General features: G+C 42.9%; 1 protein-coding gene across 2 annotated transcripts; it reads right to left on the reverse strand.

Annotated features, from left to right (window-relative positions):
• Positions 1 to 13,622: 13,622 nt before the first annotated feature.
• On the reverse strand, positions 13,623 to 119,434 carry LOC142837536 (neuronal acetylcholine receptor subunit alpha-7). Of its 2 annotated transcripts, XM_075952665.1 has the most exons (10): positions 119,248 to 119,434; positions 118,943 to 119,082; positions 74,867 to 74,911; positions 64,753 to 64,862; positions 32,599 to 32,678; positions 29,595 to 29,762; positions 28,180 to 28,374; positions 26,261 to 26,347; positions 25,167 to 25,276; positions 13,623 to 16,968 (listed from the first exon to the last, which is right to left on the reverse strand). In XM_075952665.1, the coding sequence occupies exons 1-10, from the start codon at positions 119,300 to 119,302 to the stop codon at positions 16,450 to 16,452; spliced, it is 1,509 nt and encodes a 502-aa protein (XP_075808780.1). In that variant the 5' UTR covers positions 119,303 to 119,434; the 3' UTR covers positions 13,623 to 16,449. The 2 variants fall into 2 exon arrangements, with proteins under 2 accessions (XP_075808780.1, XP_075808781.1); XM_075952666.1 differs by lacking the exon at positions 64,753 to 64,862 and having other exon boundaries at positions 119,248 to 119,354.
• Between the last annotated feature and the right edge of the window lie 2,462 nt (positions 119,435 to 121,896).

Consider the following 121,896-nt stretch of genomic DNA (forward strand, 5'->3'; position numbering starts at 1 on the left):
AACACAAAATAAAAACCCTTCAGCTGCTGCTCTCACTGTTCTTCCTGCTACTTTCCAAAACTAGTAAGAAACAAAAGGGATGACATTATAAAATAAAACATATAATATATAATAAATGCATGCATTATATAACAAAACCATGTTTTTCCAAAGACAGGACCTCTGAATGCCTACTGCCATGTTTTTCCCAAGTAACAGAAAATCCATTTTGGGAGTTAGCAGCTATATCCATTTTTTAAAAAAAATAATAAGATACAATATAACATGAAAATAGCCTTTTCTATTAATGTTTTCTTCAAAATAACAAGGTTAGTGGAATGGTGGGGATGAATGGTACCATTGCTCTGGTGGGGGCTCCACCCAAAGCCCCCCCATTTGTCTCATTCTGGACTCTGCCCCTGAGAAAGCCCGCCATTGAGAACTTCACCCCTGAGAGCATTAAATGCCCCCACCTCATGGGTTCCCCTTATGTTCCCTGGGGGCCACCCAGGAATGTTTGGTTCAGAATAAACGTGGATTAATTAATTCAGTTTGATTGGCTTATTACATCAGCAGCTGCAGATTCCCATTAACTAGGAATTAAACGTAACATTTGGTGCCAAACCTGAGTAAAGTTGAGTTTTCCTGCTCCTAGGTGGCCATGGGAAACCACTCTTCATTCCCTGCCATAGAACAAACTTGCTCAGTGAGTTACCTAATTTCAAGCCACAGCCTCTAAAAGGGTACAGGACACCTTCCCCCTTCTAGCCCGCCTGTCAAGACACTGCAGTGCTAGTGTCTACCTTTTGGGGAGATGTCCTGCATTGGGGTACAGCAAACCTGCTACGGTTTTGATACGAGTCTATTTCAGAGGATGCTCTGTCTCACTCTTCAGGTCTCTGGCTAACGTCTTGTGTATGGATACTTCCAGGTCCAAGTTTGCTCCTCGAACACCTTACAAAATCTATCCAAACTGGGGCTGAGCTACCCTGGCCAGGTTCCTGAGTACTGCATTCCTGCCCCCTCTCCTCCCTCTGTCTGCCTGTCCCTTGCCTCTCTCTGATCCTAGCTTTTGCCTGTAGGTAATCTCCTTGCTTCTCTGCCTTGTCTGTATTTCATTCTTCCAGACCGATTGTTCTTTTAGATTTCCCGACTTGTTCCTTTCTTGGATGCTCAATCTAACTTTGCCTGTGCTCCCAGATCTACTGGGATTCAAGCCCAGCACATGACTGTTCGCCCTCCCTGCCCCCCAACAGGCTGGGAGATCCACAGCTTAAGCCGCAACCAGCTGTGTCCTCAACATGGCTCCCTGCCCCTCTGCCACTCCTTGTTCCTGCCTGCTCAGTTTCCGTCTGCAGCACCTTCTCCAACTGCCCCAACCTGATAAGAGCTGCCTTAATGTCAGAAAACACCTTTCATTCTTACGGGTTCTTTCTTACTTTAGGGCTTTTAAGTTGGTCAGCTGATAGTATACTGAGAATGTTGGACCCTAGAGTCCAATCACCGAGGAGGAGTCTCCCCTAGAGACCATCTCTCACCACCACAGTTGATGTAAAAGCATGAGGATTTTATTAATTCTGTCATGACAGGGTCTTCCAGCATTTGGGAGGCTAGAAAGATCCTGAATGTCTGGTACAAGCTATTTTTAAAGGGAAAAACCACAGAAGGAAGGGGTGTCTGGGGGTTGTTCTTTAACTATTATGATTGGCTTATTCAAAAGGGCTATTACCAATAATTGGCTGGAGAGTGGTTGCCAGATCAGATAAGGTAAGGGAAAACATCTGAGGGTCACTCTGCCCCTTTCCCAGGGCCTAAGTCAAAATATCAGTCACCGAGTCAACACTTAAGGGTTATCTTGCCCCTATTCAATAACTGAGTTCTATTTGGAGAACATTCACAAGGACTCAAGGAGATGATGGAAAGTTCCCAACATTTCAGTAGGTGTGTGGGCAATTGTTAGGTCCTTGGTTCCCAGGGGGGAAGGGAGGAGCATTACTTCTGAGACTGAGAGGGCTCAGAATTGTCATAAATGGCTTCAGAATTATCTTAAAGTTTGACAGAGAGGTTTTGTTTGTCTGTCTGTTGGAATGCATGTGTAAATAAAGTGACCACAGCATGCTTGTTTTATGACTGTGTGTGTATGTGTGTTTGTTTTAAAATCCGTGAAACTTGTACCTCCAGATTACAACAGCTTTGAAAAACTACAAACACGTTGAGAGCCACCATTTTGGTTGAGATCAAAACACAAACCTCGGTGCCACTGGGTTTTGATCCTACTGCATGTCCTGGCTGTGTGGGAGCCTAGCCTGTTTGGATGCTCACCTTCCTAGACCTGGATGGAGGGGGGAGGACCTTGGACTTCCCACCAGGCAGGGAACCCTGACTGCTCTTTGGACTGGAGAGGGAGGGAGAGAAGAGGGGGGGAGGGGGAGAGGAGAGAGGAATGGGGGGAGGGGGAGGGAAATGGGAGGCGGGGAGGAGGCGGAAATTTCTTTCAATAAAAAATATGTATATACTTTAATCCCAGCACTTGGGAGGCAGAGGCAGGCGGATCTTTGTGAGTTCGAGACCAGCCTGATCTACAAGAGCTAGTTCCAGGACAGGCTCCAAAACCACAGAGAAACCCTGTCTAGAAAAACAAAAAACAAAAACAAAAACAAAATATGTGTATTGGTGCCAGCTTTACTAAGAGCACCCACGTGCCCTGCCCCCACCCAATATACTTTGTCTTACAATATACTTCTACATGGTAGTTCCTGCCCTGTCCTAAAAAACAAGCTTTATAATGATGCTGATTTACTGAGATATTAAAGCTTCACCTCTACATTCACGAACAAGAATAAATGGTGTTGGCAGTCGGATTTTGTAATTTAAGAGTAAACCCTTTGATACTGATTTAAAACATTAAATTCTTTACAGTGTTAAAATTTGGTTCTGTCTTCCACAGATAGGATACTCTGGGTCTCAGGACCACAGCTAAAAACTAGAGAGTAAAATAATCCTTCTAATCTTGCCTTTACTAGCATTGGGTAAATTATATGTCCAAATTTAAATTATGTCTAACTTAGATATACCTGACAGGTAATAATACCCTGATTCTTAAGTACCTTTACAGATTTGAGAGTATGGCATTTAATTAAAAAAAAAACTTCTTATAATAGAGACATGCCAGCTCCTGAAGCATCCTATAGCTCCTCCAAGAAGATGCAAGGCTGCAAAAGAACTTTCAAAGGAAGCTTACTTTTGGATGCGGCAAATCCAGACACGGAGTGAAAAACCTACCCTTCACATCATCAGCTACCTGGACCCTGCCTGGGACAGATGACAGTGCACTGGAGGAATCGCTTGTCTCATCCTGCCAAGACAGATAGACCAAACCCTAGTCTCACAGAAAAATCTATCAGGCCTCCTGGGTTCAAGAGCTAAAAGCAAGTACTGTTTCTGAGACGGCAGTATGCCAAAGATTGCAGAGAGATTTGGGATGGCCTGTGTAGCTGAGAAAAAAAAAATCTAATGTCTGCTCATTTATTTATCCCTCTCAGATCTGTCTGATAGCATTGGATGACTAGGTACTAGGCTCGTTACTTTATTAGTTAAATTACCCGTTAAAAGTACAGACAGGTGAGCCTTTTTCACAGGCTTCATGGTCCAGTATTAACAGGTTTCAGGTGTAACTCCAGAGTTTCAAAAGTTTGAAATTTCCTCTGGTTGTCCTCTCTTTCAACCTGAAGTCATAGCCTATTGCTATGGCACCAAAATGTAAATCTGCTCCGGGGGTCTTATAGACACCTGTAGGTTTCTGAGAGATGATCTGCTGCTGTATCAAGAATTTTGGTCTGGTAAAAACTATTAGTCTCCAGAACCTATTTTGACCTTATCCATTTTCGAGCATATTTTACAGGTTCACTCCTGACTGGGCCAAGACCAACCTACAGAGGGCCCTCCAGATAACACCAGCACCAGCACCAGCACATGGGACTTCATCATTGGTACCACCTCTCCAGGCTCAAATGGGCACCTATCCATCAACTGAAATCTGGTTTTAAACAGCATATCCACTCCTGTGTCTCATTTATTCATCCTTGTCCTATACAACCAGGGCGCTTCTCCGGTCCTTTCATTCTGACACTTGCCACCCTTCCTATGGCTAGCCCCATTTGTAATGCTGATAATAACAATATATTATTCTCCTAGCAACTTGCCTTCTCAGCTCTCTCAAGAAACAGATGCTTGAGGTCTCTAGGATGGTAACGAACTGGATGCTTCACCTCCTGCTAAATGTGAGCCCACCAACTCCCAACACTTCCCCTCAATGCATTGTCCCATGCCTTCAGGAAATAGTCAGATCTGAACCAGCACCCCTATACCCAAAGAGTCCGGAATGTTCAGAATAGGGACTTTACTCCGAACCCCCTTCCCTGGAGTTGCCTCCATTCAGACTCCACCCCTGAGAAAGTCTGCCTTCTGTAGCTTGACCCCTGAGGGCATTAAAAGCCTCCAACTAGTGGGTTCCTCTCATGGTCTCCTCAACTTACCCTGGGGCCACCCAGAAATTCTTTACTCAGAATAAACCTGGATTTGTTAATTCAGTTTGATTGACTTATTTTACCAGCCGTGGCACGATTCCCATTAACCAGGAATTAAACTAAACAACCACTTTATTTAGCTCCACCTACTCTATAATATTCTGCGTGAAGCATCCTACATCTTTCCACTGGGATTCTGCAATTGAGCCACCATACAGATCTTTGACCCGAACTGGCGTTGTGGGTGCGCATTAAGGATGCTAAGGGCGCAGTGTCACGCTCTTGCCTGCCATGCCTGCAGCTAGAACTCACTTCTGGGGTCTGCTAGACTCCAGGGTCATCTTACAACTTCCATCACTCTATTGGCCATGCCTCGCTGCTGAAGGATCTTGAGCTATGTGCACAGTCTCCGTCCATAGTATATTTTCTTGCAAGGTTTCTATACATAATCTGAGTGGAAGATCTGCCCAATCCTAGGACAAAACCTTTTGCCTGCCATGTTTTATGTCTTTTATGAACGGTTACTTGGGCTTTAAAGCCTTCTAAAAGCTCACGAGCACAGGATTTGACTTTCTGTCGATTTTCCCTTAGGAGCTTCAGTACCACACATATCTTTTCAATTATTTTGGAGTGACCTGGATATAACTCTTTGACCAGTTTCCCCTTTCTTCTAATCCTCTCTTGAGTGCTTTAGCAGTTTACAAAGCTGATTTATGTGTAAGTCTAAATCATTCAGATCTGCTGGAGCCTCGTTTATCCCATAAAGGTGACGCGCCAGCGTAAAGTTCTGCAAAGTCACTCTAGGCCCATACCAACCTCCAACTGAGTTTGTTTGCTTGTCTGTATGTGTTTGACCTGTAAATTCAGTCTTACCAGCCAAGTAACCTGGGAATCAAACACCATCTCTCAGACGTCTTAATTATCTCAGTAACGCCTTCCCTTTCTCTGGTTGTCTTCCAGGCCCTGATAACCAAGGAAAATTCAATTAGCAATAACCACATATCCCTACTGGATTATGTGAGTCAGCCAGTCAGGGGCTGGTTTACCCCATGTTGATTTATAGTATACAACCTTTGTCTGAAAGAGGGATGAGTAGTTAGATCACTCAGATTTTCTTTTCCATGGCTCTCAAGTAGATCACATCTTCTCCCACGATCCCACAAGTTCACAGACCAGGTTGTCAAAAGCTTTCCTACTACATGTTTTTAAAAGTATTTCCATATTCAAGCAATGATTTCCTTATTAAGGCTTCCATTCTGTATGGTGAAACATGGATTCCCCTCCCCCCATGTTACAGGTCAGACCTATCATGTCTATTTTGCTGTATCCTTCTTAACGGTCCAATTCTTCCCATAGAGTCCAAGTTTTGTATGTAATTTGTGTTTTCCCCCCCTTTTACCCTGCTATCTGTAAATAAAATGGCAAGCCAACATCTCCACCTCTTCTTTTTATACATTCCTTTACAAATCAAAGACTGATGGGGAGGGTAACTTCTAACTATTTTCTTCTTGGTCTAATTCCTCCCTTACAAGGCTAAGTTATTGTGTGGAACGATTTGAGGAGCATTGGTATTAGTTCTTTGAAACTCCTGTAGAATTCTGTGCCAAACTCAATATTCGTTCTATTTTATAGTCCAGGGCCCTATGTTTCCCTTCTCCCCATATACCAAAGCTAGAAAAAACTGTATTCCGATGCATAAAGCCAGAAGAAATGGTGACTGTTTCAGAGGATGAGCTCAGTTGTGAAATCCTGGAGCACAAGATTGCCCTGGGATACTGGATATGATCCCTTGGAAAGGACCATAGACTCAGTCTAGTTATAATGAAAATATCGATTGATTACTGCTAGCAGGACAATAATCTCTGAGCCACACTTGAGATTGCTGTGAGAAGGCCAGGTGAGAAAAGGACTTTTAAAGGTAAAAAAACCACAGGAAGACCTTGAGTCTCCGCACAAGCAAAGCAAGAGATGATTTACTCTGCCAAGATTAGGTAGTCAAGGCTACCTGAATGTCTGAATAAAGAGGTTACAGAAGTCAAAAAAAAAAGCAATTGTCATAACATAACAAGTAGGTCATGCTATACATTTCTGAGTAGGGGGTAAGTGAGTCAGGGTTACTTGGAACCTATTCCCAGGGACTGAAGTCAAAGACAAATGGCTAGTGAGTATCAAGACGAATGCCTAGCATAAAATGGAGTTTTGCTAGCCATCACTATACAAAGAACAAATGTTCCATGTTTGGCTATGTCTCTTTTATGCTCACACTCAAGAAAGCAGAGGAAGGTTATGCAGACCTGAGCATGTCTTCAGGAGCCTTCATTAACTCCGCCATCAACTGTAGATACAGTAGCACACAGACTATAGCTTACAGGCCCCAACAGATATCGAAAGGTTTCCTGATTTTGAATTCTTTCTTAGCATAATTTTAGTGCTTCAGTAACCAGAGACTTCAGTTTTATTTATTACTGTTTGTTCTTTATGTCAATATGTGTGTTGGCAATTTTTTTTTGAAATTCTATGAATAAATTGGTTGTAAACATTGTATTTCTTTTGCTATCTCAAAAATGTTCTTTGAATGCAGGTAAGAATAATTGAAAGTCAGTGAGTACCTATCTGAGGAGTTAAGATAACTGGGTAGTTCTCACTTATCAGCGGTAGAATCGTCTGATGAATGAATAAAATAAGTGTATTAATTCTCATAAGGTTATTCCTTCGGCAACTTGTTAGAGGGGCACTGCAAAAAGATGAAAGGATTGTCTTAGTTTAGAAGTTAAAACCCCGAGTGTCCATGAATCCTAGGGTTCAAATACCAAGGTTCTGTCTGCAGGTTATGCAATCCGGAGAGTTGGTGGGTAGATGAAGAGGGACTACGCAGGCAGTCTTACACAGTACTCAAGATCTCATGGCTATTAGTCTATTCTAGCATGTGAATACACTGAGTATGCCCTCCAGCTAGACACAGTGAAACAAATTGGGACACAAGAGACTTTACTCAGTGTACACAAGGGGAACCACGCGCGTGGTGTTTCAGTAAATGTGGTAAAGTTCACAATGGGTCTTTGGATTGTGCCTGGTATTCTGGGGAAGGTCTATTGGGGACAACATATTAAATACTGCTTCCTGCGAATTAGAAGTAACCTATCACACCTGGAAAGCTCAAGCCAATGTCCAGAGCTAAGAGTCTAGATACATATTTCCAGACTAATACATCAAGCTTCCTTCTTGACTGCAATTTCATGGAAATGGCTCATTCAGGTCTTTGATCATGAACACAAAGTAACCTAGGAGGCTATTCACATACCAGCATAATTTATCAGTGTATCTTTAACCCCACCCCAACTATTCATTCATGCCTCAAGTGATCCAAGGACTGATGACCACCCTCCTGGAACATGGTGCCTTCCCTGCCTAGGATCTGTTGCGATTGGATGGGTTTTCTTAGAACTCCAAGCAGGTAGGCCTCCCAATGCCAGAATAATGGTCAGGCATGATAAACCAAGCAAAATTCCATAAAAGCCACCAAGTGCCTGGCAGGAAGAGGACTCCAGTGAGTCAGGCACTTAGGCATCGATTGGAGAGTTCATTAGGTAGATAAATCCCCATGGAAGATGGTACGCGCCTCCATCTAGCTCCCCTTGTGGCCTGTTATAGTGGTATTTCCGATCCGGAAGAGGAGCTCCAATTCAGTTGTGAGCTCTCAGTCCTGGAAGGCTCAGGGAATCAAAGCTTTGCCCTAGGTTAGATACCTTCAGAAGCACAGAATCTGTGCTGAACAACTTCCATGCCTCTCTTCCAGAAGGAAGGCAGAGCAGATAAAGACATCAGGATCTCAGTAATAAAGAAAGCAACACTCACATACGCGAGCAAGATGGGAAGGGGTGGATCAGTTCGTGACTTGGATCATGTTCTGATCTGTCTGACTTTAGGCTGGTGACACAGTTCTTGTTTTGATCCATCTTGAGCATCCAATGGCCTTTCTGATGTTCATGTTCTGTGAAATTGTTTATGTCCATCAAGAAAGAAAATGAAGCCCAGCTGGGAGTAGGCACTGACTTCTGCATGTCAAAGCATGCTTTTTTTTTCTTCTCTTAACAAAGTTCAAGGCTGTGGTTATTATTTAGCAAGGGCATTGTTGGATCATGCTTTACCACAGCCTTTTCTTTAGAAACACAGGGAAATAATTAATTGGGAAGACAATGTTTCAAATCACAGAATGCATAAAAAAAAAGTAATAAGCAGGGTCTGTACTGAAGGCATCCAGTCTTGCGATACTCAAATGTGCACTGGAAGTGTTGATGCCATGATGCCGACTTCCAAGAGGCCAGAGGGGGAATGACTGCTAACCACCATCATTTGCATCTCTGTGTTTCCTGGATACTAGTGAGCAACCACCTCACATTTCCACCAGCATCCTTTCACTAGCATGGTGAACTCTACTCCCTGTGGACTCAAGTGAGCAATTCATTCTTTAAGTGGATCAGAGTAAGGGGAATAGCAACAAATATAGCAACCCCACCATGATACCAGAGACACCTAAAAAAATGGGTATATCTAAAGCCCCACACATTCCTTCTTCAAGGGGAAGGACTTTTCTGCTCACACCAAGAGCTCACACTACACTGACTAGGGTTCCTACACCTCTTATACAATCAGGGAAACCTCTTCAACAGGGTGCCTGAACCCCTGAGCCCCAAGAAGAGACTTTCAGAGCCGGGCTAGGCTAGGAACACAATGGAAGAGACTATAAGATCAATCCCCTGGGACTGATAGGATAAATTGAACAGAAGAAAATGACCCAGCAGAGACTGGGATTCACACTGTTATTGGAACAGGACCATGAGTAGCAAACCAAACCAAAGCTAAGCCATTGGCTGCTGCTAAGGTCAAAGACTTAACTGGGGCCCAGAGTCTCCGGACATGATAGATACAATGTCTAAACCATAACTGAAATTCCCTCATCGTGCCTGAAAACAGGAAAATGGCAACTTGAATGAGCTGTTGCCAACACAGATGAATCAGATGTCGGAATTATCCCGAGAAGACTTTAAAGTAGCTTTCAACAACAACAACAACAACAAAAAGCTTCTCTAGCTAAATGTATTCTAGAGACTCAGGCTTTCGGGCTTAACTTTGCCTTATCACAAGGCCAGCAGCCCTCTCTCATACCTTGCTGTGCGTGGCTGCCTTCTGCCCATTCAAATGTTCTTAGTTTATAATTGCTACCTGTAAACATCACCTTGAGATTTTTCGTCAAGATTCTCCTGTCTGGAGCTTTGAATGGAAGTTGTTTATTTACCATCCAAGTCTTCTTGGTTGCAATTCTCCATCCCAAACCTGACCTCCAAACCTCAGTGATGTGGGAGTGATTTCTTTCTAATCTGTTGCTTTCATTGGTTAATTAATAAAGAAACTGCCTAGGCCCATTTGGTAGGCCAACCCTTAGGTGGGTGGAGTAAACAGAACAGAATGCTGGGAGAAAGAAAGCTGAGTCAGTGAGTCGCCATGATTCTCCCATTCCAGACAGATGCAGGTTAAGATCTTTCCTGGTAAGCCAGCTCATGGTGCTACACAGAATATTAGAAATGGGTTAGATCAATATGTAAGAGCTAGCCAATAAGAGGCTGGAACTAATGGGCCAGACAGTGTTTAAAAGAATACAGTTTCCATGTAATTATTTCGGGTATAAGCTAACCATGCGGGAGCCGGGTCGGCCAGAACTCAGCCCTGATGCTCCTACTACAACACCTCAGGCCCTATATGACCTCAAAGCTTAAGGAGAACTGGAGCTGGACAGATGGTTCAGTGGACAAGAATATTTGCTATGCAAGCTTGAGGTCCTTAGTTCAAATGCCCAGCACCCATATAAAAGCTGGTAATGACTGTGTATACCTGTGAGCCCAACATTTGGGGAATCCAAGCCAGGCAGTTCCAGGAGATTGCTTGTCAGCCAGCCTAGCCCAAACAGTGAGTTTGTAGTGCAGTGAGACTCTGTTTCAGGGGAGTAAGAGATAAAGTATAGAGGAAGACATGTGATGGATGGCATCCTTTGCCCTCTTCATTGCACAGACAGGCACAGGTACCTCCACATTCAGGTGCATGCAACACACACACACACACACACACACACACACACACACACACACACACACAGAGAGAGAGAGAGAGAGAGAGAGAGAGAGAGAGAGAGAGAGAGAGAAAGAGATTAAGGAGGAGCTTTTTCTGATACCAACCATACTTGTTTAGCTTCACAGTATGGTGCTTAGCAAAATCCTTCTATGAAAAGAGAGAAAATAACTGAATTCTATTTTTTTTTTTGGTCAATACTCTAAAGATAAATTTAGTTACACTTCTGCCCTGCTTAGAACATTCAGAGGCTCCCTGCTGCTTTTAAGGAGGCAGCAGGAAATTGCAATGACATTCCAGCTTTTCCTCCACAAGGTAGTCCCACTCCTTCCCTCTGGGTAACTGTGTGGCAGCTTGTGGCGTCTCCAGGGGACTTGTCTGACAGCATCACCTCTGCTCCTCCGTTCCAGGCCACCTACCACCTTGTCACACTCTTCTCACTTGTCAGCATATCCTGCTGCTAGTTCACTGAACTTTCCACCCAGTTTCTAGCTACACCTGGTGTTGCTCTCCCTCTTCTTATCTCTTATCACAGGTATCCAAACATATTTCACTCTGGGAATTGTTTCTGCTGCTATGCATGTGTGATAGCTAAACGACCCTGGCAGCTTCCTTGAAGCCATCGCCAAAACTCCTGTACTTTTCATGCATGCTTGCATTCTGAAAAATATCACCAAGGAAAAGGCAACTGACGACATCTCTCTAAAACTTTCCCCTTTTCACTCAAGAATGTGTTGCTAGATGTCATGGTCATAGCAAGAGGGGTTTCTTACACTGGATAAAGGAAGCCTGTGTTCTGTGAATCAAGTGAATTCAGAAGAATGACCAGAGATGCCTTTCCAAAAGAAATAGATAGACCCTGCAGAGCTGTTCAGGTCAAACCAAAGCAAGAAGAGATTAAGGAACAAGGCAGCCACGCCAAAGGAACACTTGGAAACGTGAGGAAAACCAATGAGCACCCTACGGGGAAAGAAAAGACTCCATTTGCAAATATGGCTGAGCAAACAAAAGGACAATCTCCAACAGGGTGCTTGACTCTAATGAGAAACTGATTTGGACAAAGATAAAATAAAAGCAGGGGTACAGGGAAAGGGGGAACTGCAGAACTTTGAAAACAAATGAAGAGCCACAGCAACCACCATTTCAGAACAGACTTGATAAATAAAAGTCTGAAAAACTGAAATGGGGAGGAATGGAGATGACAATGCCAAGAATAAAAGTTAGCAGCAGAGAGGGAAAGGTTCAGATTTCCAAGGTGACAGACATGAATAAGACGTAATTATACAAGGCCCCCAAATGAGGAAAAAGACAGAAATACATTTGGCATATGTTTACATAGTTTATGCAATGAAAGGAAATGAACTTGCAGAAGGTAAATATAACTTGTGGAATTGTAAAAGCGACAAAGATACTTACATTATCACAATTGGTAGGAAGAGATTACGTGCAGAATGAATTAATTTCCACATTCTCATCAACATCTCTCCATTTACCCCAAATGGCAGCCATGAGACTCTGTTGTGAATTGAGAATATCGAAGTAGATAATATAAAGTTATGCAAGAAAACTATAGAAGGATGAAAAGCAACGAAACTGCTAATAATATGCTTTGGTTTGAGATGAAAAGTAAAAAGCATCAGAGACTATAATCATGATACATTATGGATAGATTCAATTCTATGTAAAGCTATCAAGGCAACCTGTGACATAAAAAACAAACATTCCATTTCTAGTGAAGGATGTGCCAAAAGAACAAAAACAGAGAAATCCCAAAACAGGACCCAAAAGAAAATTATTGCAGATACTTAAAAAGACATTAAAGTCATATGCATCATTTATATTAAAATAAAATAATTATTAAATTAAATATATATTAAAATGTATTTTATATAGTCCAGATAAACATAAAAATAATGCCTTAGAAAAATAAAAGTAAAATTTGATGTGAAGGAGTTAGTTAACAGATATAATAAATACGTTCCCAGCTCCTTGCACAGGGCAACCGATGGAAAGGTCTTGGTTTTCTCATTACCTGGCAGACGAGTGAGGAGCAACATTTGTTCTACTTTGGTCATTAGTCAAGGTCTTGGCAGAGATCTTCATTCTGGGATGCTCTAGAGGAGAGCTAAGTGGTCCTTGATGGGCTCCTGGGTAAGGCCAGGTTGCCAGAGTGACCAAGCCTGACCAGATGCTGCAGACTTTCAGCCCATCTGTTTGGGAAGAATAGGAGCTGGAGGTGGGGCCATCCCCAGGTGGCAGATTCTCAGAGTTCTGGGCTGCTGAGCACAGAGAAGTGGGAGGGAGAGGGTGCTCTGAGATGCATGGGGAAACCCCCATCTCTGTATCCCAGCAGGACACACCTTACCTGTGCATCTCTTGCATCTTGCTCATTTGGACGTGGATGCCTTTAAATAACAGACAAAAGCACCTAAAAATATGTCCCTGAGTTCTCCTAGATAATGCTCAGACCTTAGAAAGAGCCTTACAGAACCTCTATTTTGTAGTCAAATCGAACAAAGTTATGAGTAGGTTGGGGTACCACTTTTTATTTTTAAAGGGGTCAGATATATCTGTGAGTCTGAACCCCGTCGAGTCTGCCCACACACCCTCTCATTTATATTACACCATCTGCAGGTTATTTATCATGCAAATATATGTACTTGCTATATTGCATTAACAAAGGAATGACAAGAGGCTGCTTATGTTCAGTAAAGAGGTGACTTTTTAAATATTTTTCATCCACAGTTGATGGAATCCAACTGTACACAAAACCAAGCTATAAATTAATTTTAATTATGCACACTGACAGTCAAAATCATAAGACAATGTAGCCACCACCTCAGGAATATATTATAATATCACCTTAATTATTCTGTCAATGAAACCTTCTGCTGGGTAAATTGAAATTTCTGATCCTTTCTATGAATCCTGGGAAGGCTTTGGCAGAAAGATACTATTCTGATTTTTCCCAGAGAGCAGTAATTGTTGAGAGGATACACAGATAGCTTTTATTGTGATGAAGAAAATACATGTCTTCATACAAGTAAAACTGTGAGTCATTAAAATATCCATCAACGTTAAGAACAAGGCAAATATGCAGACAAGCCAATTACTGGTCTCAAGTGCAATTGGAAAGAAAGGGAAACAAAGATATTGGGAAGGATGAGTTAAAAGAAAATCTTAGAAACAAAATGATCACAATTACGGTGACTAATTAAGATTAACATACAGAATTCAATTACTTTCCTATACATTGGGCTAGAAAACAGAATCAATGCCATCCAACCGAAAATGGTGATCTCCTGGTAAGATACCCAGAAATGAACAGCAAGAAATTTGGAGGACTTTCCTGAACAGTCCTATTTACTACATAAAATTAGATTTGAATACAAGTTGAAATTGTGGAGTTCCCAGACAAGAAGACCTGCTGTGTAAACCCATTGTGACCCCTATTAGATGCTTATAACACACAGAGGTAGGGGGAGGGAGCAGAAGAGAGTATCCACTTGAAAATATTAATATTAATATGATTAAAGCTTTGGAAATCAAGAGCATCGAGGCAGATTCACCAAAAAACACAACAGCACTTTGAGGAACTTAATTTACATAGAAGGTGACAATCTGACCAGAGGGAAGAGTCTCATATTATAGAAATACTTTATTGTATGTCTAGTGTACTAAGTGACCACCCTTGGAGAAAAACAACTAAATCTTTATCTACATTTCTTTTATGATGAATCTTAAAAAACCAAAAGTTATAAAGGGGAACAAATGAAAACACTGGTTTAGAAAGAAAATGGAGTAAATTTATTTGTAAACTCAACACAGGGAAGACCTTCTAGAGGGCAATCTTACATTCTATAAGGGAAACCATGAATAAACTAGCAGCATAGAGTTTTAATATATGTCAATATATATGCACTCAATAAATAGCATCAAAAACAAATGCCAAACAAAGATTAAGAGAATAAAAAACTGAAATTTGTATAAAAGATAGAATATAAAATTGAAATTACCAAAATATATATGAAAAATTCAACCTTGCTCATGGTTAAATGAACTTAAAGCAGAATACTGTTGCCTTATCATTTTTTACCAGTTAGATTGGGAAGGGAAAAATTAAATAGGAAAATATTTAACACCAGAGAGCTGAGCATCTGACCCTTTCATTGTACTCTGGGTGGGGGTACCCACTGATCACAGACGACCATCTGGAAATATTTATCAGAAGTCTAAATGCACATAGTCCTACCTACATCCATCTCTAAACTGGAATTTATACCAAGATAAAGTCAGAAAAGAATATGGCAAAGTATGCACTAAAAAGCTAACTATAGACTTGTGTATAAAAATAAAACCTGGAAATACTGTAGCTATGCGCTCACCATTAAAGCTGAAAATACTGTAGCTATGCGCTCACCACTAGACCTGGAAATACTGTAGCTACGTGCTCACCACTAAACCTGGAAATACTGTAGCTACGTGCTCACCACTAAACCTGGAAATACTGTAGCTACGTGCTCACCACTAAACCTGGAAATACTGTAGCTACGTGCTCACCACTAAACCTGGAAATACTGTAGCTATGTGCTCACCACTAAAAGGCTAATCCAACAAATTGTAAACAACCAATGGAGTGGAACACTAAGAAGCTCTTAAGAGGAATGAGGTAGACCTTTAGATGTCCTTACGGAAAGCTCTCTAGGACAAAACAGTAGACTCAAAGCACCTTTCATGCGTGAGTTCTAGGAAAACAACAGCAAAGTCTCTCCACACTCTCTTCCCTCTCTGTCCCCACCTTTTCCCTCTTCCTCTAAAACTGTTCCTAGGAGGAAATGGGAGCAAGGGGGAGATGATTTTGAACCATATACATCTTCTAACTATGAGTACAGCTAGTCTTTACTATTATTTTTAAAATGGCAATCATTACTCAGATAGTCAAAGCAAAGTCTAGGGTTCAAATTTTAACTAACAAAAAGACACAAAGCCTGGTCTTTAGGTACCAAAAGACACCTATTTGTTTCCAGTTACTTTAATAAAAAAAACCCATAACACCAGCAATTAAAATTTTGTGCATCATTTGTTGATACTGGATGTAAAAGATACATGCCGGGAAAGATCTTGCTCCAGATGGTGAGCAGGGCCACAGCTTTCAAATGCTTTAGCTAGGGCTAGTCCTAGTTTAGAAGGGATACAACCTGGGTGCTAATTTCATTGCCAGTGCAGATCTACAGGAATCAGCTTGCTCAAAACATCATCTAGAAGGCCAACTTTCTCTCTGATACAAAGTTGGTCATTAGTGAAGGCAAAAAGACAAAAGAAAAAAAAAAGTTAAATTACAGGAAATCAGGAAGAGAATTGAACTTGTGTTTGCCTTCCTTTCCCAAGGAAGTTGTTGAAATGAACCCAGTGAGTGTTGCTCAGCCTTCGTTTCAGCCTGGGTCTGTGCATGACACAAGCAGACAGTAAATTCTGGTGTGTGAGCCCATGACAAGGGGCATGCAGGCACGGAACACCGACTGGACAGGCCTCTACTGGCTGACTAGAACCACTGAGATCTGCCCTATAGGGCTGTGAAGAGGAGGAAGTGACCACGGGTGCCCCTGCTGAGGACAAGGATATGACAACGGTAAGTACGAGAATAAAAAAAAAAAGAAGGGTGTTGGAATTTCTTTCATTAAAGTAACCAGGAAACTAAGACTAAGGACTGACAGCCACACACATACTTTAGAGTTGCTCCATTTGGCATGACATGGGGTTAGGGATCCAAGTCTCGCCTCCCAGATACTTCTCCTATCTGTGCACGTCCTATGTGGTGCTATCAAGCAAAGTCTTTGGAGACAGCCTCCACGAAGTTTGGGGCCGACATGAGGATGCCAATGGTGCAGATGATGGTGAAGACCGAAAAGGCCATAAGGCACAAGCGGTCCACCACGCAGGCTGCAAACTTCCACTCACTGCAGACCACCTCGCTCTCATCCTGGCAGCGGAAGCGGTTGGCAATGTAGCGGACCTCCTCCAGGATCTTGGCCAGGTCAGAGTCCCCATCGGAGGGGTGGGCACCATGCAGGAGATGCTCATCGTGTGTCGGGGAGCAGGCCAGACGACCGCACACAACCCCAGAGTCTGGAGTCGGGGCACAGTGCATGCCCTCCAGGCCTCGGAAGCCTATGTAGAGTAGGTTGCCATTGCTGGTGGGTGGCCCAGCCCCTGCGCTCAGCTCCACGCTGGCCAGACTGCAGCGGCGAGCCTTGTGCTGACAGGCTGGCCGCACCTTGTCCTCTCCGGGCCTCTTCATCCGCAGGAACCATGCACACCAGTTCAGAAGAATGATCCTGGTCTGCAAAGACAACGGGATGTCAAGAGCCGCCCAGAGTTGTCTCTCAGCTGAGCCCCACAGCAACACGACCCACAAAAGAAGCCCGCTTTACAGATACTGGGGAGAACAGGCTCCCCTGTCTTCTCAGTGAATTTATACAGCAAATCCGTGAGGACACCTGGCAAGAATGGAGTCAAATGTGAGGTGAGACTATGACCTATGTCTGTTTATCAATGTGGGAACAACTGAAGTTCCCCTGGGGTGGACATATTACACTCTATATGAGAGAGAAAAAAAGCATTAAGCTCAATAAGAATGCCCGACATGTATGTAACAGGGAGAGTCATTTTCTTTTCTGAACCTTCCTTTTCTACTCCCAGGGGACCGCAGGTCTCAACTCCCTGGCTCTCATACCAACTGTGAGGTGTCCTTCAAGATCACTACAAGCTAAGTGAGGCTCTGTAATATGTCAGACCCAGAGTGGATCCCTAGCTTGGAGCACCTTTAGGGATCTGATATGGGATAACCACACCTTCTGTGAGAAAGTCCGTATCTTTGCAAATCTGGTTTTAAAAATTGTGCCAGAACTACCAAGAGAATCAACGAGAATCAGAAAATGAGGGTGGTTATCTCTAATCTGTTCTTAGGAGTTCAGAGGATGTGTCTGGGCTCCATGGATGCCAGAGTATGAAGGCAAAGGCGGGTGATGATCTACTTTAACCTGTGTAAATGGACCACGGGGCCTCGGAGGCCTATGGAAAAAGAAGAGCTAAGATATTAATATGGAAGAGAGTTTAGGTGCTTCTAACCCAACTCATTAGGCTCTGATGATGAAGAAGTAAGACTGGGGTTGGGGCAATATATGGAAAAGGCAGAAACGGGTGTCCGCATGCTTCCTATGAACAGTCCAGGTCATGGAGGCCTCCAACAACAATGCCTCCTGCTGGTGTGCATGTAACGAGTGCGTGAATGGGTGAGTGTGACTGATGCCTTAAAAAAAAACCTTTTTATAAATTATTTTTAAAAGGCCGAGGGCTGTACTTGGGTATCAGAGTTTATCAGCCTGACCCTTAAAAGTGTTATACACGGGGAGTGCCTGATCCAGAGAAACTAGTACAAGTTACCCCGAGAGGTGACAGGTTTCGTGTTTTGTGACAGCTGAAATCTCAATCTGGACAAAGAAGAAGATTCTTGAAGACAGTCACAGTGTGTGAACAGTGTGCCTTTTCCTAAAACACCTAGAGTCACACTTCAAGGTCATCTTGACTTAGGATAATAGAAACACTTTCCCAGCCTTCCCTCTGCAGGGGAAGATGCAAGCTGTGAAGTTCACGTCCGCAGTGTTTCTTTCTCAGCAGTCAGTTTTGTGGCATCTTAATAAAAAATGCAAAAATCAGATCTGTAGCCAGAGAGTGAGAAGCACAAGAAATGTCAAGCTGAGGTTCCCCACAACTGGGAAGCCTTTCACAGCCTTATACTTTCAGGGTGGGAGACTACACTGGGGAAAGCTGTAAGAACTTTTCCAAATCAGAAAACAGCAGAGGTCCACAGTTCCCTTCTCATGAGACCGAACATCCAGCTCAGTCATCTGGAGCCATGAAATGAGAATAGCTCCCCCATTTTACAGATGGACTAAAACTCAGAGGATTGACTCAAGGTCAGTCTTTTACTGTGTTTAGACCGCTGCAAGCCTCATCTACCAAAGGTGCCCCAGGGTTCTCTTCAGAACTCCTAAGACTTAGCCCAAGCCCTCTCTCAGAAGACACCAAGAAGGTCTGTGCTAGACCTCAAAGGAGGCTGTCAAACCATAAGAGAATCTGAATCCCAAGGCAGCTGTGCACACGAGAGCCGAGCAGGATTGGTTCCCTTTCCTGCCGCACAGGGGTCCATGTGTTCTCTGAGAGGCATCTGCAACTAGTAGGATCCATTTCACCAAGTCTATTTTGAATTCCCTGGCTTTCAAGGATAGCACATCTCCAAAGATGGAATTATTCTTCTGGTACTTATCAAACCACGCCTATGACCTCTTCTGCCAGCCTACGGTTTTGTTGTTACTTGTGCAAATGCCACATAATACCACTGCACCCAGTAGTCTCTTCTTCATAATAGCATCGGACCATAAGAGTACCTGGGAGGCTGTTTATGTTTCAGAGATACATGGGATGAATGAAAAGTGCTGTATGCTTTATAGAATGAGAGGAATATACACTTCGGTTTTACTTGTAGCCAACTGGTTTTAACAACCTTTTATCCCGAGAGACTTGTAACGGACAGATGCTCTTAATTAAGATTCTGAGAGAATAAAGTGGTACCATTTCATTAAAAATGGTTTTGTGTCTCTGTGTGTCAGTTCCTTTATCTTCATACCAGCCAAAATACTCAAAGAAATAAGAATGAGTGTATTTTTTTATATTAGCATAAACACTAGAGAAAAATAGGGAATTCATTAGAATGGTTGTTGCTAAAATGGCTGTTGTGAATAGTATTTTGACTGGGCAAAGATGTGTTACATTTGTTTATGCCGCAGAATATTTAACTATATAAAGGGGTGTTACATTTGTTTGTGATACATTTGTTTAACAATGTAAGGATGGGTTACATTTGTATATGTTGCATTTGTTTAATTACCTAAAGATAAGTTGCGTTTGTTTCACCTTGCCTGCCTAAATTACCTGATTGGTTTAATAAAAAAAGCTTACCAGCCAATAGTTAGGCAGGAGAGGGATAGGTGGGTCTGGCAGGCAGAGAGAATAAATAGGAGAAATCTAGGCTCAAAAAGAAAAAGAGAAGAGAGGAGAGAACAAGGGAGAAAGAAGATGCCCAGGGTCCGCTGGCCAGGCAGCTGACAGACAGAGAGACTTCTGGACTTGAATGGATTCCAGTAGTCTCTCTGAGGGTCTCAACTTGGGCACAACATTTGGTATATTGGCCGGGAACCCTGGGGACCCCTGTCGGGACCTCCCCCAACCCCGCACCACCCAGGTCTAGAGGTTTGTTCTAATCTGATACCGGTAAGATTTATGTATGTGTGCTGTCAACTTGAAAATAACTGTGCTGTTAGTCTGATCTTTATATGTTTTTTTTTTCTTTCTAAGGCTGGTCAGTCGCTTTCGAGGAGATAGTGAGGATGGGTGGTCCAGGCTCCCACTAAAGACAGAAGTGTCCAGGCGGTGATCCTGGAAGAAGAGAGAGACATCTCTCTCAGGAGGCAGCAGTTGCGGGGTTTCTGAGTAGACCACAGACATGGAATCCTCTTGGTCTCAGCAGCCCCAACTTTCAGAGCAGACCGCAGACGTGGAACCCTGTTGGTCTCAATAGCCTCCCACTTTTCTGGGATTCTCAAGAGGAAGAACCAAGTTCTGAGCAGATCACAGATGTGGAATCCTATTGGTCTCAGTAGCCTCCAGCTTTTCTGGGTTTCTCAAAAGGAGAAACCAGATCTGGACATCCAGGTTTATTTTTATTTTTACTGGCACCTATGTCTTTGTAAATGTCAAAGATGCATTATGTTTGGGAAAAGTTTATGCTTTTGTTTCCATAGGAAAAGAAAAATATATGGATTTTAGTCATTTATATACAATGGGTTACAAATACTTAGCACCTTTGATTAAGATGTATACATTTCTGCTTTTGTTTTAAATATTATATCTACGTAATGTCCTGCTGGACAAAATCACAGAAAAAGACTGTGATGAAAATTTGTATATTGTCGGGAAAATGAGAGGAGAGACAAAAAAGTTTTTGATTAAAGTTTTTATGTAGTTTAAAAAAGCAAAAAAAATTGCAGAAGGTATATGAAAAGTTGTAAAAGGCGAGAGGATGTGAACTATGTTTGTTATGGTTTCTCATAGTTTCTCCTACCTGTAAATACTAATTTTAAAAAGGAAAACATAAACACACGCTAAATGTTTACCATACTAGGTTAATTCTGGTTTAAAAAAAAAAATCTTGGGGCTGGAGAGATAGCTCAGTGGTTAAGAGCACTGACTGTTCTTCCAGAGGAGCAGGGTTCAATTCCCAGCACCCACATGGCAGCTCACAACTGTCTGAAGATCTAGTTCCAGGGGATCTGACACCTTCACACCAATGCACATAAAATAAGGTTAAATAAACCATAAAAATATTTTTAAAAAGAGAAGAAAAAAATATTGTTTGTCTTGTTAAAGGATCATGTCTCTTTTTTGAAAAAAAAATATGTATGCTTGCTTTGTTGAAAAGTTAGCCTATGGTAACTGAAAATTTCGTACTTGTTCCCTGAGCTCTGGTCACTAGATTCAGGTTAGCAGGAATTTGGATATCTTTTTGATACAGATAATGTTAAAACTGTTTTATGCTGTTCTTTATTGGAAAGCTGCATCTCAATGTCTTTATACACAAGAATGCACCTTGCTCTGTCAATTAAACCTTGTAATTCAAGAGTCACCCAGATGAAAGACTAAAGGGGATCACAGAGAACAGCTGAGACTAGAGTCCCCAGAAAAGAACAGTTGCAAAGATGGACCTTAACAATTTTAGAAACACCAATGCCAGGTGATAGTCACCAGAAGCGTCAGCTAAGTTAAATCTGATAGCATATCATATAAAGTCCTGGTCTTATTAAAGATGCAAACTTATTGTAGACTGTTAGAAATACAAGTTAATAATCAGTCATCCTTGAAGTACTGATGTAATTACAGAGATAAGTCTTATTTAGTCCTCTGTATAGATTTTTTAAGGTCGATTAAAACAAGTAATTAGTAATAAAGTTTGTCTAATCAGATATATCTGGGCAGTTCTAAATACTTCAGAGATCTGCAGAATATGGCATTTAAAATAATAATTAAAAAGCTTATATCAGACAGAGACTCCCAGATCCTAGCAATGACCCAAGGTCTCCAAAGAAGATTATGGGACACCACAATGTCTCCATCTGGAAAATGATGACATTGACCGCTGGGCAAGATGCCCTAATGCACCACCTGCTGCCAGGACCCAGCCCAGACTATGGACACTGGAGAATTGATTGCACCACTTTTGCCTAGACAAAATAGGGTCAGTCTTTTCCATGTCCCCTTTTCACGGGGACCTCCCATCTTATGGACCTGGTAAAGCCCGCTTCTGATACTTCTGCCTCCAATGCTATAAAGACCTAGGTATGACTGTACATGGGCTGGTTTCTCTTACTTTTTTAATAGTTTGGAAAGCTGTTTGGTCTGTACTTAAATATAATTTATTTATCCTTCTGAGATCTCTGACAGTATTGATGGCGGGGCTAGCTAGAGCCTTGCTAATTTGACAGCATCAAATTTTAAGATATAACTACTTACTGTTTGGGTCACAAGGTCAAGATTTTAAATTTCTTTTAGTTGTCTACACACTTTTAACCCAAGTCTGTGTTTTTGCTAGGACTCAAAAGTATGAGTCTATTTTTGCTGTTTTATATCTGTTATTTGTTTTTTTTCTATAATATGGATTTTAATATGGGCCTAAAAGTTTCAAATGTGTTAAACTTCTGTTCCTAGTTTGAACTAGTCTCAACAGGTTTCCCCTTGGTTGGCAGATACAACCAAGCATTAATTGCTGACTACAATCTGTTCCAAATGACTGTGGAACCTGGACTTGCTCAAAACTGATATGGACCAGTCTAGCCGATGTGAATGCTCCCTGGCTCTTCAACAGAATCCACCAATCAGATGCTCCCATTGCCTAAATTTTCTCTTTGTTTTTGACTAGCATTTCGCCTTTGTTAACTCTTGACAATGATGCCCCAAGTCAGCTGCAAGCAGTTAAAAGAAGACATCATCCTGTAATCCCTGGTTGAGATGCTAAGTCAAAAGGAAACTCCTTTACATAGGAAGACTCTGTGCAGATTTAGGAAGAGAAATTCTGTTTTTTTTTTTTAACGGAACTATGTCCCCCTCGGTATACTAGAGGAAAGATATGTTGCTCCCACTTGGCTTTAAGGGAACCAGGATTGGTTCCCCGTGGTACTTGAGAAGGGGGAAATGTGAGGACATGGAAACCTTTAAGAAACTTTGCTTGATCAGGAGCTGGTTAAGGCACCGAGTTCAAGAAACTCTGCAGCATCAAGAGTTAGCTGGAAACAGGAACTTTTGCTAAAGTGCAGACCAACTGTTCCTAGCAGCTAGCCCCCTGTCGACACGCAGCTTTGTGGTCTAGACAGAAGCAGGAATAACTGCTGGGGGAGGGCGGGGGCATGCACAGGAGCAGAAGTAGCCGCTTAGAGGAGGAAGGGGGTGTGCAGGGTGTGCAGAGGCAGTCCATACCCTGTACTCAGCAAAACTAACCCCCTTGACCCTAAGTAAACCTGGCTTGCGGTGTTTGCCTTTATATGCCAATTCCAAATGAGGAGTAGAAGCACTCCCTACAGCGCTGTGTCACATGGGGGTCTCTCCCAGCTAGCTGGAATAAGAAATAAACCTTGTTTTTGCATTATGGACTTGACTGGATTCTGGTGGTCTCTCTGGGAGTCTCTCAACTTGGGCACAACAGAAAGAAAAGGCTAAAAGCTCCTAGGCAAAAGGTAGATAAAGAAAAAACAGTTAATTTAAGAGAGCTAGCCAGAAAGGAGTTTAAAGTAGGCCAAGCATTCAAAACTAATAATAAGTCTTCACATTATGTTTTGGTGGCCTAAAAGAAAAAGCCACAAAAGGTTATCAATATTGGTGGTTATGGATGGATAGGCAGAAGGACATGTAAGTCAAACTTGGCTTAGTTCGCCCTGTGATGTATCATGATGCTAAGAAAGAAGGACATATAGGTGAGTGTGTCTCAGCTTTGTAAAAGCACCAATGACTTCTAAAACAAGCTTCATGGTTTGCAGCAATGGCATTTGAGACACAACTACTGAGACTGAGTTCAGGCCACAGCTGTGACCGTGAACTTTATGAGAGGTGTTATTGTGTGAATAAGGCGAGTAGTGGAGAGGAACTAGGACTCTTACCAGGCCACCGGAAAATAAATAGTATCTTTTCCTAAGCTAGGGCACTGTAGGGTATTGCATCACGACTGTCTTCAGAAGGCTGGAAACCCTTGGTTCTGCTAGGGATCCACACGCATCTTTCCCCTTATGCTGCATTCCAGCATGTATGTGGGTGCTTCCTAGATTTCCTTCTGGACATGAGTAGTACTGACTGGGCCTTTAGACAGGCTCCTTCTGAGATAGAAAGGGCTGCTTTTCATGTCCTCAGATGAAAAGACCAGGGATATCTGCAAGGCTCACTAGTGGTGGTAGGTCAGAACAGCTTTTCTCTACCTTGGGTTTCATTCTGGAAAGGCGTGGGAAAGTCTGGGGTCAGCCCAAGCCCTCGTCAAGGTCTCTGTGCCTCAGCGAAGAGCAGAACTTCAGGGATTGGGTCCTGAAATGCCGTGGAAGGTCGGAATCAGCAGATAATAGTGCCTGCCTGATGCTTGCAGGTGTAGGGAAGTGATGACACGACCTGGGATGAACCCTGATCCGTTTCCTTTTGTCCTCTGTTCATTATCCACTAGGAACACTTCATCTGATGTCATGGGTTTGGGCTTAGACTGTAAACCTCTGTGTATTGATTGGATAGAAACTTGGCCCTCTGCAGTGTTGGGTCTGCCGCTATTAAATCCAGTAAGCACATACTGAGAAAGCTTTAGGAAAAGAAAACCGGGATGTGTATTGAACATACACAGATATTTCTCTTGTATCATTCCCTAGCCAGCACTACATAAGAAGTACCGGCAGGACATTTGCACGTCATTAAGTCTCTACGTCATCTGGAGAGGATCTGAAGTACACTGCAGGATGTGTAAAGGTTCTGAGCAAGTGCTACACCATTTCTACAAGGAGCGTGGGCACGTTCAGTCTTCTCTATTATCAAGGACATTGGAACCAATGCCCCGTAGATACCGAGAAACACTCACGCTGGTTCTTATTCTTCTCACTCCTCAGTCTGCTGGGAAGCCCCAGCCACATTGCTTCATGGCCCCTCTCCTAGTTCTTCCAACTGCTGCACAGTCCTTCTCAGCGGGTGTGTGGAAGGACAGCTTTTAAAGTGCAATACTAGCAGGACACACAAGCAGGCAATCTGGAGCCTTGCTGGGATGTCAGTCTAAAATACTGTCACCTCCACGGCACTGTCCTCAAAGACATACAGAAGGGTGGGATCTCTTTAGGGCCACTAGACAACAGAAAACCGCAAGAGGAACTTTCAGGGAGAGCTGGCACTCTACAAGGACACAGGACGTACCCACTTGGGCATTTTGCCACCATCAGGGTCATGGTGATGATACCGCAGAACAATCACCGTCACCACCACAGACAGGCCCACGATGATCATGGTGCTGGCGAAGTATTGTGCTGTAGAGAGACCAGAGGCAGTGTGAAACCTGGGGCCTCCGCAGCACCTACTGCTATAATGTTCTATCAGGGCCTCCTGTGTGGCCATACTAAAAAGCAGGCTGTAGCCTAATAAATACTCGGGTAGCCTAATACTCTGATGGAAAGGGACAACCTAGATCTTTTCAAAGACTTCACTTCCCACCATGAAACAGAAGCAATCACTCTCCCACTGAAGCCGAATGGTCTCTGAGGGATACTGCTCCCATCCATCCCCATGACACACTGGACTGGAACTAGAACCCTGGCTGCAGCAGTGAGACCTGAAAACAACCCTGGTCACAGCATCCTTCACCCGATCTCATTTGCTTCCATCGAGGAAACTCTATAAATACGGAGTCTTCCTCTTTCTCTGGGCAGAAGCACCTAACTCAGACAAAACATTTGTTCCCCTCTCGTTTCTCTAAACACATATTTAATGAGTGGCTACTGAGTGATCTCAGGAGATAGGAACCAAGAATTAAAATATATGCTTTAGTCAAAAAAAACCCAATATCCAGGTAAAATAATAAATCTCAAATTGTGAAGTCTTTGACTCTAGAGCAGAAAATATGAGTGTGTGTGTGGGAATACAGGAGGAAGGGACGTTCTATCACACACATTCATGTGTACCACCACCCTGGAGATAGCTCATGCTATGTTCTTCTGGCTAGTCTTGAACTCCTGAATCCTGTAATACTCCTGCCTCAGCATCACAAATACTGAGACTACAGGAACATCATCACCCATGGCCTTTCTTCAGTTTAAAGGCAAGCCAGAATTTGGACATCTTTTCCTTCCTGCTTGGGCCTATGTATGGGCCATGGTGTCTTGTAATAGTTATAACAAGTCACGTCTCCACAGCAGGGGACAGAGGGGCAGAATAAATCTCTAGGACCTTGAAGGACATGTTTCTCCTCCATGCACCTGTCGGGAAATCCTAGGCACACTGGAGTCCTGTCTTACCTATCAAGGGCACGGAATCAGATGTGGCAGGCATGATCTCAGCCACAAGCAGCATGAAGACAGTCAGAGAAAGCAAGACAGTTATTCCTGAAACAACAAGGTGAGGAATTCCTTAGTCATAACCGACAGCAAGGCTGAAATTACACCTCACAGAAGCTCACAACAGTTGTTTCAAAAGCATTATGTAGGTTGCTGGAGCTACACTGTGAGACCCGTAGTTTCTGTATATATGGGTGTATGCATTTTTCTGGGTACAGTTTTGGCCACCTGCCAGAATTCAAAGGACCCTCGAATGGAGACAAGTTTAGTAGCCACAACTTTGAGAGGATCAACCAGCACGGTTAACTGTCAAGGTCCTGGCTGCATTAATACTAAGATGCAGTTTTATACAGCAGGATCAGGAAACCATGCGGCCAGAAGACTCGTTTTCATTCAAGTCTTGACTTTACCACTTAATTGGCTGTGTGACCTCGAATAAGATATTTAACATTCTAAGCCTTATGCTGAGAAAATAGAAGGCTTGAGAAATCTTTCTTCGACACACTAAGTATGTATTTATTTAGCAAATTTTTGATATAAGCAGCTCATTTTACCATTCAAACCCTCACTTTTTATTTTTTTTTATTCTTTTTTTGTGTTACAATTTCAACTTTTATTGTTAACACTGCCCATGAGTTCTTCTTTTTTTTTTGAGGCAGGCATAGGACTGAATTTATCAGACATTATAAAAAGGGTCCCAGAGTTCCAATGGCTCTTCAGCAGGAACTCTAGAGATGCCAGACATCAGTGTCAAAAACCATATTTTAATACAATAAATATATAGGCTGAAACAGACTGATGGCTAGCCTAGCATACTTTCAGGACAATGGTAAGCCATTGCTTGGTCTCAGTCAGTAGGTTTAGATGGTGGATCATCAACTTTTGCTATGTGAACCATCAACCCCACCTTTATTTATTTATTTTTTATTTATTAAAGATTTCTGCCTCCTCCCCGCCACCGCCTCTCATTTCCCTCCCCCTTCCCCGGATCAAGTCCCCCTCCCTCGTCAGCCCTAAGAGCAATCAGGGTTCCCTGCCCTGTGGGAAGTTCAAGGACCACCCATCTCCATCCAGGTCTAGTAAGGTGAGCATCCAAACTGCCTAGGCTCCACAAAGCCAGTACGTGCAGTAGGATCAGAAACCCATTGCCATTGTTCTTGAGTTCTCAGTAGTCCTCATTGTCCGCTATGTTCAGCGAGTCCGGTTTTATCCCAGGCTTTTTCAGACCCGGGCCAGCTGGCCTTGGTGAGTTCCCGATAGAACATCCCCATTGTCTCAGTGTGTGGGTGCACCCCTCGCGGTCCTGAGTTCCTTGCTCGTGCTCTCTCTCCTTCTGCTCCTGATTTGGACCTTGAGATTTCAGTCCGGTGCTCCAATGTGGGTCTCTGTCTCCTTTCATCGCCTGATGAAGGTTAATATCCAGGAGGATGCCTATATGTTTTTCTTTGGGTTCACCTTCTTATTTAGCTTCTGTAGGATCACGTCAAAACCTCACTTTTTATATTCTCACAGGGGAAGCAATTCCAGAAATTGCATTCCTATTGTAATGTGTGTAATAATTTACCAATGCAAGCTGATGTTAAGTTAATGTGTCTCCCATCCATAGAGGAGACTGGCTAGCTACTACTGAGGAGCAAAGTGGGTGTCAGAGAGGGAGAAACATAGCCCATTAGGGTAGAACTGATCTGGTCCCTCACTACATCCTGGTTTGTTTTTTTTTTCACAAAATCACGGAATCCCTAGACCCTGACAATTCTCAAGAAGGCACTCTGCCTCTCGAGGAGGCAGAACCAGGAGTGTGATCCTGGCGCAGGGGCTGATGTATGGTAGTTGACAGTGTCCTGCAGAGCTTGCCTCAGGAGAGAGACTTGGATACCTACCAAGGGAGATTTTCTCCCCAGAGTCTGCAGGGAGCAAGAACACCAGCAGAGCCAGGGCCGAGATGAGCACACAGGGGATGAGCAGGTTGAGACCATAGTAGAGCGTCCTGCGGCGCATGGTCACTGTGTAGGTGACATCTGGGTACGGCTCTTTGCAGCATTCATAGAACTTTTCATTCCTCTTGCCAGGGATTCCTGAGCGGGGTGCCAGAGAAAGGAGGAAGATTATCAGAAGACACGGCTGCCTTTTGTTTCTAACCAAGTGTGTACTATCCAGGAGCATAGTCCTAAACGTGAGTGATGGATGTTTGAACAAACCTTCACGGGTATGCCACAGCTGTTTAAAGGTATCTCAGTGATATCCAACCAAATTGGTAGATATTCTTTTGATGCATTAGACGTACTTACACAATGTCAATCTTACAGTATTACAAATGCAATTATCAACAGACACCACATAATGGTGTTTCTGTCACAGGCGGAAGAAAGGTACAATGGAGTCGATAACATTGTATCACTGACTGATTCTGTAGCTGGCCTACTTTGTACAGTGTAAATGTATTCTATGATCTTCACACAATAAACCTGCATGGCCCTTTTCCAAACGTATACCGGATGGTAAGTGACTCATAATAATATTGATTTGGATTTAAAATGATGCAATATAGGTATAAAATAAAAGCCAAAATGTCTACACAGAGAGAAAAAAATTCCAATTAATTTTCTAAGCCTTAGAGATTGGCTGACAGAGCATAAATTGCTATGCAGGCATCATGTCAAGAAGTGTGTGTACTGAAAGGAACAGTTTCTCAGAATCTCACATTACCTTCCGAAGATTAAGAATGCTAGAGTGACCAGTTTGATCCCTGGCCTATACAGGCCAATGGACTTAGGAAATTTACAACCACCCTGATCTAGACCATGTTCAAACTACCTGACGCACACACCGTGCATTCCCCTCACCCCATGCTAAACTGTTGTATGCGCCTGTTGCTTTACAATCTAATGCCCGTCCCCTCTCAGCAGAGGACGGACTTAGTGTCTAGTTGAATTGTGTCTCCCAAAGTGGAATGTTGTTCTCTGCCCTAACACTGCTGCTTGTACTTCTGACTGAACCCCCACTTGTGATGCTCTTCGTCGGCACCATCAACTTCAATGTGAAGCTCAACCATGCTAGAATGGACCCCACAAAGTCTACTCTAGCACTGCTGGTTTAGAGGCCCTGCCATGGCTGCTTGCTGCGCTCGCTAACTGACTTCCGCTGCCCATTCTGGAGCTCTCAGGACGTGATGGAGAAGGCTGTCAAGTATAGCCAGTGAAAGGAAAATGAGAGAAATTCCCAAGTCGTTCAGTTCACCCAGGTAGAAGGCATCTCTCTTCTGGGACATATGGTCTTTGCTTTGTGCTAGCCTTACCCATGAGATCCCATTCTCCATTGGGGATATAGCTGCTGATGTCTGCCTCCTGCATCTGCAGGTCCAGGGACCACCCTCCATAGGACCAGGACCCAAACTTCAGTTTGCATTGCTGCACGTCAAAAGGGAACCAGCGCACATCAATATAGCAGGAGCTCTTGAATATGCCTATGTGAGCATGGGAAATGACCAGAAGATTGAAATGACGGTAAGAGAAACAGGCTCAGAACACACCCACAGTTCCTGCAGCATACCCCCCACCTCCAACCCCGACACACACTGAACTCTTGCTCTTGCTAGGACCTATTCAGAGCAAGTCAAGGTGCTCCCCCCCGCCCCATTTTCCTTTTGGAAAAACCCCTAGAGAAGCTCAGCCAAAATGTCACTGTTTTTTAAAATTAAAACATAACAATAGCCTTTATTTTGGAAGGCTTTTCTCAGGAAACTTAGTGCAAATAATTAATTATATACTTCATTTGCCAGGAGCACATTCCAAGTCTGAGCAACATGAGAAAAAGAAAGGGTGCAAGAAATCTCAGAGAAGCTGGTAAAAAATGATGGAGTTAGAAAGAGAATTGGAAAGAGACAGAAGAGGCTGGTGTGTGTTTGTCTGTGTGTGTGTGTGTGTGTGTGTGTGTAATAAACAGTTAGTTATCTGAAAATATATGTAGAGTGTAGCTCTAACCTGTACAGTTTCCACAGCAATGGGACAAGGTGCAAAATCAAAGAGAGAGAGGAGTTTGGATGCACAAAAACATACTTCACATGTCTTTGCTGAACTAAAGACTGAAGGAAGGAGGGAACTGAAGAGTTTTACACTTGCACACTCTACTGCACACTCATGCTGAGAAAACACAAACTGTCCCTTAGAGGTCCTTTAAATGTGCCTTACATTCCCAGATACTTGGGGAGACGATGCAGGGGGTGACACGTTCAAGGCTATCCCAGGTGACTTAGTGATATCTCAAAATAAAGAGGTAGAAAGACAGGTAGGGACCCATTTCTCAGTGGTAGAGTGCCTACTCAGTATGTATGAGGCTCAAAATTCAACAATAATACTGTAGTGCATATGTGTGTATATGTATGTATATGTATATATGTATGTATGTATATATATACATGTATACACACACACACACACACACACACACACACACACACACACACACATATATATATATATACACACACATATATCACATGCCCACAGGAACCTGAAAGTCACCACTGGCATTCCCTTACCATTTGTGGACTGAATTTCTCCTAATCCAAATACAGTTAGAAAACTGAATTTGATTCCGTTTCTATGACAAGACCCAAGAAGGAGACAGAAAAGCTTCAATGGTTGCTTGAGGCTTGCAGCAAGATCAGTTAACTGCCAACAGGTAAGGGATAATGGGGACATTCTAAAATTCAATTGTAGCAACCCTCTGAAAATTTACTAATACTCATGGAGTTAAGAGTCTTTAAATGTATAATATGCAAATTCTACCTCCACCTGCCTCTTAAAAATAAACACAGAAAGTGGGTGGAGAGATAGTCCAGTGTTTAAGAACACAGGCTGCTTTTCCAGAGATCCCAGGTTCAATTCCCAGCACTCACATGGTGGCTCACAACCACCCATTTCTTCACTGAAAGTGTGCTGGAAGTCATCGCAGAGCCCTCTCTATAAGGTATCTGCAGTGTGGAGGAAGGGCTGGCGCAGACAAGCAGATGTCTTAAGACAGAAAGCCTGAAAAGCAACAGTTCTCTAATCGATATGAACATCAGTGAGAGGGCTATGTCTCTGCTGGATCCAACCACTTATTCATCCATTTATTGACACAGCCACCCGCAGTTGAGAAGTGATGGATGGTTAAGGTGAGCAAACAAAGATTCTGTCTACAGAATTCTTATCATCTGCTAAGCGGAGGAGCATTGTAAACAATAGGCAAAGCCAGCTTCACCATGTGCTGTGAGATGAGGGGCTAGAGAAGTGTGTGTGTGTGTGTGTGTGTGTGTGTGTGTGTGTGTGTTTTATAAGAAGCTATATAGTCAACGGGCACGTATGTTAAGAGTATGTAAGTGTGTTCTGAGTGTAGTCACGACAGTGTAAGCAGTGGGTTTCAGATATGTTATAAGAAGTTTCAGTGAGGAATATTTAATTCTTGAAAATATGTTAATGAAAGCTTCTAAATAATAAAATAAAAAGAATTGATACTCATATACTAGAACACACCTTGAATGTGCCTCAAAGGGCAGGGAAACAGATCAATCCCATGAAGCTATTTACCACCAGGAGGTTAAGAAGAAGAAAAGAAATCAGTTGAGGAACAAGTCACCAGAGGGTGCTCCCTGGAAGGCCCTGGGTCTTGCACCTAACTTGTGAGCAATCTTAACTTCATGAGCACCGAATGCTCATCATCTTCCCAGCACTGAAGTACCTGTCAACTTCCTGTGCCAACTGGAGAGAGATGAAGGAGAAAAGGCCTGCCTATCATGTTTATGGCCAGAAAGAAGGATGGGAAATTACTCAACAAAGGAGAGTAGACTGTGAATTAACATGAATAAGAACAGAAGATAGACCTCGGCAAAGACCTCTGAAATGTGATCTTAACTTCAGAGACAATACCCAGAGTGAGGTAAGAGAAATGTGAGACCCCGAAGGGAAGGTGGTTAACCAACATGGAGTTCTCCCCTCAGGAGGACAATCTTCAGCACACCAGTCCTCCCCTCAGGAAGACAGTCCTCAGGACACCAGTCCTCCCCTCAGGAGGGAAGTCCTTGGCACATTAGTCCTCCCCTCAGGAAGACCGTCCTCAGGACACCAGTCCTCCCCTCAAGGGGACAGTCCTCGGGACACCAGTCCTCCCCTCAACGGGACAGTCCTCGGGACACCAGTCCTCCCCTCAAGGGGACAGTCCTCGGCACACCAGTCCTCCCCTCAGGAGGGAAGTCCTTAGGACCGATGCACATACTTGCTTAAATTTTCTCACTGGATGGAGGCCAGGGGAGTAGATCTTACCTGGAGGAAGATACTGGCAATGCCCAGATGCATTCACCAAGACATTGGTGTGGAATGTGGCATCAAACCGCTCATCAGCACTAGAAACAGGAAAAGGATTCATGAGCCAGAATCTCTAGGCAGTGCGTTTCTTACCGTCCTTAGATTGTCGTGCCTATGGGTCAGAAAGCTTTTTGAAGGTTTCCTGTTGGTAGCTGGACAACCCCATACCTGCCTGGGAGAGTCAATGTGACTTACCTGGAAGTCCTCTCAGTGAGGTGCCAATGGCCACTCCCATTTCATATGACATGTGATGTCCTGAGTTTCTGTTGCTACGATTAAAGAAGCTTAAAAAAATAAAGGTCTCTTTGGCTCACACCTCTAGGTTCCAGAAAAGTCAAGGCAGTAACAATGTATCCCATGCACAGTCCAGATCAGAGAGAATAAATGCAAGGACTCCCACTTCTCTCAGCCAGCTTTTTCCTTTCTCTCCCAGTCAGGCCTCCCTGCCGCCGTGTGACATTATCCCAGAGGAAACATAAATAGATATCTACTCATCCCAGACAAGGGACCAAGGACACACTTAAGTAAGGATACCTCCAAAGTCCAACTTGACGAACCAGTTAAGTTTTATGGGCGGCTATTCACAGGAATATTGGTTAGGGGTTGCTTACAGGGGCAGAGAAGACTCGAAATATTTGCACCATCAAAGTCTACCCCAGAATGGGTGACAGCTCAGAAAAGCTGGAAACATGGCGTACACTGCATAATCTACAGTAAGCCGAATAGTTTAAAGGGTGTCCAACAGCAATGTAGGCAGGAAAGGGTTGGTTGGTAGGTTACAGAATATCAACAATGGAAGCCAAAGCAGGAACCTAGAGGTAGGGACTGTAGTAGAGACCACAAAGTAATGCTGCTTCCTGGCTTACTCCAAATGGTTTGCTCAGCTTGCTTTCTTATACAAACACCTGCCTAAGGATGGTTACTATTGCTGTGGTGAAACTCCATAACAAAAATCAACTTGGGGAAGGAAGTGTTTATTTCACTCACAGTTCCAATATAACAACTCATCAACAAAAGTAGTGAGGGCAGGAACTCATTCACAGCAGGGACCTGATTTAGATGCCATAGAGGAGTGCTGCTTACTGGCTTGCTCTACTTGACTTGCTCAGACTGCTTTCAAACAGAACCTTTAACCACTAGCCCAGGGATGGACCATCCACAATTGGCTGGGCTTTCTCCCTCATCAGTCACTAATTAAGAAAATGCCTACAGCCTGATCCTACGGAGGCATTTTCTCAGATGAGGCTTCCTCCTCTCTGAAAACCAGCTCCTTTTTAGTTGACATAAAACTAGCCAGTACAGCCGGGCGATGGTGGCGCACGCCTTTAATCCCAGCACTCGGGAGGCAGAGGTAGGCGGATCTCTGTGAGTTCGAGACCAGCCTGGTCTACAGAGCTAGTTCCAGGACAGGCTCCAAAGCCACAGAGAAACCCTGTCTCGAAAAACCAAAAAAATAAAAAATAAAAAAAAACTAGCCAGTACAGGTAGTAGAGTCCAGTGGGCTGGGCCCTCACATATAAATCAACAATCAAGAACATGTCACATAGATAAAAATGCCACGTAGATAGGTTCATAGGCCAACCTGATGGGAGAAACGTCTCAATTGACATTCCTTCTTCTTCCAGGTGATTCTAGTTTGTGTCAACTTGACGAAACCTAGCCAGCACACCAAGCTTCAGGAGTCTCCTTTAAATGTAAAGGAACCAAACTGGAGCCGCACTCCTACTAACTACTCTATCTGCCTCTCACACTCAGGGCCTCCCACCCCAATGCTGGCAAGTGGAGACTGTCTATTACCACCACCAGAGCCGCGACATGACTTACGCTAGTCAATACTAAAACCATCTACCCTTCAGGATGATCAACCCAAGACAACCAAAGTAAACACCACTGCCTACTACTTTCTCTCTGTTCTGTACTTTCTACCTCACATCCGGCCCAGAGATTTGTCATGGTCCCCTCCTAGGATGCATTCTTTGTTGCTTTGGGAACTACTTGGAAAAACACAAAACAAAACAAATCTTGCTTAAGGATTCCTGCATTAGACTATAGCAGATTAAAGTCAATTCTGTGTATCCTTAAGACGCCAAATTTTATGTAAATAAACTGCCCCAAGAAAGCACCAGCAAGGATGAAGAGATAGCTCACTGGGGTCATGAGAACTGACCTCCCCTCGCAGGCACTCCCATAAAAAAATCAGGCATTGGTGGGCAGAAACAGGTGGCTCCACAAAGCTCTGGCAGCCGGCTTATGTAAAACAGAGAGCTTCCAGTTCAGTGAGAGGCCCTGTCCCAGCCAATAAGGTGAAGGATAATAGAGGAAGACACTGGGTGTCATATCTGGCCTTTGTGTGTGTGTGTGCGCGCACACACACACTCACACCTCTAAATAAATAGAAAACCCAGGCATCCAGTAAACTCACTGGCCACACAAAGTAATGTTCCTCTCCCTTTGACAGCCAAGAGCCCCAGCTGGGGCTGCCCGTGTGGACAGCACCTCAAGCAGCCTGCTCTGCGTCCAGGGTACCTCAGATAAACACTCGAGTCATAAGGCACGAATGATCCATCTTTCCCGGGAACCACAGAATCATGGGCAAAAATTTTAAAACATTTAAAAACAAATGTAAAACTGTGGCTGATGAAATAATTTTCAACAAATAGTGGGAGGTTCCACTGGTAAGCGCCAGGGAGATCAAGAACAAAATTGACGCATGCCACAAAGGACAAGGCCAGTAGAGCCCACACCATTGGCAGGAGCTCCACAGGAAGACAATAGACAGAGTGGGAGGGAGAAGCTGCCGAAGAAGGAAGGACACAAAGGAATTTTCTAAGCAGAAGGAAACCATTCAGTTGTGAAAGAAGAGAGACGTATTTACAAGAACATGAAGGCCACAGAGAGTTAGAGTCCCACACACCTGTCAATGGACAACTTTAGAAAAATTAGGGTAAAAACTGAGATGGATGGATGGATAGATGGATGGACAGGCAGACGGATAGACAGACAGATAAGAGTTTTATACTCGCCAGGCGGTGGTGGCGCACGCCTTTAATCCCAGCACTCAGGAGGCAGAGGCAGGCGGATCTCTGTGAGTTCGAGACCAGCCTGGTCTACAAGAGCTAGTTCCAGGACAGGCTCCAAAACCACAGAGAAACCCTGACTCGAAAAACCAAAAAAAAAAAAAAAGAGTTTTATACTCAACTGGGATGGGAGAACAGAGTCACTATATCATGCGATACTGATGGCTAGAAAATCAGAGGCCGATCTGGAGAGAGACACTCGGGTTGGCAAGAATCAGACAGAAGAAAGTGTGTTTAGGAACACAGATTTTTTTTTAAATTTTATTTCATTTTGTTTGAAGGCAGTGTTTTGCTGTTGTAGTCGAGCCTAGCTACAAACTCTGAATCCTCCTGCCTCAGTCTCGCAAGTGCTGAGACCGCAGCTGTGCACCACACCTGGCCAACATCATGGATCCAAGTAAAGCACATTTTAAAAATCTCATGAGAGGCAGTTCTTCTGTTCCTGTCAGGTCCACTGTTCTCTGTACGGTGTACTCAAAGAATCTCCTATTTCTTCGTATCCTTCTTCTCCTTCTTCTCCTTCTTCTCCTCCTCCTCCTCCTCCTCCTCCTTCTTCTTCCCCTTCCTCCTCCTCCTCTCCTCCTCCTCTTTCTCCTTCTCCTCCTTCTCTTTCTCCTTCCATCAATGAAAAAATAAAAGAAAGAAACTCAAAGGGGGAAACCTACAAGGATGTCAAGATTCAGATACAAAACAAAAATACAATGAAGTTTAAAGGGAGGGAGGGAAGCAATTCATCATGGATGGGCTGAAACTGTTACCAACATCTATGTTCTCACACCCAGCTCTGCAGGCGGAGACAAAAGATAGAAGCACTCTTGGCTACATCTTTACCTTTCAGTGGCTGCAGGAGCCTTGCTACATCACGGCTTCCACAATGATCCAGGATAGTACTGTGACTTTCAAACTAGTTCTCTGGAGCCCTGAGATTCTGGGGAGGCTCTTCGCGACCTCAGAAAACATTTTCTTTTTGTGGTTTATGAAAATGGATATAAAAATCATCCCACACTCAAATGACAGGATCTGAAGTTTTTGTGCTTCAAAGATAACTGGTGTATTCATGTGGCTCAGTTTCCTCCCTTCTGAGTGAAAAGTGTAGCAGGTTTTCCTTTTTTCTTCCCCTGAATACACACACATTTGAATCTCTTACACAAGTCACCACGTAAGACTTCAGCCTGGCTGGCATTGCCCTTTTAAGAAGTACACGTATGTACTTACAATTTCTCACAGTGAACCGGTGTTCCTCCCAAGGTTGGTGATCCATAACATCCACAGAAATTGTGAGGTGCTCACTGAAGCCGAGCGTTTTCATATGACATTTGATTTTTATATTAATAATAAATACCACCATGAACGTCTGTAAGATCCATGATTCAATTACGAAAACAAAAAAAGCAGTTCCTAAAAGCTTCCCCTTCAAGTGTTTAGATAAATTTAATTGAAGAGTTCTCAAGACCACAAGAGAAATGGGCTACACACAAGATAAAACGCTGTTGCCATTAGCAACGGCAAACCCGGGTGACTCCATGGCTTGTGAATATTGTTCATCCAAACAGAGCATTGAAATGGACTGGACTGTAACACGGCAGCTGCCATCCAAACAGACCCTTGCATTCAGGGTGGCAGCTTCACAGTTCTGTCCCAGGCAAGGTTCTTTTATCAATAAATAATACAAAAGTAAACTTGTGCTATGGATCTGTGCCGCTACCACTTACCTGCTCTGCACATTACGTCGAGATAAAAGGCAGGTTTGAAAGAGAAGGGGCCTGATGCAAAGCACGAAGGTTAAAAAATAGCTGTCCTCAGAAACTCAGGTGTGTAAGGCCAGTCATGGACCTCAGTGTCTCTGAATCAGTACAGGTGACCACATGGCTCAGCCCTGTACCAGCAGAGCTGCCCGACAGATATCAGAACACAGCAATGGCTGTGCAGTAATCTTCCAGGCTCAAAGCTTGAATGTTGAAAATACTGGAGGGCCGTCTACAGGACGCCACTTCCCTCTTTCCTCTGCGTCTGGGGCTATCTTAAGTTTTTCTGTCAGTGACTGGAAGATGCCTAGTTCTTGGGGACATCAGATCTGTCGTTACAGTCCCATCAAGAGCTGCCTTTCCAGGCTGCCTCAGCTCTCCACCAGGCAAGCAGGACAAGAACCTGTACGTGGTAGGAGGAGAGCTCTGAGCTCCATTCCCATCTCTACCCAATAAAGGACAATGAGGGAAAATCAATCAAATATTCAGATTAGGAATTCTCTATCTTTGAGATGGTCAGACGGGTTGGGCAGAGCTCTGCAGGTAAAAATGAGGAATCCGTGTCGCTGGAATGGGACATAATTGCATTACATACCCGGGGTAAACTGGGACACGGAGGCTTTGGGAAACTGAACCATACAGTCTATCCCCCAAGAAGTTATTCAGGAGAAAGGTCTTGGGTGCAAACTGAGGGAGACAATACAATACCACATTCTGCTTTCAGAAATGTTGTAAAAGCATAAGAAAGGATAATCTGCAGAACTCAGCTAGACAACAGAGGACAGGACTTACGGGTTTCCCTTCTGCACACCCCCCCCCCACCCGAGCTCCGACAGAGTACATGGTTCTGCACTCAGAGAAAATCTTGTCCTGGTCACTTCAGCTCTCTCTATAGCGCTGACATCCACCGCAGAGCACGAGCGACCAGTCCTGTGCTGAGAAGGTGAGAAGTGACCGTGGCACCCATAGAGGAGAAATCACTCAGCTGAGACAAACAATGAAGTAGCTAATCTCTAGGAGGCTCAGTCAGACCAACATCAGGGAGGCAAGTGTGTAGGAACAAAGGAAGAATTTTAAAAGGCATCCATGTGTACTGTCCTCTGCGTACAGGGTATACAGATATATATGAGCAAAACCCACCATGTGAGTTAAGGATGACTCCTCATAAATAAGGTCCCATGAGAAATCAGACCATTTTCTCTGAGTACCAAAAAAGGAGATTAAAGTATGATTTATCTAAAAAAAAACAACAACCACACACATACACACACACACACACACACACACACACAAAACACCACAAAAGAAGGCATTCAGAACACAGTGGATTTAAGGCACCATTGATTTCAAATTTCTTAAGAAAGACAAAAAATAGTTACCATTAACAAGGTAAAGTATAAAGCTGGGCTTTCATAATGTAAAAAACAGGTCTAGAGAAAAACCAGACGATGCGTATTCAATGATTTTTACATAGCTGTGTCTATACCTAAATATCTTGCATAGATTTTTGTTTTAGTTCTGCTTTTTTTCTAAGTGTGAAGAGTCTTCAATCAGCTATCCATGAAGTCTATCACATCCCATGACCAAAATCATTTGAAAATTATATAAGGTAGTAACCTTATTTCTACCTACCAGAGATCTAAGGAAGTATGACTGAAACACAGGTAGGAATCTTCCAGAATAGAGCACTCAAGAGAGAGAATAAAATAAAACTGTGGCTGCAAAGGGCAGAGGGGTTTCAGGAGAGAAGGAAATGGGAGAGTAACAGCTAGGCAGGGGGAATAACTTAATATACAACATGAAGTTTAAAAATAATAAAAGTTGTACTGTTTGGGAATTCCGATTAAATGAGTGGAGGTGGCTGCTCCCCCAGCCCTACAACATTCGAATGAAGTAGCTATGGCAGACAATGGACACATCATTTATTTCATTCCAGAGATATTTTTACATTTATATCCCCCCTAATATTCTGTTTCATGCCTTAAGTAGAAAGGATGAAACTTATTTTTGGAGTATCCTTTTTTTCCAATTACATATTACATTCAATATGATACTATGCATGTTTCTGTAATAATTACAGCTGAATTTAACATTGAAGGTTCCAAAAATGCTCCCAGTAACACAGGGTGATGCATGCTACTCAGCGACCACAACACCTCCACGTTTCTAGATCCAGCTGAACATCATTAGCACAAGGAAAGTGTTGACATACAGCAGGTCAAGCCCCTCAAACAGGTTCTTTCTCTTTAGAATTCTCTTACCTATTTGAGCTTTGGCTCCACATTATAAATTGCAGGATCTATCTGTCCAATCACATAAAGATCCTGTTGGGACTTTAGTTGTAAAAACATTGAATTTTGTTTGAGAAAATCTGCTGTCTTCATGGCATTGTGTTTTCCAGGCACACACTGATGGAATTAGACATTTAGGAGGGTCTTTTTCGATGTACACTGATGGTATTTAACACCTACAGATGCTGGCCATGAAAACTGTCATGTTACATTTTTTAAGTGTCTGTTGTAAGAGAATGTAAATATATTCTATGTTTTCGTCGCCCCCTCCTTGTTGTGGAACATTAGTTTAAGATATGTTACACTCATTTGTACTGTGGAATATTTGTTTAATGATGAAAAGATGTGTTGCATTCTTTAATTCTGTAAAGCTGCGTTACTGTGCCTGTCTAAACACATGACTGGCCTAAGAAAGAACTGAATGGCCAATAGCTAACCAGGAGGAGAGAAACAGACAGGGTTGGTGGGCAGAGAGAATAAACAGAACACGAAGAGAAGGAGCGAGAAAAGGAGGAGAGGAGGATTCCAGGGGCCAGATACCCAGTCAGCCACAGAATAAGAAGGAAAGAAATACAGAATGAAGAAAGATAAGAACCCCAGAAGCAAACCATAAAGAGAAACGGGATACTTTAAGTTAGAAAAGCTGGCCAGAAACAAGTCAAGCTAAGGTCAGTCATTCGTAAGTAAGAAAAAGACTCCATGGATTTATTTGGGATCTGGATGGTGAGCCCCAAAAGAGTAAAAACAAAACAAAATAACAACAACAACAACAACAACAAAATCTATATTCCCCTATCTAATATATTTTGTGTGGATAGACTTCCTAGGAAAATACAGTCAATGAACCGTGTGCTTTCTTCTTTTCCAGCCTTCTATGCTTTCTCATTTAAAATTAAGTGGTTTCTAGGAATTTATTTACATGATGGCAAGTAACAGTTTTATATACCATAGTTACTGACTACTCAAGGAGTATTTTCATAGCTCTCCTGTGGATACCAGAAACAGCCGATGGCACCAGCTACGATGTGTGTTTTTATGTATATACCTACCTTTATTGAAGTTTGATTTGTAAATTAAGCATAGTGAGATCACCAATAGCTAAGAAATTTAGGCATGATACATGCCTATAATCCCAGGATTTGGACTTGAAGATGTATCGTGAATTTGAAGAACGCTTGGACCGTTAGCAAGCTCTTATCTCCAACAGATTTAGTAGGGAAACATTTTAATTAAAATGTAAGCATTTATGTTTGTAAGTCTTATAAGGGTGAATTTTCCTGTATTATTTTTTAAAAAGCAGATTGATGAATATTATTTTTTAAAAAGCAGATTGATGAAAAGACAAGCCAGTCTGAAAGACAATATCTGTGAAAGAGCCATCTGGATAGAACAAGTTACCAAGCCATACAGAGAACACTTAAAATTCAACAATGTGGAAAGAAACCCACTGAAAAGATGGGCCAGATAGTTTAACAGACATGTCACCCGAGAGAAATATAACAAGGAGCATATGAAAAATGTTCCTTACAGTAGAATCTGGGAAATACAAATTAAACCAGACACCATTACATACCTATAATGGCTAAAATCCAGGATGATAACAGCAAATGTTGGTAAGGATGTGGACTAGAAAAGACACCCCCACCCACTCCCCATTGCTGCTGGGAACACAGAACAGTAAGCTGCTTCGGAAGAGTTTGGCAGTTTCTTATCCAACTAAACATACTCTTTATCAACAAATCTAACAATTGACTTCTGGAGTCTCCCCAAAGGAGTGGAAAACTTGCACCCACAAAACTATGCAACTGTTCAGATCAGCAACAAACTCGGACACTAGTAACCACATGCAACCACCTTCTTGACTTTTGAAATCATTCCCCAGGGCGTGTCTATCAGGTCTTTTCAAAAATCAATATTGGAGATGTGTATTCTATTTTTCTTATTCAATGATTTTCTAGTCTTTATTATTTCTTCTTTTTCTCTTAAAACTATCGACACTTTCTTGAGAATGGTATTTAAGTCATGAATTTTCGCTTTAAGCCATTTCTAATGTGAGTATTGGAAGATACATACTTCTACATATCTGCATGGGAAGTGAACTTATTAACAAGTTTTACAGTGCCTACTGGGGAATGGACTTTTTGGATACTTGCTTTTTGTAGTTTCTGCTTTTGCTTTCACCCTCACACGTATGTGGTTTAGTTCTTACTATTAATGGATTTTTCCTCTTTAGTCTCTGCTGACGGATTTTTGTTTTGTTTTGTTTATCGTTGTTACTTTGTTTTTGTTTGTAACCAGCAGACTAATCCATGTAGTTTTAAGAGTTTAGCTGCGATGGGCTGTTTCTATTATTCCTACTCACTCACTGTATTTCCTCCTTTTCCTAGTTCCCTCCCCTTTTACTTCCTCTATGGTGGATAAATATACAACGCTCGCATTTCTGCTGGTAGTATTCGATCATTTTTAAATTGTGTCTGTTACTAAAGTTGGCGTCTCTATGGTCTTCCCGGGCACCGGATGAGCACCTCACACCGTACACTGTATAAACACTGGCCCTCACACCACTCTTTTCCAATATTTTGATTCCACCTCTGCTTTTTCATTGGTCTTGAACCCACAGCCTTGTACATACTAAGCAGACATTCTATCTCTGATCTACTCTTGCCCTCTTTGTTTTTAATATGATTTTACCTTTTTATCTCTTAAGTTCAACGTTGTTTCTATTAAGCTAATCCCTCACCCATTTACCTGGATTTTTAAATGACTTACTTTTTTCACTCTTCTCCCACCTCATTCCTACACTCCTGGATCTCTCTTCTGGTCTCTTCTTTTACATCTCTGTGCATCCTGCATAGTAAATTTCTTTAGTCTTTGTTTCCTTAGAGACATCCAGATTCACCCTCCGTACAAAGCATGGACAGAATTCTAGGTTGACAATAATTTCCTTTTAATGTTTAAAAGTATCACTATAGTGTGGGACACCTATTGCCGCATTTAAAAAGCTCCGGGTCTGCCTAATTGCCACCCTCCCTCATTTGGTTATCTTTTTCTCTATCTTCTCCCACAGCCTCCTTTGGCTTCCCCATTGTATTTGCTCAGCATCTCTTTGGCTCCTTTCTTATTACACATCTCTCCCCAGACTCCCATCTCCTGAACCCGAGGATTTCTGTTTTAGACTGATATTATTAAATTCTTAGCAATTCTTGTGAATCATGTCCTCTGTACAGAAAGCACTGGTTCAGTGGAGCGCTCCCCTCCCCCCACAGCACACGCTGGCCTTGGCTGCTTCCACCCAGGCGCTGCCTGCCTGAGCTATTCTGCAGCTCCTTGTGGATTGCAGGCAGTTGGCATATGTGGAAACTGAGCTTTCTGGGGGTGGTGTAATTAGAAGAGCTTGACTCCCTACCTGCCCATTACAGACAAACAATTTTTGTGTTCATTTCTAAATCTTTTTATGTCATGTAAGTCTGTACTAGTTTGGCTTTTCCACTGAACTGTCCAAAGCATCTGCCTCACCCTATGTGACTTAATACATTCGGCAGCATGTTCCCTTTTCTGTCTGTACGAAAGTCGGACCTTCCCCAGTTTTCTACGCAGTGTTCGCCAGGCTATGTGGAAATACCTGCTGATCTGGCTAAGTCTAGGAACCCAGTGTCTTCTAATAAGAGCTCAGCGTTCCAGAAATGATCCACAGTTTACCTAATCTACAGTTAGCGGTGCCGCCTCTCAAGGGCTACCGACACATGCGCAGCATCAGCGAGGACCTGGTGCAGAGATGCAGGGACGGCCGCTGTCACATCAGTTCCACAGCTGCCTCCCATTCTTCCCACTTCCCTCTGACTCAGACAGGAAATTGCTTCTGCTCCATCAAGGGCATCTCACCTGGCATCCCAGGCCAACAATGAGTCCTCTAATTGGATGACTATTTCTCGTTTCAACTAGTTTTACTTGATTCTTGCTTTTTAAAGGCGACGAAGCTCTTTTCTGGTGTTTCCAGCTCTTAATTGTGTTTAATTACGTCCCTTTCACTGTGTTTGTAAATGCTTACCCAAAGCCATCTGATTCTTTATTTTGTAATTATAACTTAAAAGAGTTCATTTCCAGCAGTTTTTAAAGTTGTCTAAATCCCCAGTGCCTTTCTGTGTAAGTTTTTTTTTTGTTTTTTTGTAACATACACAGAGGATATCGAGTCATCAAAGCTGGCTCAAAGGGTAAAGTTAACTTTTTACCCAATGTGAAAACCCGAGCTTGATCTTGGATACCTACATGGCAGAAGAAGGGAACATCTGCTTGTCCTCAGATCTCCACATGTGTGCTGCCATGTATGTTTGCACATGAGTGTACACGTGTGTACCCCCCCAAATTAAAAATGTAATAAAACTAAGGAGGTTAAGTTTACGAGACACAGACACATCCTGGTGGAGTAAGAAAGGGAGGAGAGGAATGAGTGCAACCTGCGACTCCCTCGCAGCCTCTCTCTACAGGCACCTGAGGAGCACTACACTCAGTATCCCAGCAGCCTGAGCCATTTGTTAGTCGGAAGAGCCCACGACGCCAGTGCTGGCTCACTACCCCCATGTTGGAGCAGGGCACATGCAGATTACTGGCTAGCACACTGGGATATTTCTATGGGGCACGTCATCCCATGTGATGAACCCAAAGGACTGCTCTCAAGTTCTTCAGAGCTTTTCAGCTCCCACCACTTTGTCATGCTGATGTAAGTGGACCGAGGCTGGTCTGTGTGATGTCAGTACCAAGAATAGCATACACCTCATTTCCTTTACAAACTCATGGAAGACAGCCCACTTCCGGCACAGCCCCAAACAACCAAGCTTTCTTCCCACCTTCCTTTGCTATAGATTGGAATTCCCCCCCATCCCCACTTCCTAGTGAGCAGGCTTTGTTTGATCTCAGCCCCCTAGGTTCCACCCACTTCAGCAGGCGTGGGAGAGGATGCACAGGCTGTCCTCCTGCCTTGGTGGGTACTTAGCTTTGGGACTGGCAACTGTTGATTGAATTTACCAGAATGGAGTTTGGGAGGAAGAGCTGGGCTTAACCTCTCCAGCCTGTTCGTAGCTTTCACGTTCCTTGTTACACAGTAACCCACTTATCCCACAGCATTCTATGTGAAGGAGTTCATGAGATAAAAATAAATTTCAGTTCCCAAGTCACGTGATCCAGTGTGCTCTACCAGCTTTAAGCCCAAGGGGAAAGAGGAGGAAAGAAAATTTTGGCCAGTTAGAAAGACAATACTATGATGAATATTATTATGTATGCAAGACTCACTGCTGTAAGATTTACCTGCAGGCATTGCTGCTGCCTTAGGCCAGCCTGACCTCCCTACCAATGCATGCAAACTAAGATCTTCCTGAACCATTTGAAGCACAAAGTTCATGCTGAGGTTTGCCGGTGACTAACTGGAAAGTAACTGGTCTATTTTGTTGTTGTTTTGAGACATGATCTTGTTAAATAGCCTACACACAGCCTTCATTGGGCTATCACTGATCTATGTTTAGGCGTATGGATTAGAGCTGTGAGCCACCACACCTGGCCATATATAATAATACATATATATATTTATATATACATATAAAAATATATATGTACATATATTTAAGTATTTCTTTTTAGTAAAGAAACTGACCAATGCTAATCTGAATAAATTCCAAATAAACTAAGTGTATGCTTTCAGAAAAACAGCAGCACTATGACAAGATAAAAGAGAAAAAAAATCGAAGGGAGCTGTAAGATTAAAAAGGTAATGAACTCTTTAGGTTAGATGGCAGGAGTGAGTGGCAGTCAAATACAAACAGGGAGAGAACAAAGCTGGCTCCAACCCAAGTCTCTATCTGCCCTTCTGTGGATGCACGGGCATGTGCAAACATTCCCACCTCTCCCTTCCTCTCTCCACTCCTCTTTGATGGATACTGGGGGGAAGGGGCTGCCTGTACAGCAGGGAACACTTACTATTGTTTAAAGACACAAAGGCTATGGTGTCTCCTTGTGGCAGCCCGCATGGCCTAGGCATCCTTCTAAGCCGGGCAAATAACTGCACATAACACACAAAAGTGAGACAGCTGTGAAAGGCGCAGAGAATCCAGAAGAGCGCAGACAACATTCTGTGCCGGGAAGAATCACACCAGGCTAACACCCCAGACCTTTCTATTTGTCTCACATATTCTAGAGTATGATCTGCGGAGGGCAGTACCACAGATACAGGAGCCAAAACAACTCCAAGAATTCTCATTCTCGCTAGGAAAATGATATATAGACAGTAGCCCCCCCCCCCCCAAATGCAGAAACCAAGTTGTCCCTTCATCACAGGTCCAGGGAAGGTCTTCTGCTCTTTGATTTTATCAGATGAGAAAAAAAAACAGACTTCCAATATATGGTTAAAATGATGCTAGAAAAGACCAAGTCAGGGTACAGAGCTTTCCAATCTGCAGCGTCAGCAGAGGACACTCAGGGAACTGAGACTTCCTTCTTGCTCCTCCTGCAGTAACAAGAGCCCTTGTCTTTCTGGTATTAGGGGGAGCTGCCTATGAAGCCTTGGCATGATCTCTACTGGATGAGATGAGCTGATACCTTCTTCCTCCGCTTTTGATCTCATTAAGTAATGCCCAAAGTGTCCACAATATAACACCCTTTTGTCTACTGGATAAAGCCTCTGGAACAAATTAAATTCTACAAATGCCCACCACCTCAAAATGGAAGAGTGTCATCAAACAGGATCTGAAACCTTCATCATGGAATTCCCTACTTCACTGTAACCCTGATGTCACTACTAATGTGTGAATGCCTTGACTTACGACTTTCATTTTCTGACTATAAAAAGCTCATGTAGCTACTTCTACAGTGGAACATGTTATTCAGGGAAACATCTATCCAAGATTCTCTTGAGCCATAGTAGCTCATGTTTGAATAAACTTTCTCTTATTCCATTAAAAAAATAATCATCCATATCAAAAATCTAAGAAATTCTTAACTCTAAGAAGAAAAGAAAAGTGGTATATGCTGAGACTAGATGGTACATCCTAGAATTCTGGAATTCTCTGACATGACTTTTAAAATCACTCCCACAATAATGTGACAGACGGGAATGAGGAGTGTTCCTGAAATAAAGCAGAAAGGACAAGTTCTCAGCAAGAAAGAACAGGTAAAAGAGAAGCTAAGCAGGAAATTGGAACTACAAAATAGAATAACTGGGGATAGAAACACATAGGCAGGGCTCAGTGGAAGAGCAGAGAGAGCCACAGAACAAATGGGTGTCTTGAAGGTGGGTGGACAGTTTCCAATGTGAACTATAGGTCACAGAGAAAAGTGTCTTACCAAATGAGAACAAAGTCCTGGGTGCATGAAAGATCCAGGAACATTTGTGTCCAGAGAGTCAGTCTCAGAGACAAAAAGATATGACAGAAAGCGAGAGCAAAATTATTTGAAGAAGCAACAGCTAAAAACTTTCTCAAATTAAGCAAAAGACATCAATCTACAGAGTTAAGAGGCTAAGACCTAAGTTGAACCCAAAGAAAATCAGGCCAATACACATCATGATCAAACACCTGAAAGCTGAGAGGAAGAGGGAACCTTAGAGCAGCGGCAGGTAAAGCTAGAAGAACCCAAAACAAAATGCCAGGTTTAACCAGAGACCAAAGGAGGTGCATAAAGTGCTCAAGTGCCGAGAGCCTGCGGCTGACAGCATGGGACACTGGCCTTGGAGACACTGCTCGAGGAATAATGAAAAGATGCTGAGACTAAGCGAGCTGATAACCAGGGAAATCACTCTGGGGGCAAGGAAGTTCTTGAAAACAGAAAATAAAGAAGATGATAATGTTTTTATGTTTGAACCAGTAAAAGAGTATAAATACTATTATACCACAAAACTTGATCTATATGTAACAGATAATACTCAAAACCACCCTAGGACAGGTAACCAGATACGTTCAAAACATTATATAAACACTTTCTCATTTTTTTTCTAAAAAAAAAATTAGGCTGACCCATAGGAAGGCAGGGAAGATGAAACAATGGAATAAAATACATATAAAGCAAAGATGACTACAGGCCAGCAGACGAAATAGACCTTAGAGCTCAGGAAAGTGTGAGAGACGGATGTAAATCTATCCAGTGATAAAAAGCTCAATCCATCAAGAAGACATAGCGATCAAAACTGTGTTTCCAAATAGGAAAGCTGTAAAATCTACACTATGTTTGCAGGCGTCAACACTTCTCTTAGTAAGAGATGTCAGGACAACTAAGCAGTGGGGATGCACAGGGACACTGACAACTATCTACCAATGGGATTTAATTTGAATTTACAAAACTGACTACAAAAACAAGGATTTTTTTTTCAGCCCCTTTAAGCACTGAACAGGACAGACATATCCTGAGCCACAAGACAGACCTCAGTAAATTTAAAAGAAGTGAAACATCAAAGTGGTCACAATGGACTCGAACAAAATGTGAGTTATAGGAAGATAACAGAAAAGTTTTCACACCCGTGGAAATGAAATACTAATTTGTAATCCATAACCCAAAGAGATATCAGCTGGGAAACTCAAAATAATAAAATAAAAATTAAAAAAAAACCACAAAAAACTGAATAAAACTAACATGCGGCCACAACAGGGACTAGGGAGAGAGTTCAGTGTTACTCAAGTGTGAGGACTCAAGTTTGCTAAACAGGACTTGTGCTGAAAAAGAAAGTTAGACACGGTGTTATAGAGTTCTAGTACTGGGATCTAGCCAGCAAGATCCCTGGAATGTGTTGGTCAGGAACACTTAAATAATGACACCTACCTTTGTTCTCCACATGCATGAACACACACACACGCACACGCACACGCACACACCCATGCATATCAATGCATATAATTTTCTAGGAGTGGTAAGAAGAATGTTACTAAAGTCAGTGTTCCCATCAGGAAGAGACAGTCTGAAAGCCACACTCTCTGCTCCCACATCAAAACTCCATGCGAAAAGGAAGAAGCCAGGTAACAAGAAGGAAGAAGAGATGAGCAGTAATCCATACAACTGGGAAGAGTAGGAACAGTAGTGAGAACCAACTAGACAGAACCAGTTTCCTGGAAAGATCTATGAAGCTGACAATCCAGGAAATGATTCTGGGTGAACCTATAAACCTACAGACTAGATATCAAAACGATGGCACTGGGGAGGAAGACACAAACCTCCCCACACATTAACAACATAGATGGAGCACATTTGTTTATTCCTTCAAATCCACAGCTCTCCCAAACTCAGCCAATGGATATGAGTAAGCTGAACAGCTCTAAAACAATCAAGCAAGACGTTAGTTGATTCTTTAGAAAAGTTTACAAAACCAAATATCTAGATTCTGGTGGTTGCCCAGGAGAATTCTTTCAACTATTTTTTTTTTTTTTAAAAAGTGGGTAGAAATTCTACTCTCCTCCAGAAAACAAAAGAGGAAGGACCAATTACCAACTCAATGCATATTAAGAGGTCAGCATTATTCTGGCATCCGAACTCCATAAAGACTGTACAGAAATAAGAAAATGAGACAAAAGCCCAAACTAAAGCATCTATCTTCCCTCAGATAGAAATCCTAGCAGATCTGCACACACAGATCAGTGGCAGCCGCAAATAGAGTCCACAGCTTGTTCTGCTTCCTAAGAACATCAAAAGAACTGTCAGAGGCACAACACACCTCTCCTATTAACTGAAGATGTGCACGGAATTCTGCAATGACTCGTTAGGGTCGAGTATCGATGAATCCATGGGAGAAACGAGCACCACAGCCACTGCAAGACTGATGGAGGAAGGTCATTGGTTAATTATAATAAAGAAACTGCTTGGCCCTCATAGGTTAAAACATAGGAGGGAGGAGTAAACAGAACAGAATGCTGGGAGGAAGAGGAATGAGCTCAGAGGCCATGTTCCCCTCTCCCGGGCAGACACGATGAAGCAAGCCGCCAGGTCAGACATGCTGGATCTTTCCCCGGTAAGACCGGTGCTACACAGTTTATTAGAGATGGGTTGATAGGGATATCAGAATTAGCCAGTAAGGGCTAGAGCTAATGGGCCAGGCAGTGTTTAAAAGAATACAATTTGTGTGTTGTTATTTCGGGGCATAAGCTAGCCAGGTGACCAGGAGCTGGGGCGGCAGGAACACAGCCCGTAGCTCCTACTACACAAGACAGAAGCATTAAGATGGCTGCATTCAGGGTCCTGTTCCTTCTCCATAAGCCCCATGGGGAGAGCACTGTTCATCACTCATTTGGTTTTCTGGGGACAGCAGGAGGGCAGACAAGACTGTAATTGAGGTTAGTGCATGGGCTGAAACACAGCTTTCGGCCACCCAATTCTTCCTGGCTTCCATCTAATTAAAGCGATGCAAGCTGATATTCACGCTCAGTGGGGCAGAGTCTCGCACAGTTGGATCCAGGGGAATGACTCTCAGGTGGGAGACGACCAAACTTCACATTCCATACCTGCCATATCAGACCCAGTAAGACACAGACCAAACTCCAGTTGTTAAACATTCAGGAGCTTCTCAGAGATAAGAGAAAAAGAGGCAGATGTCACAAAGAGTTGTAGGCTCCTTAAAACAGGATGAGATGAGGTACAAAGGACCAGACAAAACTGAGAAGTTTCTGTAAGGCAAAGGATACGGTCAGTAAAACAAAATGGCAACTGACAGAATGGAAGAAGATCTTCACCAACCCCACATCAAACAGAGGATTGATCTGCAAAATACACAAAGAACTCAAGAAACTAGACATCAAAATACCAAATAATCTAATAAAAATACAGACCTAAACAGAGAACTCTCATCAGATGAATCTTAAGTGGCTGAAAGACATTCAAGGAAATGTTCAACATCCTTAATCATCAAAGAAATGCAAATCAAAACAATTCTGAGATTCCTTACACTTGTCAGAATGGCCATGATCAAAAATACTGATGACAACTTATGCTGGAGAGGTTGTGGGGTAAGGGTAACACTCCTGCATTGCTGGTGGGAGTGCAAACTTGTACAACATCTTTGGAAATCCTATGGTGATTTCTCAGAAAATTGGGAAACAATCTACCTTAAGGCCCAGCAATATCACTTTTGGGTATATACCCAAAGGATGCTCAATCGTACCACAAGGACATGTGTTTAATTATGTTCATAGCAGCATTATTTGTAATAACCAGAACCTGGAAACAAGCTAGATGCCCTTCAATTGAAAAATGAATGAAGAAAATGTGGTACATTTCACAATGGAGTATTTACTACTCAGTGGTTAAAAAATAATGACAATATTGACATTTGTAGGCAAATGGATGAATCTAGAAAAAAAACATATTGAGTGAGGTAACTCAGACCCAGAAAGACAAATCTAATATGCACTCACTCATAAGTGGGTTTTAGGCATAAAACAAAGAAAAACCAACCTACAGTCCACAACCCAAGAGAACCTAGACAACAAAGAGGACCCTAAGAGAGACATATATGGATCTACATAGGAAGGAGAAAAGACAAGATATCCTAAATTTGGAGCATGGGAGACACAGGAGAGGGTAGATGGGGTGAGGGGAGGAAGGGAGGGGAGTGGAGAAAAATATATAGCTCAATAAAACAATTAAAAAAAAAGAATTCTGGAGCACACCAAGATTGTCAAAGCCAATCTGGGCTCTACTCTTAACTCACTTTGTATACAATGACTGCAGGTGGGCCTTGGTGAGTGTGTTCTACCTGGTACCTGGTAGTTCTAGAACCTTGATCCTCAGATCCCCATGCAGCAATCCTGCTGCAGCATCCAGCTGTTTCCCAGCACACACTGGAGGCAGGAGTGGGGTGTGGAGAAGAGTACAATCTGCTCCGGAGCGGTTTCCCTCTACTGAGTCCCCAGTTTGTAGCCTCCTAAAATGATAATGTACACCAGATTCTCCCCCTCCACATTTTACGGTTATCAGCACTAATGTAAGCAAGGCATATTCCACCTCAGTTCACTGAGCTTTCTTCAACAGCTAACTCAGCTGTTAACTCATCCATGCTTGAATCTCATATCAGTCCAAGTTCATCAGTTGAGTAATCACCTAGAAGTAATGACATCATTGGTTCATACTCATAATATTGAAATCTCTTATTTTTAACTCTCTTGGTGCTCTGCTTGGGACTCCATCACAGCAGTAAACATGGGAGTGTCGCTATTAACTATGCTATTCAGAGACCTCCAGCAGACACAACCAAAAGAATATATCATGAATACGGGACTTAAAAAGTCAGTTTACATGATCAGAGAGCAGATAGTTCTGTGAGTTGGAGGAAATCAACAGATACTCAATCAAAACTGAGGCCTCAGAATAACAGGTGCTAATGATGCTTCCCCAGTCTGAAGCTGAGGCCTGGAAGCTTTGGCGAGCCAAGATTCAAAGGCTGGTGGATCTGCAGTCCAATTGATGCTCCAGAGAACGGCAGTGACATCACTCCTCCTATGCAACTGTGGAGCCTCTGTTCTTCCGTTCTTCATTCCATCAGCCACAGCCTATCAAGTGCCATTCACACACAGAGCCATCCTTCCCCTCCATTGCCCTCCACCTCCTCACCATCTCTGGAAACAGGCACACCTAGGCATCCTCAGCCCAGTCAAACACACAGGTAAAACCAACCCTTCCGTGACTGACATTGCTTTGGAGCCGCTATGCAGAAAACCAAACTCTAGTTGGCTCAAATCACAGCCTCTGAAACATTTTCCACTTGTGACTCTTTTCCAACAGTTTTACACAACCTGGGTAGAGAGGCATATAAAATATGTGCATAAATCGAACATTTACTGACTCAAAAATCATAAAGAATTTTATTGGATGCTCATATAGCCCAAGCCATCCTTGAACTCACTATCTAGCTGAGTGTGGCCTTGAACTCCTGAAACCCCTACTTCCCCAGCCCAAGGGCTAGGATTACAGGTATGTTCACCACTAAAAGTGTGTTGTAAAACAGTTATTTATAGTTTTTCATCATAGATGAAAATATATTGGCATACTAATAAAACATACATTCATCTATTTTTAATTATTTAATTAAAATATTAATTATTAAACCTTGGCAGAAATTCAGTACCACATGCCAAAGAGAATTTTCAGTTGATTGATATTTTGATTTTATAATCATAAATGTTGAGAACGTCACCTCACAACACTAGCAGAAGACTGTTTAGAGTCACCTCAGAAATTCTTGGAAATTCCATCCTAATCCTTGGCCAAAATTCATCTAATATTTGTTTTATGAGCCCAAGTTAGCAACTCAAACAGCAATTTTAAAAAAAATCACCCTTCCTAACACAATAGAATTTAAAAAAATATTATTTTGACACATGCTAAGAAATGACAGTAGGACAATACCAAGTCTGTTAAAGATGCTGTTTCTGTAAGAGTAGAAAACTTGTGTGGTTCTTAAAATCCACAGGTGACAAACACAATGGTCCTGAATCTAAGCTGAAATGTTTTAGGCATGATCCCATCAACACCAGCTGATATGAGAGCATACGCAGCGTCTGTGTGCTGTGTTCTGAGCCAGGCTGCAGTGCAGCTGTACAGTGTGTGTTGTGTTCTAATCCAGGCTGCAGTGACACTGTACAGTGTGTGTTGTGCGTTCTGATCCAGGCTGCAGTGAAGCTGTACAGTGTGTGTTGTGTTCTAATCCAGGCTGCAGTGAAGCTGTACAGTGTGTGCTGTGTTCTGAGCCAGGCTGCAGTGCAGCTGTACAGTGTGTGTTGTGTTCTGATCCAGGCTGCAGTGAAGCTGTACAGTGTGTGTTGTGTTCTGATCCAGGCTGCAGTGAAGCTGTACAGTGTGTGTTGTGTTCTAATCCAGGCTGCAGTGAAGCTGTACAGTGTGTGTTGTGTGTTCTCAACCAGGCTGCAGTGAAGCTGTACAGTGTGTGTTGTGTTCTAATCCAGGCTGCAGTGAAGCTGTACAGTGTGTGTTGTGTTCTAATCCAGGCTGCAGTGAAGCTGTACAGTGTGTGTTGTGTTCTAATCCAGGCTGCAGTGAAGCTGTACAGTGTGTGTTGTGTGTTCTGATCCAGGCTGCAGTGACACTGTACAGTGTGTGTTGTGTTCTAATCCAGGCTGCAGTGAAGCTGTACAGAGTGTGTTGTGTGTTCTAATCCAGGCTGCAGTGAAGCTGTACAGTGTGTGCTGTGTGTTCTGATCCAGGCTGCAGTGAAGCTGTACAGTGTGTGTTGTGTTCTAATCCAGGCTGCAGTGAAGCTGTACAGTGTGTGTTGTGTGTTCTCAACCAGGCTGCAGTGAAGCTGTACAGTGTGTGTTGTGTTCTAATCCAGGCTGCAGTGAAGCTGTACAGTGTGTGTTGTGTTCTAATCCAGGCTGCAGTGAAGCTGTACAGTGTGTGTTGTGTGCTCTCAACCAGGCTGCAGTGAAGCTGTACAGTGTGTGTTGTGTTCTAATCCAGGCTGCAGTGACACTGTACAGTGTGTGCTGTGTTCTAATCCAGGCTGCAGTGAAGCTGTACAGTGTGTGTTGTGTGTTCTGATCCAGGCTGCAGTGACACTGTCCAGTGTGTGTTGTGTTCTAATCCAGGCTGCAGTGAAGCTGTACAGTGTATGATGTGTTCCTAGCCAGGCTGCAGTGAAGAAGTGACATAGATTCGCTGTGCATTTGAAGTTTCAATTAATTTTCAGTTGTTCAGAAACCCTTAACTGTTGCCAGTTTTTCATAATGTCTATCTGCATTCAGTTAGGTAACTGGATCAGGGTCATGGCATCCAGTTTAAAGACCTAAAACTTAAAAAGAAAGACTTAAAACTGGCAGTTCTGAAAAGCTGAGAATAAAATGTGAAGAAACTAGCAGGCCCAGTACTAGAAGTACGCACTCTGTGGTTTGCAGGGGCATGTCTCCTTACTACATCTATCTGCCAGAGAGCCGAGGAAGCATAGTCCTACGTATCTCTTCTCATAGAGGTCCTGAAGCCATTTATGAGGGCCCCGCCCAATGACCTCATTGCCTCCCAAACTTCGCACCCTGATACCAGCCACTTGGGGGTTGAGAGTTCAATGTATGACTGAGTCAGGAATACAAATACACATTTAAGACATGTCACCCCTGTCTAAGATGTGGCTCCATCTTACCAGATGTAGGCTGTGTTTGCCATGGGTGTTCCTGTGAACAGCTCTTAGCTAATGGTGAATGTTGTCATCTCATTTTAGTGTGATTTGAAAGTAAATACTGCTTTTTAAAAAGAAGTGTTTCAAGCCTGCTTAAGATAACTTTTATCCTTTGGGTACAGATCCCTCTTTATATATTTTAATTGTCTTATCTAACAACTCACCTTTCCTGAGACTGGTTTTCACCAGTTTCACCTTGGTGATGAATTAGTATTGACTGCTTGGCCTTTGAAGCCACATGACTGTGTTACTAGGTTTTCTCAACAGAATTTACTGTAAGCAGCATGGAATATCTACCATGTCTTCTCACGCACTTTGTCTCTAATCCATATTTGTCAAGTAAGAATGTTAAACCCAGTTTTCTTTTATAACATTTTACAGACAAGACTTTCAAATGCCTCGATTTTCAATCCTAGGATAACCTTGATTAAAAATCTACCTTTGATTTATTTATATCTATCTGGTAGTTTGGCTTTGATTGGCTTTATGGCCAATTTTGTCTAAGGAAAAATTAAGTTTCTTTAGGGTTAGTGACTTTTAACTAATTGCTGCTTTCCTATTATTTGTTCTTTTGTCACATTCTCTCTGAAGTTGGGAGAAAGAAAACTTTCCCATCGCCCCTTGAGGTTCAGGTTTGGAGGCCTGTGGACTGAAGTAACAAAGACAGATTAGAAGGAGCAAGCGGATTTTTATTCATGAATGCATGAGCACACAGGAAAACGTGACTCTCCAAATAACCCAAGGTGAGGGGTGGTTCAGCAAACTGCAAGGGGAAGAAAAGGGCCCCATGGAAGAACAAGGGAGTTTACAGATGAGGGAAGGAAACCGAGTTGGAATGTTTGTTTATGCAGCTCCAAAGGTTCTTTGCAGGCACTAAAATTTCACTGGAAAGGGATCTGGTGAGCCTGCTCCCAAAGACTTGTGCCTTCAGCCACAGAGGAGATCAGAAAAGCTTTCTGTACCAGTTGACTGTCAGATGGTTTTAGCTTAGAATCACCCTCAGAGCCAGGGCAAAGCTCAGGGGTGGAGTAGGTGCCCAGACTGAGGAAGGCCCTGCATCCATCACCAGCACCAACCAAAACAAAAACAGTAACAACAAAAGCAATCGCCTTTGCTTACTTCTGTGGTCACTTCACTTTCTTCTTCCTGCATTTTTGCTGCTCTTTAACATCTAAGAGTCTGGAGGGCACAGCACTGCCTCTGCTCCTCTCACAGCTCCTCCAGCCTCAACACACCCAGTAAGCTGTACGTTTCTCACTTGCACATCTAACCAGGACCTGCCTATCATACACAACCCAGAAAAGCAAGCTCGTCTGTCAACTCCCACTCCTACTTCACTTATTCCTAATCAAGTTCATATTTGCACTTAAAAATATGTCAGGCATTCAGATTTAACTATGACTCAGTGGTCTCTTTGCTAACATCTGCTGGTAGTCCATGGGCCACGGTTTTGTGAATGAAAGTTTCTCAAAAGACCACCACCTTTGAATGAATCTTTAGCAAGGCTGGTTAAACAACTAGAATTTCCGTGACTGTGCAGAGTTTGGAATGTTCCAAGTTCAGAGCCAAATTCTACTGGGCTACCTTTAGTCCTTTTAATGGCTATTTATGATCCTCCTCTATAACTGGGCTTACATCTCCTATCTAACATTTAAACTAACATTATTTATCTAACATTAAATTAATTGGAATGTATAAACAGGCTCTTAGCGTCCAATCCACTAAGAGGCTAAGGATGCTGTCAGATAAAGTCAGAGGCCTATGACAGAGTCTCCCCGTTCTATGTTAACCCACCCATCTAATAATCCCACTAATGTAGTTTTAAAATGCCGTGATTTATAACTTTGCTTTGTTCTATGACTATAAAAACCTTTTCAAATTGTTTCTACCCTGGAACATAACCTTTGGGGTAATCTAAACCTGTGTTCCCAGGCTATGGTCACTCATATTTGGCTCAAATGGTCTTATGATCTTTGAAGTTGTGTTTAGATATTTGCCTTCTTCAAAACTCACATTGAAATTTAGTTTAGTTGACATTGTAACAATACGATAATAATATTAGCAATAGGAAAAGGAGAAACGCGCATGTGTTCTCTTTAAGTTCTTTGAGGTGTTTGTTCATGTAGTCTTTAAATTCCTTGAATTATTTGATCATTTTTATGATTATTCTTTTAAATTCTATGACCTGAGATTCCTCCAAGTCATTCTCCCTGGAACACATGTCTATGGGACTGGTAGGTTTGGGAGCCCATATTGTCTTGGCTTGTCACAATGTTTGTGTTTTTTTTGCAATAGAATATAGGCATGTGGCTTTTTTTTTTTTTACTTAAGTGTTTGATGACAGATTCTATCCCGCCTCTGTTGAGTGAAAGTTTGGTTTTATTTGTGTTGCTGCTCAAATTTGGTTGATTTTTTGAAAGAGCAGGCATAAAGAGTTGGTAGAACAGTATTTCAACTACTCAGGGTTGATTTGTGACTGGAGGGATTAGGTAACATGATTCCAGTTTAATGGTAACCAGGACAGCCATGTCTGAGAATGTGAGGCTAGTGAGAGAGGGCAGCATCTACGACACTCACAAGGCCACACAACTATGCAAACTGTTAACTAGAGCTAGGTCCAGAGGTTGAGGAGAGCACAGAAGTCCAGGACCTAAAAATTCCAGAAGGTTGGACCAGTAAATAGGAAGTACAACTCAACTCGGACTAGGCTAGGAAACGGGGGACAGAGAAGAACATATATTCTACTAAGTAACTTATGGAAATTTCTCCAAAGCAGACCACATCCTTGCACACACACAAAACAAATCTCAACAACAGTAAAAATGAAAAGAGGTAACTCTGTGTGCTCTATCTCACAACAATGCCAAAGGCTGTTAAAACCAACAGCAGAAGACTCTCCAGGAACAACATGAACTCATGAAGATCAATACGCCACTAAATGATGACTTAGTCAAAATAAAGGAGAAAGAAATAAAAAAAAATCCTGCAGCTAAATGAAAAAGAAAACACAACAAAACCTTTGGGAATAGGATAGCCCCAATAGCCAAAGTGATAGATTGAAGCTTCCACATTAAGAACCAGACAGAGAGAACACACAATGACTTAATGACATGACACAAGAATGTGGAAAAACAAAAACAAAACAATCCCAACTCAGGTAGACAGGAGGAAGTAAAAATAGTAGCAGAAATTAATGAAGGAAAACCAAAGAAAACAATACAAATAATCAACAAATCTAAGAGCTGCTTTCTTGAGAAGATAAACAAGATCAATAGACCTTTATCACAGTTAACAAAAAAGAAAATTACTCAAACTAACAGAATCATGGCTCAAATGAACAGAAATGGAAACTCCATGAAAAAATACAGCCCCTCCCATTCCACGCACCGAGTGGGACCCTGACCCATACTCACCCACCAGACAGAACCCACCCACTTTCCCACGGGCTACACACATGTACTTAGCTATCAGTGTCCCTCATTCCTGTCCCTAGCTCCCTCTCCAGCTGCTGATTTTATCTTACCACCCAATTCTTTTGGCCACAGAGGTCCCTTCTAGTTTTAGAATGGATTCAGGGACATATTCTTGTTTCAGGGCCATAAAAATAGATAAGAATGTAAATGATGATACTTGTACAAATATCAATGGGACATTTATCAAAGATAACATTTAAGTCATTCATTGACAAGGGAACAGCAGGGCATTCAAAACAATTCTGAAGTGTACCCCGAAAGGAGACACATGCATAGCCACTCGGAGAGGTTCATTAGACCTCTGGAGAGAAGAATTCACCACAAGACTCTATCCGTCTGCTTTCTCACGGACTAGGCTGACTTTGCTATTAGTTTTCCACAACTTCCAGAGTTAAAGTACTCAGATAGCGACAGGCATAGTTTCCTACAGAAGCAGACAGTAAACTGGTGCAGGCGACATACCGAGTCGAGCTGTATCTCATCTCTCACAAGCCCTCTGCATGGGCCTTTGCCCTACTGCTCTATCTCTCCCCTCCCTGACACCACAGAACCTACTATTCCATGAAACTCTCTACCTTGCCTCTGACTCCAGTCCCATTGTCTCCTTCCCTGTTATTTTTCTGGGCGCATCTACAATTTGTCGCATGCTCTCCACCATTCCCCGAGGGACAAGGACTTGGTCTGGTCTGACAAGGCTGCATCTCAGTTCATCACACTATGGATAGTGGTCGTGTGTAGGGTCTTCATTCAGTTTTGATGCAATGCATCAACAAATGAAAAACAAGACACTCTCAGCGGCCAGGGGAAGCTATGGTGGGACTTCTGGATGATGCTAACATAGACTGGCTAGCTCCCCTCCCTTCTGTAAAACAGGCCACTTCTTCCCACCCACAGTTTAGGAAAACACACCCCCTATTAGATGGGAATATTTGAGAATATTGAAAATGCTAACTCCTCCTTCTCAAAAGTCACAGTGGCAAAACTATTTTTCTGGAGATTTCAGCTGAATCCTAGAACTGTCCGGTTAACTTCTGAGACACGCCCTCAAGCCTACCAGAGCCCACCCCTGACTGGAGGGCTTTGTGCACTAATGGGTCAACCTCAGTTCTATTTTTAAATACCATGGTTTGAGAAATATTAATTCTCATAACACTAAGTGGACACTCCTTGAAATCATATTTCACTTACAAACCTGTGTGGGACCTCTGTGAACGCACTCCAGTCCATGGTGGAACAAAAACCATGTACTAAGGTACAGACCTAGGCTTTTGGTTCTCTCTGTGACCGCCCTTCTACTTTGCATAGCTGAGAACACCCAATCTATTGCACACCCTAGGAAGCCTCCTTACCATATACAATGCTTCTCTCTGCTGTTGGGATCCATACTAGAAGCCGAATTTGGGTCTATAGCCATAGTGGGGGATGAGGGGCTTGACCTTGAGGGTAGAGTCTGGAAAACAACATTGACAAGGTCCTGACAGTGGCCTCCGCAGACGCCTTCTAGTCCATGCACAGAGCAAGCTAGTCAGAGGTTCCGGGGAGCTGGCAGCTTTGTACAAACCTCAGCCCCAGCTTCCCTAGAACAATGTGAGATGGCCACACACCTCTTCCTAGTGGGCAGGACCCAGTTGCCACAGTGCTGTTTGCTTTTCATCATCCTTTTCTATCACACTCCCCCTCCTACCCAGCATCTCTTGGTATCACTCCCCAAATAAACTACATGCACCGACATTCCAATCTTGAGCTCATTTAAGAAGAACCTCAGGCCCTCCACAGGTGAAACCTTCTGTTTCAATAGTGTGCCAACTGTTAGCTCCATCAGGAACCTTGACAGGCTGGAGCACACAGTCATCTCCATAGGTTTGCCATCAACCAAGGGGTCACAGGGACATGGAAAGAAAGATACTTGCCTACAGATGAGCAAACACAGCTATGCACAGTCTATGAAAGAGATTCCTGACCACCAGTGCTGGTCCCCAAGTCAGAGCTGACAAACACATCTTTAAATATATTCATGAAATGTTTCCACTATCACTAAAATGTTCTCCCACCAGGCATTTAAAAAAATAAAGACCAATTCCCAGGGAGGCTGGGGCAGTTGTTTGCTGCTGCATGGGGCAGGTGCCACCGCTACGTCACAATACAGAATTCTCCTTTGTAAGATGACTTACTGACACCAGAAAGGTGTGTAACTCTATCCAAAAAAGGGAAAACTGTGACGAGCCGTCTATAATTGCTACTCATTTTGGGCTAGGTTGTTTTCAGAAAAATCCTTGAACCGACGGCTCCGAACAATGCAGCATAAAGCAATGGAGAAACGAATCAGCATCAGGCAGAACTCTTATTAATGCCCATTCTCTCCTCAGAACAGTCCATTGGCTGGCAGCACATCACTGGTTCCCATCCATCAAGAAAATGCATCAGGCCATCCTAGAAATGGCGCAGAGAGAGGGTGCTAGCTGTCCAGTCTCCTAAAGCACGGAAACACGATCTCAAAACCATAGTGTTATACACATGGACACCAAACTAGAACCACACTTAGCCATGGTTGTGAGGCATCTTCAGATGCCCCAATGTAAGCTCCAAGAACGATGGCATTTAACCTGTTTCTTTGGGAACAGCCCTTACACCTTCATCCACACATGGAGGGACCACCATATGTCTATGGGAATACCATAATACTCCTAATGCCTGAAACAGACGGAAAGTGTTAAACTTACCTCTCTCAAAAACCCCCCATTATAAAACACCAAAAGGTCAATGTTTTACTGAAGACAAGCCTATGTTTGCTATCTCTGGTGTTGATTTTTCGGCTCTCTCATGATTGCTTTTTCGGGGTTACTCATGTGATTTCTTTCCTTTATTTCTCTTCCGCTCTTCTTTTTGATAGTGTCTATATCTATGTATGTATTGGGAGTGGCACACACGCCACATCACACATGTGAAGACAGAAGGACAGTTTGTGGAGAACAACCAAGGGAGATGAAATTAGTCCACCTCTCCTGAGCATGCAGGGAGAGGAGTCCAATGGTGAACCGGAAGAATAGTTACCACACACCAAGAAAAGGAAAAGGGCAAAACTCTGCAAGTTTTACTGAAGATTTGGTGGCAAAAGGACAAGAAGAGGCCGAGCCCGCTTGCTGTGAGCAGTGGGATGGAGTGAGAACTTCTCTGTTCAGCCTTAGATGCATGGCAGTCCCCACTTAGCCTGAGAATACTCCCAGTCATCAAGGTGGGACACCTAGACCCGCGACAAGGAACAGAGATATAATGCCAAGGTGGCATGGTCTTCAGCCCAGGCGTGGTCCTGAGCCATGGCTGTCATCTCTGCTGGCTATCCAGGCTATGTCCCTCAGCCGCAGCTGCCAATGTTACATGAGACAGACATCTAAGCAGATGGGTCTAGTCAGGTCAAAGCATCACAAAGAGACTAATAGATGAAGATTCTGAGATTTTTCAAGATGCTCACTTTGAGGTAGTTTGTTTTGTAGCAATAAATGGCACAAGTCTACAGCTGGTTTAAACAAAATTCTTTGTAATCTATGCATTTGACATTCTGTTTGTGTGGGAATGAAAATCAGAGGAGAGCTAGCAGCGTCACGGAACTTGTATGTCCCACTATGGGAGTTACTTTTGTGTTGGAGTGACCAAAAGACCTGACAGAAACAACTTAAGAAAAGAGCTGGTTTTTGTTGTTGTTGTTGTTGTTTTGGCTCATAGTCTTAGATGGTTCAGGTCATTTCTGTTTAGGTCTATGATACTGAACAGAACATTATGGCTTTAGGAGTTTCTGGTAGATAGCAGTTGTTCCTGTTACAGAGGACCAGTAAGCAAAGACAGTAGACAGGAAGTGACAAAAGACACTATACCCTGAAGTAGTTCCTCCCAGTGACATACTTCTTCCAGCTAGGTTCACTTCTCAAAGTTTTCAGAGTTTCCCATAACAGCATCACTAACGGTCGAGCAAGCTTTCAAAATAAGAGCCCGTGTTAGATGTTTCAGATTCAAACAAGAATATTAACTGCTTGGAAAAACTAAAGAAATTGAGGTGGCCCCTGAATCCCACGAGGGACACTGAAGCTATGACCAACAGGCACACGGAGAAAAGAACAGGGGAGCTGCCAAAGTGTATTATACAAGCAGAATTCTAGACCATGGCTTGCGTTCCATGGGGACTCACTCCTAGAGCCTGGTGCCCTATGTCAGGTAGAAGCCGTTCTATCTGTGCTCCTTGAAATTAATTCCGTAGGCTAATTAGTAACTCTCCATTAGCCAGAAGATTGGGATCACCAAACACCTCATGTTTTAGAGTTCACAGTCTTATGCACAGCCATAAAACCATCTCTCATTGCCTCATTATTGAAATTCTACTACATTGAAAAATACTCCTACTTCCAGAAAGAACTCATCAGGAACTACGAAACAGTTTTGATTGACAGATAACATCCTCCTCCTCTCACCTATAAATACACATCTGCCATTCAGTGTTGGCACTGATATTCTCCTTTTGCAGAGGGCCCCACCAGGTATGCTGCATGCATTATAGAAGTTTTGCTTTTACAAACTCTAAATTGTTTTTTTCCACACATTTTTACTCTGAAATTCTAAACCCTAGTACCTGGATATGTGATTTATTTAGAGACAGGCCCAGAAAAGAGGCAACTAAAGGGTTAGATGTGGTGTTGCATGCTTGTAATCCCAGCATTTAAAAAGGGAAGGCAGGAAGTCACAGGTTCTAGGCTAGCTGTCACTATATAGCAAGAGCCCACCCCATCCCCCCCCAATCCTAATAGGAAGATCCAGAAGTAGCCTGGTTTCACTTCCAGCTTGGTCCCCTGTTCTCTAGAAGATAAGCACACAAATGTCTGCGGATTAACCAGGGCCTTAAAAGACCCGGGGTCTCAGTGTAGTCTCCAGGAAATGGATGACCCAGACCTCAGCTGCTTCACCCACTCAAAGAGGGACCACTCATTCTGACACTGGACATCCATCCCACCGACTCAGTTATCTGAACTTTCTTTGAGAAGCAGAGAGTGGCAGCAAACGAGGAGGTGGTTTTCTTCTAGCGGCACACTACAGTCATCCGAGGGAAAGGCAGAAAGCAATGAGCTTTGTGAATACAGGAAACTGAACCGTACAGGCTCTTGGAAGTAGCACATACAAGTGGAACACATCAGCTGCTCAGGCAGTTCTCGGAGGGACTGCTGGGCAGTGGCGGATGGTCGGTGTCTTGAGTTAAGGATGCCTGGATTCCTCTCTTTACCATGACAGAAGCAAAGGGGCAAGGATCTTTAGGATCCCTCCCCTTTGCACGATATCACACTGCCATTCTGTTTAGAATAAAGCTGTTCAAAGTTCCCCTATTGAGGCACACAGCTGGTGATGGAGGAATGTCATTGGCTAATAAAGAAACTGCCTTGGCCCATTTGATAGGCCAGCCTTTAGGTGGGTGGAGTAGACAGAACAGATGAGGAAGTGAGCTCAGACTTGATAGCTCTCCTCTCTGGGGCAGACGCCATGAAGCTCCGACCCAGGATGGACGTAGGCTAGAATATTCCTGGTAAGCGCACCTTGGGGTGCTACACACATTAATAAAAATGGGCCAAGCAGTGTTTATATGAATACAGTTTGTGTGTCGTTATTTTGGGGCATAAGCTAGCCAGGCAGCCAGGAGCCGGGCGGCAGGAACACAGCCCACAGCTCCCACTACACAGCTGGGACAAGCAACTTTACTGCTTCTAGAACTTAGACCTGCCTAGAAACTTGCTTTTTGGTCATCTAGTCTGCGAGTCACATTGCCTTAAATTACAAATGAATCCCTTATTTTTTGCCCCTAAGATAAAACCATGACTGCCTTCCATCTTACCCAACCCTTAGAGATCTTCCTCAGCCTGTGCACATGTTTCTGTGAGAAGCATGCTCTGCGGGAACTCAGCCAAAACGCAACAGGTATGTATCTATCACACAATGGGGAACAAGTCAGATGAGAACCTAGGTCTAAACAGTCGTCTCCAGGGCACATGCTGCCTGGCGCCTTCTGCTGTGGATTGTAAGGGCTCCCATTCAGATAGCAAAGGTACTGTTTTAAGACAGCTTCACATTCCTGTAAACGGAGGACAATCTTATGCAGTCGTAGTACAGTCCTTTGGATGAGGCACCTCTGGCAGCAGGCAGGACAACCTGAATTTACATGCAAATACAGCAGATGCCAGTGGAGAGACAGAGCAGCCTCCCAAGAGAACTTGAAAAGCCTCACGAGGAACAAAGGCTCCAAATGAAAGATAATACAGTCAGCTTTTTTTTGTAAAATACTCAGATATGCTTTATGGCTACATGTTTGCAGGGGGGGATCATTTCCCACCTGTAAGACGTGCTTACCTGTTATAGAGGAGGATGTCTGGTTTCCAAATCTGGCCATCTGGGAAGCGAACGTTCTTCACTCCGGGGTACTCGGACATGTTCCACTGCAAATAGTGATCTGTCCAAGACTGACAAAGATGGCGCATTAGCAGTATGCTGTCCCCTGGCTTACTTTTATTTCTCGTAAGAAGTTGCTGGGGAAGCTCAAAGCCCAAAAGAGTTCAGACATTATTCTATAAGTGAGCTGGCATCTATGAAGTGTGAGGAAACTGAGAATTAAATAATCCCTTCTAAACCTTCTAAAATTATCTAGAATGGCATAAGAATCACATTTGGGGACCTGCTGTCACCGTGATCACATTCAGATGGAGGTATTAAAGCTAATTCCATCTCACTGCACACCCCTAGGCTTAGGCTTCGCCTCTTCTTGATAGACAGGTTACTCCTAACCAAATTAATAATGGTTCTGCTTTCGAAGTTTTCCCTAAAAGGGCATTTTGGAAAAAAAAATAAATTCACTTATTGAAACTGGAAACAAAACCAAACTATAGAAATGTCAGCTATTTGATAAAGCAGAACCTCTTAGAACTTCTGAGGGCACACTTAAATATGTGTGATTTTGACTTATGGACAATGCTTTATTTTATTAATTTATATTTATTTTATATCCCAACCACAGCCTCCTCTCCCTTCTCTCATACCTTCCCTATTTCTCCCTGCTCCAATCTACCCCTTCTCTGTAACCACCCAGAAAGGGGCCAGCCTCCCGTCTACCTCAGCAAAGCCTGGCATATCAATCTGCCATAAGACCAAGCACCTCCCCCTATATGCAAGCTGGAATAGGCAATCCAGCATGAAGACTAGGTTTCCAAGAGCTAGTCAGAGCACCAGGATACCTCCTGCTCCCATTGCCAGGAGTCCCACATATAGAGCAAGCTACACAACTGTCATATATATGCAGAGGGCCTAGGTCGGTCCCATGCAGGCTCTCTGGTGTTGGTTCAGACTCAGTGAGCTCCCATGAGCCAGGCTATTTGCTTCTATGGGTTTTCCTGCAATGTTCCTGACTCCTCTTCCATTTCCCACAATCCCTCTTCCCTCTCCTCAGCAGCCACATGTTTGACTGTGGGTTTTTGAATCTGCCTCAGTCACTGGATGAAGGCTTTCTGATAACAACTTGAATAGTCATCAATCCAATCACAAGGGATGGTCAGTTCAGGCTGCCAGGAGTCCTAACTGGGGCCATCCTTGTAGACGTGTGGAAGTTTCCCTCGCATCGGGCTTCTACCCAACTTTGTAAAGCCCCCCTCTACAGTCATCTCTCTTAGCATGGAAGATGTTTTTGACAGTACAAGCTGATACCTCAAAGTGGGCCTCAGCAGTAGAACACAGACACAAGGATGAGGACTCAGGAGCATCCACAAGTAAAGTAACCCAGCATCAGGCCCTCCAGAATCATCTCTACCTCTGGAACACTTACAGTCCTTGCTCCAATAACCAGGTAACTCCAGCCATTCCCAGGGCCAAGACTGCAGAGCTATCACAGGTAGGGTCTCCTACTACTGGCAGGCAACCATCCTTGCGCCATTAGGTCTCAGGGCTGGCAGCAAAGGACCCATTAAAAAGATCCCAACTTTCCAGGACTTATGAGTATGCTATACCTCCATCTAAAACCAGAGTGCCCCCCATAATCAGACACATTCTCATTTGTTCCCTGAAACATATCCAAATTCTTTATGCTAAGATACATATAAATACTTCAGTTGTATAGCAATCTCCACTTGATTTCCGACCACATGTTTGGTGTAACGTTATAAAACAATATTTAATCCCGAGGAACCAAGTTGTCAGAGCTATTGGATTTGGAATACACAGATGAGTGTGGTGGGTCTAGAGTTACATATTCTGGCAACGAAGATCCATGGACAGGTCTCAAAGGTCTAGACATCCTTTGGAAGGCAGATAGTGTTCTCTAGTCTACTTCAGAACTGGAATAATTCGAAGTCAGAGAATAAGAGCTATTCACAACTGGGAACCTCAGCAAACAAGGATGTTACATTAACTCAGCGTGCAGCAGCATCACTGGGACATCAACACCTGCTCTGCTGGGGTCCACAATTAATGAGATTTATAGGAATTAGAGGAAGTGCTGGCCTCATTCAAGTGGTCTGCTGGGAGAGGTCCTGGATACCAGCCAAACCATGCTTGTAACCGCCTGCTCCATATGGATATGCTTGGTTCTATTCTCCCCTTCATTTTTCTCCCCTGCTTTAATATCAATGCACTTCTGTCTTACACTTCACCCTGAGATGCTGCTCTGAGTTAATCATGGTGACCATTTTTGTGACCATGGGAGCTAGGGCTCCGAGAACTACCCTTGAGGGCATGCTGGCATCACAGACAAGATCCCATCTCCTAAGCCTGATGACATGATGGCCGGAGGAGCTGGGAAGTGAAGGAAGAGTATTTAAGAGTACTTAGAGGCACCTGTAATCCCAGCACTCGGGAGGCAGAGGCAGGCGGATCTCTGTGAGTTCGAGACCAGCCTGGTCTCCAAGAGCTAGTTCCAGGACAGGCTCCAAACCCACAGAGAAACCCTGTCTCGAAAAACAAAACAAAAAAAAAAAAAAAAAACAAAACAAAAAAAAAAAAAGAGTACTTAGAGGGGCCAGGTCAAAGCTGACTCACACCTCCCATCTTTCCCATCTTGCCCTGTAGTCCCTGGTTTCTGAGTACACTCAGCTGTGGGTGTGCCACAGCCTTGTGGCAGGTGACATCACTGCTATGTTGCTTGTTCAGCACTGTTTGTGTGCCTCCTTGCTCACCACAATCCAAACTTGTCAATGGGATGACAGAAAAAAAAAAGCTATGACAGCTTCGTATTTAAGTTAACCACTGAATCAAGACTCAATTGTATCATCAGACCTCAAAGAAAGAACCTTCAGGCTATCTCCGGTCTGAAAGTTTTCTCTGTACTCCAAGTGTTCCTCCAGTCTGGTTCTGCAAAAGTTTTCTCTGCACCCCAAGTGTTCCTCCCATAGCAACACAGACCAGATGCAGTCTCTGAAAGTGATCTGTACATTCTAATCTCCCTGGTGTCAAAGCCAACCTGACCTATGGGGCAGTGAGGAGGAATGGCTGCAAGCACAGATCTGGGCTGAGAGAAATTTGCTTGGAGAATGTGTGAGCTGAATTATCTTCTAATGTAAAATATGCCACACCTACAAGCAGCAGGGTAAAATCATGTGGTCTTTACAGGCAAACAAAAAACGATGGATTTGGAAAATGATGCTTTCATTTTACAGGATACTACAGGACACAGCACTACAGTATCCCCAATACCTGAAGATACTATACACTTTGGTTGGGTATAGGACTTAGAGGAATTGCATTAGAGCAAACCTAGAAACCTCTTCTTTGAAGACTAGCTCTCATAGTATATGAAGGTGCTACACAAGTAGTCAAGGAAAAAAGCAATCAGTAGTCCTATCCAGCTGTAAAACCTGTAAACCACAATAATAACAAGCAAGGCAAGATAGCTCCAATGGTATAATAGTAGTCTTATCTCTTAGGAGTAACCAAGAGCTCTATAATTAGACTAAAGGCCCATTCAATAGGAAGAAAGAGATTCATGCCTGGTACTACAAACCCAGTCAGCAACCCATGGCTAGTGAATTCATGGGCCTTAAAGAAGAACCTACTATTACCACGTGTCTAAACTGATATACTTTCTAATTGCATTCTAAATACTTAGGTTCATACTTACAGGTAAGTGTAGATCTCATCTCTTATCAAAGAAGCTTCTGCATGAAGCATACAGAGACCATCACAGAAACCAACAATTAGCCAAAATGCAGAAAACAATTATTGGTGGTTTTCTAACCCTAACTGATAGCACCCCAATGCTCAGGGAACATCACAGAAGATGGGGCAGAAAGAATTACATCACTTACTGACACACCAACATAGATAGGGGCAATCCTACTGAAGCATTTATCTAATTATTCTTTATCAATTGAGACTTTGGAGTCAGATATCAGTGTAAGAACCTGAATGCTCAGGGAAGTGGCAGCCCATCCTGCTGATAGACAGTCTTTTCCAGCAACCAGTCCAACAAGTCCTCTACTTGCCAATGGTCAGTACTAAACACACACATCCACATGAGCCACAATATATAGACCTGGTAAGTTTCACTCCTCCTCCCTCTCTCAGCCTCGCTCTGTGTGTGTGTGTGTGTTTGTAATAATTAAAGTATAAAAGTCAATAATTTTAAGAGCAGTGGAATAGGACACAGGAGATGTTGGAGGAGGATGGGTTGGAAATGATATAAATATACAATACTAATGCCTAACATTCTCAAAAAATACAATGAAAAATAGTTTTGTTTCCTTTAAAAAAACATTGCACTGTCATGAGAAATACATTTGGTTTTCTATGCATAGAGCCCCTCAAACTCTTATCTGAGTCTGAGTGAGAGGAATGTCTTTTGCTAAATTTGCTCCATTGGAGTTTATGCTACTGTAGCCGCTTTGAGGTCAGGACTCCTCACAGTTTCAGGAAGAAAAGTGGATTCCATGAAGGCAAACTGCCTGATGGGAGTGGAAATGCTCAACCCCATCTCATCCTCCAGTCCGGAATCAGGAGGTGGGATTGGGGATCAAGGGAGAGAAACTCCTGCACAAAGAGGAGGAGGGCTTAAAAAAGCAAATTCATGAATCTGGAACGTTCCAGTGTTTCTATAAAAGCTGAAATGCCCTCTGTCATATCTTTTCACACTTTAGATCAAAGATGTCTGGCAGCCTCCCTAGCAATAAACCTCTGCAAAAGGATCTACCAAGTAGCTTACTCCCGGGCTAGAAAGAGCAACTGGGACCTATGCGGGGAATCAGCAACTCTGTATTCTGTAGGCTGCTGGGATAATCTCAATCATGCGAAATGAAAGACACCTGGGGAAAGAACTAACAAAATCTGCAAGAGATAGGTCAAGGAGAATTCAATTTTTAAAAAACTTTTGTGACTGTGGCATTTTGACTGGATTGAAAAATCTATAATTTGCAGAAAATTGACTTCAGAGTTGAAACACCCTGGAGAAAAGATTATGTGGATCAGATTTCAGAACAGAACTTAGTGAAATGAAGCTACAGGAACTAAAGGCCAATGCTGAAAACCATTCCCTGAATATTCATCTAAGTCCTGCCTCACTCAGGCAACCCTCCCTCTTGCCCTCCCAGCTTCCCTGGGAACTCTGGCCCTGCTTCCTTCAGTATTGAGCTTCATCCTTGAACACGTCCAAGACCAAGGCTGGGTCAGGCCAGGCAGGTGAGTGGCCAGGGAACACAGAAATTAGAATCAATGAATGGATGTTTATCAATTGTCCCAAGGAAGCTCCCATGCCTTCCCTTGGTGATAGGCAAGGCCTCAGTGTGTGTCCTGCAACCAGGACTTAATCAAAGCAACACCAGGTTGAGGCAAGGGTACAGAGACATAGATTTTCATTTCTTAACTATTTATATTTGTTTTAAACCCAAGATTCTGAAGTAGCCTTGAAAATGCTACGGAGAGGCACTTTCCAGATCAGTGCCATCACCCGGTCTCCTAAGGGCACTAGTTGCCTAGGGAAAGGCTCACCCTTCACTGATGCAGTGAAAGCACTGCCCACCTTCCCTTTAGAAGAGCTGGGCCTCTCTTTGTTTTTCATTTTGATAAAGCAGGATTGTTCCCATCTGTGACCTACACAGTATACCTACCCTTTCTTACAATATTCTGGAGAAACATCTGCACACAACTGCACATATTTATAAGCACAGTGTGCTAACACAGTGCGAGTATATAATGTATAATGATCGAATCAGGGTAATTAGCATCCTATCCCCTCCAACATTTATCAAGTCTCAGCGCGTGACCTTTCTTTAAATGAGTTAATTACACAGCCTGGTTGTAAATGGCTGAAAGAGAAAATGTGGCTAAGACATTTCTAAGTGCTCTCCCGTGGCTGTGGTCAATGCCTTCCACAGAGTAGGCTCTCCCAGTGATGGGTTCAATACGTAAATGGAATTTTAAAAGCGAAACTAGACATTTCTGCAAACGCAACTATTCATTTGGACTAAGCTCCGTTTCAAAGAAATCTGAAGGCCTCTAGTGATACCCTTCAGAGCACACGTGTTTATTAGTGGAATATCTGAGCTCTGTATGGTAATAGTTCCCTTATAATTTTCCTGGAAACCAGTTATCTTTAAAATTACTTGCCACATCTGCAACATTGCTGGAGAGCAATGAAGTTTTGAGGGCCAGGAAAGTGGACATTGGGATAGATAGCTGTCCATCTGTCCATGGCATATTGTGATTCTGTAGACTGGCAAGGTGGGGTATAATCCCAGCACCTGGGGGCCCAAAGCAGGAGAATCACTTCAAGTTCAGTGTTGCCCTTAGTGACACAACAAGCACCTAGCCAACCAGGGCCACAAAGATAGATGTGCTTAAAAAGAGAGGGGAGGGATAAAGGGAGGGAGGAGGGAGGGAGGGAAGGGAAGGAAAGGAAGGGGTGTCAATAGCTGCTTTGTTCCTCACAGGTCCCAGGGAAACAGCCATCATCTCCCAGAGTTCCCAGAACTTAACTAACACACAGCATCCCATTGTGATGTAGGAGGAGCTGACTTTATTTTGGATCAACTTAGTCCCCACGCCCTGGGTTAATGAAGAGTTTTGGGTTTGTTCATTCCTTCAACAAAGTTTATTTAGTGCCTACTGCAATTGAGGCATTGAGCTAGGATCTGGAGGTACAGTAGGGCTCAACCCCAGCACATGAGAGTTGCTAATGGGGGGGGGGGACAGGGGAAGACCTGGAGGCAAGGGACATATGGACAAGTGGGCACTAAGTATGTCAGAAGGAGAGAAGTTTATTGGAGGAAGAGAGCAGCGAAGAGGATAAAATGAGGACTGGAACACAGCTCAGTGGTAGAACATTGGCTACCATGCTCTTCTCTTCCCAACAGTGAAAAGAGTTGGGGGAGGGGCGATAAACATCACAGACTGAATATAGCATGGGAAGGTTTGGGAAGAAGCAAGTCAAGAGGCGGTGTTTGGGAAGACAACAGAAGAAAGCAAGGAAACCCACCCATCCAGTGGTTCTCTGAGTAGAGAGAGCAGGGCATGCAAAATACCAGAAGATCATTTGTAAGCAACAGGTATGAATAACATCAAGATGGTGGGGTGCAGATCAAGGAAGAAGGGTGCAGAAGGAATGTAAGAGAGGAGGTAAAAAGCAGGGCAGGTAACCTCGTTGGCTTCAGCTCTTAGCTTATCCAGAGAGACTGGAGCCATGGAAGGGAAGGGATCTGAGCCTGGAGGCATTCATCTTCACTTAGGTCACTCTGGCTGCTGTGCTGAGATCAGACACAACTGGGAGAGAAAAGGAGGTGAATAGGCTGGAAGACTATACCGACGGAAGTGAGAGAGCCAAACGTAGAACAGGGGAAGCCATGGGCTAGTGAACCAAGGTTAGAGGCAGGATCTGTTTTGAAAGTTGAGCTACCAGAATTTTTGAAGGGTTCTACATGAAAGGCAGAAGTTCAGGGTGATACTGGGATCCCTGGTCTGAAAAGATGTGCTGGTATTTAGCCAGATTAAGGTGACTGTGGAAGAGGCAAGAAGAGGAGGTGAGGGATGAGTGCCCTGGAGGATGCAGCTGCCATTCTCAGACATCACACAACCTGGCATAAACAAGAGAGGGGCACCCATGAGGAGGCGGGCTGTGGTTGTTTTAACTCCAGCAGGGAACAGTCACCAAAGCTCCACACTATTATTAGATAGTGAGAACCCTCAGTGGGAGGGCTCTTCTGGAGCCACACGCACCTCCTGCACCTGTTTTAACTTCTCAACTACACATGGATTCTGTAGAAATCTCATCTACCAAGGGCCACTTCTGCCTCAACTATTACTTCTCTTGTCACTATCCTACAAGAAAGACAGGCTCCCCTCAACTTACCCAATTCCTACTTTTATACAACTAACTCAAGAACCAAGCATGGGGCCAATCCACAGCATCGGTGTCTGTTAACTATCAGTCTAATGTTTTCAAAATTCAGATGGGTTTAATTTCTTTAACTTCACCTTCTCAACAAAACAATGAAGGAAAAACTAATCAAAGTGTCAGCTGACACACATTTAAAGAAAACAACATTATTCTAGGCAGATAACCTGGAAATTTCAAGGAACTGAGTATCACAGCTGCACAAATATTGCTTGTTACCAGTTCTACAGGTTCCTACATCTGCAACAAGGCAGTGACAGAACCAAGGGCCACAATTGCTCTGGTCTCTCAGTTCTAGAAATAAAAAGTTACCTGTAGATGCATAGGTCAACTTAAAACAAAGTGTCATATTTGACAGACAAGAATTTCCAACTAGAACTTCGTGATCCTTATCACTTTGGTGAGTTATATACCAATAGTAGCATCCTTATATCAGTTCAGAAGAATTTTTTTTAATACACTATGGCCTAAAGAAATGATGTTACATAAATACTTACTTTTGAGAGAAATCTAAGTAGAGCAATTAATGAAGGAGTTTCAAATCTAAAATTTTGCAATAAGACAAAATCCTAATAAAAATGCACTAGAAATCCAAGTGTAAAAATATGCATGGTGATGCTTGCCAGTATTCACAGAGCCTGGAGATGCTGAAGCAGGAGGACCAGGAGTTCAAAGTCAGCCTGAACCACATAGCAGAGCCCTGTCTTAGAAAGGAAAGATAGAGCTGAAGAGATGGCTCAGAGGTTAAGAGCATTGGCTTTTCTTCCAGAGATCCTATTCAGAGCAACCTCATGGTGGCTCACAACCATCTATAATGAGATACAGTAGCCTCTTCTTCTGGCTTATAGACATACATGTGGGCAAAATACTATATATACAATTTCTAAATGAATCTTTTTAAAAGAAGTGAAAGTAAGGAGGCTCAAAGAAGAGGAGGAAGATAGGAAAAGAAAGAGGGAGGAAAAAAGCAAGAAATGAAGACACAAAGAGGAAAGGAAACCATGTAAAATAAATAAGAGACAGGGGAGCTGTGTTTATAAGGATTATTTGTGCCCAGAATTACAGTGATATATAAAGATTCCACCTAAAATAGAGGCTGACAGTCTTAAACCCAGATTCTAATATTTAAAATTTGATAGAACCTATATATTTACAGTTAGATAATTTAGATTAGAAATATATGTGTCAAAAATTAAAAATTCAGGGCTAAAATACATATTGAATATTCTTTTCCCAAATTGCTAACAGCCAAAGTGTTTTGGGGCTGGGGGGCTTGGTGATTTTGGAATACTTTGCATAGAGTTTGCTACATGAGCATCCCCGGTCTGAAAATTCCAAAGACCTCAAAATGGGAAGCATTCTGAGTGTCACTTCGGCAATCAGAATGCTTTGTGCTTCAGAGCAGTTTCTCATGGAGGACTTTCCAATCACCACATTTGACTCTCTGCATCCTTTCAAGATCCTCTTGGGACGCTAGAGCACGGAGCGTGAACATCCTGGCTAAGGATCCCTCAGCCTCCTTCAAATGTGCTGCTCCGGAGAATTTAGACAATGGAGAAGTTCTTATGAGCTAGGGAGCAGCTACCACACAGGTCATCCATCTCTAGACGCAGCCCTGCATCTGATTATTTCTCTGGCATGGGACATTTTTGGAATGTCCTGAAACCATCCAGCAGTAAAAGACAAGCAACCACAGAGTCCTGCTGTTGACAGTCTTACGTCCTTGGTTCCAACCCATCAGACATGACAGGCTTCACACAGTCCTCCAGCATTCTCAGCTGGCTGGGACTGGGGCTGAGGCTGGGGCTGGGGCTGAGGCTGGGGCTGGGGCTGGGGCTGAGGCTGGGGCTGGGGCTGGGGCTGGGGCTGGAGCTGGAGCTGGGGCTGGGGCTGGGGCTGGGGCTGGGGCTGAGGCTGAGGCTGGGGCTAGGGCTGAGGCTGAGGCTGGGGCTGGAGCTGGGGCTGGGGCTGGGGTGGGATGGGGTCAGGCACCAGCCTTAGGTCTCTCAGGTACTTCTTCCCATGCAATTGCAGTTCGGGCACATGCACATGGGGCAAAAAGAGGCAGGCCCCAAGGCAAGGGCTGCCTCTGCCTGAACTTACCATTTGCAGCCAAATGTTAGTGGTTAAAACTTGGTTCTTCTCATCCTTAAAAAAAAAAACAAAAAGAGAAGGGTGACATAAATACGGCTTCAGCGCTTCACAAAAGGAGCTATGATACAATGATTTACGCCCAAATCTGACTTTGGGGATCGGTGTTACATGTGGAAATTAGAATGCACCATGCACTTCCAAATCTATGCCAGCAGCATTTCCCCAGAGCCAAGCTTTTCTATTTACCTGAAGAATTCCACATTTATTACAGAGCACTTACAAAGGACAGCAAAATATAAAGAAGAAAATTAAAATCGGGCTATCCCGCCATCAGAAATGATGCGAGCTAAAGTCCTTGGCCACCTATCTTTACACAGGAGAAGCGTGGTCATGGGGAGCTCTTGGCTCATATTTAGGGTCTAAATGGGCCATACACCTGCTTTATCTCTGCCCAGGGCTGGGTTCTTTCCTCTTTCTCTACCCAGCAGGCCACATGTCAGACCCCTGACACCTAAATAAATACAAGCAAGCGAGTAAACACAGGACCAGGAAGGTAGGAACCTTACAAATACTTGCTCAACACACTTCTGTCTTTCTGATTTCAGAACCCATTTCTCCATTTCCAAAATAGGATCCAGCTGGAGTTCAAGTCTGCAGACCATCCAGGTGACTGGGAGAGCACAAGTACCATGGTTTGGCTCGGACACTGAGCACCTCTTAGGTTTGGGTCTCGGGTGTTAAGTCTCCCCTGGAATGCTAAAGGCACCATCTTCACCTTGGCATTACTGGGAGGTGGTAGAGTCTTCACAAGATGGGCCAAATGGGTGAAGTAGAACATGCATTTTCCAGACGTATTAAAATGCCAACCCTTCTTCCTCTTAGCTTTCCCTTTCTGGCCTGGAGTGGGTAGTTTCCCTCTGCCACAGGCTTCCCCAATGATGTGCTTCCTCACTACAAGCCAAAAAGCAAGGGAACCAACTTCTTAACGACTGGGCTCTCAAAAACTGTGAGCCAAGCCTTTTGTCTTTATAAGTTCATTCTTTCAGGTGTTTATTCCAGCACCAGAAAGCCGAGTAGCACACCATCTAAAGGTGTCTCATCAAATGAGGTCCTTCCAATTGGCTTGGCACCAACTCTTTTTCACATAGCTGGCTACTACAAGTGCAAAGCTATCCTGGAAAGATCACTCACTGGTTAAGATAACTGGCAGCTCTCCCAAAGGACTTAGGTTCTATTGCCAGTAGCCACAAGGCAGCTTACAAGCATCTGTAACTCCAGTTCCATAGGATCCAATGCCCTCTTCTGCCCTCCCTGGCCACCTAGCACACAACCGATGCATATACACACATGCAAACAAAACACCCTTCACACATAAGGAAAAATTTCAATGAAAAAGAACAATGGCAATGGGTTCTTGATCCTACTGCACGTACTGGCTTTGTGGGAGCCTAGGCAGTTTGGATGCTCACCTTACTAGACCTGGATGGAGGTGGGTGGTCCTTGGACTTCCCACAGGGCAGGGAACCCTGATTGCTCTTTGGGCTGACGAGGGAGGGGGACTTGATTGGGGGAGGGGGAGGGAAATGGGAGGCGATGGCGGGGAAAAGACAGAAATCTTTAATAAATAAATTAATTAAAAAATAATAAAAAAATGTGCAAGGTGATAGTTACATTGAAAATGCTGTCGGTCAGTTTGGGGTCCTCAATTCTAACTAAAGGACTAAAAGCATTAGCCACCAATACCCTCCAGGGAAAGTATTAATGAAGTCCTGCCAAGAAGTGGCCCCTTTAATCGTTGTATAAGAACTACCTGGCTGGGTTCACTGACAAAGACTCACCAAAAACCGACCCCTGGCCAAAAGCACGGGGCATCTACCAGGGTGGGGTGCAGTTAGTGGCTAGAAATGCACACGAGAATTGAACACTGCCCCTTGTGGAAATTAAAATGTAGCTCACATATAAAAAAAATGATCAGCAAGGCTGATACATGATGTTCCTGTGCTTAGATGTTCATCTGCTGGGTGCTTATGAAGAAGGTGCGATGAGAAAAGACCAAGCTGTCTGTGGGAGGGGCCTGGGACAAAGCACTATCCCAAGCCAGGATGAGTCCAAAAGAATCTGCAGTTTGATCAAAGCAAGAAACAAATCTGCTTTACTAAACTAAAATGTGTCACAGTGCTTAATAGTAAACATTTGCAGGTTCACATGTCCCATGCTCTATGATGAGCAAATGTTCTCCGATAGTTATATACAGTTATATATGTATGTATATATATATATATATATATACATATATATATAGTGTGTGTATACATACATAGAATTATATTTCAGGATGTATATCTGTTGCCTCAAGCTATTAGGCAGCCATTGTTACTAATGGACTTAGAGTTAGCAAGAATTCCATTCAGGTGCCTTTTCTTCTTTTTAATTGTATTTGTGCCTGCCTCTCCTGAGAGAGGCTTCTGTGGTTTGGGAGCTCAATTACTACCAATCTAATTAAAAGCCTTTCTTCTTTCCAAAGTCTGGACAGAAACCTCATTAGAGTGACACTGAATTTCCTTGCTGTGTAGCAGCATGGGACCGAAGCACAGAGCCTCAAACTGTAATCAACAAGCAGCAGCCACTCACCACCTGGCAGCACAGCAGTGCCAGCCAGAGAGGTCCACACCAGGCTGCAGAGGAAGTCCGGAGCCAGGCAGGATGCTGCCACTCTCCATCTGGATCTCCTCTTCTCCGGTCACCCTTGGTCAGGTGGCAAGGTCTCTCTTTCCTTCCCACCACAGTATGGAGCCTCCTGCCATACGGGCACATGTGTGCACACTCATACATATACAGTCTACCAGTTTGCCTCCACAGGGGGATGCTGACTACAGCTCACTACATAGAGGGTCAAAACACAAGTCCATTGGACATCACACAAGGCTTTTCTACAAGTTATGGCCCAGCCAAGTTTGTATTCTTCCAGCAGTTATTGCTGGTATTCCCACCACAGCCATCACGCTGGAGTGGGGGGCACAGCAGTCATTATACAGTTAGTGCTGGTATTCCCACCACAGCCATCACACTGGAGTGGGGGCACAGCAGTTATACAGTTAGTGCTGGTATTCCCACCACGGTCATCACACTGGAGTGGGGGCACAGCAGTCAGTCATACAGTTAGTGCTGGTATTCCCACCACGGTCATCACACTGGAGTGGGGGCACAGCAGTTATACAGTTAGTGCTGGTATTCCCACCACAGCCATCACGCTGGAGTGGGGGGCACAGCAGTCATTATACAGTTAGTGCTGGTATTCCCACCACAGCCATCACACTGGAATGGGGGCACAGCAGTTATACAGTTAGTGCTGGTATTCCCACCACAGCCAGCACGCTGGAGTGGGGGGCACATGCTGCTTCTTTGGCGGTCAGGGCTGGACTGGGAGGAATGGGCTTTCTCCTTCCCAGAATTGTGTTCTCATCGCCCCGCCTCTACTTCTTGTCTGATTGACCCGCCTATACTTCCTGCCTGGCCAATCAGCGTTTATTTAAAACATATTTAACAGAATACAGACAATTCTCCCGCACCAGCATACCACATGTATCCTACAAGCAACAATGGCTCTAGTCTAGGTCTGTTATAACAAACACCATCAACAAGCTGGCTGTGGGAGCACATAATTATAATGCCAGAACTTGGGAGGTGGAGGCAGAAGATTCAGGAGCTCAAGATGATGCTCAGCTATGAGGTCAGCTTGATTTACACAAGACCCTGCCTCAAGAATAAATAAAGCAAAATGTAATAAAAACAAAATTAAAGTTAAGCAGCAGCAACACTACTGAACACCAAAAACATCATAAGCCTAGCCAGGCGGTGGTGGCTCACACTTTTAATCCCAGCACTCAGAAGACAGAGGCAGGTGGACCTCTGCGAGTTCAAGGCCAGCCTGGTCTACAGAGCAAGTTCCAGGACAGCAAGGCTCCACAAGAAACCCTGTCTCAAAACACCAATAATAATAATAATAATAATAATAATAATAATAAAAATAAAAAAAGCCACGAGGCTGACAAACAGCAAGTATCTTTTCTCCATTCGGAGGCTGGATGCCCAAGGTCACTAAACCAGACTGTGGCTCTGGTACAGCTAGTGAGGGCTTCAGATCCATGGAGAGATTTCTTCAAGCTACCATCTGGCTCTTACTGCCACGAGAGGCTGGGCAACACGGAGGGGCACAGTCTATCTCGGCTCCTACCAGTGCGTTCTACCCAGGGTTTCTCTCCTGGGAAATAACAGTAACAGCTACCACCAAAGCTTCCTGCAACGAGTGAGGAGCAGGGCCATCTAGTCGACAAGATGTCACTCGGTGCTAGCCGTGCTAGCAATTGTGGCTGCATAGCTGTCGCCTGATGGAGCCCTCCTGCAAGACAGAACCTGCAGCCCAGCACGAGCGCCCCACTGTCAGCTGACTTGCCCTCCGTCACTCTGTTTTAACCTGGGCACATCAGTGAAGAGCACCCTTCAATTTGTGTGACATGCTTTTAAGGAATCAACCTTAAATTATGGTGCATCTAATGCAGCCTGCAGAGGGTTCCGATGATGTCTGCCATGCAGTCTCACGTTTCTCCAGCCATCACTCCTTTGGGAGTTACGAGGAGATGATACTCCACAGTATTTTACAAAGCTCTGAGAAAAGCCATATATCAACCCTGTCTAAATCCTAGTTTCAGAAAGATATAAATTCACATTTGCTGAACGCTCTTATAGTTTATAACAAACATGACTTATTTTTATCTCTTTTCAGCCATGTTTTTATCTGAGACAACCCAACAAGGCTAGTTATTATTTTAAGTAACTGAAAATGTGCAGGTGGGCTCCCAAATTTCATTTTCTATGCCTGTTTGTTTTTGAATGCTTTTATATGAACACATACTGCCTTATGACCAAGAGAAGGTAATGCATCCATGCGTCAACTGTGAGACCGTGAGCAAGCCTCTGGCCTTGGTTCACACAGTTAAGGCAGAAGGTGAGCTGTGCACTCTGATAATCCCATCACTGTGTAGGCTGACACAAAAGGATCAAGAGTTTGAGAATAGCATGGCCTACAGATTTAAGACCCTGTCTAAAGAAACGTAAGCGGAGATCCAAATCATCTATCTCTTTGACCAGATATTATGTGTTCTGAACTAAAATATCTTCTTGAGCCCATGTTGCCACAGTGAACACTTTGATAATGTTTGATTTTATACCAACAAGAACAATACTGACACTTGATATCTGTTCCAGACAGAAGATCTCAGAGAGCAATCTGGGATGCCTTTAGGGTAATAGTTCTCAACCTGTGGGTCGTGACCCCTTTGGCAAACTTCTATGTACAAAAAAATATTTACGTTAAGATTCATAACTGTAGCAAACTGCAGTTATAAAGTAGCAATAAAAATAATTTCATAGTTGGAGTCACCACAACACGAGGAACTCTTAAAAGGTCTCAGCGATAGGAAGGTTGAGAAGCACTGCTCAAGAGACTCAGCGAGGTTAAAACTTCTTCATAATCGTGACATATTACTTCCCTCTTTTCTCTTTTTTCGCTTGTGAGCAAAGGACAGAGTTCTACTGAGGTTACATGCTATGGTGGGTGATTGGCCTGAGGCTGAATAAAGACACACGTAAGAATCACCTACTAAACAAATTACTAAAAAAAGATTTGCAAAACTATAAAACAATAACCCCTCTCGCGCAAAGGATTATGGGTTGGAAAAGTAATAGTTTTTCTGGAAGTAATATTTAACCTAATAGGGTTATCATTATAAATGAATGAACTTTACATAATTTTTGCATATATATATTTCAAAAAATTTCAGCCTAGTAAAATGCAGAAAGCTATAACACATACACATAAAACCTGAGGATCGGGGCCAGAGAGATGGCTCAGAGGTTAAGAGAACTGGCTGTTCTTCCAGAGGACCTAAGTTCAATTCCCAGCAACAATAAGGTGTACAGGCAGATGTATAAGCAGGTAGATTACTATATACGTGATAAATAAATAAATAAAAAGACTAAAGATCCTCAAAACCTTTAAGAGAATAAAGGAGTCCTTAAGCATCAAAGATTGAAGCCCACTGCAAGAGGCTTGGCATTCTCTACCCCTGGTTCTCACCTGCTGGGTACAGAGAGAGCTCTTTCCTCACCCTCAGTCTAGACTGTTCAAGGTCTTGCCTAGGAGTGATGTGAAAAGTCTGGGGATCACAGGCAGACCTGGGCCTTCCCACTCACTGCCTGCACAGACTCCAGTGGCTGCCGAACTTTGTCACGACTGCTTCCTTATTTGTAAACCCAGAAGTGACAACGGCAAGAAAAGTCACCCACAAGAAATTCTCCATAGTTCAGTGACCAGAGGAGTGACGGCTAGCACAATGGAGCTCAAACACTTACAGAGTGGCCAAATTGCTTGCTTTTCGTCTACATGTAGCGGCCTGTGTTTGGAGTGGTGGTTTTACTCTTGCTAAAGACAAGGCTTAGAAACTAAGTGTTTAGCAGCCCCATTTCATTCTCAGAACTGGTACACAGGTAGACAGTTACTCTGTGACAGATGAATCCACAGATGCGCCCCCCGCCCCCAGCAATGAGTGCAGTAGAATGTCTGATCCTTAGATCTTTGGCTACTGGATCTTTATACACAAGCACCTAGCACAGGTGAGAGCTTCACCAAGGATTTTTGCCAGTGGAAACAGTGTGGTTATATCCCGAGTATCCGAACATAAGACACGGAAGCTGGAAAACCAGTCCCCACTGTGGCAGACTGCAGCCCTTGAGAAACTACTGCAACAACAGCTTCTTGGGAGATTCTGAATTCTTTGATTCTATTTTTAACTATCAGAGCCAATCATTCATTGCTTGAGAGCACTGTTTTTAGGAGTGATGCGGAAGAAAGGGCTTAAGGGATTTTTAAAAAAATCAAAGCAGAATCTAACAGATTTTTTTTAACATTTCCTACTTAGTGATGGGTGTTTGATTCCTTGCTGACATCATCTACCTTAGAAAAACCCAGGAAAGCAAACTAGAAACCCAGCCAATCAGGCTGAATCCTTCAGGCTGGATAATTGCAAATATGCAGAGGCAGTGTCTCCTGGACAATAATTAAACTGTCATTTCCCCCTCTTTGAATCTCACTCAAGATACTGAAAGGCAACAAGACACACAGCCAAGAAAGAGCTCCCACCTCACTGTCTGCACTCAAAGGTGCCCAAGTCAGATAAATCCACAGGTGCATTTTCAGCTGCATGCGCAGGTTCCCATCACTGAAGGCATTTCGTGTCTCCCACAAGGAACAAAGCCTGGCAGGCAGACTGCAGTAGCAGAATCTAACAGAGAGAAGAGCAGCCTTGGGGTGAGCAAGGCAGGGGCAGTGGGGATAGAAGACTGGAGGGAGAAAGGTAGAAAAGACACACAGCTCAGATATCCTGAAGAGGGAGCAAGGGTTTGCATACCTCTATGCTGAAAACAGCCTCCTTCCTCAACCAGCACTGGGCATCCTGACACTGATCACAACAAACATGCGCAACAAGTGAAAAGCAACCGTCTTCAAAAGAGTCCAGAGGCCTGAGATACTAAGATTCAGACAGCATCAGTGAGGCCTGGGGCTTTTCCAAAGAGCTCTCTCCCATGTAATCCATCAAAGATCTGACATCCCAGAGGAAGGAATCCCAACAGGCCAAAAGACAAATGGGAAAAGAATGAAGTGTGTGAACCGGAGTTAGGAACAGAATTTCTTTATCCGTTTGCTCACTATCTTTCAAACTTTATCCTTTTTTACCAAGCGGTGCTGGGGCTCCCTCATGTTAACAGGTGTTCTGATGTCATGTCAGCCCCTTGTTTAAATTTTCTTTTGTGCTCATGTCTTCCTAAGCCGCTGGTTGGGCACTCACTCCCTAGCCTAGGCAGATCTTCACCTTATGATCCTGCTGCCTCTGTTTCCCAAGTAGTTGGGATCACAGCAGACACTTGGATACAAAGCTTAAATTTATTTTTAATTGATATACTAAAAAATCATAAAATCACACATAATGTATGGTGTACCTGTGATGTTTCTCTACATGATATATGTGTACATTATGTACTGTTTAAGACTCATTAAGCATACCTATTGCCTGAACTCTGCAGTGAAGCTATACAAATGCTTTACTGTGGCTTTCTGCAATGCACGGTGCTCTAAATGCACAAAAAGTCCAATGCACAATGCCATATCGGATCTTCTTACTCCACCTCAGTATCCACTGCCTAGCCTTTTCCCACACCCCTTCCTCTAGAAACAAGATTGAGAAGCAGCAACTTCTCCTGCTTTTTATCACTGATGTCTAATATTTCTATAAATAATATATAGTCATTGATTTAATAAACCAAGTAAACATGAACCAGGGTGCAATTAAAAAAAAGAATGACAAGAAAAAGAATTCATGGCTATTATAGCATTAAGAATACAATTAAGAACAGGCATGACATAATAAGATGAAAATTAAAATAAGCAACAAACTATGTTCACATCCATAGTATGATGGAAGAAGTGAAGAAGTAAACGACCCTTAGAAAGTGCTAACCTCAATAAGAAAAGAAAGGCAAACAGTCAGCTAAGGCTAATAAACACAGTCAGGAAAATAAGCAGTCTAGAAAAGGCCCAAGCATGCTTCTCAGTTCTTGTTATAAAACTCAATAAAGTCTTGGATTAAATTAAAATGATTTAAAAAATCAAGATAACAAGATAATGGAAAGAAATGAGAGGGAAATCTGCAGACCTAAATAAATAATCTGAGAGCCCAAATAACACTATTACATAGTTAATAAGTTAGAAACAGAAAGGGACAAAACAGACAGCTAAAAATTGAGTTATTGGCATGAGGTAATCGCAGTTTGTGTAGCTGGAAAATGGAGATTAAGTCAATTAGGCAACAAGCCTGAGACAGAAGTGAAATCAAGAGGGCACTCTGGGTTGGCTCAGAGAGCACAGCACCTGCAGGGGAGTGGAATGTTCCCAGATGTAAACGGAGCATCTGCTCAGAGTCCAGGAAAAACAGCAGGCTCCATTAGCTGAATACCAACAGGCTGCTACACAGTATCTAAACACTACAGGCCGCTACACAGTATCTAAACACTACAGGCCGCTACATAGTATCTAAACACTACAGGCTGCTACACAGTATCTAAAGACTACAGGCCGCTACACAGTATCTAAACACTACAGGCCGCTACACAGTATCTAAACACTATAGGCCGCACGCTACACAGTATCTAAAGACTACAGGCCGCTACACAGTATCTAAACACTACAGGCTGCTACATAGTATCTAAGCACTACAGGCTGCTACACAGTATCTAAACATTACAGGCCGCTACACAGTATCTAAACACTATAGGCCGCTACACAGTATCTAAAGACTACAGGCCGCTACATAGTATCTAAACACTACAGGCCGCTACATAGTATCTAAACAGTATCAAAAGGGAGATAAAGCAAATGACAATTTAAAAGTAACCCTTAGCTTACCAGAGAGAAAAAATAAATCTCAACAACAAACTTAAAGAGAATATTTTTCCAACATCATATTTTTATTAATTATTTGGAAATTTCATACAATGTACCTCGATCACATTTGCTTCTCATTCTTCCCAGGTCCACCAACCCACCCTTATGCCCTTTCTGCAAAAGAAAAAATAATACACCAAGTTCAATTTGTGTTGCCCATGTCCTCATTGGAGCACCATCAAAGTCCCAGTGGCCAGCCCCTTAAGGATTACTGAGTCATTCCCCACCCGGGACACCAGAAGCCACCAACTGTGAAGAGCTGCACTTGAACATCTTTATCATGATGTTTAAGGACTCTCTTCAATGGCTTCCTGTCTTTAAGAGAGTTTTACAAGTGTATGACCTGACACTACAGTGAACCGCAAAGCCAGGGTGAACTGGGAGGTGCCTATGTGAAAGAAGGGACAAGACCCTTCTACCAAGCCTCCACTCCACATGCACCGTTCTCATGGCACCCACCATAAACTAGAAGAACCCACTGGGAGAACAAAAATGAAATTTGTCATTTTGGTCTGGACACAAAACAAGAAACAGGATAGACTATTAACCTCCTAAGAATATTGTCTTCTATCAGAGAATTCAAACTTAAACAGCCTTTAGTGCCTGAGAACTTTACAAACCATGCACGTAGTTCTAGACTACTAAAGCTATGAAGTACCAACCAACAGAATAAATAAATGACCAAACAGAAAAATAAACAAAAATTAACTATGTTTAGAAACATTAATATAAGATCTTTAAGGTTTAACATAAAAAACATATTAGGCAAGAAATTATTTTTGACCAAGGGATTAAAAAAATAAAGTTTGGAAAAAATAATTTTTAAAAAATCAGATAAGCATATCAGGAAGATAGGAAATGTTCTTCACAAGTAAGGGAGAGGATGTCAAATCATCGGAACACATCTCCACAAATTTAGACTAAAGAAGTAGGAAAAGGTACCAATGAGTAAGTATAATTAATACAATTAAATGCCTTAAGATATAAAAATATAAAAGAATAAGATATGCAAAGAAAAATGCATACTTGTGTAGTAATAGGAGCAGAGGCGAACACGCCCCCTAAGGGGCAGGACTTATCCCTACATACTTGAAAAAAAATGTTTTCCAACATGAGAAATTTAGAAACTGAAATAAAATCTCAATGGATGTGTTGGTCAGTTTTATAGCGACTTGAACCAACCTAGACTCATTCAGGTAAGACTCAACTGAAAAATTGTCTCCATAGGATATGCCTGTAGGCAAGTCTGTAGTACATTTGCTTGATTAACGATTTATGTGGGAGTGCCCAGGTCACTGTGCCACCTCTGGGCAGTTGGTTCTGGGTGCTATAAGAAAGAAGGCTAAGCAATCCAGTAAGCAGCATTGCTCCATGGCCTCTGCTTCAGTTCCTGCCTCTAGCTCTTTCCCTGATATGCATCAGTGACCTGACAACTATAAACTGAATTAAGACCTTTCCTCCCCAAGATGCTTTTGGGCATGGTGTTTTATCACAGAAATAAAAACCCAAACATGTGGTGGGATTCCCCTCTGTATGCTCTGAATATGCTTTACTACCATTGGTTAATAAAAAAGCTGTTTTAGCCTATGGCAGGGCATGATGGAGCTAGGCAAGAAAACTAAACAGGGAGAAAGAAGGCAGTGTTAGGAGATGCCATATAGCTGCCAAAGGAGAAAGACATCAGACCTTACCAGTAAGCCACAGCCTCATGGTGATACATAGATTAATAGAAATGGGTTAATTTAAAATGTAAGAGCTAGTTAGTAATATGTCGGAGCCATTGGCAAAACAGTGTTGTAATTAATATAGTTTTTTGTGTTGATTATTCTGGTCTGGGAAGATGGGAAACAAAAGTACAGTCTCTGTTTACACTAAAAGATAAATAGGACAATGGATTAGGAAAAATAGAAATGATAATCAGAAAGTGGAAGACAATGTGATATAATGACATGGAAAACATGCTTTAACAAACAAACTGAAAATATCCAATACACATCGACACACACACACAAAAAAGAGCAGAAGAAATGTCAAGGAAGGAAAGATTTTCAAAACTAGACAATGAATCCTCAGATTAAGGAAGTACAACATCCTCAAAAGGAAATGAAGGAATTAAAACCCAATAAAGTACATTTCTTTTCTATTCCAGCATGCAACGACTTTAACATCAAGCACTCCTATACTTAAAGAAAAACACCAAACAGACTGAAAAACCAATGGCTTTTCTCAAGACACAAGAGGCACTAAGGTTGCAGGATAAAGTGTGACACAAAAATCTGCATGTCAGCAAATGCTAAAGCACAGCCCAGAGTCCTGAACTATAGCAGTGCTTAAATGGGGATTTGATAACCACTGTAACCTGGGTGTGAACTTGAAAAAAAGTAAGGATGACCATAGACACCGGATGTCATACAGTTTCACAGTTTTTATCTCTAGGAACTGGACCATGCTCTCTTGGTAAATGTGCAAGATTCCTCTGCGGCTACTAAAAGCAAACAGAAAGTAACTTTGGGAACAGATGCAGAGTCTTCACATAAATAAGAAAAGCCTATGTTCCTGACAGAGCCTCGTCAGTCACTCCTCCCCTCCAGAACACTGCAGCAGTTCTCTGGATGACAAGAGGGCTACAAACCAATGGAGACACTTGTGAAGATCACAACTCAGAGGGGAGCCCAGGAAAAGAATGACATTAAACCTAGGACATTTGCCCTAGTCCCCACAATGTCACCATACCCTAGCACCAGCATAAACAGTAACCATCCATGATAGGTCACAGCAAGAAGTTTCAGTTTTCTCAGGAAGGGAAAGAGAGAGAGAGAGATAGGGAGGTAGGCAAGGAGAGAGAGAGAGAGAGAGAGAGAGAGAGAGAGAGAGAGAGAGAGAGAGAAGAGAAGGGAAGAGAAAAGAAGAGAGAGAAGAGAAGAGAGAGAGATAGGGAGGTAGGCAGGGAGAGAGAGACAGAGAGAGAGAGAGAGAGAGAGAGAGAGAGAGAGAGAGAGAGAGAGAAGAGAAGAGAAGAGAAGAGAAGGGAAGAGAAAAGAAGAGAGAGAAGAGAAGAGAGAGAGATAGGGAGGTAGGCAGGGAGAGAGAGACACACACAGAGAGAGAGAGAGAGAGAGAGAGAGAGAGAGAGAGAGAGAGAGAGTATAGAGGAGCTAGGAATGTAGCTAGGTTGGTAGAGAACCTTCCTGGAATACGCCACATCCAGAGGTGGAGGTTCTAGCACGGTATAGTCCAGATGTGGCGGCGGCACATGCCTGTGATCCTGCAGCAGTTAGGAGGTAAAGACAAGAAGATCAGATACGAATCATCATCTACTACATGGTAGAGTTTAAGCTCAAGCCAGCCTGGGCTACCCGAGACTCTGCAAAATAAATAATAAATAAACAAACAACTACAACAACAAATGGGAGAAGACAGTGGTAAGAGACAGGGACCCTCATGTATTTAATGGGAAAGCTCCTACAGCCACGTGGAAAGGCAGTTGGGCACCTTGCTAGGTGGGACCTAATGGCCCACCACTTGAACTTTTAGGTATTTTCTCAGAAACATTTACTTACACAAAAGCCTGCATATGGTAGATGGGGGGCGAGGTTGGGGAAGAGACTGGGAGGAGAGGAAGGAAAAGAAACTGTGATCAGTATATAAAAACAAAAAAAGAAAATACAAAAACCAAAGACACCCTGCATATGAATGTCTGAGAGTTTCATAACTACAAAAATTGGTATGTAAACAAGGAGTCCTGTCACAGATGAATAGATAGATGTAGGCACACTGTGACATACAATGGGTTATTTAAGGCTAAAATGAATGAGCCATTAAGCCATGAAAGGTATAAAAGAAACAACTCCATCTTGCTAAGGGAAAGAAGCCAGCTGAGAAAGTTACAGTGCATGGGTACAATTACAGGGCAGTCTGGAAAAGGCAAAAGGTGTGGTTTGTAAACAGCTGGGTGGCTATGAGGTGTGGGGGTCGGGATGAACAGGCAGAGCATGGGGGACTCCGTATCAAACAGTAATGGTGAGGGCAAGACAAACATTCGTCAAAATTCTCAGACCTTTACAGGACAGAAGAAGGCCAGATATGCACAGAACACGTCGGAGGCACTGAGAAGTAGGGAGGTCCAGTACCGAGTGCAAAATACGACCAAAGGCTCCAAACACATGACAAAAAAAGATAAGAGATTTTGACGCTTAAACTTCCTAGGGTCTGAAAAAGTTCCAAAAACAGTGTGTTCTGGCTGATGAAACTGTTCCCAGAAAGAGGAGATGGCCTGAAAATTATTTCTCAACCCACCACATACTGTTATGGGAGACATGACGGGAGTCTGATATCTTAATGCTGGAGTGGGAAATCAAGAGAACGTATGTTGTAATGGATTAGAAGGGAAGCATGAATATACGTTTAGTGTAATAAAGACACAGATTTTACCTACGGAATGGTTATATGCATATATAATGTATGTGAACTATACACAGTTATTCACACATGTGCACAAATATAAACATATATGAGTTGTCCATATTGGTGTCTTTGTCAGCTTAGAAAGTCTAGGAATGAAATCTCGGTAGCACTCTATCACCTGAATTTAATTTTGTTTTTCAATCATTCTCCAATAGCAAGGTCCAGGGGTCCCTGAGAGATAGTTGTTTGAGTGACTGACAAGCACTACCTATAAAAAAAAATACAAAAAAAACCCACCCTGGAGCATTGTGCAAAGCCAGGAAATATAAGTGATACCGCAGTAATTACAGTGTGTGGAAGGGGCACGGAAACACCTTCAACCAATGACATACGATACTATTTGAACAAAATAAATAGGGGTTGCAATCAAGCCTACAAAAGTAATATTATCAAGTCTATGCTGAATGATTTAATAAATGAATACATGGGATTCAACAGACAAATCTCCTGTGCAGACCAAGTCCAGATAAATATGCAACTCCTCTGCCTCTAAGGTGGTGGGATACATCATTCAACAATCGGCCATTTTACCAGATCTTTTCTTTTGAGCCGCCCACCAACCCCCAAATTATGACAAGGAGACTTATTAGTTTTGAATGCTTGGCCTAGCTTAGCTCTTTTCCAGCTAGCCCATTTAACTTAAATTAACCTGTTTCTCTTATGTACCTTCTGACTCGGAACTTTTTACCTTTTCTTCCTTTCTTGCTGTCTCTATGTCTAGCTGACTGATAGTTTCTTGCCCTAAGCCTGTCTCTCGTTCTCTCTTCCTTCTCTCTCTCTCTCTTTTTTTTTGAGCCTAGATTTCTCCTTCTATTTATTTATTCTCTTTGCCTGGCAACCCCTATCCTTTCTCTTGCCTAACTATTGGCTATCCAGATTTTTATTAGACCAATCAGGTGCCTTAGGCAGACAAGGTGAAACAGATGCAACTCATCTCTACAAAATTAAACCAATGCAGCGGAAACAAACAGGCTGCTATGGCACAGAGTGCTCACACAGTTGACCCAGGTCTCTTCTTTGCTCTGTAAAGTAAGATACCTGACAGAAAGGCAGGAGTCTAGACCAACCTTGGAGCCACAAAGAGACAGACAGATCTAGCCCTTATCTAGCAGGGCTCTGTCCATGGCCTCAAGGGCATGCTCCAAACGATTATGTTCTCATGCATTTGGAATTCAGGCAGCCCCCAGTCCTGATCTCCAAAGGAGCCTGGCAGAAGAGACATCCTGCCCTTGTAAAGACAGGCCAGGGTCACTGTGACAGGGCCACAACCCCTGTGATAAGGCACTGATATTTCTGAGAAAGCAATAGAAGAATTTTTAAAAACCCTTCATTCACACTGTTAGCATGAGGAGTAGTCACCCAAATCCCAGAAAACCTAATTAAATTTGCAGCTTCTTTATGTATTTATAATTCCTTTTCCCCATGAAAATCTATAAATAATGCCTTCTCTACAGACACTGGGCTCCAGTCTTTCTTATAGACTTGCAGAAAGCTAATAAATTACTGTGCCCAGAAATATCCTAGTGATTCATTTGAACTAATCACTGCAGAGATTTGTCTCTAGGAGAAAGCATATGCCTCTCTGCGCTGCAGACCCAAATTTTACTTCCCTTCCAAACTGGAGCATACCCAGACGCCCTCTGTACATGAAACAAGCAGGCACTAAGAAGACCAAGTTTAACTATTCACAGCCTTCTTTCTTCTGAGTCTTTCTTACAATGAAGTGTCAAACGAGGAAGTACATGCGCCAATTACCAGGAAAAATATTCCCATCACACAATCAGGGACACAATGACTCCGGCACTTCCTCCTAATTTAGGCAATTAAGCAATTTGCATACATTTCCAAAAGGAAAAAAAAACTTTTTAAATGACCTTTGGGGATGTATTAGCTTCCTGATATGTCAGGAAACTATCTTCCAGTCAGTCTAAATTATGAAGAAGTTTGGGAGAAGGCGCCAAGCAGAAAGGAGGCCAAATTTAAATCTATACAATAGTCCCAGCTCAGCTAACTAGCCCACATCTCTGCATAAGCACCCAATCCTGCCAAAATAAATTTGCATCTATTTCTACATTCACTGTAACCTAGAAAAATGACCTGTTTCTTTTCAGTCTGTCTAAACAATGTATCTGCCCTAATAGATTCCATATTCAGGATATTACAGATGATCAAGTTAGGAAATTAAAGATTCTCAGAGGAGAGTCCCTGGCATTTAAAGATCTAGTCCGGGAATTCTCATTCAACTACTGTTACCATATTCTTCAGTCTTTCATGACCTACCAAGGACCGTCCTGACCACCCTGCCTTCCGCTCTGTACAACAGCCCTCACGGGTCTCTGGGGGCTCCTCCTAAGTCTCTAAGTCCAATCTGCCTCAAGCTTCTGTCACCGTGCACCCCCAAGGACCCCAACACCGAAGCTCCATCTGAAAGGCAGATGAAACAGGAAAGGAAGATGAGACACCAGGAAACCAACTGTCTCCTATATGCTTCCAAACCAAACACAACAGGAACAGAGTAGAAGAAAAACCCCTGCAACCAAGGGAGTCACTAATCAAAAGAATCAGTGATTCCAAGGCTGTGGGAACCTGAAGCTGCTTCAAGGGCAGAGGGTACAGTAAGACCTCCTGAAACATGCCAATGAGGCAAAAGTAACTGGTGCCTTTATGTTCTTCCCTTTCACTGGGTCATTCCTAGTATCAAGTTTGTAAATAATGGATACAAATATCAAGTATGTTTCCACAATCTGGGTTTCCTCCCTCTGTTGGGTTCCAACTCATGGTTGCCCCTACTGCTGCTGTTGTTCCTATGCATAATAGGAAATAATACTGAAGAAATAGAAGAATGTTGGCCTGCCTAATTGTGGGTCATTTCTTTACATCTGTAGTTATACAAAGATGAGAATATGCAAATAATCAACTAACCATTCAAAACAGTATTTATAATAAGACTCAGGACTGATGAGGATAAAACTAAATTTCCCACACCGAGTCAATGTATAAAAAACAGCAAATTATTTTCCCCAGTGCTATCTAAGATTAGATATCTTCATGTTTAAAAAGAGTTTAAAAACAAACCACAACAACAAACTCTGAGACCAGTAATTTTACATATTAAAAAATCACACTAAGTTTAAGGTCACTAAGTCGTAGAAACCAAAAATCCTAACTATGGTGACCAGAAGACAGAATGCTATATAACTGTTAACTTATTTTCCGGAGGAGCTCATTAACATGAAAAATAAAATGAAGAATGGTGTTAAGCATCACATAAAATCATGTCTGTAGTGCCTCAGTGCTTACACTGGTTGGCATCTGTTCTGTACTTCCTGTACTCCATCCCCATCCTCATCCTCTGCAATAACAGAGACTATGATCTGAGTTCTCAAATGATGAATCTTCTCTTACCATCTTCCCTCACATCTAATCTAAATTTCTAAACATTTCAAAAGTGGTCTTTTTTTGGTGTGATGTTTATTTCGTTGTTTTAGCAATAAGCAACCTAAATAGACAGGCCTATCAGAAAAATAGAAAGGGAGGGTTAAACATGAGTGAATTGCACACCAAAGAAATGGAAGGGATGAAATATACTGGAAAAGACAAAACAAAATAAACCTCAAGGGACATATGATACTTTAGCAACAAGAAGATGGTGGAACTCAAAAGCCCCCAATGTCTTCAGCACAAGAGCTATAGCATCAGTTGTTACAGGCAGTGAGTCCCCACATCCAAACCTTTTCAGGAGCAGGGACACCAGCAGGCATTTCCAATGGCTGATGCTCTCAGAAGCTAGAAGCTGAGGATTACCTAGTGTTTGGGCTGTTGCTAGTTAAAATCTGGGGTCATACGCCTCCAACCTGACCACAGACTCTGGCTTCCAAAGCATTGAGCAATCAGACTCTTTTTAAAAAACATTTATTTATTTATCATGTATACAATATTCTGTCTGTGTGTATGCCTGCAGGCCAGAAGAGGGCACCAGATCTCATTACAGATGGTTGTAAGCCACCATGTGGTGGCTGGAAATTGAACTCAGGACCTTTGGAAGAGCAGGCAATGCTCTTAACCTCTGAGCCATCTCTCCAGCCCCTGCAGAATCAGACTCTTACACTCTGGGCATGGGGCTAGCTGTGAGTCACCAGAGGTCTGCCAGTGCTGTCCCAAGGTCTTAAATAATTCAATGACCTGGGACTGGTGGTCAGGCTAGCTGCTCTGTAGCATGGTCATGAACGACAGCAATATAATAAAATACAAACAATCCCAAGGAAGATAATGTAGTAGTGGTTCTCATGTACTTAGCTATCTCAATTAAAGTACTTATCATTTCAATGTGGGCTAATAGTTGCCTATTTAAAATAATTACTTAAAAAAACCAGCTTTGGTAAACTGTAATTTATAAAGCAGTAAGGTTTAAACATATGAGTTAAGTCTGGTGTACACTCATGAAACTGTTACCCTGCTCTACAATGAAAGATTTTCATCAAGGTAAATATTTCCTTCGGGTGGAACCGGACCACAACTGTCATGATGTGCTACAGCTGTGATAACATACAGACCACCCTCACAACACGGGGACCATTATTATTCCCTCCTGGAGGAAGAAAAGGGTCAGATGACGCTAGAGAGACTTCCAGAGTTCCTTAGGGGGCCCTCCCCTCCCACAGATTATGTAACGTGAACAACTGATTTGTATGTCATTTAATGTACCTCTTCTGAGTCACTTGTGCTTTTGAAAAAGACCCCAACAAACTCAGGATTTAAGAGGGATCCTTGCACTCGTCTGTCTGTATCATAAGAGCACAAACATTTCCATATTATCTCCCAAGAAAAGGCAAGGGTCATCCTCAGTAGACGTTCTTTGATTTGATTCATTCCTATTGATACATTTGCTCATTTACTGACTGGATTTTCAGTGTTGATTTTTTAAAGTTCTCCATATATTCTAGACACAAGTTATTTGCAAATACATTTTCCTTATATGTGGGATTGCTTTTATGCCTTTGAACAGTCTTTCTCCCACTTACGTAAGTCTTTTTAAGATCTAGCTTATCAAGTTTTTCCTTGTTTGGGGACTTTTAACCAAGGAAAAGCCCTGAAGATTGTCCACAGTTTTCTTCAAGAGGATTCATAGTTCATTTTACATTGAAGTTATAATCCAGTTTGAGTTAATATTTGTCTAAAATATGAGGCTTATGATAAAACTAATTTTTTGATTCTAATCCTGCTATCCAATCGTAGAATTCTCTCTGATATTTGATCCTTTCTTCATGAGCCCTGCTTTGTATCTGTCAAGTGAGCTGGCTCTCCTTTCACTGGTCTTCCGGGTCCTCAGTGCTACTTGTTAATCCACGTGCTTATTCAAACTCAAGTACCACACATCTCCAAAGCTGCTGAAAGCAGTCCTCATTCTTTCTCAAAATTGTCTTAGTTCTTCTTTCTTATTTTCAATATAGATTTAGAATACTCAGATCTAGAAATATCTTACAAGGATTTTGATATAAATTATATTAATTGAAGGAGTACCAACATTTTTAGTAGATGTAAGGAGAATATATTCTAGTAGATATTTGGCAAACTTTGGGAGAAAGTTTCTTCTTATACAAATAATCATGTCTTTTGAAAGTAGCTATGGTTTTATTTCCTCCTTTTCTCTTTATGTGTTCTATCTTCTCTCCTCCAGCCCCCTTTGCAGCCCAGAACTGTAACATCTATATAAGGTTGAACAACAGTTCTGAGAAAGATAACTGCCTCATTTCTTAGTTTAGGAAGAAATTATCTAACTGCTAAATGTAACATTGCATTAAGCTGTTCTTTATTAACCAAGGAAGTAAATTCTGTTTGCATTTTTTAAGTTTTTTTTAAAGGAGAGTAAACTTTGTTAATTTTATCATCAACTATAATTGTGTGATTAGTACGTATTGATTAGTTTTCAAATGTTAAAGTACCTTAAACCTCTAGGCTAAATCCTGTGTGGCCATGGCAGGTAATTCTTTTAATGTGTTACTAAATTCTGTTTGCTATTATTTTCTGAAGGATACTGTGGTTGATATTCATGGGGAATATTCATCTCTCCTTCCTTAGATCACCACAGAATGAACTTGTTACAGATTCCCACCTCTCACTCTTTCTTTGTAAACAGTTTACTTCACCATGATGTACCACACTTCTCCCAAGCAAATGGGGCCACCCAATCCTGGTCTTGAGTCTCCAGAACCATGAGCCAAAATACACTTCTGCTTAGCTCATAAACAGATTGTGTTAGATACTCTGTTACAGTAGCACTAAGCTGCCTAATTACCCATTCTTTTCCTTGTTATTAAGTTTTAGTTTGAGTCTATGACTGGAGAGAAACTTTGCAAGATTTCAGTTATTATAAATGTGCTGAGTTTATAGTTCAAGGCATGGAATACCTTGGTGCATTTTCCATCTCTCTTAAATATATATTCTGTTGTTCTTGTGGGGAGCATTATGTAAGTGTTGATTACATCCTGTTGATTGACAGTGGTTACTTTGTATCCTTGCGGGCTTCCTATGAGAAAGAAGCATTGGCATCTGTAGCTATCACTATGGATGTTTTTCATTTTGTCCATCTTCCTCTTTGTGCCTTAAATTCTATTGTTTGGTGTTCTCAGTGGTCTGACACATTTACAATTTCACACCAGTTCCCTTTGGCCCTGGCAATGCAATCTGCTATGGAGGATACTTTATATCTATAAACCCACATCTGATCTGTTTTGATTAAGGTTTACATGCCGTGTACTATGTAGATGAAGGCTGCTCACTCATTTCCCAGGCATCTAGACCCAGACCCAAACAATCACACAGAAACTATATTCATTCCAACACTGTTTGACTTATTAGTTTAGACTTCTTATTAACTAATTTTTACATTTTAAATTAACCCATCTCTATTAATCTATGTATCTCCATAAGGCTATTGCCTACCAGTAAGGTTTCAGCATCTGTCTCCTTTGACAGCTACAAGGCATCTCTGTGACTCTGCCTACTCTCTCTATGTATCTCTGTTTGGATTTCCTGCCTGGCTTTATTCTGCCCTGTCATAGGCCAAAGAAGCTTATTTATTAACCAACGGTAATAAAATATTCATAGCATACAGAGGGGAATCCTATATCAATGCTGTACTTTTTCTATCATTTCAATTTTACCTTGCCTATATTGCTACATTTTATATAAGTATTCAATTGTTGATTGCCTTGGCGGGCTACTTAGTCTAGGGTTAGTAGCCCGCCTGGCAGTTCAGTTATTCCAGGGTCCCGGAGAGGCACTACCTGGAAGATATGGGCTAGGAGACAGGAAGAAGGCCATGCAAAGTTTGTCAGAGCCTCCGTTTATTACAGATGGGGTATAGCTTTATATAGAGTAAAGAGTTGGGGGATGGGCACAGGGTTCTGGGCTCTTGCCGCGTGGTTCACGTTGGTCACATGGTCCGAGTTGGTCACGTAGGCAGCAGGTTATCTTCAGTCAGATCACTGTAGGCCTGGAAGTTGACACACCTAGCTCCCTAGATAGTTTGGAATGTGGGGTGGGTTCCGCTAACAGATAGCTCTCATTAACAGCCAATTTGGGTGTGGGGTAGGCTCTGTCAATAGAACCATTTTTAACACAATTAAGGGTGTGGGGTTCTCTGTAGACTCCCCAGGGTGATGGTTCCTGTAATGATTTTAGGAGGAAATTGGCTCCTGACATTCAATGGGTTTATAACTTGGTCATTGTTTCATATTTAGTAGACTTTATTTTTAGAGTACCTTTAGTTTCAGAGCAAACTTAAGTAAAAGGTACAGAAAGTTCCTATACACCCTTTGTCTTTACACGTAGATAGTAATGTAATACTCACACTATCCAGAGTACTATATTTTTCACAGTAGTGAAGCGTACCTAGACCCATGGTACCCAGAGTCTGCAGCTGGCATTAGCATTCTCTCCTAGTCATCTATGTAATTTGGGCAAATGTGTGAAAACACATATCCACTCTCAGTATTTAAAGAGTTGTTTTGTTATATAGGCATCCTCCTGAATATTAACCTTCATCAGGCGATGAAAGGAAACAGAGACAGAGACCCACATTGGAGCACCGGACAGAAATCTCAAGGTCCAAATCAGGAGCAGAAGGAGAGAGAGCAAGAGCAAGGAACTCAGGACCGCGAGGGGTGCACCCACACACTGAGACAATGGGGATGTTCTGTCGGGAACTCACCAAGGCCAGCTGGCCCGGGTCTGAAAAAGCATGGGATAAAACTGGACTCGCTGAACATAGCAGACAATGAGGACTACTGAGAACTCAACAATAATGGCAATGGGTTTTTGATCCTACTGCACGTACTAACTTTGTGGGAGCCTAGGCAGTTTGGATGCTCACCATACTAGACCTGGATGGAGGTGGGTGGTCCTTGAACTTCCCACAGGTCAGGGAACCCTGATTGCTCATAGGGCTGACGAGGGAGGGGGACTTGATCGGAGGAAGGGGGAGGGAAATGGGAGGCGGTGGTGTGGAAGAGACAGAAATCATAAACAAACAAACAAACAAACAAACAAACAAATAAATAAATAAATAAAAGAGTTGTTTTGTTGTCCTGAAAGTTCTCTGGAATCCCTTGGCTCATCTCTGCCTCCCTCCCAGCTGGCCACCGTGGATCTATAAGATTGATACACCTCTTCTGAAGAGGTCCAGGACAGGGGTTGATTTTTTTTTTAATGGACTAAATGATCAGAGGGCTGGAATCTCTCTTCAGCTCTGGGGAGAAGATAGACACTAGAAGTTGTGTTCAATCAATTTAATTAACCATGACTGCAAAATGAAACTCCAATAAAGTCTCTAGATGAAGCTTCTTCGCAAAGCCCCTGGGGTAGGAAGCCCAGAACTCCAGGCTTCTGAGATAAAAGCTTCTGAACAGGATTTCCTAGGCTTTCTCTAGTTCTTTTTCATCTGGATGTTCACTGGCTTCCTTTATAGTAAAATAAAGATCACACCAATGTAGACACTTTCGAATCTCAGGAGTTTTAAGTGAATTATCAAAACCAAGGAGTCATGGGAAGTCTCAAATTAAACAGGATGCCAGCCGGGCAAAGGTGTGAGGGATGAGACCACACTGCGGCTCATGTCTAAATTCGGGGGAGTCCAGGTATAGACTCTGTCCCTTGGATGTGACACTAACTCCAGGTGGTGACAGAACTGAACTGACTGAAGCAACCCACGTGGGTCAGAACTGCTGATGGAGCAAGAGTAAAGAGAGTCTTGGGGCATCAATACAATTGGATTCCAAGCAGAGGACAAAAAGCATCACAGGATGGTTCTAACAACACTGAAGATGGAACTCCACATGCATCGAGAATAGATACAAGGGGAGAAAATCACACTTCCACTGGAGTTAGGGCAGGAAATAGTGATTACATGAAAAATTCATACCCAAGAAAAAACAACAGTGTAACTCTAAGGAAAATAAATGTAATTACTGTCTACTCCATGGGGCAGAGGTGAATAGGGACTTCATAGATTCCAATATATATGTTACAGACTATCCAAAACATTTCTTGGAGGAACCGTGAGAAGAAACAAACAAGTATGATCATTATGTGTTCCAAAAAGAGGAGCGTGTGGAGAATTGAATCCTCGCGTCTCTTCTGCGCCTTTTGGCTAAGATCTAGTGCGGAATTAAATCTTCATCCTCATTACTGGGAAAGCCTCAGATGCTGAACACAACTCTAAAGCAAACATTGGTGATGCAAGCACTTTATTTTCAGTTGTGGATGTAAATCTCAGAGAAACCACAAAATGAGTTGGAGCCAGGTATCTATGAGTAATGAAAATAGAGTCAGATATACAGAAAACATGATCTGTCTTTCAGTTTTTAAAATATGAACAAGGATAATTTAATAAAAACAAACCTCCCCAAAGAAGTGTCACCAACCAGGCTGTGTTATTATCATAGTTGTTATCATTTTACAAAATAGGACACAGGGCTTTGTTGGCATTTCGGAGCCCACAGAATCATAAATGTCTCAGTCAAGTTTTAATTAAAAATAAATATGAGGTAAGATCTCATCACGTATCCCTAACTGGCCTAGATCACCTTGCATAGACTAAGCTAGCCTTAAATTCACAGAGATCTTCCTTCCTCTGCCTCCCAGTTGCTGAGATTAAAGGAGGGTGTCACTATGCCTGGCTTACTCTCAACTCATTTTTAAATGTTATTCTTAGTATTTCAGATCTTTTGTTTCTCTCTGATTCATCCCTGCAGATGCTTGTAAATTAATGCTTTAGTATCACAGTTGATTCTGACAAGAAAGCATCTTTCGAACAAGACCTTGAGTAATCTCAACCATGACTTCTTCCCTCCCCCCTCCTGGCTACCACTGCTGCTTAGCTGCAGCTAAGATTTTAAAGATTCCCGATTGACAGATAGGAAAACTGGAAAACTGTCTGGACTCTGACAACTTGTTTTCCCGTATCACGATTACGTTTTATTTTTCCAAGACAAGGTTCCACTGTTTATCTCTGGCTGTCCTAGAAGTTGCTTTGTAGACCAGGTTGGCCTCAAACTCATGGAGATTCACCTGCCTCTGCCTCCCAAGTGCTGGGATTACAGGTGTGCCCCACCACTGCCTGACTTTACACTTATTTTTTTAGGGTTTACATTTTTGAGGAAATAGAATATATTATTCCACATTTCTTCAGATAATTTGTGGGTGATGAACTGTTTTCCTGCACATGTTAAAGTATTTATGGCTTTTTATCTGGTTGTGCTGAGATTTTCAGAGTGAAAATTGGAGCTTTGGCCTTCCGGACCCATTTCCCTCTGCTCCTGTGCTTCCTGGATGAGATGGATTCCATTCTGCCTGTGTCCTTCTGGAGAAAGGTCTTCCTCTGCTCTCCCACAAGAGTCTGAGGTGCTTTTTCTATTGCCTGGTATCCTGAAAGTAAAGGACTCATGGGATGTTTTACCTCTAAGTATCCATGTCTTCAACTCCAGAAAAAAAAGGAAAACAAAAAACCCTTCATATTCATACTTTCAACCAACAGAATTTCCAGATGTATTCAATCACTGTTTCCCAATATAACTCCCCATCCATGTGCTCCTCCAGGAAGGTAAGCCCCAGTACATGGACACAAGGGTAAACAGTAAGCCTGGAGATAATACACTGAGTATTTTATGTCTAAAACCGAGGTGCTGGCAGGGATCATGGTGACTCCATGGCATGTGAGCACCAGAAAGAGCAGATGCAGTGGAATCAACATGACAAAGGAACAGAAAAAAAATCCCTAGGGACAAAAGGAAGTCAATAAAAATTGGATTCAAGTCCACAAATGTCCTCTGTAAAGCTGGACAGCCAAACTAGTGTAATGCCATATCACATGATCATCAAAGGGATAAAAACAAGTTAACGTACTTTGCAAATTTCAGGTTACAGTCATAGATGATATCACTGTAGGGATCTTTTCAAATGTGGACAGTAAAATATATAACCAAAGTCACACCACCAAAGCTACCCATACATCAGACACAGGCCTGAATCAAAGCCCACCTTGCTTCACTTACAGATCTTTCCAGATTTCCCAGCAGAAAAACCAAAGGCATTTCTCATTGCTTCCCAGAGTGACATTTCTGAAAAGCATCCAGATTTCTAAGACCAGGAAAAGCTACACAATGTTTCCCATCTTCATCTTCATTCTTTCTCTGTATAAGTTCCAGGAACTTTAAGGGACTTTGTCCCCAACTTAATATTTTCTAATGATATCTGTAAAACCCCAAGAAGCCAGCAGAGCCTCTGTGCTGGTATGTCAATGGCCAGCTGCTTCTCGCCTATGCAAAGAACACTTCCCATAATGAATATTCCTTTCCACTTTATACCTTATTCCTCTGCCATAACTCTCCCTGTCAGAAACAATGAAGGTGCCATCTGCACACGGCTGTTTTAATGTATGCCTGATGGTGCCTGTCAACGGACTGTCCTGGGTCACTGTCACTGCATTAATTGCTTCATGTACAAAATGAGCTGGAGAGTCCAAATCATCCTGTCCTGCTCAGGGGGAGAGGAGGAAAAGAGAAATTCCCCACAGCCGGTGTCATCGTCAGCTGGGAGATGCTCAGTCTATGAAGGAAGAGCCTGGAACAGGCTCTACACAGCTGGAGTTCTGAACACCCAGGCCAGAATAACACCATACCTTTTACCAAGTGATTTCCAAAGTCCATAAAATGTTTTAGCAGATTAACTATGAATATCAAGTCAAAGATTTTTAAGTTAACCATACCAAAACTTTATTTCCTAATAAAGAATGGTCTTTATAGCCTTTGAAATTACAGATTAAAAGTTTTGATGTTCAAGATACTATAAAAATTTGTTTAATTTCCTTGAGTCAGTTCATAAACACACACACACATATACATACATACACATCACCCAAAAAAACCCAAGAAAATCCATTTTTATCTTATTCATGAGCCACCAACCTTCATTATGGATTATGGGTACTACTTAGAGGCCGCTTTACTGCTCTAAACAGCGCACATACACACACATGCGCATGCACACACACACACATGCATGTGCACACACACAAAATAAATAAATAAATGCAGTTTATATATGAGCCAAACAGTAAAACAGATATAAAAATGGGAACTAGATGATATTTTCCAGTAGCTGTCTGTTGGGAATGGACAGCAACTGAACCTCTTAGGACAGGAGCCAAGCTCTCTCGTAAGTCCCTCTTCCCTGATAGCTCTCAAAATAATGGGTGCCATTTCAATGCCTTTGAATATTAAAAGGTGGCAGAGCCAAAGCCTTTTTCTCCATATTATACACACTCTTCAATAATTGAAATGGCCATCTGAGTACAGTCATCATGAAATATGGTGCCCAAGGGTGACCTCAAATAATCACCCTATACATTACCTTTAATTACTCTTGAAAATACAAAGTATTTATGAGTCAAGATTTCAATAAAACTATTTAAAAGTGATATAAACTACACAGGAAACCACCTTAAGATGGACTCTGAAGATAAAAGTTTTTAAATCTTCTAATGGAAAACATCAAACTGGTTACATATAAAGAACCTCTGTTTTACAGTATGAGTCCCTGGCTTAAATTCCCTGTGACAAAAGAAGATATCTCCATGAACTTGAGGAGGAGAATGGCTAAAAACAAGATGGCAATATGCTCGAGCAGGCTGGAAGGACTTATGAACCATACTATATTTAGGAATTTCTGTTTATCAAGAGATATTGCTATTCAAAGTTTCCAGAAAGAATATTTTGGAAAGTAAAAGCACATCCAGCATTTGAAATGATACTAAAGCATAAGTAATGGCTGCTGTTTCAATGTCCTCTCCAACCGTCACGTTGAAATCGCCTTTGGAAGCTGGAGGGATAGCTTAGTCAGTAAAGGATTGCAGAACTCAAACAAAAGGAGAGGGGGAAGGCAGGGAAGGAGGAAGGGAGGGAGGAAAACGGGGAGGGAAAGGGGGTAGTTAGGTAGTCATGTGTGGAAATAATCCACAGCTGGGGAGAGGAAGGGGCAGACAGCCTTGTCAATTTGGTAAGTTCCAGGCTAATATGAAGTATTCTGCCTCCAGGAAACAAAAAAGTGGTCAGGTTTCAAGGAAGATACCTGAAGTTACCATTTGGGCTCCACAAGCGCAAGCGTGTGCATGCATGCACACGTGGACACATGAACACGCTTACACGAGGGCTCCACCTCATTACTAGACTAACTGCAGTCTTAACTGCAGGAGTGAGCTCATCCTCAATTCTCTCTCTTACTCTTTCTGTCCCTGTTCTGGGCCACGGGAGGCCTTCCATGCCACAGACATAAAACAGGATACTGTCCAGCCGCTAGAAAGGAGAGAAATCAATTTCTACTCTAATGAATCTGCTACATTCGAGTATCCTCTTCTGACAGCACAAAATAAAGACAGTAAAGTTGCAGATTTGTAGTATAAAGACTCAAGAGTTTTAAACAAAGCAACAGAAGAAAATCCCAAAAATATGAATAGATGCGTTGCAAAAGAATAGATCTGAACAAAAAATTTAAAAATTAAATGGTTTCATGTTATGAATAGTCAAGGTATTGCTAATTAAAACCCCAGGAAATATTATTTCACACTCACCAGTATGACAAATTCATTTATGTTTAGTATTGAGGAGTGGACTCAGTGCTTTAAGCATGACAGGCTGGGGCTTTACCATCGGCCCTTTGCACTGAAAAGATTGAAAACATCAAAATGATCCCAGCACTCAGTGAGTTCAAGGCCAGCCTGGTCTCAAACACACACACACACACACACCACCACCACCACCACCACCACCAACAACAACAACAACAACAACAGCAACAACTGTATTAGCATGTATAACCACAATAACTCTCCTAAAACGTCAGGCAACATTGAAACAGTTAAAGACTTGTTGCTCCCTAGCAGAGCAAGCCTACTTCCATGAACAGACCACACAGAAATGCAAGTCATGCTGAGATTAGACCTTCTAGGCTGTGGGATCTGATACTAGCCTAGCCATAGTTGGTGTCAAAGCTGAACTGGCTGTCACACATTCATCTGGTGACAGAGGCAAGATTGAAGATTCCCAGTGAGACAGCTGCAGGACAGGCCCAGGAAACAATTTGCTTTCAAGCAAGAGGACAGAAATCATCAACAGACGGCTCTCAGAACACAAAAGACAGAACTCCACGTGCATCTAAGCATAAGGGGAAAAATTATGCTTCTACTGGAGAGACGGAGATGAAATAACAATTGCAACACAGAAAGTACTAAGGAAAATAAATACAACCACTGCCTACTCCATGAATCAGAAGTAGACAGGACTGCATAGATTTAAAAATAAACACAGCATATTAATTTAAGCAAAATTGATTATGTAATTTCTTGAGGACATGTGGGAGGGGAAAGAGAGTGTGGTAGCTGTCTGGCCGAGAGCTGGGGAGAAAACTGAGAATTAAATATTCAATATTGGGAAACCTTTAAATATTGAGCATCCCTCTCATCAAACAGTGACAATATAAGCATTGTGCAGATGATGCAGATGTAAATTTCAAAGGAACAGCTGAAAGAATATTCATGGCTGGTTTCTTTATAACAGAAAACCTACGGACACTCTAGGTATCTATCAATGTTGTAAGAAATCTTGTTACGGCCGAACAATAAAAATGAGCCAAGTGACATTATAGGCAACAGCTTTGGTGACTCACAAAAGTAAATTGAACAAAAGCAGTCATATATGAGGGAGCAGATACTGTTAAAGCCCCACGGGGAGGGATTAGGTGATAGACAGGAGAACACTGGCTTGAAGCCCTGGCGCTGAAGAGGATAAAAGTTAAAGGGAGGCCCAGAGGCAAGAAAGATTAAAACCTGGTATTTAGAATCAGGCTAGTGGGTTTGCTGTCCTGGAGGATGGAATGGCTGGTTTGGGGCCAGGACCTTAGGTGAGTCTCTCCGAGGCAATTCCCTGGCTGGATTCTGATATTGCTACACACTTGTGCCTGCCAACCGCAATATAATGCAAAGCATTCAAATAGGATTAAGGGCTAACCTCCAAAATGAAATCCATGCCTCTGTGAGCTAGCTGTTTGGTGAAGTTACTCCAAATATCAACAAAATTCCCTCATGGAATAGCAAACCGTGTTTTCTGACCAGTGCTTGAAATTGCAAATTTTATCAGTCCAAAGTTAACCAAATATACTCTGACAATCAGTGAGCACTTGGCTTAATCTATTGAATCATAATCGCCAAACATCATGTATTTTTTTTTTTTTGGTTTTTCGAGACAGGGTTTCTCTGTGGCTTTGGAGCCTGTCCTGGAACTAGCTCTGTAGACCAGGCTGGTCTCGAACTCAAAGAGATCTGCCTACCTCTGCCTCCCGAGTGCTGGGATTAAAGGCGTGCGCCACCATCGCCATGTATTTACTGTGATATTAGAATAGATAAACCATACTAAAAACTCCTTATATAATCTACAACCTAAAACCAACTGGAAAGCTACCCTGTGCTTACCTTCTTTCTAGAAAGAGAGTTTTTCCTTCACATGCCCTCCCTGTGAAGTAGACACCATTGTCTTTGTTCAAGGAAGAATCTTCACGGACGATTTGCTCCCAGTGATTCAAAAGTCAATGCCCCAAGCCTAGCATCTCTCATGGGTGGCTTTCTTAACTGCAATTCCCTCTTGCCAGCCTCCTGCAGCTGAGACAGATCAGCCGCCCTATCTACAGACTGACGGAACCTGTGGTCAGCTCCACTCCAAGTCTTGCCCCTGTCCCGTGGTCCTGGATTTTACATAACTTTGTACTTAATTTCTGTTCGTTTTAGTTAACTATTTTTCCTGCTAGGTGCTGTGATCCCAGGTTTGTTTTGACTTCAATGTATCGATGCATGCCAAGGGAAAAAGTAAAGAAAATATGTCACATACACACATATATGTCACATATACACACGTTATTTTACAATACTTTTGAGTGTCATATTTGCTAAAACAGCTGATGTTGACTGTGATGAAGGAAATCACTGAGATAAACAGCATGAAAATATCTGTTGAAAAACACCAAAGCAGGAGCTAGCATGTCTCTCAGCAAGGCCCCCGATTTAATCCCCAACACCAACTGCATAGATACAAAAATGACTTTTGTCGTGTCTGTAAGCACTACCTAATCCTGATTTTTAAGCTAAATAAACAGTGAAGAAGAGATTTTATCACTGCTTGGACGTGACAGGATCATTTCTCTTTCTCTACCAGCGTGTCAGGGATGAAACAGGAGCTCCCAGAGAGCCGAAGCTTTGGGGAATCAACTCAGAGTGGCCTTGAAAGTCATCGGTTATAAGAAAGACCCCTGCAGCATAATTGCCCATAATCCTCGGCGACGATGATGAAAGAATTTCGGAAGTTTATATTTCTAGACCCATAAACAGGTTTGAGAGGGGAAAGAAAACTCTATGATAATAAATGTGGGTTGATTATAAAGGAAGATTGTAAATAGGGCTTGACAATGAACAACAGTCGGCTAGACAGACGCTGTAGACCGAGTGAAAACAACTGGAAGACCTGGAAGAAATGCAATCAGATGTTTGAAGGCACCACAGAACCATCAGGGCAGTGAGGGGTCACAGGCACACTGAAATGGGAGGGGGGACACCAGAGAGCAACAGGCTACTTTTCTAGGATCGCATGGTGTGTCCCTCAAAGAATGCCTAGACACTTAATATGTAAGCTCACTGAAAGAACACCCGGAACAAAACAGAAGTTCAAGCTCAGGGAAGAGAAGAACCATGCTGATGATTTTTTTTTTTTTTGAGTTCTAGCCCAGAATGTCTGAGCAAGGTGCACTTCCAGGGAACGGTTAGAGATGAGCTTTTTCTTTCCACAGCCTCTAAAAGGATGGAGATAATGTTGGCTGCTGGTACTCAGGTGTTGGCAGCCAATCAGAGGAAAGCACAGAACTGAGAACATATTCACAGGCATTCGCATAACACCTATACTCTTTACATGTGTTTTCTAGAACGAACAAGAAAACCATATGGCTGAGAAGGCCGCACATCATGTTACTGTTACTCGGAGAAAACAGGCAGTAGAAACAGAGCTGCAATGTGCCTCAGACACCAGAGCCTTCGCCTGGCGGCTGAGAACAATTCTCTAGTTTCATTTTTTTAAATGTGTATTTGTATGTATGTATGTGCCTGATGCCCATAGAGGCCAAAAGAGGGTAATGGACCCCCTGAAGCTGGAATTCTAGATGATTTTGAACCACTATTTAGATGCTAGGACTTGAACTCTGGTCCTCCAGAAGACCCTTAACTACTGAGCCCCTTAACCACTGTAGCCCCTGTAAATGATTGTTACTAACAGTTGAGTTTTCAGAGAAACACGCAATGGATAACATGTAAGGAAAGGCAAAAGAAATTCTTGAAAGTGAAATCAATAGATGAGAAAAACAACTAGACAGAAGGAGGATCTGTGGCTGGACATGAGTCACCAGCAGGCAGCTGTAAGGAAGTCTGGAAAGACAGAGTAATGCAAAATACAGGAAAAATACAGAGTTGGGAGTGCAGCAGCGTTGCTCAACCCCAGCATTTCTGACACCTTGGTCCAGGTACATCCTTGCTATACCAGCTAATTTTCCACATGAGGATATTTATGAGCTACCTTGGTCCTGTCCCAGTAAATGTCAGGAGCACTCTACGACAATCAAAAGTGCTTCAAGACCCGACTGGCATTCCCTGGTGACAAAACTGTTCCTAGAAAGGATTCACTGGTTTACATTATAAGGTTACCGTATTTCAAACACACGACTGCAACCCCAAAAGGAGTAAAGAGGCTTACAGTAGAAACCACACTTGGTAAAGGCATCCCAAAATTGATGAAAGACACCAAATAACAAATGCATAGCACTATTTTGAACTCAGGGCTGTCCAGGAGACTCTCAAAATACACAGGCTATTGTTTTTGCCCTTGGCTGTCTCCCAGAGTGGAAGGTTTTGCTATTGCTGAAGACACTAGGGCCCAGAGACACCCTGAAGTGGAATGAATCTGAATACTCCATCCCTGAGGACTAGCTTTCACGGCACTAGAAGGCACCATGCAAGCTTCCAAAGGAAGGAAGCAACCAATCGACCTACCCAGCAATGGCACCAATGAACCATGACCACCACCACCACCACCACCACCACCACCACCACCACCACCACAACAACAACAACAACAACAAAACAATATAGCATGATAACCCTAAGGGTACAGTAGTGGTACATACATCTTGGAAGTAACCAACAGTCTTTAATTGGACTTAAGACTGGTGTGTAAAGTCCTTCTGTATATGTGTTGCTTTTATTGGTTAATGAATAAAGAAGCTCCTTTGGCCTGTGATAGGGCAGAATAGAGCTAGGCGGGAAAACTAAACTGAATGTTGGGAGAAAGTAGGCAAAGTCAATGAGACACAATGTAGCTGCCAGAGGAGAAAGACATGAGCCACCAGCTGGAACCTTGCCAGTAGGCCATGAGCCTCGTGGTAAAATATAAAATAATAGGAATGGGCTAATTTAAGGCGGGAGGGGAAATTATGTAACTCTATTTCAATTGAAAACATTTTAAAAGGATCTATCAGTGTAGAAAATTACAATCTTAAGTTTAAAAAATATAGTGAGGGACAAAAGACATGGCAATTAAAGCACATAAATTGAGAATGCGCAAAGTATGCTAAGATCTGCACATTGCACAGAAAGAGCTGTGACCTTCATTAGGCTTCCATTAGTCAAAGGATTCCTGCTGCAGTCTGGAGGTCCTGGGAAGAAAGAGATGTATGACTAACAAACTGGGGGGAAAACGGGAAGAAAAGAGAAACAAACAGAGGAGCGGATCAAACACCGACAAACTGACTTCACCCCAGAGGCTGCACCCAGTAAAGAACCAAAGACAAGAGTCGTCACCTGAACACCATAGAACCCCACTAAGCATTTCATACAAGGGACACCATGATCATTTAAATAAAATCATTTTAAGGTATTTCTGAACTTATGAAAGGGAAAAGGGTTAAGTATGCAGTGATTCAAGAGTTACATAATAGTTGCCAAACAGTGATCCTTATCTTACTATTTGGCCTACTTGCATCCCTTTAAAATTAATGCTGTTTAATATTGATCAAGGCACCATAAACGGTGTCTTACTACCTTCATTTTTAAGTATTTCTCTCCAGACCGATAGAAATGAGGAAAAGGCAAAATAAACCACACCAAAATGTCTTAAGCAATGGTGATTTGAATGATTTCTCCCCCTTAACTCAGTCTTCTCCAAATTTGATTTGCCTTACTGTACAAAGGCATATCTTTCTTTTGCAATCTTAAGAAATGTCACTTACAGAAATATTATTAGGTCAGCTTTCCAATTGTGCGTGTAATGAGCTTGAAATTCACCGCTGTGTTCTAACAAGAAGTAGAAAGCCCAAGAGGCTAAAATGAACCGCTTCTTGCTTACTTTGTAGGAGACAGGAGAACCTAGGACACAGAGCTGCCCTCAAGGTCAGGAAGACAAGGAGTCAGAGCAGATTCAGAGCAAAGGACAATGCACATAATTCTGACAGTTAAAAATCCCAGAGGAACCTAGTCATAGGAACCCATACCACTGGGATGGTGCCTTCCAGAAGACTGATCACAATCCCTAGGAAAAAATAGAGACTCTTCTTCCCCTGGCTTTCAGAGGCCGGTGCACTTTGCAATACACCAGAAAGCCTTCTACTTAACAATGTCTGCCTTACAGCAGAATGATACCAATTCCAGCCAGCCTCAGCCAGTCTGTTCCACCGAATGAGAAAGAAAATGACTGAATGGTTGCTCCACAGTCCAGGGGCCCGGGCTCAGCAAAGCCTGGCACTTGATCTCAGTACGAAGAAGCACTTCCTCTCTTCCCACACCAATCCTTATCAGCAATGGCTAATTTACTGGAACTCCTCCATCCAGCCCATCATATCTGGCTGTAAGGAAACGTCAGAAAACACTCTGAAAGGCAAAAAAAAAAAAAAAGCAACGTGAAGAGTCAGAAAGGGCAAGCGTGACAGGGATGCTGGAACTGAAGCCTTCAAAAACCAGAAACTGTCAACTGAACATGAAAGCTCTGGTAGACGAAGCAGACTCCATGCAAGAACAGATGGTGACAAAAAGAAAGGAAGATTCTAAGGAAGAGCCCAAAGAAATGCTGAAGACCATATCCTGGTAAGGAAAATGAAAAAGTGCTTTCTTTCCTCAGAGGTGCCAGAGAAGAGCCTCTGAGTGTCAGACTAACCCATACAAACTCTGAAAGCAAAAACAAAAACATCGAAAGGGTAAGGAAGGACAAAGTAAATATAAGAAAGTAAGCATAGGAAAGGGCAAAGTAAGTAGGAAAACTAGAAGGAGTATAACATGTGACTAACAGAAATCAAATTGCACATGTTAATCCAAATATGTCAACAATCATTTGGTTCGATGGTCTAAATGTAGCGACTAAAAGAAACGAAGTAGATGAAAACGCAAAGTCCAATTCTGTATTGTCTTCAATACAGAAACTTTCTTAAATATGAAAACAGAGATGAAAAGTACAAAGAGAAAAATATACGGTGCCAATGGTAAATATTTTTGAAAAGGACATTAACACAAGAACTCAAAGCAAGCAATGTGTTTATGAATGAAGGTTATAGCTGCACAATGAAAACGGGGTCAGTTCCCCAGGACATACAACCCTTCATATTGCCTGACAATGGAGGATCAGATTAGAGCAGACATAAGGTTATAAAACTGCAAGCAGTTTAATACGCCCTCACGGCTAAAAGCCTTTGTTAGAAACACTGATGTGCTTGCTGCTTACAATGCCATGTCAGTAGCTGGGACGCTGAAGCCAGACTGGGCTACATAGGAACACCCCGTCCGTCTCTCTGTTTCTCTCTCTCTGTGTGTTTCTCTCTCTGTGTGTTTCTCTCTCTCTCTCTCTCTCTCTCTCTCTCTCTCTCTCTCTCTCTCTCTCTCTCTCTCTCTCTCTCTCTCATCTACCTACCCACCCACCCACCTGCCCACCTACCTACCTACCTACCTACCTACCTACCTACCTACCTACCTATAACCAAAAGGAATAAATGTACCTGTGCTTCAGGCAGAAAATCAGCTAAGGACACAGGTGTATTTGAGATCTCCAATGAGTTGGATACAATCCATCTCTTTAGAAGAACACATATTCATAAAATGCCATGGAACATTTTGTGTGATCAAGGGTATTGTAGCACCCTGTTGCACAGTTAAAAGAACAGCAATCTCACCAGGCGGTGCTGGCATATAGCTTTAATCCCAGCACTCAGGAGGCGGAGGCAGAGGCCGGCAGATCTCTGTGAGTGCAAGGCCAGCCTGGTCTACAAGAGCTATTTCCAGACAGGTTCCAAAGCTACAGAGAAACCCATAAACAACAACCACAACAAAAAAGGACATCAATCTCACAGCCTGTGCTGAGTCTATAGCCGAATTTAACTAGAACCCAGTAACAGAAAGTACCTAGAAACACCCCTCCCCAGACACACAGAGATTTGAAGACTATGCTTCTAGACATGTGCCTGAAAAATAAAACTTAAAAAATATTTTAATCGAATAAAAATAAACATGACTTTTCAAAACTTGTAAGACTAAGTCAAATCAGTGCTTAGAAGGAAATGCGTAGCACCGAGCAGCATTTAAAAAGAAGAAATATCTAAAATCAATAATGTCTCTACTTTATGGGAAAAAACACAAATTAATAAATCCAAATACTAATTATAATAGAAATAAATTAATTTGACAATAAGAAATCAATAGACAAAATGAACATTAAAAGCTGTTTTTCTGAAAAGATCAATAGAATTGACAAGCCTCTATTTAGAGTAGGAAAACAAAGACAACATAAATTACTAATATCAGAAATGAAAAAAGAGGCCACTATCCCAACCCTGTGACATTAAAATGATATAAATATACTAATATATGAATAAGCATGTGCACACAAATTTAATAGCCTAAATGAAATGGACCATTTCTTTTAAATAAATAATTTGTCAAATTATGTGCATACATACATGTGGGGCTGAATAGGCTGATATTTATTAAAGAAAGTGAATCAATCACTAAGTTTTTTAAGAAGAAAAACAAAAAGAATAGCCGGTTCAGAAATTAAGAAAATGCACCAGTTTTCAATGCTGTCTTTGAGAGGGCAAAGAAATATTTCCTGCATAATTCTATGAAGTCACATAACTCTAGAACACAAATGTAAAAATCTTCAACAATGAAATCTTTAAGAAGGCTCAAAGGGTGAAGTGCTTGATAGCACACCTGATGACCCGTGTGGAAGGAGATTATTAACTCCTGTAAGCTATCTTCTGATCACCATATGAGCACTGTGGTGCAAGCATACACAGAGAAACATACACAGACATATACATATGTGCACACACAGACAATAAATAACAAAACAAATATAAAACCAACAAAGTCTGAGCAGACTGAATCTAAACAATGTGTAAGTAGAATTATTCCCCATTACCAAATGGGATTTATCACAAATATGTGAGGATGGTTCAACATTCAGGTATCAGTTAGTAAAACCCATCACACCAACCAGCAGAAGAATAGCAATCCCACTGCCATATCAGCAGACACAAGTAAGCCTTTGAAAAACATTCTATATTCACTCATGATATAAAAACTTAATAAATCAGAAATATGGGCGAACGTCCTCAATTAGACAAAGAAGGCTGAACAATTATAGCTAAATTCATAACGAATGGTGACAGACTCAAAGCTTCGCTGTCAAGGATGTGTGCAAGGACAGACTGTTCCTCTCATTACTCATCTTCAATAGCATAAAGCACAAAATGGGAACAAAGATACACACATTGGGAAAGGAACTGCGATAGCCTTGTCTGCAGATGACATGAAGGTCCATCCATAAACTCAAAAAGAATCACTGAATCAAGTCAAAAGATATTGTGGATATTGGAAATTTAATCCTGAAGTGCATACATAAAAGATCTAGAATATCAAAACCAAACAAGGTTGGGCAGTGGCACTGCCCAACTCTAAGACTGTTATATTAACCTTGTGAACAAGGGAAAGGACACACACGTCAGAACAGGAGAGTGAGCCCCCAAGATAAATCTGTACGAACAGCGGCGACAGATACTTTTAAATCAATGATATACCAAAACCAAAAATTATCTTTGTACCCAAAAGTATACATACCTATATCCTTCACAAAAATAACTCAAAATGGATCAGAGCTAAACCAATGTGAAACGGTCTAGTCTAACAAAGAAAAAAAAAACACAAAAGGCAAAATTCATTAAAGACACAATTCATACAACAGATTTCACCAAATGTAAAAAAAAACATTGTTGGAACAAAAAGCCAAACCAACCATTATACACACTCCATAAGACACATCTGATAAACAGCTGCTTTCAAATATATGCAATAATAGGAAAAAAGATCTCACTTAAAAAGAGGGTCAAGGATTTTAATAGACCCTAAAGAAAAGCAGATGGCAAAGAATCCCAAGAAGATGCTCCATAGCACATATCAGGGAAACACAAATGAGACAATAAGGTACCACTACACAAGTGCTGAAATCAACAGAATCTGAAAGTTCAACAATACCAAATGCTGCTGTGGACAGAGGGTAACAGAAACGCTCACTGCTACCCTGAAGATTTGCCTGGGTTTTCCTTGCAAAGTGGAACACGTCCTTAGCATTTAGTCTTGCAAGTGCTCCTATTGGTATTTTCTAAGACTTAAGCCTCCATAAAAACATGAACACAGAGGTATCACAGGTGTTTATTCATAGCTGCCAAAACTTAGGTTCAAATAAGATGTGCCCCAATAGGTGAAATGATAAATAAACTAATACAATCACAATGCCCTATTGTTCAACGCAGAAAAGAAATGAACAAGCAAGCCATGAAAAAAAATGGAGGTTTTCAAATGCCTGTTACTAAGAGAAAGGAGAATATCTTCAAGGGCTACAAAGAGATGACCGTAACTATATCACATTCTAAAAAGCATTTTTTCAGGGGTGTAGTGTGTGGTGTAATGTGTGCAGTATACATACATATTACTACAGGTGCATGAACATGCTTGAGGAGGCTATAGTTCAACCTTGGGTATCTTCCCTCTAGTGGACTCTTCCTTTATTTTTTAAGATAGGGTCTCTCGCTGAACCTGAATCTAACAGGTTCTGTGAAGCTGGCCAGTTAACAAGCCCCACAGATCTGCCTGCCTCCCTCCCTATACTGAGGTACAAGAATGACAGATGCCAACCCCAGTTTTTCATGTGCTCTGGGGTTCAGAACTCAGGTCCTCACGAGCGCATGGTCAGCACTTTACTAGTTCAACTAACACCCAGTCCCTGGAAAGGAAAATGATTTAATGAGTAAAGATACTGGCGGATGTGACAGTTTGAGGTAAAGATATGGAGAAAGGGGAATATCAACAAAGATTTTTAAAGCAGCGCCTCCATTCTGTATATGCTCCAAAGGTGGGCACAAGCATATGGAGATCCATTTGTCCAAGCCTAGATATAAGGCACAGCCTGAGAGCTATGCTGGTGTGTCCGTGTAGACTCGCCAGGCTCGCTCGCACATATACGGCTGTACAGGAAATGCTGATCAGAGGAGGCTGAGGGGGAAATCTCTGCACTTGCTGTGAACTTAGAACTTCTCTTGATTTTTCCGCCTTGGTCATTTCTGCTTAGATATCCCCTGGAAGCATGATTTTCATTTAGAGGCACACCACTTTAAATGCAACTAGTAAATAAAAACCACAAAATCTACTGAATGTCAGCAGGAGGACACCAAAGGGACTTCAAATAACCCCAATTTCATAGGAAACTGGGCTCCCCACCACGCCTGCCCTCCACAGCAGCAAACTCAAATATACCTCCAGTTCCACTGACTTGTGTAACGCTTCCAGAAAGCTCCGCAATCCGAAACTTTTAAAATTCTAAAATCCATTCAAGCATAATCATGTGTTTTTTTGTTCATAACTACATATTGATTTCTATTATTCACTTAAAACATGTTACCCTTCTGGGGATATCTTTATAACTGCATATTTATTTTACCCTTTTGATGCATGGGTCCAGGTAAATGGCCAAATCGCAGCAGAAGAGAAATATTATAAAAACCAGTGGCAACTCAGAACCCTCCATCTGCAAGTCTTAGAAATGATTTCCTATGAATGCATAGGAATGGGGTAGTGACCTCATGCTCAGCCCGGCAAAAAGCCCATGAAGTATGTTAAGAATCACTATAAAACTGAGTATGCATAGGGATAGGGGGCACTTTCACTTAACTGGTCTGTCATGTCCATGATGCTTAGGCACAATTATGTATCGTGGATGGTATATACAAAAATATCTCTTGAATCTTCTCCTTCTCCACATTGCCACAGAGATCATGCTGTGCTCAACTCTGCTATGGTTTAAATCTATCCCCAAAAGTACAGGTATTGGAGTTTAATTCCTTAATACAGTCATATCGGGGTGAGTCTTAGTGACTGGTGTATGGGTCCTGGGGACAGAGCCCTCATAAATGCCTTTCTCACAGAACCTGGTTACTTCTCAAGAGATTACATCAACTACCTCAAGAAGCAGTTACAAGCCAAGGCTGCCCCTGTGTCTAGCCTCTTCTGCATGGTCACACTTTCCCCTTTGCTTTCTGCTCCGAGTCCAAGCCACACGAAAGCCCTCACTAGGCTCCGAGAGGATGTTATGGCCGTGATCCCAGATTTTGCAGTTTCTACACCCAGGAACCAAAACAAACCTCTTCTTTATAAATTACAGTCTCAGCTATTTTGTTAGAGCAACAGAAAATAAACTAAGAAAGATCTCTGTGTCCTTGTCCAAACTCTCCTCTCTAGCCTGGCCCACATTCAAGGCTTCTGTGTCTTCTAAATATAGACCCTGATACTTTGCGCTCCTGCTCAGAAACTCACCAGTGCCTTCCCACTCTTTACTGAGTGCCTCACCAAGGGGACAGCCAAATAACTAGAACAGACCACAGGGGACACAGAAAACCCTCAAAATACCCATGTTTTATCTTTAAAACATATGCACATTTTTTCATTCTAATCTATAATTCATACTTATTGGATTCAACAAAAATCTTATGGTTGGAATGTTCCCACTTCTAGGACAATAGGATCTGGCAAGCTAGTCTGTGGTTTTACAAAACTCTGGCTCATTACTTCCTCATGCACAGTCTGTGACGCTCAGAAAGAGCACAGGCCAACATGTGAACTCTATACCGTATTCAAGATACTTCACACCCTAGCACTTTCGACCAGAGAAAAATCACACTTTTTTTTTTAAAAAAAGAATATAAACTTGAAAAGGGGTTGATAAAACTATCTATGATTTGACCAATATTTTTGAACTTTTAATGAGCATAGATTTTTTCTGAGAAGTCTTGCAAACAAACCTACACAAATACCAATGGAGACAGAATTCCATGGAAACACCTAGTTGAAGGCAGGGAGCCAGGGTCTTATGGCAAAACCCAGCTGAAGGTGTGTCTCCCCCGACCCACAATTACAATCCCCCTCGCCATTACGAGGGAAACTCTTCCTGCTTTCTCCATCTGGGAAACTCCTATTGGAAATCCAACCTCTTGCTTTTAAAACCACTCCAGTCATTGCCACTATCACTGTAAATGAATGTTTCCCTATGCACACGTGCAGATTTTGCCTGCAAACTATGTTAAATTCCATCACATAAGAAAATCTTAGATTTATTTCTTAGCCTAAGATCCAGCCAGATTGTGTAGCTGCTACATGTAGAAGTTCTCTTTTATTCATCTGTAAATTCTCAGAACCTAATAAGGCCTACACTGGGAGTCCTATAAACACACATGGAATATATGGTGCAAACAACCTTTCATGATGTGTGTGTGTGTGTGTGTGTGTGTGAGAGAGAGAGAGAGAGAGAGAGAGAGAGAGAGAGAGAGAGAAAGAAAGAGAGAGGATACCATCTCCACATTCCTGAGAGCAGGACACCTATGCTTTAGAAAGGTGTGGAACAATAATAAATTGGGGAGAATCAACCCTGGTCTACGGAACAGTAGATCGAAATGAGCAAAATGACCCCTAGGAGTACTAATCAAGACAGCAAGGCATAAACTTCATGAGCTCTGGTGTCTCTGTCCAGAGTGCTGAAATTTCAGCAAGAACGACCTGGCTCTGTTTCAAAACCAGACAGAGCCAAACAGGATTGGAATAAAAGCGTTTATGTATTTCCTTCAGCCTGATGTAAAAACCTTCTCTTAAGATGCTTAAGACGGCCACATTCAATAAGCTACAGTCCGTCCAGTTGACTCCGTTCTGCAAAAATTAGTTACCAAGTCAAAAAGCAGCAGCTTAGAATGGGTAAAGGGCATGTAAACTCAATCCGTGAGCGTTTTCCTTAGCAGATTGCCTGTCATCTCTGGGCATCCTTGGGCAAATGATCACACCTCTCTAGGAATGGACTTCCTGACCTCTGAGAGGAGAGACTGCATAATTAAGATGGAGCAAGCTTTCAGCAAATTGTCAGCATGTGGCAAGAACCTCTCTTTGTTAATCCTCTCAAAACCCATGAAGTGGATAATGATTGTTCTCATTTTACACATGAGGAAGCAGGGCTGAGAAAAGTTAAGCAGCTCTCTCAAGGCCACTCCATAAACGCGCAGCATTGCCTAGTGGGAAGTTCAATGTGTGCACAGCTAGATCCGAGGCTCAGGTGAGGCCACAACTTTCCCGAACCTCATTCTCCTCTAGACCTCTGCTCATACCCTCTTCGCATGTGTGTTTCCAACAACGGATATGGCAATACATAAAGATATATGATATGTTGTTTTAATCTTTTTCCAATTTTCTAACATAACTATTTCTTCCCACATCATTGACCCTAGTTAAGAGTCAACAAGCCTTATTAACACGTCAACCAGGTTTCCCAAGAGTCTTCTCAAAAGCCTTAGAATGTCAACTGAGTGACCATACCATAAAGCTCACTACCCCACCAGAAGCTGCTATAGAGCACATGATAAGACTGACTGGTCAAAGCAAACCCTGGCAGAGAAAGTAGAGGCAGAGAAAGGCATCTTATTGTGTGACTCTCGTGAAACCTGTTAGCCTAGCTACCTGACTCCTTCCTTCTGTAGTTTTTGCATGAAAATAACCACAACTGTGTACCTGGCTTTGAGGAATCTTTAAGTTATTCATATTGTCCTGAGCGCATCACAATGGCTGGCAAAGTGTCCATTCTGTTAACAGAGGAGCAGAGCTCATGCGTTTATGAAACGTCCTAGTCAACCATCCAGAGACTAGCAAAGCCAGAAGCAGCAGAAACAACTTCTCCACTCTTACTTACCTGAACTGTTCTACAGTTCTATCCGACCCTAACTACCCCGCAGCGGTCTTTGCACCTCCTCCACATCACAGCTTGCTACCTCTATTTCTCTCTTATCTGCGCTCTGCTCCATGACTTTGCCCTCCTCAGTGTCTGCAACTCTAACTCACAACCGATAAGATTTCTTCCTTCCCTTAAGTCTGTGCTCTGTAAACTCAGAAAACAATTGCCCATGGGACAGCAGCTGTCTTTACCTCTCTCATGATAAAGTCCCCAAATTACACACAAATACTTAGTAAGCAGGAGCCTGCCATAGTAGGAAAAGCAGATTTAACGGGTATAGTATAGAGACAGAACATTCATCATGAAAACTAGGTTGAGAAGAGCAGCGTGGGAGGGAGAAGTACCACCTGCCATGCCACTTTACCTAGGTCAGCCTTTAGTGGGTTTCTGCACTTCCTACCTGGAGCTGTGATTTTTCTGGTACCTCTTTCCTCCCACAGTAGTTCCTCCTGACGAACACAACCACTCCTTTGTTGCACTTGATCCACTACAAACCTTGTATAGAACCGACACTGGAAACTTTCTAAGTATTGGCACTGTTTGAAAATTCCACCTATAAAAAACCATACAAGCAGCCTTGCTAGAAGAAGGAAAACAAACAAACAAACAAAAAAAGCTGACACAGATACCGCAGGGGCGTGTCGCCTAAATCTGGTAGCTTGCTGCAAGGGGTCGAAGGAACTGCTATCAGTTGCCTGAAATCCTCCAAAACGGATCGCCAGTACCCGTTCTGTTCACAAAATAAAAACAATGTCTATCACCTTAATGGGAGCGGGGTTCTAAACACCTCCAGCTAGCCTTTTACACAGACATACTGGCAGCAGAAAGGCCAGGCCCCCGCCAAGGCACTACGCAGTCACTAAGGAGAGAAAAAAAGCCTTTAAGTGACTAAACTATATCGGGCACAGGACTACACTAGTTTTTTTTTACACGGAAAGTGACCAACGCATCCTGTTCCTGCTACTGACTCCCAACTCGGGACACTTTGGCCCGGAGTTTCTAGCTGTGAGAAAGGCGCGACCCAAGTGCCCACGCACAGGTGGCTGTGGGTGGGGGTGTCCTGCCCAGCACGCCGCCCCATCTGGGACAGAAGGGTGTGCGACCCGAGCGCCGCGCCACACTCACCACATCCATGATCTGCAGGAGGCTCAGGGAGAAGTACACGGTGAGCGGCTGCGAGTCGTTGGCCACCGGCCTCTCCAGCGGGTTGTAGTTCTTTACCAGCTCCTTGTACAGCCTCCTCTGGAACTCGCCTTGCAGGGACACTTGGGAAGCAGAGAGCCCAGCGGGCCTCAGCGCGCGGCCGCCACCCCACCCCGCCCCGGCCGGAGCCCGGGACCACCCTCCCGCTTGCCCGTTTGCCCATCCGCCCGCGCCTGCTCCCGGAAGCCCGCGCCGGGTGAGTGCGGCCGGAGCCGCGCCGCGGTTACCGTGCAGCAGCGCCGCGGCCAGAACCAGCCAAATGCATCCCCGTCCGCCGCACATATCGCCGGAGACGCCGCGGCCGCCGTCCGCCCCGGGCCGAGCAGCCGCTCCAGCCGCCTCTGCGCCTTTAAAGCGCTGCGCGCTCCCGCCGCCGCGCGCCCCCACACGTGACAGCGCGCCCCCGCCTCGCGGGCACTCGCAGAACCGAGCGGTTCCGCGGCCTCCAGGGGAACTGCATCTCTGCTCAGCTGGTCAGTGGCCTCTGACCCGGTGCAGCTTGATCCTGCTATCAACTGCCTGCAGTACTCACCCCCTGAACAGTTCCTGCTCTCCCAATCCCTCGCCCACCAGGACCCAGTCTTTCGGGACTCTCTCTGGTGCCAGCATCTGCCTCACAGGCTTCGGAAGTTTCCCCAGCCAGACAAGGTAGACAAGGGAGGAGTAACCAACCCTGTGACATTTCCTGCAGGACCTGGTGTTTCCAGGGACCAGCTGGATGTGGACAAGGCTTTCTCTGGAAAGAGGAGCGTGGCAAATATATGGTGTGATATTCCCAGCAGGGAGCCTGGTCTCTCTCTCTCTCTCTCTCTCTCTCTCTCTCTCTCTCTCTCTCTCTCTCTCTCTCTCTCTCTCTCCCTCTCTCAACAGGTTTGGAAAATTAAAATCTTAACTCTAATCCCTTGTTTGATGGACAAGCCAGAACTTGGTTGTGTAGGCGTTTGGGACTCAAAGAACAGTAAAAGAACAAGGAGAGGTAAAAGGAACCAGCCACAGAGGTCCTAGCCCGAGAAGTCTTCTTCATTGTGATTCTGAGAAGGGAGGAAGATATTGAGGAGAGCCGTCATCAGAGGTGAGGAAGGCTGGACCCCATGTATCCCCAGAAGCACAGTACAGAAAACCCACTTTGGAGATTGCCCTGTATTCCCTTAGGGGCTTCTGTTCCCTGTCTTCCCACAGATTCCAGAGCATCTGAGCCATCAGACTGTCACTCCTATGGATTAGACAGTGTGACCCTAAAAATGAGGGACAGGCTTCTCAAGAAATGACTAAGCTGGAAGGTACCCCCCAAGCATGGGAATGGGGAAGTGAGTCCAGCCACACGGTTTGCAGTGGCATGTTGTACCCTTGGAATGAGTGTGTTGACACACACCCGTGCTGTTTGCGGACAGGAGTACAAAGAGTCGGTGCAAAATTTGACAGCTGCAGAGTCAAGAGCAAAGAAAGAAAACTGACTGGTTTTGGAGAAGGTTCATTAAAAAAAAAAAGACAATCGACCAGGGCTCCCCTTAAAGAAGAAATAGTATTCCGCCTGGGAAGGGGACAGTAGGCAGACATCTGGCAAACAGATTGGGTGTACATCTGGTTCCTGGGTACGCCCCATCTCATCTCCAGGAGAAGGAATGAGGTGCAAAGGATTGGCTGCTAGCAAGGAGAGAGAGAGAGAGAGAGAGAGAGAGAGAGAGAGAGAGAGAGAGAGAGAGAGAGAGAGAGAGAATAAAAACACCAGAGAGGGGAAACACATCAGCTGGAAGTGTCTCCCTGTCAAACCCTCTGCATTGGTGGTGCAATCGCTGGACTTGCTCCCCTACTCACACTCTGCAAGTGCCTAAGAACCCTGGCTAGCACCACAGAGAGATAGATGAGCCTCTTCTCCTGTGTGTGGTTCCTGGGAACACATTGCAGGAAGCACAAGTCACATTTAAGAGCCCAAAACATAACAGTAATGTTGTACCCTGTAAGATCAGAAACCTAGAAAATAACCATCTTTGAATGGGACAAGGGGTCAATACCTGTCTACGCCGTGTGCTTGCCCAGACACCTGGAGGATCTGCAGACACAGTCAGTCCCTTAACTGGGTTGCTCCTCGATCTGAGGTGTTAGTATCACTAATGCCAATAAGTAGGGCTGTAAGTCCAGGTCTACCTCGTGTTTTCAATACCCGGTTATTTTCATTTGTATGGTATAAAACGATCTGAGAGTAAAGCCTACTGGGATATGTAGGCTCACCCCTTAATCCCTTTCTCAGAATACAGAAATGGCAAACATACAAAACAGAAATAGGCTGTGACAGACTAGAATCCTACAGACTAGAATTGGAAACAAACCCCCATGCACCCTACAAGCTGATATTGCTGCCGGAACCCAGGGAGAGGCAGAACAAGGTCAGATTCAAGGATGGAAGTCGAGACTTTTAACGCAGACCCTCAAGGAAGCTGGATCTTGTCCCTGTGAGAGGTAGGGAGCTGGAATGAAGAGTTCTTCATAAATCCACAGACTAAAACAAAGCACCCTTCCATGTCAGAGACTAGGAAACCTTTCTTGTATCCCAGGGAAAAGAGAGGGAGCATGTTTTCTGCTTGGACTCTGGAGAGGGTAATCTTGCAACTAGCCATGCTACATCAGGCTTAGGGCAGATCCAGACGCCTGGGCCTGTGCTGTTTATATTCAAGGATTCCTCCTCCAGTGTGTGCCTGGGAGGTGCAAGGAAATGGGGGAGGGGACTTTACAGCTTCCCACACAGGACTCCAAAAGAAAATCGGTGAATTCAAGTTACAAAATGAAAAGCAAGGCTGGAGAGATGGCTCAGCCGTTGAGAGTTTTCAGTGGCTGCTCTTCCAGAGAACCCACAGTCCGTTCCCAGCACTCACATGGTA

This window comes from Microtus pennsylvanicus, chromosome 18 (genome assembly GCF_037038515.1).
Source record: "Microtus pennsylvanicus isolate mMicPen1 chromosome 18, mMicPen1.hap1, whole genome shotgun sequence".
Classification (NCBI taxonomy): domain Eukaryota; kingdom Metazoa; phylum Chordata; class Mammalia; order Rodentia; family Cricetidae; genus Microtus; species Microtus pennsylvanicus.

Bases quoted from the DNA above. Each gene is read 5' to 3' on its own strand.
- LOC142837536 (XM_075952665.1), bottom strand. From the start codon at position 119,302: ATGTGCGGCGGACGGGGATGCATTTGGCTGGTTCTGGCCGCGGCGCTG. The intron at 74,912-118,942 runs GTGAGTGTGGCG...TTTTTTTTTAAG, and splicing joins TCCTGCAGATCATGGATGTG to GATGAGAAGAACCAAGTTTT. The intron at 28,375-29,594 runs GTAAGGCTAGCA...CACCCCGCTCAG, and splicing joins TGGAGAATGGGATCTCATGG to GAATCCCTGGCAAGAGGAAT.